At 42.1% G+C, this 124,746-nt stretch overlaps 1 protein-coding gene across 5 annotated transcripts; it reads left to right on the top strand.

Moving 5' to 3' along the window:
* Positions 1 to 17,539: 17,539 nt before the first annotated feature.
* On the top strand, positions 17,540 to 105,446 carry SPIN1 (spindlin 1). Of its 5 annotated transcripts, none has more exons than XM_090038559.1 (7): positions 17,540 to 17,791; positions 57,454 to 57,609; positions 65,355 to 65,583; positions 82,956 to 83,004; positions 93,026 to 93,279; positions 94,914 to 95,147; positions 101,627 to 105,446. In XM_090038559.1, exons 3-7 carry the CDS (start codon positions 65,532 to 65,534, stop codon positions 101,824 to 101,826), a joined length of 789 nt encoding a protein of 262 aa, XP_089894685.1. In that variant the 5' UTR covers positions 17,540 to 17,791; positions 57,454 to 57,609; positions 65,355 to 65,531; the 3' UTR covers positions 101,827 to 105,446. The 5 variants fall into 5 exon arrangements, with proteins under 5 accessions (XP_089894685.1, XP_089894683.1, XP_089894688.1 ...); XM_090038560.1 differs by lacking the exon at positions 17,540 to 17,791 and adding an exon at positions 18,406 to 18,652; XM_090038557.1 differs by lacking the exon at positions 57,454 to 57,609.
* The last annotated feature ends 19,300 nt before the right edge of the window (positions 105,447 to 124,746 follow it).

Here is a 124,746-nt window from a genome sequence, read left to right as displayed (position 1 = left end):
GTACTCTGTTATCCAAAGAATTTTTTCTTTGGCTGCTTCTATTTGTCCTTGTAGTCTCTGAACTATATCCTAATTGCCACATATAAGAACTACATTATAAAGTGTCTTCTCTTTGAAGTAGATGTCTTATTTTCCTGTTACCATTTTTAACTGTTATGTACAGATCAGTTACATATGTGAATGCATTATGATTATTCTGAAAAGACTGACTTGTGACTAAAAGGCAGGAAGAATATCTGTACAATAGTATCCTTGAAAGGAAAACACAAAAAGCCATTGCTTGCCTGTATGTTTGCCTATATATGACATTCATTCAAAGTTCACCAATACAGACAATTTTTTTGATGGATTCCAAGATATGCATGCATATTTAATTAATATCAGTTCTGTAATTGCTGAAAGTGGGGTATTACTGTTGTGTTATATTTCATTAGTAATAATTAGAGGAAGAATGCAATTGCTGAGCAAAATTTTATTTTCTGACACACCCATGAGACCTTCTTGATTTAATGGAAATTGCATCTACATTGTAAAAAGACAATTTTCTCCATTGCCTGGGAAATGATTGTTAACTTGAAAGTTAGTTCCCCTTTCCTAAGTCACTTTTTCTCTCTTTACTAGTAATAGATTTTGTACTGGATTTTCCAACTTGTTCAGTGTTGTTCTCAACTCTGTGCTCATTGAGAATGATGAGAGTGAATTTCAATAACATGGGTGCAATTCTCATTCAGTGGGAATGACTTCAATGAAAGCAGTCAAAACAATGCTGAATGCTTCTAAAATCCATCTTCTTTTCTGCCGCCAAGTCACCATGCATTTTTCTCCACAAAACAGTACTAGGGGAAAAAATGCAAATTTATTTCAAAATAATAAATACCACAAACGTGTTTCTGTGGTATCTCAAGCCCTCCATCTACACGCCCAGTAATCCGAACATTGTGCGACTTTAAACAAGTATCTTCTCTAATAGATCAGCGACATAATAACCAAACAACGCTAACTGGGATGACGTTAAGTGTGGAGTGCCTGTACATAGAAAGGGTAGAGAATACAACTTTTCAGACAGATTGTTTCATAGTTTCTAGGGTCGGAAGGGACCTGAGCAGATCATCTAGTCCGACCCCCTGCCATGGCAGGAAAGAGTACTGGGGTCAAACGACCCCAGCAAGATGTTCATCTAGCCTCCTCTTAAACACCCCCGGGGTAGGAGCCTGCACCACTTCTCTTGGAAGTTGGTTCCAGACCCTAGCCGGCCTGACCGTGAAGTAGCGCCTCCTGATATCTAACCTAAACCTACCCTCTGCCAGCTTGTGACCGTTATTCCTGGTCACTCCTGGTGGTGCTCGGGGGAACAGTGACTCCCCCAATGCCTGCTGATCCCCCCTGACTAGTTTATAACAGGCCACAAGACCCCCTCTCAGCCTTCTCTTGTGGAGGCTGAACAGGTTCAGGTCCCGTAGCCTCTCCTCATAGGGCCTGCCCTGCTGCCCCCTGATCATGGGGGTGGCCCTCCTCTGGACCCTCTCCATGCTGTCCACATCCCTCTTGAAGTGCAGTGCCCAGAACTGGATGCAGTACTCCAGCTGCAGCCTGACCAGTGCTGCATAGAGGGGGAGGATCACCTCTTTGGACCTGCTTGAGATGCATCTGTGGATGCATGCCAAGGTGCAGTTGGCCTTCCTAACTGCCTCCCCACCCTGCCGGCCCATGTTCATCTTGGAGTCAATGATGACCCCCAGATCCTTTTCCGCCTCCGTGCTGACAAGAGGGGAGTTCCCTAACCTGTAGGTATGGTGCCGGTTGTTCCTCCCGAGGTGCATCACCTTGCACTTGTCTGTGTTGAAACCCATCCTATTCATGTCCGCCCACCCTTGTTACCTGTCGAGGTCTGATTGTAGCCTGTTGCATTCTTCCAGTGTGCCCACGTCCCCCCACATCTTAGTGTCATCAGCAAATTTGAACAGGGTGCTTTTTACCCCCTTGTCCAAATCACTGATGAAGATGTTGAACACTGCGAGCCCGAGGGCAGAGCCCTGCGGAACCCCACTGCCCACGTCCTCCCAGGTTGAGAAGGACCCATCCACTACCACCCTCTGGGTGTGGCCCTCCAGCCAGTTGGTGACCCATTTGACTGTGTGGGTGTCTACACCACAGCCCCCCAGTTTCTTAATGAGAACGGGGTGAGAAACAGTGTCAAAAGCCTTCCGGAAGTCCAGGAAGACTATGTCCACTGCTACCCCTGTATCTAATGATCTGGTGATCTGATCGTATAAGGCCACCAGGTTGGTCTGACAGGACCCGCCACTGATGAACCCGTGTTGGTTGCCCCTAAGCATGCAGTCCCCTGCTGGCCCCTCCTGGATGTGTGCCAGCATAATTTTCTCAAACAGCTTGCCTAGAATCGAGGTAAGACTAACCGGCCTATAGTTTCCCAGGTCCTCCTTCCTGCCTTTTTTGAAGATGGGAACCATGTTGGCCCTCTTCCAGTCCTCCGGTACCTCACCAGAGCACCACGAGTGCTTGTAAAGCCGTGTCAGGGGACTTGCAATGACCTCGGCCAGTTCCTTTAGAACTCTAGGGTGGAGATCATCCGGGCCGGCTGACTTGAATATGTCCAACCCCTCCAGAAGCTCCCTAACTAAATCCTCGCTAACCTGTGGCCCAGGTGTGCCTCCCCCGGGGCCCGAGGGGGGCCCAGCAGAGAGGTGGCTGTTCTGGTCCCTACTTAGGAAGATGGAGGCAAAGAAATCGTTAAACATGTTAGCTTTGCCGTCTGGTGTGACAACCAAATTTCCCAACACGTCCTGCAAAGGCCCCACATTACCCAGGACCTTCTTTTTACCCCCTATGTATTTAAAAAAGGACTTCTTATTATCCTTAATCTGGGAAGCTAGTCCCAGTTCCATCTCTGCCTTGGCCTTCCTAACTACCCCCCTACATCTCCGAGCAACTACAGAATAGTCCTCCCTGGTGATGACCCCTTCTTTCCATTGAGTGTAAGCCTCATTTTTAGCAAGGAGACATTCCCGGAAGCTTTTGGTGAGCCATGGAGGCTTGTGTGCTCTCCTGCTCTCTTTGATCCTCGTTGGGATTACCTTCCTTTGGGATTGGAGGATCGTCTCCTTAAGGAGCGACCACTCTCCTTGGACACCTGGCTCCCCTCTCCTCCGGGACCTCAGCGCTTCTCCAACTATCCTCCTTAGCTCGTTGAAGTTTGCCCTCCTAAAATCTAGGGCTGCTCCTTACTGCATGCCTTTGCCACCTTGTGCTGGATGGTGAATTCCAGCAGGCGATGATCGCTGTCGCCCAGGTGGTCAAGCATCTGCAGCCCCCTCACCAGGTCATCACCCGTGGCCAGCACTAAGTCCAACAAGGCATCTCCCCTGGTGGGGCTGTGCACCTCCTGGGTTAGATGGAGGTCCTGCACTCTGGCCAAGAACCTACGTGACCGTTCAGACCTGGCTGACTGTTCTTCCCAGCAGATGTCTGGGAAGTTCAGGTCCCCCGTGACTACCACATCCTTAGCCTTCACTACCTCTGTGAGCTGACCCAAGAATTCTTGGTCAAGCTCTTCTCCCTGGTTGGGAGCTCTGTAGTAGACTCCCACTGTTAAGTCTCTTTCCCCGCGACTGCCTTGTACTCTAACCCAAAGCACTTCAGAGTGCCCCTCTCCTGACTCCTTGCTAATTGACAAGGATGTGTATTCCTCCTTAATATACAGTGCCACACCCCAACCTCTCTTTCCTATCCTGTCCCTCCTGTACAGCCTATATCCCTTAACATTCACCACCCAATCATGCGTTGTGTCCCACCACGTTTCCATTATCCCCACTATGTCCGGGCTGGTGTCAGCCAGCAGGAGGGTGAGTTCCTCCTGCTTGTTACCCATACTACGAGCGTTTGTGTAGAGGCATTTGAGGCCTCCTGTGGATGTGTGTACTGACTCCCTAGTCCCAGCGTTAGCCTGGCCCCTATCTCTTACCAGTTTATACCTGGTTTCCATAACTGTAATGTTTCATGGTAGATTAAAGGTAGTGTCAAGTAAAGTCAATCCAGAGGCCGCTGCCACCACTGGGGCACCTTAGATGCTATAACTACCCCTCTCCACCCCACCCTGTGTTTGGCTAGCTTTGTACACTCTGTCAGCTGAAGCCCTGTCCAGTCCTTCATATTGGTTCCAAAGCTCTTCTTGGGTCTACCTCTTTTTCTTTTTCCCTTTACAGTGCCCTACATTATGGTATTAGCAAGGTTGACCAGTCTCCTTATGACATGTCCAAACCATTGCAACTTCTTTCATTGCACAACTTCCAACAACAGTTTATAGGTTCAAATTTCTTGACTGATTTGCTGCTTGACAGACTCATTCGTCCAGTGCTCAGTGTGCAAGACACACAGCAGTCTCCTAAAGCAGAGCATTTCAATTCTGTTCTCAGACTTGTTATTAAGGCTCCATGCCTCACAGCTATAAAGCATCATAGAGATAACCACAACATGCAGATGTAACTTTATCTTCAGTGTAATATTGCTGCTTGCCCAGATTTTTTTTAGCTTTGTTAGTTGGCTGGTGGCAATAGCTACTCTGGTCTTGGCTTTCTTTTCAAATGTTAAGTCTTCTATGACAGTGGCTCCCAGATACTTAAAACTTGTTACTCTTCCTAGTTTTTCATTATGAATCTTCACACCAACACTGCTGTCAGCTATCTTGGAAGTTGTCATCGCTTTCTCTTCACAATGTTGATTTCCATTCTGTAGCTCTTTGCAGTTTCATCTAGCAGAGTGGTTCTCAAACTGTGGGTCATGACCCCAAATGTGGTCACAACATCGGGAGATCGGGTTGTGGGGGTTAGGGGCTGTGGGTTGGAAGTGAGGGGCCAGGCTGAGGAATTTGGGTCATGCTGAGGAGTGGGACCATAAATGGGGTTATGCTGAGGAAAAGTTTGGGAAGCACTGGTCTAGCATTTCTGTAAGTTCCTGAAGCCCTTTAGATGTCCCTGCTATCAGATCAATGTCATCAGCAGCAAAGTGCAGCCTCCAACTGATACAGTTCCTGTGAAATTCTCTAAGGCATCTGACATGATTTGTTTGAGGAAGAGGTTGGGATGGCATGGTGAGAGCAGGCAAATTTGGTGCACTTCTCCTTGTCAAAGATCAAAGTCTTTGATTTCAGATGCTGATGGCAAAAGGTCAGATGGCGAAAGGTCAGAGGCTAACATAACAAACTCTGTAATTGTAATTTATCCCTCTGTATTAACAGTGCTGCATATATACACCCCTGTCTGTGCCTCATTTCAAATCACTTGAGTTCCCACACAAGAGAAAGACACTAACCTTGAACAAATTGCAGCTTGGTACCGTGACGTCAAAAAAAAAGATATCGGTACCCATGGTGACCAATTAAAAATGAAACTACTTTAGTGAAGTCGTAAAATTAAATAATATACTATGCACGCCATCCTGTGACCAAACAGGACCAGTACCACCCAAGTAAAAATAACCCCCCCTTTTTTCTAAAACCTGAGCAACAAAGAGAGGATAAGTGCCAACTCGTTAATTATTCATGCCTGGCGTATAGTAATTGGTCACCTTTGCCAAGTATAACTTTGAAAGAACTTCCGCCCAAAGCAGAGAACTGTGTATACACTCAAGAAGAACAGATCGTGCACAAATATTATCTCTCCACCTACGTATCTTTCTGGCGTATCCCCGTCTTGCTGGCCCAGCTATCTCTCTATCTTTGTCGTTATCTTTCTTATCAAGAGCTCTCGGTAATCTGCAGACTGCAATGGCTTGTGTGAATCGCTCGGAAGCAACTCTCTTACCCACCCTGTAAATGCTGGGTAACATGATATCTGCATGCTGTAACTGAATAAATCAACTCCTCTGCCTACGCTGCATCACATCAGTAGCATAAGTAAAATAAACTTTCTGTGTAACCAATATGCTGTGTTTAAATCCTCTGACTCCTGCTCACCGGTATCACCCACCTGTCCGGTTATAAATCCCCCTCCTCGCGCCAAGCCGGTCGTGCCAACCCAGGCTCGCAGGTCAAGGGTGCACCGGCGTTAGGGGCGTGACACTACTGAAGTCACAAAACATTCATTGATATTGTTGCCAATCAGCACTTCACTACTTTCATTGAAGTAATGTTCTTCTATTAGTGTTATCAAGGATCTGCTGATGATGCGATCCCATTTGGGGTCATAACCCACAGTTTGGGGTTGTGACCCAGCATGCTTCTTGATCACAAACCAAAGTGCTTTGTGCCACACCCTATCAGAAGCTTTCTCGAAGTCTATGAAGTTATAGTCAAGTTATTTTGGGTGATCACAGTACTATTCACACAGTACTTGGATGTTGAAAATTTGCTCTGTGGTACTTCTCTCCACTCCAAACCCAGCTTGATTTTCCTTCAGCATGGCCTCTACTTGAAGCTTGAGTCTGTTCATTATTATTCTTAGAAGTACTTTGCTTGGATGGCTGATCAAATTGATGGTGCAGTAGTTTGTGCATTGGTGGAGATTCCCCCTTTTAGGAAGGGGGAATTTATCCACTGGTCAGGCCAAGTTTTCTCCTTCCACATCATGTTGCAAATTTTGTGAAGCATGCTTGTTATTTTGTCACCTGTTCTGCAGGTATATTGTCTACCCCAGCTGCTTTCCCATTCTTTAGGCTTCTAATGGCTTCTTCTACTTTTCCTGAGATGTCTGGGTCTTCCTCTTCTGTCCTTCCATATCTTCTTTTCTCTAGTAGGGCAAGTAATTTGAGCCCTGGTTGGATGTTGTAATTGTAGAGTTGCTTTGCATACTCTATCCATCTAAAGGTAGTGAGATCTATCTAATTTGTTTCTGTGACATGATCATTTCAGACCATTCATGTTCTTCAAGATGCCCTTTACATTGGCTTGCTAATTTGGCCATTCTCTTGTTCTGATCTCCCTTCATGTATCCCCAAGCACTTAGAATATTTTTCTATATTTCGTAGTGCATTTTCTAAATTACTTTAGTATTAAATGCCTTAGATTTTACATCTTGTGTCAAGACAGCATGCTGATGTGAAAAGCCATTTTATCCAGAGAGGGATTTTTCAGTCCATGGCAATATGCATTCCTCCAAAAGACTTCTGATGTTCTCTTCACCTCTTCTTTCAGATTAGGGAAAAAGTATGTCATTTTCTCCAAGTAGGAGTCTGTGCTTAATAGCTTCTGATTGTCTCATCACCTGTGATCTTTTCTTTCACAACATTTACATTAAACATATTTGTCTTTTGCATATTCATTATGACAGTATTGATGACTCTCTTTGCTCAGCAACCTGTTGCTTCAAGGTCTTCTGAGACTGTAGTCAAATAGTATAAACTATTCTCTGTCGTTCTTAATGTTTTATCTTTAAATGTTAAGAGCTTTCTCAACAAGAAAGGATGGATTTAAGTGACTAATAAAAAAAAGAAAGGAATACATTAAAAAGACACCCTTTGTGATACCTGTGAGATGAGCTGATGAATAGCTGTCTGCATTCACAGGTCAGTTAAATATCATTTTTTACTCAGAATATCTCTGAGTATGTTCAGGTCACTCATGCCTTTTTTTTCAGTTTTTGTTTTTTTTAATCTACGTCATTATTATTAACCACCAAACTCTGCAGCAGAGAGGCATGCTGGTCTCATACATTGCAGCTACTTTTAAACAATAAATTCAAATTCTCAGTATTAGCCAACCAGATGCAAATTTGTTTCTAAGTTTAGTTCCCTCATCCAGATATTTGTTTAAACTCAAAAATTGTCTCTGAGAAGCTTCAAGCTTGCTCTAAGTTGCACTGGTAGCCACATTCTGAAAGTGATAGTTCCATCACTCCAAGAAACACTGGAACAAAAGATCTTTGTCACACCTTTTTCCCCTGCCAGTGTTTTGTATCTTAGATGCTGAGGGATAAAGGTGCTTCCTCAGCTCACAATCTAAGCCAGCACAAAGAAAGCTTTAATAGAGAAGAATAACTATCCCACAGTCTTTAAACAGTTCACATAGCTCTCAAAATACATTCATTTAAGTCACTCATTGGAAATCATCCTGCACTTTGGCATTAACTGTAGCTGTGAATGATCATTGATGAGCTTGAAAACAATTTCCTTTCATTAATATGAAGAAATGAGTTTGTGGGTGTGTTTAAGAATGGGTTGATGAAGTGGTTGGGCAAATATGATGTAAAGCAATACATCATATTTGCACCCCGCTCCCAGTGCTGCCACTTCCCACCCTGAGCCCAGCCTGGCCCAGCCCCTGCCAGGAAGAGCCTGGCGCAGCCCTGGTCCCAGCCTGCAACTGCCCTTCCCCACGCAAACGTGGGGAGCATGTGGGTAAATTTTGATCATGTGGGTAAAAAAAGACTACATCATGCCGTATTCACCATGACTAGTAAAATAGAAGTTTTTAAATTATGCAGATCTTTTTTCTGTTTATCAGATTGTTGAAATAATAACATTCTTCCAGACTTTCCTCCTCATCCATCCTGTGCTCAGAGCTAAGCCCAGTTAGGTGTAAGTCATTTTCAAAAATAGATCAAAATATCTTCAAACATTACAGGTTTTTTATTTAATGGATGCATAACCACCTCATATCTTCTCCCTTGAAATTTGGACAACAGCAGAAAAATGTAGGTCATCCTGTACAATAATATTCTGGCAGGATTTAGGCTTGCATGAATCCTATATGACTTTTCGGTATTTAACATGATTCCTGGTCAAGAAGGTAGGCTGAACAACATTTTATAGGGTATAGATAATTTTTTTACTGCTAAGTTCATTATTTTTTTGATTAGATATACCTTCTTCAATAAGCTTTCTAATGATTTATATGGTGTGTGCTGCCAATACTTACATTACAGCAGTAACTGTATTTACTTAAATCTTAGACCAAGTTTTTTCCCCATTCAGCATGAAGAAAAAAAGCCCCTCATCTTGTATTCAAGTACAAGACAGGGAGCAGGCAGTTGCTGGGGCTCCAGCTCTGGCCTTGACCCAGGCTCAAAGTTAGAACTCTAGCCACTCCTGGTCCCCCTCCTGCTTCTTGCTCTCTGGCTCTGGCCTCCCTACCTCTGCTCTCTATCATGGCCTACTTCCCACCACCTCTGCCCCTTGCCACCTGCCCCAACCACCTCTGCCCCATTCCTGCCCCACCACCTGCTCCCTGAAGCCTCTGTCCCCTCCCCTGCTTACCTTCAGTCATGGTCCTAAGGCTGCAGTTTCCATGTTGCCACTGCAACAACTGCTGGCTGGCCTGACAGGAGCTGGAGCCACCATATATGCTCCGTGCCCTAGGCCAGAGCAGGTCCAGAACTGGAGCCAAAGCTGCAACAGAGGATATGTGGTCAGGGAGGGGCAGAGGCATGAGGCGGGCAGGTGCCAGGGTATACAGGTACTGAGGTTGGCAGACAGCAGAGGGAGCAAATGGTAGAAGGAGGGAGCAGAGGGAGAAGGTGGCACAGGATGCAGGCACTGTGGGGACAGGGAGTACAGGCAGTGTTGCCCTGTGGGGTCAGGCCAACTGTCAGGATCTCAATATTGCACTAGACAGGAGGGTGAGACACAAATGCACATATATAAACACACAAATCAATTAGGTGCAAAGACACACACACACACACACACACACACACACACTAACAACTCAGGCACATCCAAACCACCCTAGGCACATGCATACCTATCACCAATTCAAGTACATACACACCAAAAATTAGACAGCAATCGGATTGTCAATACCCACACCCTCTGTACACATACACAGATTACTGATTCATATATCACACACACGATGACACGTGTGTGTGTGTGTGTGTGGTGTGTATTCACCAGTATTCACTTACCTGCACATACACACAGGTGAGTTCCTAACTTGGATGGTACGGTGTGTGTATGTGTGTGCTTGGGGTACCTGGGATACTTGGGGAAGGTTAAGGTGAGAAAGAGAGCTATAGTGTAGGGAGTGAAAGTTGCCAGAACTGGGATTAGAACTGGTGGACTAAAGAGAAGGTGGCTGAGGAACCGAGACTTGGGGTTACTTAAGGTCAAGTGGCTTCAGGGTTACTTGAGGTCACTGATGCAAGGGGAAAAGCCCAGTGGTAAGGAGGAGACAGCCAGGAAAGAAAGAGAGGCAGAAACCTGGGAGTTTGGAGCTGGAAACTGAGGCAGACAGCTGAGAGATTGAGGGCAGATAAGTGGTGGCAAGGAGGAAACAGTCAGGAAACAGACAAAAACCCAACTCGGGGTTTCAAAATAACAGGTTTATTAAACAGACAACACACTACACAGCCCCATGAACTTATTTGTTCACACACACACACACACACACACACACACACGCGCACACACAACTGCAGCAGGAGGGAGACTCAGTGGAAGGGTTGAGTTGAGGTAGGGATGAGAAGCAGAGTCCAAGTCCTTGGTTGAAGAGAGGGTGGGGGTGATAGCTACCTATCCAGGCTGGAAAGGGGTCTTTGTCCAGTAAGTGTTGTCCAGAGGACAGTCACTGGCAGGGCTGCTGGGTGGATAGGTGGTGTGGCATGGTGCTGGTCCAGATGGAGAGGGCGTCCCAAAGAGTCAGTCTTCACTAACCCTTTTTATGGGGCACACTACCGCTGATCTTCTGGCACAATGGTGGGTTGCCTCATCTTTTGTTTCTTGAATGCTGCGGGTGGTTCCAAGGGCTGGGTTGTTGGTCCAGATATTGGTGTTGACTGTTCAGTCATTCAGAGGGAGCTATTTTTAAACCTACTGCCATTGTCTCTCAAGAACCCTCATTCTTCCCCATTCATTCAGAAACCAAGTTACATAGGAAGAGTAGGTGTGAGTCATAGGTTACACAACAGGGCATGGGGACAAGATGGGGACTTGACAAACAAAATGGAAAATTGACATGATTTATGCTAACTTACATATGCAGGCCTAAATCATATAGTACCAGTAAAACAGTAATATAGAATAGTAAAAATCAATATAAACATAATGATTATACAACGGGCTCCCAAGGGAGGTGGTGCTCTCCCCTACCCTGGGGGTATTCAAGAGAAGGTTGGATGTGTATCTAGCTGGGGTAATGTAGGCCCAGCACTCTTTCCTGCTTATGCAGGGGGTCGGACTCGATGATCTATTGAGGTCCCTTCCGACCCTAGCACCCTAGCATCTATGAGCATCTATGAACATAAGGGAGAAAAATAACCAAATACAGCTTGCTACCAAAATAAAATGCTGAAGCTTATCCTATGTCTTAGCTCATTTATACTTATCTATAGGGAATAGAAAGGGAGAGAAAAACATCAGAAATGGTTGGGGAAGGGGAGGGAATCCATTTCCAAATAAAACAACAACAACAACAAAAACTAGGGGTTTTGCTACAGCAACAGGGAAGGCAAGTGATGGGGGAACAGGTGGCAGGGAGCAAGGGGCAGGGGTTCCTTCTCCTGCCCCCTTACCACCTCCCTCTCTGCCGCTGCTTTTTTCACTGAAGCAGTAGGGAGGAAGGTTGTATCTAAGCCAACCCCTCTACTCCTCCCCCCCATAATTAGATTCTAGAAATGGAAAAGTCATAAATTTGTTATAATTTTCTAGGTATAGAATCTAATTACTGTGGAGTCATCTTAAAAATTGAAAGTTGCCTTGGATTTGGGTAAATACATTATTTTAACATCCATGAATGAAATGCACTATCTTTATATATAGGAGATGGAAATATGGTAACCCGCACAACTAGAGATGTGCTTTTTTTGAACCCATGGACTTGTTTCCTTGTAGAGCTTCTTGAGATCCAAGTCACTCTAAAAGGGGTAAAGACAAGAAACTTATTGGCTACACAAAGAAACACACTGCATCTTCCTCAGGTGATGGTAAAAGGAACACAGTTCTAGTGTACTTGACTGAATTCTTACAGGGATTGTGGCTCCATGAGACTTGTGGGTAAACCTATACAGGAAAATGAAGGTGTGATTATATCATAGATAGTAGCATACCTGTGCAAGTTTATCAAACTAGCATGGGCATAAATAGACATGATGGCATAGATTTTAGAACATGCTAGCAACCAAAGTTTATTTTCAGAGTTTCTAGATAGTTTGTACTCTGTTTGCTAGCACATATACTCTCGTTGCTACATCCCATGATGACAAGTCTCCACTGCTATTGCTGATTTGGTATGTTGTGGCTCCATGTTTCCCCTGTGGCTTTTGTCTTCACTAAGAAAAAAGTGCTGTTGTCACTTCTTAACATGAAATAAAACTCTAGTACAATGGCTGTCAATCTTTTTAGACTCAAAGCACCCCTTGGAAAATACCAGCTCTTAGCTTTCTCTCATATTTGACTATTGAATATAATACAGCTATTCTTCTATTGCAAATAACTCAGAAAGACCACAATAGGTCTAAATGGTTTTGACAGTCTGGATTCCTATTTGAAATCTCTGGATTTATCTTGCGAAGCATGCGCAGGTGCTTGCACACCTGAGTTCTAATATTGTGCAGCACCCCGTGTCACCCTTAAAAGGAAAAATCTTGAAAAGCATTAAGTATTTATGCCGAGAAGAAACCTCACTGCTAGCTATACAAAGTCCCTTTTCTATTTTAAGCATGCATGTACTTTGCATATACCATCCCTTCAGCATCAAATTAATATGGATAGATGCTTTGGTTATTCTTTTCTTTTATGTAGCCTCGTCATAATTCCTAACAAACGGGCTTTAACTTGAAATATTGATTCACCATAATTATAGCAACAGTACAGGGCTGAGCTAAATAATGTGGAAAGATGATACTATAGCATCAATAGCAAAAAAAGCAATAAATCATAATAAATTCAATATTCAAAGGGATTATTTGATTTTTATGTATACTTTTAAAGTAATAAAGTAACAGTTACAAATTCATCAAAAGTCAATGAAGGCAAAAACAAGGTTTATCTAAAAAGATGTTTTAGGCTCTGTCTTAAAGAAATAGAAATACTTAGTAGTTTAACAAAAAAATTAGATCACTATTTCAGACCATCATCTCCTTGATCAGTACTGTATCTTTGAAAGAATGGAATTTCCATATCTTTGAGACATATTAGTGTGTAAGGTTGTGAGTTCATCCCATCACATCAGTCTCTCTCTCTCTCTCTTTTTTTACTGGCTGAAATTTTTTACCAGTGTCTTTTTTTTTTTGCAGCTATGTTTCTTTTATATATTATCACTGTTAGACTCCCCAGGGAAGCTGTAAAGCATGAAACATGTACATGTGTCTCAACGGTTTCTTAGTCTGCTGTAAAACAAAAATTCTCAAGGTGGAAATGAATGTCATCTGTTTGCAAATTAAGTTGCTCATCAAGTCGCATGGGGTATATGGCCCTTATAAAGGAAATACAAAAGGTTATATATGAGGTTACATTTGCTTTGACAATTATTGTTTGTCCTAATCTGTATAGAGATCACCGAAAAATAAAATTGCAATAATTTGTCTGGCAGCAGTCAGTTATCTATTTAATAATATAAACTACATCTATATTAATAAGGTCACCCATTTCTCTTACTATTGACCAGAAGTTCATTGTAAGAATAGACCTTTCTCATAAAGGTCATTTATGGTCTATTATGTTTTAAAGAGATGTCTGGTAATATCAGTGATTTGCTCTCCTGGTGCATTTATTGGGTTGTTTCTTCACTCATTTATCAGTATATGATATTTGGAATAATCTGTTTATAAAAGGGAAATAAAAATACTGATAAAGGTTGAGGGTGTTGGCAGGAAACAAAACTGAGTAGGGAGGCTCACAAGGCAATGACAAAAATGGCAAGTTTTGCTAATAAAACTTTCTAGTGTCAACTATTCTTGTTAGGGCTAGGAATTTGGCCCCCGGCAAAATATAATTATTGCCACAAATCCAGTACTTCACTTTTTGAAATCATTTCAGTCACCTGATGGGTAAATGCTTGATCTTCCAAAGCTTGAGTCTTGAATTTTGTTCAGATTCAGGAACTAGGTTATGTCTTTAGTACTGTGTTTCAGACCCTTCTAGTATGTTATTTTCATTCCCTGTGGGACTGTGAGATTTTGCAAGTTTATTCTTATAGGTGTTAGGGATATTTGTTTGAGAAGTCACTGGCTATGCTGGGAGAAGTAAGATATTTTTGAGGGCAAACTTTTACATAGGTACTCGCTCATCAACACCAAAAACCATTTTACTTTGTATGCTGGCTTTTTTTCATCTGCTTCTAGGGAATGTAAACTTTCACTTAAAAAAAGACCGCTGGTTTGCAAAGATTTTTAGACTATGAACATGCGGTTGAATAAACAAACTTATAACCTGACATACTAGAAAGTAGCTCCATTCCTGTCCGTTGCTGTTCTATTACCAGCTTATGGGTTTCTACAAAAACTGAGTTAGGGGATTCAGTTAGAACAAATTTAAGTCTAGTCCCTGTTACAAATCGTAACCTTATTGCAACTAGGCTAGGAAATATCCATGTTGATAGGAGGCTCTTCGTGTTAGAGTTCCTCTTCCATGGCACCTTACTTGGAGCAAGACAGTTCATTAGTCCTTTAATATTATCAACCTAAAGTTAGCTTCAAAGGCTGTCCATCTTCACTTTTATTTTATTTCAGTTTAAAAGTGACCAGTTACGATCCCACCACTTCAGCAAAGGTGTATTCTAAACATCAGGCTCTGGACTGTGAGTTGGGGTTGAAGCTACACACCACTGTCCTGTCTCAATTTCACCTATCCTCTCCCCTCAGGTCAAGCTGGTAGGCTTTACCTGGCCTGATGGATCCTGATTTATTTTTGTCTTTTTTGGAAGACCAAGCTCTGGTGATATTCAAACCTGAGTTAATATTCTAATAGGATGGGGAAGTGATATGATATCAACATTTCTGTCAGGAGAGAGAAGGCCCAGTATACCCTGTCCCAGCCTCGAAACTGTTATATCTGGAATTTCTGCAAACTCCCACTATACCCTTCCAATCCAAACTTATTTTGACTATTGGCAGGAATTAGGCTATACATATTTTTGGCTCACATTGCATTATATTGCCAAACTATATCTGTCAAACACAAATCTGCAAAGTTCAAGTGTGGTTTGATTAGATAGAACATGTCTGGTTCAGATTACTGCCTCAGTCGTTCATCCTGTTTGATTTTTAGAGCAACAGATGATTGGTGTAAGAGCAGTCATAAATCTGTGAATGGGTCTTAATGTAACATCCTCAGATACACAAACAAGGGAAATAGACTATTGGGTGGTGAAATGGTCTTATTTTTATAATATTTCACTTTGTTTTAGTTCTGGGTATGTCTTCAGGGGATTACTGGTATCTTTTACTTACTTTGTGTGATTTTTCTATCCTTATAGATGTCAATTTTTTTTTCCTTCCTGAAAAAAAATTTCACTGCCTTCAGCTGTCTACTCTCTGGAGATCACACAAATTAAGCATTGGATCATTCCAATATTTAAAATTGAGATTTTTAGAGCACTTCTAGGTGCTGCAGTAAGTGGCGACAGTGATTCAGTAAGTGATATTTACCAGTGCATCTGGTGAAACATAAAGCATTGGTCCTGGTCATTTGTGGCAGCTAAAGATTTTGCATTACTTCTCGTAAGATGTGTCCCCTTGACATTTGGGACCCTCACATAACTTTCCCATTTGGAACAGAGAATGGGGAGCTAAGTATTTCTTAGTTAGTTAATTTGTATACAAAATGTACAGAGCCCTGTTGCCTTGGACAGCAGTAGATACAAACAGCATGTTCAGAGAGCTTCTTTTTGAGGGGATTCCAGGTCACCTTAAAAAGCAGATACTCTATTCTGTCTCTTTTCAGGAAATTCACCTAGATTCACAATCAGACACAGATTTGTTTCCTCCTGAAGACCACACTCTACACTCAACCTCCCTTGCATTTAGTTCTAGATCTCAGCTTCAGAGTCCAAGCAACCCCGTAACTCCAGATACTTCCTCTAGTTTCTGGGCCTGGACAGCCGGCTCCAGCTGGCTCAGTCAACGATTAAATATCATGCTACTTGGATTTATTGCATATAGCATTATAATCATGTATTGGTTCTAGTAAAGTCACATGAAAAGGGCAGAATTTTGTGTGGAAGTTTAGCAGAGACAGAGTGGAACTTTACTTACAAATTTCTTAAGTTGCTAGTATTTAGATTGGCTTTTTAAATATTCTCCTAGTATTATTTTAAGGTCAATATATACATTCATCACTTAAAAAAAAATCTGATAATGGCTTTGTCTTTCTGCTCTCCAGATTCCCCAACTGAGCACATTCTACATATTCTTCATTTCGATCCAATAGCTAATATGAAAGATTTAAGTGTAAATATGAAACTTTGATTTTATTTTCACAACCTAATTCTTGGCCCCTTACATCCCCATCCTTATGGTATACTGTTACATCAGAAATTGTATTGGAATGAAGTATATGTAACTGGATTTGAATCAAGAAGCAAAAACAGCAATTTGGGAGCTAGGAGTAACTGGCCAACTTTTGATATTGGCAAAGCATGCTTGAGGAAAAGCCTTGTTAGTGAGAAACAAGGCAGTTTCCTTCAAAATTCGTGAGAAGCAGGAAGCATATTTACATATAGTTCACCAGCGCTGTTTTAAAAGTATTGAGTTCACTCTGTTCTTAGGAAGCACGAAATGGCCAGGCTGTCCCTTCCACACACAAGGCAGCCAGAGTTGGACAGCTCTGGACATTTTGTGCTCAACATGAATGAGAAATCTTGGGGGGGTGCCCACAGATTTTGCTAGTAAAGTGTGTGCATGTGTGCGGTAGTTTTTCTATGGCAGGAAACATTTATTTCTCAATTTGTACAATTGCTTTTTGATTCCCAGCAGGTTATTTCCATAGCGGTAAAGATGGCCAGCCCTGGATTTGTGTGTGTGGTCAGACCTGTGTGCATGCGCATGCATGCATGCACATATGCAGTGGTCAGCTGTTTGTGTGTGCATGTGCCTGCGTTGGTCAGCTATGTGCACGTGTGGGTCAGCTGTGCGCACACGCGCTGAATGTATGTGAGCTGTATGTGTGCCTACGTTGGTCAGCTATGTGCATGTGTAGTCAGCCGTGTGTATCCATGGGTTGGTTAGGTGTGTGTGCATCTGTTGGTGAGCTCTGTGTGCGCACTGGTCAACTACGTGTGTGTATGTGCTTCCCTCCTTCCCGTGCCTGAAGGGAAGAGCGATCGCCTCTCTCTCATTGGCCCAGGCGGGGCCCTATGAGCAGGGGCAAGGGGCGCGCGCGGGCGGAGCGACCCCAGCCCCCGCCAAGGCAGCGAGGCGCCTCCACCGGGTAGGGGGGTTACGCCGCCCCGAGCGCGCGCAGGCGCGCTACTGCCAGAGCCCGGCGGAGCAGGAGCACGGCGGGGAGGGGAAGCCCTCCGCTCTCCTGTCGCAGTTGGGCGGGCGCAGTGCGCGTGCGCGCCGGCGGGCGCGGGGGAGGGGGCGCCGGGGGGCGGGGCCGCGCTGGAGCGGCGGCTGCGGGCGGTGGCTCACTATTTGGCAGGAAGGTGAGGAGGCCTCGCTGCCGGCGGCCGAGGCAGCGCGGGCAGTGGGGGATCCCAATGTGGCAGAGGCGCGCAAGAGGCAGCGGCGGCGGCGGAGGGAGGCGAAGGCAGCAGCAGCCGCAGCCGCAGCCGCTGTCGTCGTTGTCCCCGCTGCTGCTGCTGCCGCCGCGGAGGAGCTGAGCTGAGCGGTCCGGCGCGGGGAGGGGGCTCTGGCCGCTGCGGCGCTGCCCCCCCCCGGGGACGCGCCCGCCCCGTTGGCAGGTGAGAGGCGGGGGGAGGGCGCGGAGCGCGGGCCGGAGGGAGTCGCTGTGGGGGAGCCACACCGCTCCCCGGCCCGCCCCTCCCGCGAGGCCGCGTTATTTATCCCCCCCCTCCCTGCCCCGCCCAGCCGAGCCCAGCCCAGCCCCGCCGCCGCCGCCTCAACGGCCCTCCCGGAAGCCGCCGCCTAGCTCTGGCCCGGCCCCCCCCGCGGCTCCGCCCCGCCCCGGCGCTGCGGCCTGGGGCCCTGCGCGGGCCCCTCCCCCCCAAGCGGCGTCATCACCGCGGGCGTTCGAGGGGGGGCTGCCCCCTCCCCCGTGCCCGGGGTGCTGGGGGGAGGGGGGCGCACTGCGGGGCGGGGGAGGGGCCCGCGGGCCTGCGGCTCTGAGACACGGGATGTGTATGTGTGTGTGTCTCGGGCTTTGCTGGGTTCCTTTGTCTGCTGCTGCCGCCGCTTTCCCCTCCTCCTCCTCCTCCCTGTGCCTCTCTCCCTTCCTCCCTCCCCTCCTTTCTCTCGCCTCCCTCCCTTCCTTCCTCCCCTCTCTCCCAGGCTCCAAGCGCTGCTGCAGCTGCAGGTTTGTAAATACTGGACCCACACACACACTCTCACATACATACACACACACACACACACACACACACACACACATGCAACATGGCTGACGCTCGCCCTGCTCCTCCACCAGGCTCTTTTCCTCCTCCTCCTCCTCCTCCTCTGTCTGTCTCTACTGCTGCTTAGTCTCTCCTCCCCCCCCTTTTGTGCTTTTGTCTCTTCCCCCTCTTCCCAAAAAAAAAAAAAAAAAGAGAGAAGGGGGGAGGAAAACAGTTCACCCTCCTAATTGCGGGCATGGCGGGATTTCAAGGGTAAGGAACCTTGCTTTGGAAGCATTTGCCTTGCGTTTTGCTGTTTGCAACCAAATGCAACCTAACGTGAGAGCGGGTTGGGAAGGCTGGCCAGGCCTGGGCTGGAGGGGGAGGGGGAGGGGGCGGGTGAGCCCAGCTGCCAGAGGCTTGACTGGAATGTGCGTATCTTTTTCTCTCTTTGGGCTTGGGGATGGGGGGGAGGTGATGCACCAAAAGGTTGGCAGAGATGAAATACTGTTACACTTGCAGAATGCTCTAGGGCTGTTTCTGTGGTTGCAGGGCATAGCTCCTTGGGAGGTATCAACCCAGGATGGTCACGTTATAACAAACCAGTCGTCAGGATGGGGGTGGTGTAGGTGAAAACCATAACATGCTGAAGCTTTTGGCTGTCTTCGCTGTCCCTGCACCATTTCTCATGAGATGTCAGTATTGTAAAGTGCTGTCTCCTATGGCAGGATCCAGAACCGGAATTAACACTTGTCATATCCTCCTTTGCAATGCCTACTTTATTAGCCAGGTCTTTTTGCCCTTGTGATGACCATGTCATGGCCAAAGTATGATTGTTTTTATGGAAACAACACTCCTGCTTTCCAGATTTTTAGAAATGCCCAACACCATCATGAACTTTAGTCTGCTATTGAACTGAACCAAGAAAGCACATTTCTTACCTCTCCTGACACTGGTCAGACAGTCACCCCTCTCCTTCAAGCTCTCTTACCAACTGCACCCCCTTCTGGTTTCGTTGGTGATGACCTGCATTCTTTTGCTAAACTAGATGCTAAACTAACCTCATTTCTTGTTTATATTTTTACCATTTTAAAGTGATTTGGAAGTGTGTTTTCCCCCCCCCCCATTTTTTAAGATAGTAGTCTACTGGCTCTTGATCCTAAAACGTACATTTCCTTGTTTTCTGGGGGTTTTGCAGCTAATGGTAAAAAGCTTGTTTTCATAGTTGAAATTTCAAGGATAATGCTGGTGTTTAATTGACCATCATTCACTTAGTGTAGCTGGTATTAAAATTATTGGGATAACTTGCATTGCAGCTCAGCTGTAATTATTCCACAAAAACTTACTGGCAGTCATAACTTTCATTTGTAGTTGTCTGAAGAATAACGTTTCAGCTCTTGAAGTCTTTGCTTAGGAAGTTTCTAGAAGTTTCTGGTTGAGAGAGACTGCATACTTGCAGTCATGAGAAAAAATTCAGAGAGATGAAATTAAACGGGGTGGTCTTTAACAGAGTACTTGTAATGTCTGAGCATACAATACTGGAGTTAACTGATATGTTGACATACATACTGGTTCCGCTAGTGCTTTTCCTCCTTATTCCATCTAAGCTAGAAAATGTTAATTTGCTAGAGGTGAAAGAAATCTTATCATTCTGAGGTCATAACTATAACATGAAATTTGAGGTCAGTTGTAAATCCAAGTTACAAGATCTGTTTGGAATGCATATCTATGTCATGGATTCTGAGCCAAATATAATACTAATGCCTGCAAGGCCGGCTTTTCCCTTTCTTCTATCTCTAACAGAAGTTTGTAACTTTTTATTATTTTTTTCGCTAATACTGGATACAACCTCAATTAAGTTACTTCAGTTTGGTTATGGTCTTGATCTCATGAGGTTCACACAAACAAGCATCCTGTCTGAAAGACCAGATAATGGAACCATGAATACTTCCTAGAAGATGATGAGTGCTATGAATGATGCATGGCACACAGAAACATATCAACACATTTCAAAATTGATATTTTTTTTAATGTTAAAAAACATGGAACGCAGCATGTACCTGAAAAAGCCCCTGTTTGAAAACATCCCTTTGCTACACAAGATGGTGGTTGCAGAAGTAAAACTAACCAGGTTGATGGATTTAAGTTTTAAATTTTTTTGCTTCATTGTAAAGTCAAAGTCTTTCCCCTATACTTCACCACTGAATTCTGCCATTTATGTTGGGACTGGATTTTACTCTAAAAAAAACTAGAACAAACTTTCTGAAGTTGAATACAGTTCAAGGTTTCTTGGTTCAAGCACATCCATTCTGTAACTGTTGAATAACTGGATGTCTAACAACTTAAATCCTTTTGTAATTTTACTGCGTATGTGAGTTTGCGCCCAAACAAAAATAGTGGTACTTTTCATGACTGTTATGTACCTAACAGATCTGACCAATAGATATGATGAGATTTATCTCAATTTTAATCCTTTCTTTGAGCACAGTAAAGGGGCTACTATAAGATGATTTCTTGCACACTTAGGGGAAAAAATATTAGATTGCATTTTAGGCACAAATGCAATACCATGGCTAATAAGAAAAAAAAGGAATTGCAAACTACATTAAACTTTAATAGATGACATTTTTACCTAATCATATTGTACAATGAGCCTTTCAAGAAAAGAAATTGGAAACAAAAAATTACTGCACAAAAGAAATTAGGAGGTGGTGGTAAGAAATGGGAAACACACAGACATCTTCTCTAATATAAAATATTCGTCACTGGACCTTTGTGAAGACAACAAGCTATAATTGAGTTGTTCTTCATTTTAATGGCAAATTTCACCAACTTAAATTACTTCACACCATCAAAATTTAAGTTCACCTTGTGTTGAACTCCTAAGGTTTTCTAACTTTATGTGGGCATGAGAAAAATACTTTAATTGGTTTATCTTATTCCCTATCTTTTCCTCATTTGCTGCCAAACTAACTTTTTAAAATCATGTTGAGAATTGTGAATATCCCACTTGTGGAATAAATAAGCCTGTTTTAAAAAATTTAATACAGCACTTTTTTTTTTTTTAATTCCTATGTGTTTTGCCAAATACAGTTGGTATTTTGAAAAACAACAGAACAGCTGAATGTAGCCATTTAAAGGTCTGCTGCTGTAAATATTTTGTGCTTTTTGTTTCTCTCAAACTTCAGGAAGGTCAGACCAACTCTGATTATGTATATGGCAGGGAAGGTATTTTGTAGATAATTATGGAAACTTGTATGCTAGTATGGTTTCCATAATTATGGAAACTTGTATGCTAGATCATGTTATATCTAAAGGATGTTTATGAGAGATTAGTCATAAAGAAACTTGCCTGGATTACCCTAAGTGATTACCTTTAAAATATTTCAGAGGTAATCAAGTTGCAGATCAAATAGCAGGAAAATACCAAGAACCACGGTGGTATTGTTGTTTTGTTTTGTTTTTTTTTACATAGTCTGTAAAGGAGTCAACTTCTGTTCTTTGAAATCTTGTTGCATTATCTTGTCACTGTGGCTGGTATAAAACTAGCTCATGGTAGATCTGAAAATTTTCTTTAGAAGTTGATATACGAGTCACCATATTTGATCTTATTTCAGTCCTTTTCAAATAAGTGCCCTTACCAGGTGGCTTTAGACCTGAAAGAAAAATCAATTTTCTATCTTGTTTTTAAGTATGGTTGAGCAGCTCTTCGGCTATGGCTTTGGCGTTCCTATTTCTTCTTGCACTGTTGGAAGTCTAGTACATTCCATATATCAGCATGTTAGTCCATTTACTAGCTAAAGAGAAATATTCATACGTGTTAGCAGGCTACACAAGAAAAATATGGCTAATCGGAAATATCAGTAAAGACAAGTCTACAGCACGTGCTCAGTGCTTTTGCTCCATGGGTCAGATGCCAGTGTGGGTCCATAGGCCCAATCCCACACGCACAGGCCCAGGGCCCGATCCAGTGCATGCTGGATCAGACCCCGGTCCTGCATTCCATGTGGTGGCCATGGGATCAGGGCCCAGTGCCCCGCCTGCACCCCCTGAACACTTGGGACTGGGCCTTGTCCTCCTGCCTATATCTCTTCATGATCCACCTTGGGCCAAGCTGTCTATTTTTCAGATTGGGCCTCATCACCCCATCCCTACCTTCTTGCACTCTGTACTGGGCCATGATGCTCCTCATGTGCAGGATCCATCCACATTGCTCGCCCTTGGCTGTGCATGCAAGATCCAGCCCTGCTGCCAAAGCCCTGTGCGTGCCTGAAGGGGGAGGGGAGGGGCTTACCGACCTCTGTGCATGCAGGTAGAATTACATGTGCAGCGCAGACTTAATCACCACCACTCCTTCACTACCTCCCAGCCCAACTTCTGGATCCTGGGGGAACCCAGGAGGATGGATTGCATGGCTCCATGGACCAGACCTAGTCCTCAGGTGTGGGGGGATTGAACATTGCTGTTTTATACGATCAAGGAACTGTTCTAAGTAATACCAGTGAAGCACGTTGTTCCTGTTGCGTACATGCTGCATCCTGAATCATGCAATGTAGCTACTCTCACATGGCACTGAATCTCCCAAGATGGCAATCTTATTGGCAGGTGGTCACTACTGCATTGTCTACATTGTATCCCTTTTCCAATGTAGTATGCATAGCAAGCATCATGGTCGTGCTGCCTAGCTTGGTCTTTTGATGCTTTGACATAGGTGATCCTTAATGTCTGAACTAACCCACCCTCTCTCCCCTATAGTGTTTAGTTTAATAAATTGTTTTAGGCAGTTTGATTATATCAGCCATGAAATAAACTGTTTGGTGGACTAGGAGTCCTTAGAATGCCTTGAAATCTCAACAAAAGCATATATGGCTTAACAGTTAGCCGTATCGGTATATTTCACCATGAGAAAGAATCTTACTTGGTATATCAAAACAGGAAGTCAAATTTTGCAAGCCAGTGTAAGTGAAATTAGGACTAAAGTTGAATCTGCTCCCAAACAGTTTTGAAAAACGTGTTGAAAGTGTTGTATTGGCTAGAAATCTCTCTCTCTCATTTTATGGAGTTGCTATAAATCCATACTACATGAAAACTTACATAATTCAGTCTATTGTTTTTTGTTGGGTTTTTTTTTTTAGTGTAATAGTTTTACCACCTGCTGTTATGTTTAAGTATAACCAGCAGTGTGCATGAGAGAACATTAAATAATGTATGAACATCAGTTCCTAATATCTACATTTTAGGGAACGTGTTGTAGACATTTACTTATAGAAACGTTCACAGTAGCTTTCACTAAAGAGTAGTTTAATAGTTTTTAGAAGCCAGTATTTTTGAGTTGTGGAGGTACGTTGTAAGAGTGTATTTCACTAAACTCAGTCAGACTAGTACATTATTTTTTCATAGTTCTTGTAGTTATGGGATTTATTTATACTAATTCATACTAGGCAAGCACCTAAAGATCAATGTTAACTCCATCAAACCAGCTTTCATCTTCTGTATTTTCTCACATGCAATTGGACATTCAGCAATGGTCAGTTTGTTAGGGCCTGATCCTGCAGATATTTCCTGTTGAGTATGGTCTTTGTTTTCACGAGTAGTTTTGTTGACTAGTGGAATTACTTATGGTAATAAAAACAAAAGTTAATGGCACTTCTGTGCTAGTTCAGGCAGTTATATTTGTAAGCTAGCTGTAGAAGGGGCTGTAGAAAATGATGTCATATATTAAAAAAAACAAAACCTTTCTTAAAATTGGCCTTGCCTATTGGTCATCATTGACTGATCCCACATATTCCTAAGAACTGATAACATTTGTATTGGCAGCTAGCAACAGCAGTTAACCCTGGTGTTGTGACCTAGAGTAACTACCTCTGACCCTTTTCTGGTCTCGGACTGTTGCCTCCCTTGAGATGTAGTCAGTAGTTCTTCCATTCCCAGGCCAAGCCTTGTTCTGAACTCTCCAGGTACTAACCTTACGTGTTGTGTATTATATTTGATAGCTGCAGTTCTTCTCCTTGGGAGTGCTAATTAATGGGATCCCTCAACCTGATACTGTGCTTAGCACTGAGGAGTTTTTATTATTATTTTTATTTAGGACCTAAACATTTCAAAGGAAACAGAGCTTGAAATAATAAACAGTCCACACGAAGGCGTATATCCTTTGAAGTTTACCATCCCCGTAAGTTTGGAATGTCCCCAAATTTTTCAGCAAGTCCTACAAGACATGCCTGTAGGTCATAACCCATTCGTAAATCTCTGCCCAGAATGGTCCTAAATGTTTAATGATTCTACTCTCTAAGTTCCTAGTCTTGGCAAGCAGCTGCCTAAACTTGGCTGGAGCCTGGAAAGAGATGGTGGTTGTCATGGAATTGCCCCATTAGCATGTGTTTGGGAGGCTGTTTGTACCCATTGTGATGTTTTCTGTTCATGTCTCCAGCATACTTCTATTCAGCTAACCCAATACATTTTTCTCTCAAATAATTTAAATGCATCTATAGAATGATGAAGGCAGGGTGGTTAGCATCTTTAGAGACTAGAGCCATAAATTTTCATAGACAGCTTTCCTAAACAGTTACAGCATTTTATGATTGTATCTCACTTCCTAAGTCATAGTGTTTATGAAATTACATATTAATACCCTGAGATTGTGACAGGTTGTGTCCGTCAGAAGGGATGCCCATTGAAAATGGAGTTGCTGTTTGCTCACTCTTTAATAGCTGGCAGTAAAGTTAGGCATTGTATTTCCAATAAAATACCACTGTAGGCTGTAAACTGTTAAGTAATCCTGGCCCTATATTATGTTCACCTTGTCAGTCTCTCTAGAATCTCACCTTCCTTCACTTTCACAATAATGTAACATATTTCTGTGTTTTCTTTCAATTTATATCAATGTTATTAAAATGCATTAAAAAAAATATGTTGTTTCCATATTTCTGCCACCAAAAACAAAATACAAAAGGAAAGAGGGATATTTGACCAATTATGCTGGCCTGATAATCTCATGTCTCAATTACCACAACATTTAAGGTGAGGAAAAAAAGTGGTAGTATGTCACTTTGATCATGTTGCTACTGTCTCAAACTTCCCTTCACTGACTTCATTTATCATATCAAACATCTGCTCCTCCTTGCTTTAAGAGTCCTTCATGGTCTAACCCTACCCTATCATTTCCCCCTCCTCGGCGGTATTGAAATAATGATTTCTGCTTCTGGCCTCGGAAGCCATCCCTGATCACTAACTTGTTAGATTCATGAAGCAAGCACCCTTGTGCTTTTAGTTTTTGCTGATTGGCAGGAGCTTCTCTATAAATACCTACATTGTCACCTCCCTGTACCCCCTCAAATTTCAGCTCAGAGTTTTCTGTTATGATGTTACCAAAAGTACCGGTGTACTCTCAGAAGATGCAACTTTCTCATGAAATCATAAGACCTGTGCAACTGACTGATGTGTTTGTCAGGAGAAGCAAACCATGGATTGTCTCCTTAGATGCCCAGTTAGCACCACAGTGCACCCCACAAGATCTGGCAACACCAAGAAGCAGTGGCCTGTACAGATTATTGGGACCAGACCATGTAGCAAGGTTGGATTTGGAGACTCAACAAAGAAGACCAAAAATATTTGAGTTAAGATGCTGATACTCTGCAACTGTCTGTGGGGCTGACCAGTGTTACGTTTCTTGATTTCTCCACCTCTTGGACTATATCGCTAGCCTTAGACTTAGTATGTACCCTGAAGAGCTTATCAGTTTGTCATCTTGTTCTTTATATTTGTATGTTGTTTAGTAGAATGGGTTCTTGGTCAATGACAAGGTCCCCTAGGTGTTTTGGGGCATTAATCCTTAGAACAGGGGTGGGCCAGCCCATTCTATCTGGCCTGCGATGCCCCTAAGAAATTTAGAAAATTAATATTTATCTGCCCCTGGCTGCCTGTCACGCAGCCCGCGATGGCTTGCCAAAACTCAGTAAGCAGCACTCTGCCCAAAATAATTGCCCACCCTGCCTTAGAAATTAACTTCTTTTTCTTTAAAGACCTCTGATTTGTAGAGGTATGTTAATGTAACTTTTTAATATAAATATAGCTGGTTCTGTCTGCATTGGTTACTTCTAAGATCTGTTGCTGCTTGGCTGGCATATTCTGTTTAAGATGTTCAGAGAATGCCTAAACACTGTGGTAATCCAACCAATAAAAATGTTTATCGGATGTGGAACTGCAGGGATTAAAGGTCAGAGGAAAAGTAACATGTTAGTTGAGCCTGAATGTGCCCTAATGATAGTATCACCAACACTAAGAGAAATGAACTCCCTTTTCCTTTTACTCTACAGTCTAAGTAATACTTAAGTGAGTATAAGAGAGGACTACTCAGTAGAACGTTCTGGTCCCTTGCATAGTATGACTTTCAGTAGTGCTGAACAGTAACAGATATTTAAGTTGTGGGGAGCTGTAGGTGCTCAGTATCTTGAAAAATTGGCTAGGGCTACCCATGCTTTTTTGCTGCAAGACAGGTTTTTTTTATTGCAAAACAGTTAACTCAAGAAATATGCACCATTTTTCCAGTGAAGAAGGCCACTTAACAGTGGGAATGTTTATGTGTTTGGAGGGAGGGGGGAAGAAGGTGGCATTAAAAATAAAGGGGGAGTGGAGGAATCCATGCTCCTCATGACTGTTCTCCCGAAAACCATCTTGGGAAACATTGCTAGGAAGATCTTTATTTGAAGTCCTTGACTTCACTTTCTCCTCTTCTTTCCCGCCACCACTTTTGTTTTAACTTCTGAAGGTTTGGCTCATGTTATTGTACAGTCAGGCTTCTGGCTACTCTGCTCTGTCTTGAGGAGCTACTTCTGTAACAAGTTATTCTTAGGCTGTCCTTTTTCAATTTTGCGATCTCTCAAAGTAAAGTTTCAACAGGAAAAATATATAGTTTCTGCTGAGCCATATCTAACTTCCAGGAAATCATTATGTTTTGGCATAGGCCAGTTGTGCTCAAGTTTTTGGCCCCTGGGCTAGATGAGTGGTGTGGGGACTGGTCTATGGGTCAGATAAGGCTCTGTGCTGCCTCCACCTAGCCCCACATGTCCAGATTGGGCTGTACAAAACCTCAGCTGGCACTTGCACACCTGAATCAGGTCCTGGGGCCCTGAGCCACCCCTGCCAGACCCCACACACTGGGATTGGACTCTGCACACCCAATCCAGTGTTGCGGGGTGGGAAGTTATGCTGTTTGGTCCATGGGACTCCCCACAGGTCTAGAAATTCAGCAGCAGGGGAGCAGTGCCACTGTTCCCCTCCACTACCAAATTTTCAGACCTGTTGGGAGTGACAAAAGCCAGATGGCATGGAGCTGGGGGCCAGATCTGGCTTGCAGCTCAAGGGTTGAGCACCCCTTGTACAAATATTACATGTTACAATATTTCATGTGGACTTAATTTTTGTTGTGTTTAAACTTGGTATCTTGCTTCCTGAACATGGCACTCTTTCAGTGGGAATGTTAGTGTGACAACTGAATTTTTGTTTCTGGCAGTTCACGTAAAGTCTGAAGAATTTGTCTCGTCTCAATCTGGTATATCATTTCATTCACCAAATGCCTTGAAACACTTCTGCCCTACCTTTTTGCTCTACTTTTTGGGTTCTTCTATTCTTATGCTTTCCTGAGCGCTCAAATATTCTTTTAGCTTCAAAGCCATTGTTCTTAATTTTTTTTCTCCTTTCTTCAAAAAGAACTTTAGCAATGCTTGAAACTTTCTCTTTTTTCACTTTGCTTTGCCCTCCCATCCAAAAAGAGCCATTACCTCTCCAGGATGACTTTCCCAATAAAATATTTAGTCATTTTTTATTTTAATTAGTCAACATTCTTGAACAAAACTTTTTTACTTGTAAATTGAGCAAATGTGATGGTTCTTGAGATGCAATAAATATTATATGCTATAACATGTATGATTTTCAGTTTTCAGAGAATAATCACTTTTAAGGAATGTTCAGAGTCTAATTAGTAAATAGTTTAAAAAGTGAGTTGTCCTAAGCATGGTCTTGCATAGTCTTCAGCGTTTCATTGTCAGGGCCTTAATCTTGCAAAAACATGACATAGTAAGTTGATGCAGTTACGTACCTTGTTAGAGACTTAAATGTTTAAAGTTAAAGGCTGAAGTTCAGATGAGCTATAGTAAATGTGCTGATGATGATGAGAAGGGAATTATCATGCTTTTTGTTTTAAATCTAGCAGAAATGTAGGTTTTATGCAGTGTGTACAGTATATAAGAAATGTATGTTTAGGATTATGCAAAAAAACTAGAACTCTTGGTCCCAAACTGATACGTTTTATTAGGCCAATTGGAAAATGGCAAGAAAACTGTCCTTTTCTGCAAGCTTTTGGGATCAAAGTCCCTTCGCCAGGCTCTGGGAAAAGTGTAGATGGTACAAGATGGTAAAAAGTCCCCACAGGTAGGAAGTAAACTTCGTTTTTGCACAGAGGGAGCTGAAGATGGAAGGCTGTTCCTCTGGGACCTCTTCAGCTCCCTCTGTGCAAAAATGAAGGTTATTTCCTACCTGTGGAAATTTTTACTATCTTGTATCATCTACACTTTTCCCAGAGCCTTACGAAGGGACTTTGATCCCGAGAGCTTGCAGAAAAGGACAGTTTTCTTGCCATTTTCCAATTGGCCTAATAAAAGGTATCAGTTAGGAACCAAGAGGTCTAGTTCTTTGTATCTTTTTGTCTCAGACCAGCACAGCTACCAAATACACTCCTATTTAGGATTATGTAATTTGCATTAAAAAAATTGAAACAAGACATTTTCACAAACTATTTTCTCACATACTTCACACACTTTGTTTTGGGGAAGGCAGAAGGAATTTTAAAAAAATCTAATGTTATGGTCAGAGAGCAGGGATGGAATCTGATCTTCAGCTCACTCACCCTCACTTGGGCAAAAGCTACAACTTTGCCTTTCACAACTGAATTGTCAGCAGTTCTTGGCTGCTCAGCCAAAAACTGAAACTAGCCTCTGTTGAAGACTGGGTTTCATGGGCTGATCTAGGATTATAAAAAGAGCTAAAACCACTCTGCAGGGATGCAGAATGGGAAGAGACACACCAGGAGCAGCTAACAGATACCAAAAATTGCCAAATACAGGATAGCCTGATTAGTGGAACATCAAAATATTGAGAAGGAGACAGTGTAAAGTGTAATTGGCAGGAATCGTGTAGCTTATAATAATTATTAATGAAGTTAGTTGACTGTTAGTGCTGTTTGAATGAAATGTCCCCTTCGTTGCCATGCGGTTAGTTTTAAACTGGTGGGGGGGAGGGGAAGAGTGCAGTGGAGCAAGCATCAAAGAAGGATATGACAGTACCACAGCTCTCTTTCCCCCTGCAGTTTTACCCCTGCTGGACTTTGTCCCTCCCTCAGTGCAACTGATAGAGGAAAGAAAAAGAAGCAGTAGCCATATTTGCCTCTCATATTTTTATTCTGGGTGGAAAATTGGCTTCCATGCTGAAAGCACACATATTCATTTTTTGGAAGGTTAATTTTTGGGGGAAAGGTGAGTATGGGTGGTATACAAGTAAATGTGGTATGACTTGAAATCGGTTTGAGTTGAATTCAGGTGCTTGTTCCTCAGGCTCTGCAGTCTGCTATGGTACAACTTAAATGAAAGTGAGAAGTTCTTGTTTGGGTCCATTAATTTTTTTGTTCATTCTGGTCTTGCAAAAACTTGTGCAGGTAATTTAACTTAAGGCAATAGACTAGCTGAGATTGGTGGAGCACTTGTCGGTATGGCAGGTATTGCACATCAGTGCCATAAGAAGTCTTGATAACTTCCCCATTTATCTTTAGACGGAGCTTAGGATCTCTGTCGGTGTGCTCCCACGTAAACAAAAATGTGAATGTCTGCCATCTTGTTGCTGGCAATATTTAACAAAATCATTTATGCCAATAACTAAAAACTAAAAAAAGACTTTTTGGGTCAGTCTTTTTGTTTGGGTACAAAACTAATACTAGGTGGTTACATTTCTAAATTGTTAGCTGCACCCATTCCATGCAGCTTTTGAGAAACCATGGACTCTTGGGGTGTGTGAAGGTGCAAAATTACTTTTTCTTTGGCCAGTAGGGATAAATGCATTAGGCTGCTTATTTAACAGCCAGAGTCTTGCAGGCTATAAAAGGGGAATTATAGCTTGTATTTATGCAGCACATCTGTAGAAACATGTAAGAATATTTTACATTGAGATTTTACATAGAAATTGAACATGGTATCCAATCTTTGTCAGAAATGCTATAGGAATTTAGGAGGGTAAGTGAACACTTCAGATTTGATATTACAGGTTGAATTTTAAGTAGGTAAATCATAAATACCTGAGTTGGGAATTGACTAGAATGATGTGAGTGGTGATGTGTGATATATTAATGACCGTGAGTGGTTATGGCATTGGGTTTTTATCTGACTTGGAAGGTGGCAGTTTCTTTTGCAGTTTTGCTTAGCCATTTAAAATATCATTTTAGCAATGGTTCCCAGGCCCAGGGATTATGATCTTAAATTGCTTCTGGCACTGAATAAGTGTAGTTGTCTGCTTAGGGTCCAGTGATCCCTTGCAGTTTCCTTTTGACAGTCTAAGGAGATCTACTTTCATGTACAGGGAAGGGTCTACCAGTGCTAATCTTACACTTGAAGCAGAATGGTAATTGTGATGCAAGTATGCTTCCTTTTTAAAACTGCTGTGATACTAGAGTGAAGAATAATGTGGAAGAAAATGCAACCTTGAATTGGATTAGTATTACTTTTGGCTTTTCTGAAGCTTGCTAACAAATAATTTTAATTTACCAGAACACCGAGATGTGCAAGTGGTCAGAAGTGCCTTGCCTTGAGACCATGGCCAGAGCCAGACATTACACTCTTTCCATTCCAAGTGTTTGAAAACCAGTTTATACCTATAATAGAACAGAAGTTTGGCACACATAAACTGGTTTTAAAAATGGCGGAACCCGGTATAAGATTTACCCACTCCACCAAAGAGCGAATATGTATTCTCTTTGCTGCTGATCTAAACTATGCTGCTTAGAGTAAACCACCTAACTTAGACTGATTCCTCCTCAGGCTTTTTAAATGTCTGTAACTAGCCTGTGGGAATGAGCATGTGGCTGTATTAAAACAACAAGAACAAAAATCTCTTGCTTTGAAGTGTATAGACATGTTTGTGTAAAGCAGATGGATCAAAAGTTGCAGTGTTGAAATGGGCAATTGAATCAATTTTGCTTTTAAATGCGAAGACATTTAAAAGAACTTGTACACTTGGTGTTTTGTTTCTTTGTTTTTAAAGAGCTGACTAAATCAGTGCTCCTGCTATTGTTTGGATTTCATGGTATGGAGAGAGAGACTGGAATTCAGGAATTCCAAAGTTTTAATCACGGTTTTGCTGTTGTGTTCGTAGCCTTGAACAAGTAAGGATTCCCTCTTTGTTCTTTCTGTTTCCACGTTTGAGGAATTATTTGCTTTCTTCTTGGGGTTCTAGTATGAATAAAAAATGTTTGTGTATGTTTGATGTGGTAAACTACTGTGTAATAGCTGTAAAGGGACCTGCAGTATCATTAAATTGTGTTTTTAAATGCTCTATCCTTGGTTTTGTAAATGAGTCAGTTATTGCAGAATTATGCATACCTTAACTATAAGAATACTAAAAACCATCTTGCTGTTCTTTAGTATTATGAAAGAGGTTTCAAGAGGTGTTTTTGGTTGGTTGGTTTGTTTGTTTTTCAGTTGGCAAATTGGAACAAAACTAGAACAGTTAGTAACCTTCTGCTGTCCTAGGCCACCCTATGCGACTTGGCCCCTACTGCAAGCTGTAAGTCTACCCCTGGGCATAGCCAGCTACCTACACACATCATCACCAGCAAGCCCTATCCCCTCTGTATTGATAGGAAGTGCAGATGCAGCAGAGGAGGCAGCTGTGTAGCAGTGTGGAACGCTGCAGAGAAGATGGTCATCATGGCACAGCTCCGAGTTGTCATTTTTCTGTGGTAGATCAGATCTCTTTGTAGCCTGGATCTGCCACACGGGTCATAGGTTGCCAACCTCTGGACTAGAAGTCCAAGTGATGTTTTTCTTAACTAATTATATTTAGTTTCATCCATAGACTGTGTCCTATTGGACAGCGGATAGTAAAAGAATACTTTCACTTCTTTCTTTAGGTTGACTTCAAGCTGAAACAAGCTGTTCCACTCTTAACCAGCTGTTTTGTCCTCTTCAGCTGACTCTTATTTAGTAGCACAGCCACGTATGCATCTACTTTAATATTAAAACTCAGATTTTCACTTTACTGTTAGTGCCCTTTTCCCTGGACATTTTGTGTGGGCGTGCTGTTAGTTTGAAATTGAGCTATCCAGTCCCTCTGTTACTTCTCTGGACTTTTTTTAAATCCATACTCTCACAACCAGTTTTCATATTCTGCCCTATTCTATATATTCTACCCTTTTTCTACTATCCCACTCTTATGGGGTTGTGGGTACTTCCCTTGCTTCAGTTTGATCACAGCAGTACTTTTGACCTTAATTCCTTCAGTCCTTTTTGCCTGTTTTGTTTTTTTTCTAAATTGGACCCAGATCTTAATAGACTAGAAAACTGAATTACTGATAACTGGAACCAGTGATATCATATCAAGATAAGTACCAGCAGCATGGTATAGTCAGTCATGTTAACCAGGAAACTTTTGATTTGCCATGTGTTGTTTTACATTTGCTGTTTACTGAACTGTTGCAGTAATACTGACCTTTGGGTATCTATGGCTGCTTACAAATGGTAAAAAAAAATGGTGCTTTACTTTGTAAACTCTGTGTGCTCTTGTACTGAGCCCAGCACGTGCCTAGAAGAGGCATTGGGTTAGCTGGACCTGGCTTGCCTGTCACAGACCAGCTGGGCACTGAGTGTATCAATTCTGTCGCAGGCCAACTGGGTGCTGCAAGGGTATCAGCCACTGGGCTGTTCAGTTCAGTTTTGGATCAAGGAGGCAAAGTCGGGAGTGAAGCAAAAGCAAATTTATTTTAGCTTACACGCACAACAGTTAACAGAAAGATAAATGCGATAAGCAGATAATGCAGTATTAAAGACCTAATAGTAAATAATAACAACAGATAGATGGATCAATTCTGTCGCATGCCAACTGGGCACTGCGAGAGTATCAGCCACTGGGCTGTTCAGAACAACAGATAGACAGACATGGGTTGCCAACTTACTGATAATCCCTTGATGCCAGGTATGTGCCAAGTGATTCCAGTGAAGTCGGGCGTCCCTGATCACTGTTGGGGGGATTACTGGGGAAGGTCCCTTGATCAGGATCCGATCCTCACTCACACCGGGAGTCCGAAATCCAGGCTTGGAACAGCAGTGACTGTTCTGTTTCCTCCTTCATGCTGATCACCTGACGCATGTGTTTTTTTTTTTATACCTAGCCTTATGCTAATCTGTTGGCTTTAGAGCAACTCACAATCTTGGCCTATAGCTGTTACCCTATGGTATTGAAAGGTGTTAAAAATTATCATAAAAGGTTACTACCCAGAGTCAGGTTTATCCAATAAGCAAATTACAATGAAGCAGCTTTAGGTTTGAAATTAACATTACTCTGCCTAAGCCCAACTCTTTTAGGTTTCTCTGAATCTGCTTTCTTGGGATGTGTTTTCCTGAAATGTGTTGGGAGTGCCAGGTGGTTGGATCCAGTTTTTATCATCAAGGCTGAACCCTGAGCAAAAACGGTTAGGTCAGCTAATCTTGCAGCTACAGCTTCGCCTTTGGGGCCCAGTCAGTTCCATGATTAATATGAACAGTTATCATTTTGGTTAAACTTATGACAGGCAAGTTACATTTGCGGGTGATGAACTTACAAGCTTTATATTAGCTAATATTACCTATTGGGCAAAATACCAAATACCTCCAAGAAGCACATATTTATTGCTTATTAATCTCTCTGGTTCTGGCTGTCATACTTGCCCAATGTCTGTATAGATTGGATGCTTTAGTGGGGCTTTTTTAGGTGCTTTTATCTAATAATCAGCTATTAGATGAAAGCATAAAAAAGCCCCACTGAAGCACCTGATTTATACAGATGCAGTGGAGCTGGGTCCAACTAACATGCTGCTTCCAGTAAAGTACTTTGTTCATTGTTTTTTTGTTTGTTTGTTTTTTAAATCTCTGTAAGCAGCCTGTAGTATTGGTGCAGTTTAAGCTGTGGTTTGTAAAAGATTCAGGAAGGTTTATGGGATCAAAATATAATTTTGTTAGATGATGTCAAACTGAAGTCCTTGTTTTCTCAAAATGTGAGGTAGTGTGAATATTGAGCTTTTTCATTTTGTGAAAAGGTTTGTGTTGGAGCTGTTAAAAGAACTGGGATGAATAAGTGGAGAGAATACTTACAGCACAGTGGAAGTGACACAGCAGTTTGTGACCAAGAAGCAGGCTGTGATACAGGGAGACAGTGACTGGCTAGAACAACCAGTTTGATCAGACTTGTTCTGGAGATCTGAGACTAGAGCAGAATGTTGAAATCTCCATCCTAATTGTAGAGTATCTCAATGAGCTAGCATCAGTATAGGAGTCCTAAAATTGAAAATGAATGTTTCTCCTACAATGTAAGATGGTGCAACTTGTCCAGTGGAAAAAAATTGCCATAGTTTGAGGTATGAATGTTTGTTCTGAATGCTGGTAGAGAGTTGCTTTGCAACAAATATTTGATCATATGAATTGTAGGAACATATGTTCAAAATAGACAGTGCAATAGACCATTGAGAGCTTCTAGACTTGTGCATGAATCATCATTGGGATGAATGTGCCCACTTTGTCGCTCGCTCCCCCCCCCCCGGGTGATTTCAGGGGTGCTTGTTGATTAGTTGTTGAAAACTTTAACAGGTATCATTGTGGTAGCCACCCCTGGAAGATGGCATGAAATAATGCAGGAGGCAAGAATTTTCAGAAACTTTTGGACAGAAATGGACTAGCTCCATCCGGTTACATTTGTATTAACGATGTCTGTGTTGATCTGATGTCGCTGAAACATCTAGCTTCATTTTGCATGACAGAAATTGCAGAATATTAAGAAAAGTAGCTAAAACATGGTAAGAGCATGTAACTGTGGCTTGTTTTTATTCCTCTAACCTCACTGAAGACTGGATTAACAAGTGGCCTCAGGGTTAACTTTTTCCTCAGACTTGTTTCACTTCCCTGAATGGAAGAGCCAGCTGCTTTGGGCCCTGGTCTCAAGTTTGGGCCTTGGCCATTTGCTTGGAAGAATTTCCTGGGTGCCCGTTCTCCCCCTCCCCACCTTTTAAAATGCCTTTTATATTAAGATACATTTCTAACCTGCCCCAATTTAATGACCTCTGATTCTCAACCAGAACCTTTTTAAGGGTAGCACTGTTCAGTGTAGAAACACCTGCATGCAATTCACAAGATTAAACCCAGAATAAACCCGCTTATTCAAGCAACTCTGTAGGTCTGGGAGCAGTGGCAAGTCCCTTGGGCAGAGAAGGACTGAGTTTTACAGGGAAGTGGCCTGTGTTTTATTTTAAATTTAGAGAGGGTCCTTGTGTGCAGGACCAGGGGTCGGGGAGTCTAGAGAAGGGACCGTGTAAGGGGACCAGGGGGGTCTGAAAGCCCAAGGGGGGGGCTGTGTGTATAACTAGGAAACAAGGAAACATCACAGAGAGAGACCACCCACAAGGCTTGGGGAATGGTGCAGGGAAGATGCGCAAGGAGCCCTTAAGGCAACAGGTGCCCAGCAGAGACACAGACAGGCTGAGAGGGCCTGCTAGCCTGGGGGTGTAAGAATGACTGGGGACCCAGGAGAGGCTCGGTGGGGATCCACACAGGCTCAGGCTTGCACAAAGTCCACAGGCAGCTTCCTCTTTATGACCTTCATTAAAAGCAAGGCTTGGTGGGCGAGATTTAATGGAAAGGCTGCTGCTGAGCCTGTGCCAGGCAGAGGCCACCTGGCCTCCAGGGGTGTCATGACTTCTGTGGCTGTGGACCTGCTACATTGTTACATTGTGTTATTTACATATTTCACTTTATTGCTTACTTTTCCTGTAGAACAGGAATGTCCTTTTTCTGGGTGGGTGGGGCCAGGCATAATGGTGTGGGTGTCCCCCTCCCGACCTCTGAAACTGCATTGCACCAGTGTCCCTATATTGTGGGGCAGGTAACACCAGCTGTGCTATTCTATCTCCTCTGTGCTGCAGAAGATCCTTCAGTCCCTGTGAGCCTCCCAGCTGTAGGCTCCCTCAGCCCAGCAGGTTGTGCCGTTTGACCCCGCTCCCCAGGTGTGGTGGGAAGCAGCAGAAGGAGGAAGAGAGAGGGAGAGCCCTGTTTGTAGAACAAAAATATTTCCCTCTGTTCAGTCAGATATCAATTGGGTATTTACATATTGTCTTAATGTATTTTGCTTAAAGAGATTTCCACTCAGTGACCAGTTCATCCTGTTTTCATTGTTAGAAACTATGGAAAATCTGGAAAATAATTACATATGGGTTTTTGTTGTTATAATAAGCATACGTCACTTTTTTGAGGTATACTTAATGTGTTTGTCTTTAATTGCTCGGTTGACCATGTTGGATCGTTCATGTAGCAGTGCATCTAAGAGAACTGATGCATCACATCTGGGATTTCCTTATTTGTTATGCACATGCTTCTAGTCAAGTGGAAGGGCATAATGGTACATAAGATGCAACTGAACAGCAATTATGTAATTTTCTATTTATTCACCAGTGGGTCTTTAAGAGCTGACAAAAAAAAATAATCATGAAGCAGCTTGTAGTGCAGTGTAGTACGCCATTACAAATGGGAATTACTTTATCTGCTTCTGACTTTTTTTTTTTCCCTGTTCCATTGAGTAGCATAACCTGCTTATTTGTATACATTTTGTTGGTGGCACAATGTCTGAATGTTTAGCCATACCACCATAACGGCTTCATTTGGCTGAGGTGTGCTAGAATTCTCTAAAGCAGTGGTCTCGAAAGTGGGGTGCATGCAAGACAATCCATTGGGGTGCGGGAAGAAAATATTAGAAATTCTCTTTCTATAAATATACATATATTGGGGGTGCATGCTCAAAAATGTTTTACTGATAGGGATCCGCGATCAAAAACGTTCGGAGACCACTGCTCTAAAGCAGTGATTCTCAACCAGGAGCCGCAGCCCTATGGGGTGCTTTGATTTCCTTTCAAGCATGCTGCTGGGTACCACACAATGTTACCCCTGTTAGCATGCAAACATGATTCACAAGATAAATCCAGAGATTTCAGATGGAAAACTCTTGAACACTTGGTTCAGAGATGGTACCTTTTATTAGACCAACTAAGAAATAGCAACAAAAAAAATCTTCTTCTCTAATTTCTTAGCTGGTCTAATGAAAGGTATCATATCTGAACCAAGAGTTCTAGAGTTTTGCATTTCTTTTTGTCTCAGACCAACACGGCTACCAAATAACGTCCCTGAGATTTCTAATATACATCTGTAGTGTTAAAAACATTGGTCTGTTGTGTCTAAGTTCTTTGAAACAGGAGAATTGCTCTATTATTTTTCTGTAGTCAACAAAACAAATGAGAACTCAGTGGGCATTTTTTCCAAGAGGTGCCTCAGGTCAAAAGGTTGAGATCCACTGCTTCAAAGCGTATGACTATTCAGGGTGTGCTTGTTGACTTCTTGCTTAAGGTTCAGATGATTGTGTGACCATCTTTTTATTCACATTGAAAATGAATTTGAAGAGCGTATCTTTACATTTAAATTTGTCATGCATCCTAAGTTGGTTTGCTCTTTAAAACTGGTTTCTAATTCAATTGTTTTCTGCTGTTCAAGTTTTCTGCCTGGTCTGAAGTCCCTGAGGCAAGCTGTTAGAATGCAATCAATTTAAACTCTAAAACTAAACTGTATGGCAGTTCACAATAAATGGGTGAATACAGCTCCTTCTCCAACTGGCTGTGTTTCTGCATATGTTGCAGAGAAGTAAGGGAATCCTAAATTTTATTTACTGCCACAGTACACCATAATGGGTCACTAGAAATTTCAGTACGTATCTTGTCACTACTTAATAATGAAGTTTCAGTTTGTTCAGGCGTGCACTGCATCTCTGCTCTGTAAAAGCTCATAAGAGAATGTCAACTAAAGTTTGTGAGTGTCCTCACTTTCTAATGAAAATGACCTATGTGTTCTTCAGAAATTGCAAGCTTTTTAATTCACAGAAAATGAGGTCTAGAAATGCTGAGGAGTATCTGCAAATGGCTTGTTATTTCAGAGCAGATGGCTGCATTATCTTGCCTAAATTCTCTGAGAGCCTAGAATAGTGAGGAATAGTTCTGCATGGAGAGAATTACTAACTGTATTCTGCTATTTGTTTTGTTTCTGTATGCTTGTTTATTAGATTAGTTTCAATTTCAGTACCAAATTGAAATTGGTAATTTCTTGTGAAATTACCAAATCTGATTTTAAGAGCAAATAGCATATTGGCTAAATTTGTAGAACCATGCTAACATTTCTGAACCTGGAATGTATCCCTCTTCACTTGCATGTTTAGATGATGCAATACATCAGACAGAAGGATGGGAAAGATGAAGTGAACTGGTTTTCACAGTTTCTTTTACTGGCTAGAAAATTTCACAATTGACACTACCACAAATGGGTAGAATTACAGTGTATCTGTGCTGTTTATGCTAGATAAAGCAAAAATATTTTTGAAATTATTACTTTGCAAGTTGTATCATTTTTTTTTTAAGAAAGAAAACTATTACTTCATTCTGTTAAAAATGATAGTAATCTCTGCCATTCTGATACTTTATGAAGATATAATCAGTTTTAAATCGTCTTTTAGGTCTAGTTTCAATGTTTTACTGTCAAATGGGATAGACCATTTGGTTGGGGTCCTTGGGGTGGGAGGGAGGTCTGTCTTGGGCCTGGCTTTATTCAGTATGTATGCTAACAATATGAATGATGGAACAGAGTGCCTATAAAGTTGTGATGACAGTGTTCCAGTTGAGAACTCAAGTACAGCAATATAAGATGGGAAGTAATTGGCTAGGCTATGATAGCACCACAGACAAAATAGTTTGACAATGTAGCGCTGTTGCAAACAAGGCAAATGCCATACTCTTCTGAATTGTATGTAAGGAGTTGTATTTAAGAAACGGAAGAGATTTGTTCCACTCTACTCAACACTGACGAAGTATCAGTAAGAATATGGTGTACAGGGGGCACCCCACTTCAATAAAAACACAGACTAATGCAATCCAAATCATAGCGACAAGAAAGAATTTGAAAATATGGCCTATGAAAAAAGCTAAAGAAATGGCACCTGTCTTTTAGAAAAGAAAACTGAAGGGAAACAAGTTTTACAATTTTATAAAAAGGTGTCATAGGGAAAATGGCTATCACTGGGGAAAGATGTAAAAAACTTAACTAAACCTTGTGGTATACTAAGGGAAACCTTGCTGACAAGGAAGGTAGTTAAATATTAGAATAGGCTATCTAAAAAATCAAGGTATCTGTATCAATCAGGGTTTTTACAAGTGCAAGAGACCAATTTGTTCCTGCTGGGGTTGGACTAAATGACTTTCTTAAGGTTCTTTAAAACCCTAATGCTTTATGTTTGTGTTCTTATTACGGGACAATGTCATGCTAGCATCCTTATGTCCAACAGTTTCAGCATAAATAATAATAAAATAACTGGGGGAAAACTGGATTGACTACCATGGCTGCTTCAAAAGAATTCTGTTACTCTGCTTTCTGCATAAATTTGGGAGCAAGTTTTTTGAAGTGCAGATCATAAGATAGGCTTCTCAGTGTTGAAACTGAGACATTATAAAAACTGTGGTGGAAAAATCCCAATACAATTTGTAAATTTAACAATAAACTGCTTTTAACTGTTTATGAAAATTGGAGCAAACAGTGGGTGATCAATATTTCTTTATGGAAAGAAGTATTTTGGCATGATAGAAAAGGGCAATTTTCAGTGTCATCAGAAGTAGGGTAAAAAAATACATGGAGGAGAATAAAATAAGTAGATCTAGCCTAAGTGTATTTCTGTACTCTGAGACGATTAAAAAGGAAAGAGGTAGGCTGGAGAATGGCAGCCAGTGTTTTTTCTACTTTATGGTATTTATCACAACTACAGAAAAATGTTGGTAAATTAACAACATATTGAATCACATGAAGTGTCTGTCTTTCCCTGTTTAATTTATTATTCTATCTTGATAGAGAAACACTCAAACGGACAGATTGTCATGTGTCACATGATTTTTACTTCTACAAGTTGACACTCCAGATTTCAAATCCCCATTTTCCATTGTAGTTGATGCAGAAGAGGTTGGGGATACTGAGAGTTGGAGAGGGAGAAGGTCCAGAGAATCTTTCAACTTTTATCATAGCTAAAGTTAAATGCACCTTGGGAGTCAAGCAGTACTGTATTGGAGGTGACCTATACAGGTATTTTAAATTAGAAATAGTATGGCAGATACTTTCCTGTAATGGGTGTGCTAATTACAGCAGTTATACCTGCTAATTGCATCTCCAGATAAAAGGCTTTGTCCCAGGAAAAATCCCATGTCTGTTTTTACTCCTACAAGCCCATTGTCCAACTCTTAAATGCCTGTTAAGTATTCAAGATAACATTATTTCTTAGGCAAACTTCAGCTAATGTGAGTTAATTGCTATTTATTCCATGGACAAGCTCTGTGTTAAAAAGGTGGTGCTAATGCATGTTTTCACTGGGATCAGAATTGCTTCAAATGCAGTGTTTCTTTTTACCTTAACTCTCCTTCCAGGGTTGCAGCTGAAGTAGTTTTGCTGCATTTGAATTTGAATGGTTCTCTGCTCGCATACAGCTGGAATGTACCAGCTGCTTCCGTTCTTGAAACATTCCACTTGTGAAAGGCTCCAGGCATCCATGTGTCCATACTCTGTATGTAACACTGTAGCAGGACAGTGAGTGTTTGGGCTGGCTCTGCCTGAAAGAAATACGTTGGGTTGTCTGGAAGGGGAATGTTGCATAAAAAATACTGTGTATTGTTAAATAAACTTGGATTGTTTCCTTGTCCATCCATAATTGATAATCCTGCTTGAAGTAGATCTGTGGACCTTCAGCAGAAGGAAAACATGACAAGTTGGTTTTCAAGTAGCAACATATCAGCTCTTGGTTACTCAGGTCTTCTTAAGTTTAGCTTGGCTAGCTTTGAGCATGTGCAAATATGTATACATAGATATAGTACTATTGCAGAGTATTTGTAACTAGGTTTTAATGTAATTTCATGTTCAGTTGTACAAAATCCTAAGTCCACTTTAGGTGTGTAACTTGTCTTCTCTGGCAGGCTCGGTGGATGAAAGTATTTACCATAGTTTCAGCTGAGTGTAATTCTAAAGCTACTAACAGGATAAGCACTTGAATCTGTAGGGCCTTTTCTTGAAATCTGAAAGGCATACAATCATGAGTAGTTACTTAAAACTCATTCTGAATATCCTGATAACTTTCTAGCCCCATCCTATGCAAAGGTAACTTAAAGCAAAAATTCTCTTTCTAATTAAAAAAAGAATGGAACTACTTATTCCGCAAGTTAAGAGAACTTAGCTGTTCAGTGGAAATCATTCTCTTTTATAATCTTAAGTTTGGTATAAATTTTTTGCTCTGCAAAATTGTCATTTAGAACTGACTATGTCATCTTTTTTTAGAAAATGTGTATTGTGACATTTTCCTGCTCCTAAAATGGGGCTGGCAACAAGATCAAAGTTGGAACATTTGTGTTCTATAAAAAAGGCTTTTTGTTTTGGGTACTGACCGTTTTAAATGATAGAAAAATGGATACTTGGATGTTAAAGATTCTAACATGGAATGTGCTATTAAAGGAGCTTTTTATGATAAATCTACTTGTTTGTAAAATACTACATTTTTTATGATTGATTGATATGGAAATTAACTGGATATATATTTGTAGAATAGGGTGATTCAGCAGTAACTTGTCAGATGTAACGTACGATTCTTGTTTACATCCACGGTGAGAAGTTTTTTCTATTATGGAGGTTCAGTATAATAGTAATACAGATTGAAAATACTGTTCTCTTTTTTTTAAGACCCAGAAAGGTGAATCTAGCATCCACATCTCGGAATCGGTTTAAAGTGCTCATTTAACTTCTGACAATAAAATAGAGTTACTTAATTTTGACACTTGCCAAGGAGTATTTATCCTGTGTTGCCAATAGTAAACTTTCTTTAGGTGTGCTGTTTGTACAAATGGGCAAGTCATGTAACTGAGGACACTTGAAGGATACAAATATTAAAACTACTCTGTATTCATTTGATTGTAGCTTTTGGTTGAATAGTGTATATAGGTGCCCTTCATCTTTGTACGCAAGAAAAGAGAAGAGAAAAATAGTGATTCTAAAACAGTCATGTAATTTTGCAGGTTAAAAATAATTCTGAAACAGAATGTGAAGCATAGTCTTGAGCTGTGATAGCACCTGGGATTTCAGATTCCAAGTCTTGTTCCTGGTTCTGCCACAGATTGCCATCCACATTTGTAAAAATGTTTTTGTTTTCCAGTGTCTGCTCCTAAATAGGGCAAAGGAAAATGTCCCAAGAAAAGGGTTGCTAAGAATAAATTTAAAGTGATGTGGTAGACAAGGTTCTTTGGGTAAATCCAGTATCTTTAATTAGACTAACTCAAACAGTTGGAAAATTCTTTTTTTTTTTTTTTTACTTTGGGAACTTTTCCAACGATTTGAGTTGGTCTAATCAAAGATAGCAGATTTATCCACAGAACCTTGTCTGTCTATGATCCAAGACCAACATGACTACAACCTACACCGCTGAAATGTGAGATGGTATGTTGGGTGGGGTTTTGTTTTTTTTAAGGAGTTTGCATGTCTTTGTACAAAATTCACCATTTGAGTAGATGAGATTTGTTATGTAAATGTCTGAAAACCTTTAGTGCATCAGAACCTTGTCTGTCAGTGGGAAAATAATTTTGTTGGGAAATGTAAGCAACCAGGAAGATGAAATCCAGTGTTCTTCTACCAGTGGAGAAGTCTGAGTTTAGAGTGCTTTTAGACATGCTGATGCTTTGTACTACAAGCACTTAAAAGCATTTGTGGATAAAAATGAGTTCTTTGAAATAGTACATATAGTGTTAATATAGGGAAAATGATCAGCAAATCTGAAGGTATTCAAGGTCCTTTGTGATGCAACTGGGCCAATGCTACCTAGTGAAAGAAATGATAGAATTACAGATGGTACTTGGCAGGCAAGGCTTTTTGGGTTGATACAATATCTTTTATTAAACTAAATAGGTGGGGGAAAAAGTTCCTTGCAAGCTTTCAGGCACAAACACCCGTCTTCAGACAGTGGGAAACTTTGCTGATGTGTTATCAGTTCTCCCAGGTAGAAAAGAAGCTAAAGTTAACTAGAAGTCAGTGAAGATGCAAATGAATGGAAGCTTGGAAGACAAAAGGAGGGAAGGGAAAAGTGTGAAGGAAAACTGGTGGTCAGATAACAGGCAGGTTACCTGGTATGTTAGGTGCCAGGCAGGTTGTAATGTGTCATATCCAATGTCCATGATTTTTTGTATCCAGTAGGCTTGAAGTGAGGTTCGTAGGCTTGTCTACAAAAGGTGTTTAGTAAGTTCCCTTTGAAGATTAGAACTGAGAGATCAGAGAGTGATTTGTCTTGTGAGAACTGGGAACCCACAGGTAATTGGATAGTTTTGGCTTTTGATTTTTGGTATACGTTCATTCTCGTACAAATTTGTTGTTTGGTTTCTCAGGGCATTTGGTGCACTGGATGAGATGTATATAAAATTTCTGGAGGTGCAGGTGTAAGATCAGGAATGGTGATGGTTCTGTTGTGGGGTGTCTAGATTATGGTATTACTAGCAGTAATACCAGCTCTCATGAAACAGTTGGAAGACTCCCGATTCCCAAATCAAATTAACCCTGACTCATGATCTCTGGATAAGCCCTAAAATCTTGGGATTTCCTTCCAGTGTGTGTAGAGAGTGCCAAGCTGGTAAGTCTGGAAGGGAAGAAGGAGCAGGGGGAAAGAGAAGGGACAAGGGAGTAGATTGAGGCCCCACAGTGAGGGAGGGAGTGGACTAGGGGTTGGAGTGAATGGGGCCCTGGGGCTGGGGCAAGTCATGCAGTGGGCAACTCATATAGAGTAAGGTGAGGCACAGCTCCACGCTATAGTGTGCACCCCCAGGGGGCATGGAGGGCATGTGCACCCTGGGTTTGTGCACTGGGCTGAGGCTCTGTGTCCTGCTGCCTTGGCCCAGGAGCTGCACAGTGAGATTGCTGCTTACCAGGCAGGCAGGGGATGCAGGGTATGCTGGCTGTGCTGTATGTCCCCTGCCTGCTTGGCTAGAAGCACACCACCCCTTCCCTCTCTTCCTTGCCCCTTTCCCTCCATTTACCTGTTGTCTGTGTCTCTGTGTTTTGTCTGCTCCTCGATCCCAGCCACAGGCCTCCCACCCCCAGCCCTGCTGCTGCCCATCACTTCTGACCCTTGCATCCTGCCAATTTGTGCAAGGACCCTCCCTCCCTGGGCTCCAAACCCCTCCCCCACCCCCCACACACAGCCCCCCACACCTTCACAAATAACACCCCCCCCCACATACACACAGAGTCCAAAAATAGAATCTCACAATTTACTTGCCAACTCTTGATATTTGTTTTAAGAATTTGTCTCATGATTTTTGGCCTGGGGGAGGTTGGCAATGCTGGACTAGTGGAGATGCATTGGCTAGTTTTACACTTCTTGCCTTGGAATGGTCTGAATCCATTTGGTGTGGTTTGGGCCATAGGAAGTTTGCTTCTGGTGGTGAGGCTGGCAAGGTTTGGTGCTTGTTTAAAGGCTAGAATGTGTGGGTTCTGGAAAGATCTCTTTAAGAATTGGGTCTTCTAGTGTGGGTTATACTTGTTTGAGGATTTTCCATATAGGTTCCAGGGAGGGATGGTATGTCATAACTAATGGTGTGTGATTAGTGGGGATTTCTTTTTGTACTGCAGCAGTTCTTCACGTGGTATCCAGGTGGCTCTTTCAAAAGTGTAATCTGTCTCTCTGGAGGAGTGGCCTTGTTGAGTGAAAGCCCTTCTGAGATTTGTGAGGTGATGATTGTGGGTGTTCTCAATGCACAGTCAGTGGTATTGGAGAGCTTGGCTGTATATTACAACTTTCTTGGTGTGTTTAGGGTGATTGCTGCTTCTGTGCAGATATGTATATTGGTCCATGGATTTTTTGTATATGGTGGTTTGTATTTTACCATTTTGGATATTGATCATGATGTCTAAAAAGTAAATGTTGGTGTTGGAATATTCAAGAGAGAGTCTGAAGGGGGGTGGTGATGATTGTTGAATTTCTGATGGAAATCAATCAGAGACTGCAGGTTTTTGGTCCAAAAGATGATGTTATCATCTATATATCTCAGGTATAGTAAGGGTTTGATGGTGCAGTTCCTAAGGAATTATTCTTCCAGGTGGGCCATAACAAGGTTGGCATATTGCAGGGCCATTTTGGTGCCCATAGCTGTGCCCATGGTCTGGAGAAAGTGTTGGTTGTTGAAACTAAAACTGAAGTTGTGTATGAGGATGAAGTGTATAAGTTAAGTAATATCTTTAGGTCTGTATTGTGAGTTGTAATCTTGGTCTTGTAGATATGCAAGACAGGCTTGGAAGCCATCCTTGTGTGGGATGTTGGTATATAAGCTGGTGATATCCGTGGTAGCTAGCAGGGTTTTCTTGGGAAGGTGGTCTAAAGTTTTTTGAGAGAGTCTTTTGTGTCTTGGACAAAGCTCGGTCTTTGGGTGACAGTAGAGTTTAGGATAAAACCTGATATTTCTTCAGCTAGGTGTCCATGGTTGTGTGTGATGGGTCTGCTGGGGTTCCTTTGTTTCTGGAATTTAGGGAGCATGTAAAATGTTCCTGGATTCGGTAGTGGAGGGATCAAGTTCTGAAGTTTTTTTTCTGGCAAGTCAGATGGAAATAATGTGATGGTGGTTTAAAGGTGAAGCACCATCAGAACTTAATATTGGGCCATTCCAGTTTCAAAGACTTTTCTTTCTAAGGGTGTGGATAGACATCATGCTTAGAACATTCTAAATACACTGCAGACCCCAAGACTCTAGACTTGCATGCCATTCTAAACTGGTTTAAATCTTCTGAAACATATCAAAAGCACACAGGGAAAAATCAACTACTGTTTTGAGCTGATCAATCTTGAACGAATTTGATGTTCTATGTGGACACGGAGCATTCCACACCTGGTGTCTGGTCGGTCTTCCAGTCATCCCAGACTTCGCTGTTCCTCATGCCTCCCTACCTCCAACCCATGCAGGGCAGTGGGGTTGCTCTGGAATGCAACCAGGCCTCTACTGCCCAAAGGCCTATTGTGTCCAAAGACTGTAGTCCTTTAGGGTAGAAAAACAGCCTGCGTCTCAGTATTACTTCTCTGTTAGGAACCTGGGTGGGGGCCTTAGGCTAATTTGGGGCGGGGGACATAGCCAGGTTCTGGGGGGAGTGCCCAGTGGTGGGTGGGTGGTTTTGCTTGTAACAGTAAACAAGCAATGGTTCAATGGTGGGGTGAAGGGAGAACAAAGCCATTGCACAATGGACACTTATTAAGACAGAATGGCTGTCAGTCCTGTGCTCCATGTAATATGAATTAGCTCATTAGCTGTTGATCTTTCCTCTGTGCTGAACTCTTACAGCCAGCCCTACCCTGTAGGTTCCACCGTGCATATACATCTCTATGTAATTCCTACCTTGAGCAGTTTTCTAGGGAAAGGTACTTGAGCAGGTTTCTAGAGAGAGTCTTTTTTTAAAGCCACAGCCTGAGATAGAGACTAGGAATTACATCCCAGAGCAACTAACCCCTGTAACTAGTATCCAGTACTAAATATGTCAGAGGAATGAAGGAAGTTCACAGAAATGCAAATAGTAGAGAAGTGAGGGTTGAAAGTAGTTTGGGAGAAGGACCGTTCAGGGGAAGCCCAGAAGCTGGGGGTGGGTTGTGCCATTGGGCGTGTGGACTCCAGGCTGTTGCAGGGCAGGGGCGGGTGCTGACCGGCTCCCTGGAGTGAGCAGGCACACCCCACCATACCTGCAAATCCTTCCCTGCAAACCCCACAACCACACCCTCCCCTACATGCAATCACATGCTGCAGTCATCCACACCCACAAGCCTCTGGGGGGAGACCTGCTCATTGCTCTCCACACATTCACCCGCTCCCCCATACCCCTCATAGACATCCACACACATACCCATACTCCCCACCCTATATCCCCGCAATATAAAAGAGTAAGTCTTCATTTAGAGCTATTATGTTGTCATATACATGACGCAAACGCACAAATCAAGACAAAATTATCTTTTTAAGATGAAATGAAAATATGTTATTGTGGATGTTTTATTTTTAATGTATAACTTGGGTTGGGGGGGGGGGGGTTGTTTCCAAGGTGGTAACTCCCCTTCCCAAAAGGAATACTTCCAAGGCAAGGGGAGGGACTTCTGGTGGCAAAGGTCAGGGGTTAGGGGGCGGGACTTCTAGTCTCAAGATGGTGGCCAGGGGACAGGGCTACTCTTGTGGCCCTTGACAGCTCCCCAAAACTTGTTAAGCAGCCCTCCAGTCAAAGGGGGACAGGCAGCAGAAGCTAAAGGAAGAGCCTGGAAATTCTGTCTTCCATTGCAGTCAGAGGGCCGAGGGGAACTGGACTGCAGCATATAACCCTGCACAGGCCACCAGTTGGACAGCCCTGATCTAGTTGGTAAAAATGGGGTGAATTTGGTTTAAATCACAATTTAAATCAGTGGTCAGGAAGCCTCGATTTAATCATGATTTTTCTACAAAAAGTCTATTCTTGTTGTTTGATATAACCTTAATACATATTCATGACTTGGCAATAGATGTAGATTTCACTTTTAGAAGGTACACACTATACATTTTAAAGCAGTGATTAATATTTTTTTCAGATTCATTTTGCAGCTACATCAGAAAATTTAATTATGTTTTCGTTCTTTTATTTACCAAAGCTAATTGAAGCAGGTACTTCTGAAGTCATTGAGAGGTGAACTATCTCCAGTTCACTATGAATCATGGATATTTGGGGATATTTTTGCCACACTATTGGGAGGACAAAAATGACCATCACCAAAAACAACAGACATTTGCATTTTTTTTATTTAACTAAAACAATAAGCTTATGTATTTTGGATATTTTTCTTTAACAACAAACCTGTATAATTATTTTAGCAAAATGCTTGTATCTTTGAATTTTTCACTATTTTAGTCATAAATGTGAAATGTGTTTTTAATAAAAATTAAATAGATTATTTCAGCCAGGTCAACATGAGAAACCTAAGATACTGGGTTATGCAGCAAACTCAATCTTTACCTTCCTCTTCCTGTTCAGTCATAGACTGGAAAAGGAAGACACGTTTTCCTGCTTTTTCAGTTCCCCAAGCAATTTTTCTCTCCTCAATTTAGAATGAATTAGTCCAAAGGAAGAAAATAATTCTTTCTATACCTGTAGAAAAAGCTACTGCTGTTGAAAGATGAATTATCACTTCAGTAGTCTCTGGTGGATCCAGGTGCTTAAGGGCATTTATACACATACCTTTTTGTCCTGTGACACTCCAGAGATCCACCACTTTGGAGCAGACTTGATTAATCAAGTCTGTTCTGCACGCAAGCTAATGCTAACTGCGCTGTGTCACGTGCAGTTGTATAAGTAGCAAAATGTGCATCAACGTGCAGAAAATGGCAGCAGTGCTCTTTTGAACTAAAACATCTTCTGTGTTTTATTTCAAAAGCACGCCGCTGCCATTTTCTCAGTGCTGGCATGCATTTTGCCACTTACACAACGGCAAGCGACTCAGCGCCAGATGCTTTTCAAACGACTGCACTACTGCAGCACTTGCATGTGTAAAAAGTGCCCTAAGTGACTTCCATCAGTTCAGTGGTATGACTTTCTTTAAAACCTCATCAGCAAACATATTTCTGGAGTGGTTTCATCCTTGGCCCTGTAACTTATTATAGTTGGTATTATCAAGGGATGATTGCTGGATGCCCATGTCCTCCTCTCGGCAGTTAAGGATTGATTGTAGTACTGAGTATTGAGAATGCTGGCAAGAAAATGAGCTGGAGATGGTGCTTGATCCATTTGTTTTTTTAATGCCTGTAGTTTAACTCTGTTACTGCATATTTCTCTTTTTCAAGGTCTCACTCAGTTCCTTCCACATTTCAGCAGCATCAGCAATAAAAAAGGCAATTTTCTTGCACTTTGTTCAAGGCTACGGAAATAGACTTTAGGATAGTCAGCATATGTTCTACATTTCTCTTTACCCCAATGTTGAGACCTTTGGCTATGACAGTTCCATCTAGTTCATCATGATTTTGGTTGCAAATTGTCTCAGATTAAGTCAGTTCTCAATATATTGTTCAAAACAGTCCACTACTGAGTTCCATTGCACGTCTGGTGGGAGACTTAGTTTGATTCCTCCTGCTTTTTTAAGAGCAGCTGCTGTAAAGTGGTTGTTATGGAAGTATTTTGTAATGGTGGTGACATTAGCCTTTATTTCTGGAGCACTGAAGTCTTTGGCTAGGAGGTGCATCAAATGAGCACTGTAGTTGTATGTTGTTAGCTTGGGGCTTCCTTCATTTTCTTTAAATTTCTGCTCATCTTTAATACATTTGTAGCATTGTCTGACAAAGCTGCATACTAGACATTTGAATTTTTTTTACAGCTATTGCTTTTACTGCTGCTTCTCCTATGTAAGTATTCCGCTGTGTGTATGTTTCTTGACATTTCAATTATTTCTGTAAGGTAGAGAGTCCCTTCAGTTATCACAAGCACAAATTACTGGATCATTGTGGACATTGCTCCATCCATCAAGACTCGGGTTAACAATTTTCCCCTTTAGACTTCTTGCGCACAGTTCAATTTCTTTTCTCATATACATTATCTAGCAGTTTGCCTACTATAGGTGCTCTGGTGTGTGGTCTGTATCCTGGTCATAATGACTGAACCATGTCAAGGACGTGTTAGTTCTCAACTGTACGGAAAGGAGAGTTTGTTGCATAAACAGACCAAGCACATTTTTCATCAGTAACTTCTTGCTGTAATTTGCTGGCTCTTATTTATGGTTGTTTCTGGATGATGGAGATTGGACTGGAACACTGCAGATAACTCTTACTCTGTAGACCGTGATGATAATGTTGAAGATAGATAGTCAGAATCCTGTATGATCCTCCTGAACAAAAAAAGTCAATGCAGTTACTTAGTACTAAGAGCAATATGACTTTAGGAGTGAAACTGTATAAGAAGCAGCCTATTTCAGCTGTTTTATTAGATCACAACTACATTAAAAATATTGATAGGATAATTCCATAAAGTAACATCTGTATTTTTTTGCTCAAATATTTTTATGAGAATTCAAGTAGTCCAGAAGTCCAAAACATGTCTAAATATGCAGGATCTCTAGGTTAAACTTCCTTATTTCATACTTCTTTCTTAAGGACTGCCTATCCTCCTTGTCCAAAAGATATGGGTAGGGAAGGCAGGCAGCCCTTAAGAAAAAAGTATGAAATAAGAAAGTTTACTAACTTGGAGATCTTGCATGTTCAGACATGTTCCATTCATCTTCAAAGCAATTTCCTCCTGAGAAAGAGAACTTCTTATGATATTTCATTTGGGCAGCCAGGCCTTTATATTTATCTTTGTTGCACTGTTTGTATTTTACATGCATGCCTGTATTCCCCATAGGTAGAATTTCATCAAAATTTTCCCAAACAGGGTCTCTTTTATGGCCTGGCAAGCCTGTTGCTGTGATAGGTTTTCCTTTCTACTATACCATACCCTCACTAGATCTCAACTCATTGACCTACACTAGACCTCAAATCATTGGAGATGCTCACAAACTTATCCCTCAAGATTCTGAAATAGTCTATTCAAAAGATTTCTCTTTTGTTTCTACTGCTCCTCCCCCCTTGCATTTATTGCCAGACTCCTCCTCCTTGCCCAGATCTATTCCATTCCACCCCCAACAATCCTCTGTTCATTTAACTTTTTGAAATGTTGCACTTTTGAAAAGAAGGAAGGGCTTGACTCTGGGTATACAAACTTGCAGAAAAACAGGAGGGCTGATGGTAGGTAATCAAGCCTGTTATCTCCAGGGATCTTGGTTTTCTCTGATTAAAACCCCCAAAATCCATTATTAAAATGAAAGGCCCTGCTGGTACCTCTTGTCCCCACAAGTCCTGCTCCCCCAGCCCTGCCAGGAGGGGGGAGGGAGGCAGTGCTGCTGGTTGCCAGGGCTATGGGGCTGCCAACCCAGCTCCACAGCCCCCTGCCCCTAGCAGGATGTGGCAGCTTCTGCAGTGGAGTGGAACCGGGCTCCCCCTGCTGCCTGCCTGCTGCGGGCTTGGGCGTGGCCGCTGCTCCCTGCCGTGGTGTGCACTTCCAGGGACCAGGGGGACCTGTGCCCCTAGATCTATGCACAGGGTGGGGGCTACTCATTGCTGGTTCCTGCCCTGCTGCCCTTCCCTAGCACCTCCACAGCCTGGCGTGTGACCCAGCACTACAAAGAACAGCAGAGCCATGCAGGAAGGTACCTGCCACTGTGCGCGCCATGCTGTCCTGACAAGGTGTTTCCTGCCTGCACAGCTGCAGCAGGGGCAGCAGCACAGGGTTGTGCACAGGGGATGTGGGAGCGCAGAGCTCGCAGTGGCAGGCAGCTTCCTGCATGGCTCCACTGTTTTTTGCAGCACTGGGTCACATGCACCAGGCTGTGGAGCAGCAGGACGGGGAGCATGAGCCTGCAGTGGGCAGCACTTGCCCTGCATGCAGATCTAGGAGACATGGGTCCCCCTTGCCCCTGGGGAGTGCGTACAACAGTGGGGAGCAGCCTGGCCCCACCCTGCACACAGTTCTGGTAGTAGGGGTCCCTCTCCCCCCCTCACCCCCCCCCCAGGAGTCTACGCAGAAGCGGGGAGCTTTGCCCTGTCCTGCAGACAAACTGCCCACAGCCCTGTCCTGCTCACCAACAGGACCCTGCAGCTGCACATTGCAGTCCTGGGCTCTAGGCACTGCCTGGCTGCCCCAGGCCCCAGCCCTGCTCAACTCAATGAGGGCCTCAGTCCCCTCCTGCCTTCTCCCCCCAGCCCCAGTTTGCCTGTAGGAACTGTTCTCTAAGCTGCCTGGTAGCCATGTACATGCACATGGTGCCCCCTGCCTGACCGCCCTTCTCTGGCTCCCTCCCAGGCCCCTGCAGGCTGGAACTCTGCCAGGCTACAGAGGGCTCTTTGCAATACTGCACAAGTCATTGGTTTCTTCCGTGAAATGAGAAATGTGCGTTTGCCTCCCATGAAGATAAAATCCATGGTTTACTTCATTTTTCTGTAGGAAACAGAAAACCCAGATCCCTGGTTTTCTCTCTCCATATACGGTTAACAAGGATGTTATTGCTGAAGGTGCAAACCCACAGTTTGAGAGCTGAAACTTAGCATCACAGAGATGCCTAATGGGATCTTCTCAACTTTTTTTTTTGTACTCACCGATAGCCAGTGCCCCTCACATCTGGCCCGTGTCCCCAGGCCCCAGCCCCATGGTGTGCATGGTTTGTGTGGGGCATGGTGGGGTCCCAAGCAGTCTCTCGCAGCCTGGAACTCTTGCAGCCTGCAAGGGAAAAGCCACTTTCCCACCTTTTTCTCTTTTAAAGAAGAATCTATATTTAAAGTTTTTTTGCTATCCTTTCATATTATCCTGAGACCCACTTTTGGGTTGTGACCCACAGGTTGAGAAACACTGTTCTAGATTGAGCACTGAGTCTTGTTGGGTAGAGTGTTTTTCTTTAATCTTTACTCATCTATAGAGAAGCTGCTGGGAACTCCATAAGATTGTGCCCCTAATATAGTTCATGGCCTGTTGTGACCTATGTATAAAACTTTTCTAAAAAAGTTGCATGAATATATTGTCTCAAATAGTATATAATTAGAAGTTATAATTCCTATTGCATGTTGATATATTTGAGCTTTAACATACCTTAAGTTAAAACTATCCTTATATGGGTTTGTTTTAAATCTTAACACAAATATAAAAATACAATTAAATAATACAAAAAATTAATTTGAATAAAATCTGATTTTTAAAAATGTATATATTTTTAAAAATAATTGTTTTTGAGGGAGGGCGGGGTTTACCCTTCTTAGTAACAATAGGTGTGAAGGTGTGGTGAACAGATTTTATTATGGCCTAGGATCCAGAGTATATATTTTAGGGCAGGGGTTTTCAGCTGGGGGTACACGTACCTGTGGAAGGCCTTAGGGGGTACGCAGCAGCAATGCGGAGAAGCTAGCGGCACTACCGAGTTCGCTGCTGGCACTTCCATTTCTGCTGCCCCACACTGCGCAGGTGATGACCCCTCATCTCCCAGCTTGTTGACTGGCTGCCAGGGGACTCCCATACCAGGGCGGGCAGTTGTTTTGGGCAGAGGGCTGCTTATTGAGTTTTGGCAAGCCATTGAAGGCCACATGACAGGCAGCCCAGGGCAGATAAATATTAATTTTCTAAATTTTTTAGGGGCCCTGCAGGCTGTATAAAATGGCCTGGTGGGCTGCATTTTGCCCACCTCTGGCCTATACCCTGACCAAAAAAGGTTGAAAACCTGCCACATCTTTGTTACTTTTGTTGTCTATGCAACGTAGATTAAAGTTAACACAGTTATAATTTCACTAAAACTGCACTCTAATTTTCTGTGTAGATGGTTGTTGGGCTACTCTAGGAAAAATTCAAAAACTAAAAGCTGGCTAATGATGCTTCCTAACAAGCTGCCCTCTGAGGTTTTATCTGCAGTTCACTGCATGAAATTTTCAGGATCTAGTAAAGGCAGTATTACCCCTAAAAAAGATCTTGGACTGCAGATAAAGGATACCTTTTGTAAAAGCTGCAATCCATGGATATGTTGGATGCCCTGGTAAATTCTGTCTATGCTTCTAGGCTAACCAGCTGCATACAAGTACATTGGTGTAAGTTTCTGTATTTTCTTGTAATATAACCTGCACTGTTTCCCTAAAAACCAGCTGGGGAAAATTGGGGTGCACATTATATCTGAGGAGAAGGACTCCTCATGGGTCTAGAGATTTGGGGGAAGGGGCAGAGTGGTAGCAGCATTAACTGCCATTGCTTTAGGAGGCGCAGGGATTAATGCTGCAACCCTCCCTCCCCTTCCTTCGCAGCTCCCTGCCCCCTGGATCGTCAAATTACCAGACCCATGGGGAGCCTCCCCAGTCATGGTGGAACGGGATCCTGCCTGGGGCTGGTCTGCGGCCAGACTTGGTGTACGAGGTCTGACCCAACATATGGCTCCAGAGCTAGTGAATGGTCCATGTCCAAGACCACACATAGCCCCAGAGCCAGCGTGCAGGGTCAGACCTGGCACACAGCCCCAAAGCCTGTGCGTCCAATCAGACTGTACAATGCACCCCCAGCACTAGGGATCATACTGGTCCCAGGGTGTGGTCCTCAACCCCAGGGATCCCAGACCTCTAGCACTTACCTGTATTCAAGATTCCCTGCCCCCCCCCTTGTGGCTTTTCAAAAATAAGTTGCATGCTTATATTTGGGGACCTGTTATATGCAAAAAAAAAAAAAGGTTTATCCCTCAGCTTCAAATTAAGCAGGGAGCATTACCCTTGTGGGATTTTTGACAGTTTGGTATCTGAAAGTCAGACTGCTTACATAGGTACTTACTTCCCTGGATTTAAAAATCTGATCAGAGATGCAGGAATTTGCAAAATTTAGCTGTTATTCCAGTTCCTAGAAAATCTTGGAAGTCTTCAAAACCTAATTATATGCATAGCACAGTTTGTGTATACTGTAACTTAGATGATTTAACACTAAACATTTAAATCTTTGATTGCTCCTGGGCTGTAGAATATTTGAGTAGTCTCAAATTTATGGGTTATTTTACCTGGGGATTCAGTTTGTTGAAGGACAAGATAAATACTATTCTTAATGTTGTTTCAGATAAAAAGTTCATGCTGCTAGGTTTACTAAATGCTGATTTTCTTAGAGATTGAGCTGTTTCTGCTCCAATTCAGTCTGCTTAGTAAGGTAATCTCTAGTGAAATGGTCATATTCCTGGTTCTAAAATTAGTTTTTAAACTAGTCTTTTTTGCAAATTAGAACAGTCTTCTAGGGCAGGCAGTCTGCAATGTAATCATTGTAGTAGGGGGAAGGAGGAGGGGTGGTGGTTTTGCTGGAAAAGCCTTGGCTTTAGCTGTTCCATGAATACAGCAAAGATGTACTTCACAGTTCCTACTGTCTTCCATCCTCCAAGATGACTGAATTGAATTTCAAGAGTAGAGTTTCTCCAACCACTTAACTCCAGATAACCATAGGCTTATAAAGAAAAAAAATTTTAATATGGTACTTACTGTTGTAATAAAATCTTTGAATGACAAATTGATCTAATGCATCAGCATAGGGGGAAAAAAATCTTGCTGGCTGTATTGTGTAGAAAGAAACCACTCAAGCTGTATTGTGTTAAATGTTAAAATCACAGCTCTTGGAAAGGTAGATGGAGGTTCTAGATAGATATCTTGGAAAATTATTGGAGGGAGGGAGATGCAGATGAGGCATTGAAGATTTGTGAGGAATGTAATATCATGGTTCCCCAGTTTTTTGAGAATACACCGTCACCATATTCATATGTACTTTAGTTTTAGCTGTCATAAAGCATCCTTCAAGAGTGCTTGGAGCTTGAAATTTCAAGCAAGCAAGCATATCAATGCATTCCATTTCACAGTGTTAATTTATTCATAGTGTATGAGCCTATTTTTGTAATCAAGCTCTTACTGTTAATTTTAATAGTTGGTCTGAATGAAGAGGCATAATTCAAATGCAGGGTGTTTATATAACTTTTCTTCAAACAAAATCTTTGCTGCATAAATAACGACTCTAGATAAGAGATGGTATGTAAGTTTTGATGCTGCTCTGTGTCAACTGATTGCTCAAGGATGTGCATTCTCTCTCCCTCACAAGCGTATGCCTAGTGGTAATGAAGAATAGTTTGTCCTAATATTTAGACTTTTTAGTATGTGATTCAGTTTTCCAGAAAGTGTAGACTTGTAAACTTTTAAAATGCAGCATGCATTGTCATACCAGAATTGTCCTTTGCACAATGTCATTTTATAAAACTCCATTTGAAGTTGCAAGGCTTTTGAACTACAATGTATGCTTGGACTAAAAAAAGGCTGTGCACTTCACATTCAGATAAGTTATATACTTTGAGTAAACAAAAAGACCATATTCTAAGGTTTTTGCATGTCACTGAAGGCTCCTTATCTTGTTTCTTGGAGCACCTTATTCCTTACAGGCCCTAGCAGATGGTTGCAAACTGTAGTCAGACTAATGTTACTGATGTGATTATGCAAGTTGTATCAAGTACTGTGCGCATTGTTAAATGGGTTTATTCCTGGATAAAAATGGTGGATCAGCCACAGAAGTAGTTCTTTAAAACAACAACTTCTTTTGATGTGGAAGTATCCCAAGGTAATTTTTAACGTAGGGCCAGCTGGCATGTTATAGTTCTCACACAGTTCTAATGTCTGCCAGGGGCCTAATAATAGCCTTGAAATTGACAGTTCCTGTTCATTTTTAACTACCTAACTACAGAGTACAGGATCATTACAAAATAAACATTGGGGCCAAAAAATTCCTTTGCACTTAAGCAGTTTGTGCCTAACATATGCGGATCACCCCTGGTTTGTTGCACTGCAGGCAATAGGCAAAAACTGGACATCTGCTTATGCCATTAAGGATGTTGGATAAAAGCATTCAAGTGGAGTGTACTGCAACTTTTTTCATCTTTTTTTTTTTTTTTTTAAACCAGAAGTAGCTGTAACTGAATTCAGGTATGTGGCAATTGGCACGTGCTGTAAGAATGCTACAAGGTGTTCAGTTCATTGCCACAAAGATGTTTCAGAGTTGCCAAGATAAATTTAAGAAATGAGGGAAGAGTTAGGGCAATGTAGTCAAATTGATGTTACTGTTGTGATTACACATTATATTGTGGTTTTTCAGAATTAAACGAAAGTAAAAGCGGGAAGAACTGCCTAGAACAAATCCTAAAAGATAATGAAGGATAGATGATGCCTGAATTTGAATTCCAGCCGTATTAACCAGTGAATTTAAAATTGAAATCGGACATCAGATGCTATTATTGGTCTTAAATCCCAGGTGAGCTAAAATTAGGGTTCTGGATATTGCATTGTAAATAAGTATAGATTCTCCACTGAACAGTCATCAGTTTACTCAAATTAGTAGAACCAGGAACTTGGTCCCTAATTCGGACAAAGGACAATAGGCATGCATGTGTTCCCTTATGTCTGGCTTTTGTTTTGTGGCTTTCAGAAGACAAAAAGTTAAGGATTTGACATCCTGCTAAGCTTAAAGTAGGGAATATACGAGTGACTTGCATGGGGTTTGGGGGACATATAAAAATGTTCTTTACTACTTGTGTTCCATAACCACTTTCTGTCTCATCTCCTTTCTCTCTTATCCCTGCCAAACCATGATACTTTTGTAGTTCGGATATTCCTGTAATGTTCCAGATGGTTCTGAACTGGCTTCTAGAAGATGTAGAAAAGAAAATACTGCTTGCTGATCCTTTTTTTGCACCAGACCAGATATATTCTTAATTCAGAATAACTTACTCAGTTTGTTTTGCCCTGGAATATTACAGACGCTTGATGTGTCTTATTGGCTAAAACCCCCTGTCTAAAAACAGCCTTTGTATTTGACTATATTTGAAAACTAATTTGGTGAAGTCCTAGAAGGAGGAAGCCACTAGATGGTGCCAGAAGGCCTGCCTATTGGTTGATGTGTCAATCTCCTCCTGAACTGTGGCAGTTCATTGGCACAAGAATATTTATATGGGGTAGTTTGGTTATTTTCCTGCATCTAGCTGGGTGCATTTTTCTGCTTCCTTCTGACAGTTAACAAACATTTCTTTTCCCCCTGCCCAGAATACAGTCCCCTGACAATAATGCTTACTTGATAAAGTTCTTGGGTTTTTTTGGATGGGATAAGAGCGTATCAGTGGTATCAAGCCTGTGGGCCGTGGACCCCTGGAGGTCCACAGACTATATCAGAGGGGTCCACAAAAGATGACTGTGATCAATTAAAAAAACCTATGTGAAATACCCATACTTACAATCCAAAAGGGTCTGTGAATACTCATACTTACAGTGCAAAGGGGTCTGTACCTCCATTTAAAATTTTCTAGGGGTCCACACTTTTTAAAAAAAAAAGTTGAAAACCACTGGAGTAAAGGATTGTAGTTTATGCTTTTAAGTACATATTTAGGATTGTTGGCTTGCTTGAATATTGGGGTGGGGGAGGAGTTAGGGTTTGCATAGGATAATGGCTGCAAGTGACTAGTAACAAAAGTCCCCATGTTGACATTTACTAATGGTGCAGGAGTCTGAAATACGGCAAAATAAGCAACTCGGATCTGCTGTGTGATTTTTATTGACTCGTAATATGGCTGAGAACCAACATACATATTAATAGAGAAAAGTCAATCTAGAGAATTATTTCAAGTATAAAGAAATAATTTAGAAAGGTTTGGTATTACCTGGATTACAGATATACAGACACATTGGCTTGATAAGAGGCAGGAGCAAAGATGCCTCTTGACTCTTACTTATATCTATTTCAGTATCTGTTTGTGCTGTTGCAGACCACCAGTCTAGGTTCTCCCCTGTACTGCCTGGGAAGAGGTAGGAGGGAGAAAGAGGATGGTGCACAGCCTGGCTTCAGGTCTTTTGGGACCTACTGAGTTCTTTGACTTTCTTCTCTAGTTGATACCCCACATTTATATAGTGTTTGTATTTAATAAACCTTCTCAGATTTGTTTATTTTATTTATTTTTACTGAGATTTTTAGGAACTGAACAGAATCAGATGTTTCATGGCCCTAGAAAATGTCAGTTAGCTGGGATTTATGGCATCAGTCACTGCTACTAATATTCTTGAGCAAAAACAGTAATATACTCTGTTTGGGCTATTTAGCTCAAGGCTTATATGACATTTCCTGTCAAGTCTCTTGTTCTAGTTTGATCCAGCTGCCAGTTTAGCTGGACAAAATTGCTTTCTTCGCTTTTTTGCCTGTGTTAGGTGCAACTGCAAAGGCTTGCTTTGTAATCATGGAATAACAGGCACAAGCCATCTACCATAGCCATACATATGCAGCTAAGCTGCACGTTCACACCCCAAACATACAACCAGACACAGAAGAATTGTGTAATTTGGTGGTTCTCAGTCTTGTTACTCGAGACACCATCCTTCAAAGTGTCATCTCTTGGCGCTCGCTCATTTTTCTAACTATGGAAAAATAATAGAGCAGTTGTTCTGTTGCAAAGAACCTGGAAACCCCCACAACAGGTAAGCAAGTTTTTGACACTATGGCTTCTTGTTTGAAACTTCTGAGTTTATCCTGCAAACTGTGTGTAGATGTTTGCGAACCTAACAGTGCTAATATTGCATGGCACCCATGAAAAGATCTTGTGGCACCCCAGGTGAGAATCACTGGTGACAGTTGATAAAAACAGTTCTAAAAATGTTGTGCTTTGAGTTCCATTTTCTATCTATATGGAGCATGACACCAAATTATGAGTTAAAAACCTTAATTATCATTTAGTAAAAAATGACAGGCAATGCATTTTTTAACATAAAAGCAATGTAAAAATTAATCGGAATAATTGTTTTAAAGCTATTTAATAAATGCAGTTTAGCTTCTTGATTTATCGTGTTATGGTAGTGATGGCTATCTATGCTACATGTGACTATCAGTACAGAACTCTGCAATAAAACTAAAGCTGCAATATGTATAACTAAGTGAATTTAATTTTCTTTATTTAAATGCTAATTGTATACAAGTTTCCTGGGTTAGCAGGACCAGTTGCAAGCTAATTAGTGGAAGGGTTTTTTTTATTCCTTTTAATTTTGGCAGTACCTATGAAACTGCTTTAAATTTGCCTACTGGTCAGTTTATTTAACTGAAAGTGTATATCTCCATGTCATCTTGCAATAACTTGGTTTCAGAATAAAAAAATTCAAGTCCAGTTGAAGTAAATGAACATCTTATCCAGTATCTTCAAATGTATTTATGAATTTTAAATTACTCTGATTTTTACACCTGTGATATGACTACTTCAGTACTGGCTAAAATATAACCATTACCTGATTTGCCTATGAAATTCTGAATTAAGTGAAATGATTGGATCTGTAGTATAAAGAAACATTTGTTAAAAATCCAGTGCAATATACTAGAGCTGTCTAATTTCTAACCCCCTGGGGGTTGCACCACCAGGAGCTGTTCACTGTGGTGGTGCAGATGCTCCCATCCCCATGTACCCTGAGGCAACCTCCTGCCCCACACCCCTTATTTTGGCCCTGACTTTTTGTTTTGTGCCCCCACTCCTCCCTTCTCACCCAGGCCTCAGACACGCCCTCAGCTCCCTGCTGGTGTACTGCCTTGACCTGAGGGGGAGGAAGGCAGGAAGTGGCAGCTGCAGGGAGGAGCCTGAAGACTTATTGCAACAACAGCTGGAGTGATAGAAGTGGTGGCTGGGCAGAAGTCCTGGGACTGCTAACCCCCCACGAACCAGTAGTTGAACAGCACTGCTATATGCAGTCTAAAGACCATGTGCTCTGAGCTCCCCACTGCTCTGCCACACTTTCCCTGAGTGCACAGGAGCAGCATGGACAGCAGTGCTCTGGGAAGGTAACAGGTGCTGCCACTGCACCTGTTGGGGGTGGGGAGGCAGCAGCTATTTGTAGCCTCTCAGCTGCAGCCGGCCCCGGCTTTAGGTAGCTGCTGATACCCACAGAGCCCGGCTGCTCCCAGCAGGGCTTGCAGCATTCGAGCTGCCTGCTGGGAGCACCCCAGGCTCCTGGTGGGCAGCAGCTACACAGAGCTGGGGCCGGCTGCTGCTGGGAGGCTGCAAACAGCTGTTGCCTCCCCGGCCCCAACATCTACCAAGGAAAATGGTCTTGCGTGCCATGCTCGGCATGCATGCCAGAGTTTGCCGACCCCTGTAATATACCTTGACTTCAGTAAAGCTTTTAATACCATCTCCCACAGCATTCTTGCTAGCAAGCTGAGGAAGTACGGGGTGGATGAATAGACAGTAAGGTAGATAGAAAGTTACCTGCAGTCTTGGGCTCAGTGGGTAGTAATCAATGGCTCAGTGTCTAGCTGGCAGCCAGTATCAAGTGGAGTGCCCCAGGGCTCGATCTTGGAACCGGTTTTGTTCAATATCTTCATTAGCTATCTGGAAGATAGGATGGATTGCACCCTCAGTAAGTTTGCAGATGACACCAACCTGGGGGGTGTAGTAGATACACTGCAGGGTAGGGCTAGGATTCAGGGTGACCTAGACAAATTGGAGGATTAGGCCAAAAGAAATCTCATACAGTTCAACAAGGACAAGTGCGAAGTTCTGCACTTAGGACAAAAGAATCCCATGTACTGCTATAGTCTGAGGACTGACTGGCTCAGTAGGAGCTCTGCAGAAAGGGACCTGGGGGTTACAGTGGACAGTAAAATGGATATGAGTCAGCAGTGTGCTCTTGTTGCCAAGAAGGTTAACAGCATACTGGGCTGAAATGGTAGGAGTAGCAAATTGAGGGAAGTAATTTATTCGCTGTATGCTGCACTGGTGAGGCCACATCTGGAGTACTGTGTCCATTTTTGCCTGCTCTCCTCCTCCCCCCCCCCCCCCCACACACACACACATACACACGCACACAGTAGAAAGGATGTGGACAAGTTGGAGAGATTCCAGCAGAGAGCAATGAAAATGGTTACGGGGCTGGTGTGCATGACTTATAAGGAGAGGCTGAGGGAACTGGGTTTATTTAGTCTGCAGAAGAGAAGACTGAGAGGGGATTTGATAGCAGCTTTCAACTACCTGAACTGTGGTTCCAAAGAGGATGGAGCTAGACTGTTCTCAGTGGTGCTAGATGATAGAACAAGGTGCAATAGTCTCAGGTTGCAGCAAGGGAGGTTTAAGTTGGATAGTGGGAAAAACTTTCTCACTAGGAGGATGGTGAAGCACTAGGGCAGGTTACTTAGAAAAGTGGTGGAATCATTGTCCTTGGAGGTTTTTAAGGTCTGGCTGGGCAAAGTCCTGGCTCGAATGATCTGGTTGGGGATGGTTCTGCATTGAGTAGGGGATTGGACTAGATGACCTTCTGAGGTCCCTTCCAACCCTAATTTTCTATGATTCTGTGTTGCCAAATGTCTACCTGATCTGGTAGTATCAGAACCACAAACTTATATAATGAGGAGGAATCTTAACTTTTTGTTAGTCTCTGCTTTACATGTATGTTGCTTTGGTAGGTATCATTTGTGAAAGAATTAGCTTGCATCTCAGCACAATGCATTTCAAAATATAACGACTTGTCAACTGGAAGCAATAGATATTTATGATATTGTAGAAAATGCCTTGGTACACAAATGTAAGGTACCTATTTTAATAGTCCTGTTCTATTTCAAGGTGAAATATGAATTGGTTGTTAGTAGTGTGGAAGCAGGCATAGATTTCTTGCTGTTGGTCATTTACCTCATTATTGTAATCTGCAGTCCATCGATTTGAGATGATCTTTACCACTTCTCATTGATGGGTCTTGAGGTGACTTTAAGAGACCAATCCTTGAGCCACAAACCCACCCACTGAAGTTGCAGTCCTTTCTGCAGAGAAGCGTAGGACATAGGCTAGGATTTCTTTTCTTTTCCTTCTTCCCTTGTCTCTCTTGCTTTGAGGGCAAGGTGTCATACTTTGAAATGGGCTGCTGCCTAGTTGAGGTTGTGGTACTTTTGGATTTATCTCTCAAAATATGGCTTTAAAGCCTAATTAAGTTAGCAAGAAGACCATTACACTTTTGATAGATAGCGTAGCAAAATGTAGCATCTTTTTGCACCTCTCAAGACTCACAAGACTTTAGGGTTGTTACGAGCAAAACTTGCACATGCTTAATCATAAAATGTGCTTTTTCTTCTGCTAACAGTGCAACTAGTTTAGACTACACTTGCATTAAAATTTACTTACTTTTTTAAACGCTAAGTTTATGTAAGTATACCCCCCCCCCCAGCTTGCGTATTTTCTCTGTGACTGTCTTAGTTTTTCCTGGTAGAATTATCTGTTTTAAGTTCAAGAAGTATTACAAATAAGTTATCTAAATTTTGCCAGTTGGCAACAGTATTAGCATCCTGTTGTTTTTATTGTTTAGTGTTTAACCATATGATCTCTTGCTGGTTCTTTCTAAAAATGTTATGCTTAACATTGCACTGTGTACACATTAACAGTACATTCTGTGTTCAACTGTCTCTTTTTCTTTCTAGCCTAAAAGCTATTTGCAACTAGGCAAATATTCTACAATAAGTGTGAAATCCAGACTTATGCTGTCTGTTAAATCAGTCAGGTTTGCGTTGAGAAATAATGTAGAAACATAGGACAATGCCACTTTGATCAGTCCAGTGGTTTGTTTTACTAATGTAATATCTGGCTATGGCCAGTACCAGACCCTTAAAAGAAAGAAACAGGGAATCTAATGATGGATGGTTAAACTAAGAGAAGGTAAGTAGAAGTCCTCCTTTAACATATCTCGCTCACTCTCCTGTGCATGTGTACTCTTGCACACAAGTTCTCTGTCTTCTCAAAATAATATCTGTTCAGCTTTTTCTAGCTTGCTTCACATACTCACATCTTCCTTGCCCTAAGTTCTTTACATCTTAGATCTTTGATGCATACAATGACATTTTCTATCAAAAGGAATTGGGACTCTGCTAAAACCAATCTAAAAATGAACTCACTGAGATTTGAAGATTTTAAAAAGTGGTCAAACTATTTTTGGCATTCTTTTCCCCTAGAATTTAAGATGGAAACAAATCCCTAGTTGTAGCTTTTGTTGTATTTGTGGCAATAGTATGGGCGTGTGTTTGAGAGCTGAATGTTGCCTCATAAGGATTATCAAAGTCTGGAACTCTTTAACCGTGATGTGTACTTGTGTGTCAGTTGGCATTAGATAGTTGCGGTGCTTGAGGTGAATAGGTTGAATAGGATCTTTCAGTCTTCTTGCTCAAAAGCTTCAACATAGACTTGAAAATGATTCATAGACCCTCAAGCTTTTCCAGAACATCAAATACATTAATAATTAGCCCTCCAAAATAGTAAATACAAACTTTAAATAGTCTCCCCTATTGTCACCTCCCTAAAAGAGAATAATCTAATGAGATAAAATGATTCAGGAGCCAGATACTTTTTACTTGTCTTCATAGATCACGTATGCTGAGCCCCTTTTACAAAAGAGCTTAAATTTGACATTAATTGTGTGTTGCAGTTTTTTTCAGTGAGTGAAGCTTCCCAAGTATAATTTCCTTTTGTAGCTAAATTAAGTGTCCCCTCTTTCCCTTAGTAACTTGCATGCAAAGTCTTAAATAATCTGTTATCTTTAGTGGTTTCTTGGCTGGGTAATAGATCTGATGGTCTTTTGAGCTCTTAGAAGTACATGGTTAGTACTGATACTTTTTGGTGTGTGAATAGGAGGTATTTGCGTTAACAGCATACCACCCCACTCTTTCCACTACGCTACAGTAAGTATGTGGTGCTTAATCATCAGTTCTGTCTTGCTTTGATCATTCTGAGAATATTTTTAAATATAGTCCATTCTATACAGATTTCTGGTGGAAGGGGAAACAAAAAATAGAGGAACATCCTTTCAGTAATACCATTTGATCAGATTTGGTTTTCTGCAAGGCTATTTCATTGTACTTGCTGAACACCATACCAAAATAATAAAAAAGGAAAGCAAATTTTCTTTGAGTGCAAAAATGAAAGGAACGGAGGGGTTGTATTACGTTGCTTATATTCTCCAACCACTATAATTGGGTGCTGAAATCTTTGTTTGTTTTTGCAGGGCAATATAATTGAAAATACTTCAGCTTAAATTGGAAAAAGCAAATTGTTGATTGGATGGTGGATTAATAAGAAGCGGCTTCTATCTTTCTACAACTAAGAGGAAATCTTGAAAGTTGGAAAGAACTGGATTTTCACCCTAGTCCAGCAGCTTTGCTGCTCACTTAAACACAGATGAATGAAGACCCCATTTGGAAAGACACCAGGTCAGCGATCCAGAGCTGATGCAGGTATGGACCCCTTTTCCCCCCCCCCTTCCCCTCCCCCCATAACTAGTAAAACGTTGCACTTGTTTTTTTTATAATGTTCTTTTGTGTATTTTATGATGTTTTTAATCTTTGGATCTTTTTCATCTTGGTATTCAAAATGTGACTATCTTAGTCTCATCAGCTTCATTGAGTGTGTGAGATCTGAAGTGTCAGAAATTCAGAGTAGGTGTAAATAATAATTTCCAGCAGAGGCTTGCGTGCAAAAATTTCTTGCGTTATTTTTGTTGAAAGTTTGTTGTAGCACACAGACAAATGAAATTCAAAAAGGGGGAAGGAGGTGGGAAGGGCTTCGTAACATAACTAATCTATATTAGTTTCAAGGCAGAATTTGAATCATTAATTCCCACAATCCTACTTAAGAAAACTTCAGAGAATGATGTAGTAAATGTGTACAAACAATGCAGTTCATACTTAAAACTCAGCATTCTGAAGAAGCTGTTTAATCAAAAGAAGAACCTTAAATCTGTTTTGGGCCTTGCCTGCAACTAAAAATTCTTATGTGGATATTGTCTTTATCTTGGTTTAAGTTAATTATTTCATCTTAGTTTAAAACCAGTACTTAATTCATAGAATGGTGAGATTGAGATTGAGATTGAAAGGGACATCTGGAGGTCATTTAGTCCAGGGGTAGCCAGCCTGCAGCATGAGAAGCCTGTGTGCACTGCACATCAGATCAGGAAGGAGCAGGGAAAAGCAAGGGATTGGAGCGGTGCTTGAAGAGGACAGGGGGCTTAGTTTGCGGCAGACATGTCAAAAAAGTTGGTCCTTACAGTCGCGTCCTCAAATGCAGTCATGTGCGCTTGCAGCAGCTCAAATAGCAGCTACACAAATACGTGCCAGAGCTTTGTGCCTCAGCATACATATCTGAACATGCACTTTGGTGTGGGGCAAATTGTGCCACTTGTGCTCCTCCTGGATCTGGAGCCAGGGGGAGCTGGAGACTGGGGCCAGCACCAGGGTTTGCACTGCCTGAGAGCCCAGGGGCTGCACAGGTGAATGAAGCTGAGCCAGCCCAGCCTGGTGGCACACTCCTTCAAACAAGACTGTCTGTGGCTCCCAGCCGGTGAGGCAGCATGCTGGAGCAGCAGGGACACACAGCAGCCATAGAGATGTTCTGGCCCGTGCTGGGGTATATCCTTAGAGGATCTAGCCTCTGGTTGCTTCAGGGCATGCTCCTGGAGCACTCCCTACACCACTTTTTTCTGAGGTGTGTGTTTTTTTTGGTGGGTGGGGGGTTGTTGGTTGGATACCAGGATTTCCAGAGTCCACTCTGTAAATATGCTATGTGGGGAACATTTTTTTTTCTTTGTGGCATGCCTCCTGCAGCATCTCAAACTGCTTTGAGACACGGCAGCAGGCACATGAATTGTCTGGACATGGTGCGCTAGTCCAATCCTTTGCTCAGGATTGGCTCTGAGTAAATCTTTCCAGTCAAGCATCTCTTTAACATGCTCTTAAAAATTTCCAGGGATAGAGATTCCAAAACCTTTCTTGGTCGGCTATTTCAATGCTTATAGGCCCTTATAATAAGAAAGTTCTTCCTAATGTCTTGTCCCTGTGCTCACAGAGAATTAGTCTATAATCACCCTTCAGGATTTTAAAGAACTTGTTAAACAACTCTGTTCAGTCTAAATCCTCCTCTACACTAAACAATCCTAGTTCTTTTAGCCTTTCATCAGGTCATGTGTTCCAGTTCTCTAATCATTTTTGTCACTTTTTGCTGGACTCTTACTAATTTATCTACATCTGTCTTGAAGTCAGAAACCCAACTGGGCATAGTACTCCAAGTGAGGCATCTCTGTTTCCATCTAGAACAAGAATCACTTTCCTTGGTTTGCAAGCAACAATCCTGTTTAATACAGCCCAGTATGGTGTTAGTTATTTATGCAATTCATTTATGCTAAACCAAAAGAAGAATATCTACACTGCTTAATACACTGGCTTGCCTAAATCTTTTCTAACTTTTTACCGATTTTTATTAAACCAGTGCAACTTGAAGACAAATTCTCACGCCTCATATTAAGAGCCACAAGCACTGACACAATAGAACAGGGGAGGCTAAAATACATCCTGCATCCATATCTGGGCCACCAGTTGATCCTATGTGGCCTGCCAGGAGCCACTCTGCTCTGCCACAGCTGAAACCAGGTTGTGTAGCACACAGACTCCTCTCCCTCCCCAGTTTCCTGTTGGTGCTGCAGCTGTACAGGCCGGGCCCTGCAGCGAGGCCTACATGGGGGAGAGCATGATGTTGCATGCCAAGTGGCCAGCCCCCCCGCCTCCCTCCCCCCATTGTGAAGAGCTGCTACCACCACATCATTGCTAGAAGGTGTATCCATGCCAGCCGCAATGAGAGAGCTCAGCTTGGGGCAGCTGCCCCCGAGTTTCCTAGTGTGGCACAGTGCTAACAGCATATGGCAGGTAGGACAGCTACTCAGCATGCTGCATCACACCCCATCTTCTCTAGTCCTGGTTGCAGTAGCCATGGTGCCAGGACATTGCAACACTAACAGGAAGCCAGGAGAGTTGGGGGTGAGGTTGGGATGGATGTGGGGAGAGGTGTGGTGGAGGAGTCTGCATATTGTGCTGTGTGGCCTGGCCTGCCCTGGCCCTGGATGTGGCTGTGGCAGAGTGGAGCAGTGCTGGACACAGCCCTCCCTTCTTAGGCTCCTGGTGGCAGCCAGCAGGCTAGATGGAAACAATTGGCATATCCCTGCCCACCCCTTCCCCCAGCCCTCAACAGCTCACCAAAACTGTTTAAGTGGTCCTCCAGCCCAAATAATTGCCCAGCTCTACAATGGGAGCTGATAGCATTGACTGGGCTGTGGGTGGTTAGGCCTAAAATAGGCTAGCTCAATTAGTGGAATGACCATTAACAGTCATTGTTACTTCACAGGTGATTGTTAACATGGATGGAGTAAAAAACCATGGGTCAAGGCATTGTCTCCCTGTGGGATGAGCAGGCAGAGTCTTGTATTTCACACTGTCCCATATGTCACCCTAATTATAAGGCCTTTCACTTAGCTCTGCTTAAACTTTATACTTGAGTGGTCTGTGGTCACCCTTCACTCCCTTAAGAACAAATACCCATCTTATTGTTGACTTAGACCTTCCTGTGTTCCTTTCACTTGGCATTCTCTGGAGTTCCTGAAGAAGTATCAGCACTTCCATAAGAGAGAGTATGCCCTTTTCCAAAATTTCCTTGATTTGCATTGCACAGTCCCTAAAGAATGGATTTGGTCCCCTAAGGGTTAAGCCAGTCTCTTGTTTTTTTTTCCTTTGTCAACTGGCTGCCTCATTTCAGAAGACAGCACTAGCACTTTAAACTGAGCAACGTCAAGGTTTACCTTTACCTGGATATAGCTCAGTGAAACTGGCTAGTGGCCATTTCCTCCCTGGGGAATTTGGGTGAGATCCAAGCATTTTTGGCAGAGACTGTTTTCTGTCCAAATGAGAATAGTGATTGCAAGTTGTTTTGTTTAACTCAAGGTTGTCACTGAATTGCATTTCAGACAGCCAACCTACTTGTTTTTTTTGCAAATCTCACTCGCTAAAGCTATGTATGTTTGATGTAAAGAGTCTTTCTCTGCATAAAACTTTCTTGTGGCTATTCATTCCCATAGCCAAAAGGTCCAGAAGCATAGCGATTTCAGCCTGGCAGTTGTCCAGTTAAATATCTGATTGAGTCAGTATGTAAGGTTGCTAAAGTTGGACTTGTTGTTCCACCAAGGCTCAGCAACTCTGATTGCAGACATATGGCATGTTCTGTCTAGGCAGCCACACAGCATGCTATACATTGCCTTTGTCAAATACTGTGACTTCATAGAACCTCCAGAGCAAATACAGCATCTCGGTCACTGTTGGTCTGCAACTCTGAGACCCATCTGTAGGGCTAAATACAGACCATCAAAAAGCCCGAGGTGAATCAATTTAATCTTCTCAGGTTAGTCTAAACAGTAGATTGAACAGATAAGCAAATGAATGGACATTAACTTCTGGTTCAGGAAATGCAGCCACATGCCTACAGTGGCCCAGGCCAGAACCAAGGGGTGCTAGAGCATGCCTCCCTACTCAACTACAGGAGATAGCTTGGGCCAAGGCTAAGCCAGCCACCCTGTGTGGTGGGGCTTGCCAGGGAGGTGCCAAACATCTGGGGATGCTGGGGGATTGTGAGTGAACTTGAATCTGGAGGGGATCTAGGATGAAGATCTGAATTGAAGAAACTGATTTAACCTAAATCAGTGAAGTATAATAGTACATCCATCCAGGTTTCTCTGGTTTCGGCTACTGTGAAAGCAGTTTGTGTACTGAACTTCTGCCGTGTTACAGATTTGAACAGGTTTCTGATTACTTGTACCAGTTCATGTAATTTCTGTCTCTAACTTAGCTGATTTGGAGTGCCACCAAACTGGCACTAAGAAATAACGTGCACCTGGAGAAACAGTGGAAGTGGAAAGACATTAGTTACCTTACTGGTAAAGAACTGGAATTTGCCCATATGCATATTCTCCATCTCTTTATTTTCCTTGAAGTGCAGGACATGTTGGGTTTCTGTTGTTGCAAACAAAGTGGTAATAGCATGCTATCCTGTGCATGCACAGAGGATAAGGAGAGATGGGAGTCATCAGTCTTGATGCGTGCACCTACATAAGACTTAGAGGTGCACTGATATACCAGTCACATATCAGATCAGCACCAGCAACAGGAAAATTAACATTATCAGTCATCATCGTCTTTTTTTTTTTTTTTTTTTTTTCTGATTTAACGTCACCAATAAATGGCGCGTGCATGTGTGCAGCCACAGTATGCAAGTGGCCAGGAATGCAGCCTGGCACCTTGGAAAGCGTTTGGCCAGTAAATCTGGGAGGGAAGCGCCCAGCCAGGGCAGAGGGAGGGAAGGCATTTGTTGGGGGGCAGATCGAGGGCCCCCACTGAGAGGGAGGGAATGGGGCAAGGGCAGGGGCTGCCCAGCCAGGGTGGTGAATGCAACCCCAGGAATGAGACGGACCCAAGGCCCGCTCGTTTGGGGAATATGGAGCAGGGGGTGGCTTCCAGCTGCTGCGTGGTGGCACCCCCAGGGGAGGCATGGACTTGTGCATGGGACCAGGGTGGGCTGGCCACTGTGGACTCAGGGCCAGGGGCTGTGCCAGCCTTTTCCCAGCGGGGGGCTGGGTCAGGGGTGCACACAGAGGCGAGGAGCTGTTTGCCCCCATCCCCCCCCCCGCCACCCCTCCCTGGCTCCCCAGATGAGCCTGTCCCACTCCCAGGGTCTCATTCACTGCTTTGGCAGAACAGCCCTTGCTCCACACCCTCCCTTTACTGTGGGGGGCCTCACCTGCCCCTTTCCACCCCCCCAGATTCGCTGGCCAGATGCTGCTCTCCAAGCTGCTGGGCTGCATTCCTGTAAATTGGCTATCTGATTGGTATCAGCCAATATGGCTGGTTAATAATCAGCCATTGGTATCAGCCAAGAAAATCTTTATCGATGCATCCCTAATAAGAAAATGCATGTGGACAGCACATCTCAAACTTCATTTACTTGTATGTATTCTGTCATTTTTGTAAATTTAGAAACAACTCTGCATCATGTTATCTTCACCCTTTGTACTGGTACTGAAGGGAATGAGGGGATGTTAATACAAGGGTTTTGTGGTTTATTTTTTCTTTGTTTGTTTTTTATGAGGGAGACTGCTTCTAGGAACCTGGGAATCCAGGGTTCTTAGAGTGATATTTAACTGCTAGATTAAAATTTTATTTAATCTGTTAGATTATTTATCTTTTTTAATGGTAAATTTTGTAGATAAATTTGCTTGCTACCAGTGTCTGGGTTTTTTTTCTAGTGAAGTCATTTATTAGCTTTCATTCTCAACAGTTATAAATAAATAAAAGAATCTTTCACACTCCATATTGCAGCAGAATCCAGATAGTGAACCTGCGAGAGAACCCAATTTATATAATGTATAATGCATCTACTGAGGCTGAATTGGTGCTTTTCAAGAATGCATCTAACATTTTATTGTGTGATGCTCCTTTGAATTCAATATAAAATTGGGAAAGCTCAGTTGATAGGAAACTTAACCAAGCAATAGCCCATGTTAATAATTATAATTTTTTGCAGTTAGAATTCAAATTTATTGGATGAATGACAATCTCTTGCAGTTCTTCAGGGATAAGGAAATATTTTGCATTCAATTCCCAAATCATTTTCAAAAAGCCACCAAAACAGAATGCATTGCATATGGAGTGTGAAGTAAAGTTCTTCCAGCTTAGTATGTTACATTTCAGTACTAATAGTAAGACTTCACATCATCTTTGCTACCCTCCATATGTGCCACTGTCAGCTTTTGAAGGAGCAACTGATAGTTATGGCATTCTTTCTTGATGAGATTTGAAAGACTGCTTGATTGTCATCCACATTAAAATGTTTTTATTTCTGTTATAATTGTCCAACAAGCTTTGTGCTAATAAAAGTACTGAGGGAAGAAATGCCCTGAACAGATATCTCACTTAATTTGTTACCACTTTTCATAACCTCTTTTCTACAGTTAAAAATTTCTAATTAAAAAAAATTACATAGACCCTTTTTAAATACTGAGGGTTGGGTTTTGGATTTTTTGCTTTTCAGATGCAGCTTACATATCTACAAGGCTTAGGAGGTTAGAAAGAAACATGAATCAGAATGAGTTTTTGAGGAACTGATCCAAGACTGTGAATGTGTGAACATGACTACAGTAAATTTCACAGATGGTAGACTCAAACAATTTATTTTGTAAATGCATTTAACTGGTATCCCTATTTTCTTGTATCGTTAAGCAGGAATATGTTTCTAACTGGGAAACTAGGAATATGAGGGTTTGTTATTGGAGGCCGAAGAACTTGAGGGTAGAACTTTCACTGGAATAAAAAAAAGTCCCAGGATACCAGATAAAATGGAGATTTTTCCCAGATGATTTAAAATTTGAATAAAAAGGGGAAGATGACTGACATTCCTGCTGTATTACTGTGAGCTTGTCAGAAGCTACTAGGCAGATCTGAAGGAACAGTGCATTGGATTCTTGAAGTCCTTATATGGTCACAGAAGTATTATGTATTGGATTCACTGAGACTTAGTGAGATGAATGCTGTCATGGGTGGTTATGACCTGGTTTCGGAGTGACATGACAGGGAAAGAGGATTGGTGTTTGGTTTTTTTGCATATAAAAAGAGTACGGGTTTCCCTCAATTTTTTGTAGGTTCTATATATGTTAATTTGCTCTTATGTGATGACCATTTTTATACCCCAAATTTGTTATATGAGGTAAATTTACCTTCTTATGCAATTGGCTCTGGGGCTCAGCTTGTCCCCATTTCACCCCAGCCCCTGGACTGCGCCGTGCCATTGTACAGGCAGGTGGTATCAGCTGCTCCCAGGTCTGCTGCAGCAGGGGCTGGTGTAGAGGCCCGGGGTGCAGCAAGGTAAGTCTGTGGGGGAAGGGGTGCAGCGCAGCCCAGCGGCTGCAAGCAGGCAGCGTCAGCCGCTCCCAGGGCTGCATCAGAGACGGCATTGGGCTCTTCCCGGCTTTTGAGGTGGGCAGCAGCCTACTCCTGTCCTGCTGCAAACTGGGGCGGGTGGCAAATTTTGGGGTATCAGCAGCCCCCCTCCCATTGCCATGGCCCACTCCGAGTGCCAGGAAGAGCCTGGTGCTGCGACCACCCCAGACTGTAGTAGGACAAGAGCAGGCTGCCACCTGCTCTGAGCGCCAGGAAGAGCCCAGTGCCACTCCTGCTGCAGCCCTAGGAGTGACCAGTGCCGCTTGCTTGAAGCAGCTGGGCTGTGCTGCTTCCCTTCCCTAGCCCCAGTGTCACTCCCTCCCTCCTTCCCTCACCGCTGTGGAAACCTATCCCTATTTGTTACTCTTTTATAAACTGGGCTCCCTTTTATGCAAATTCAATTTTATGCACAGTTTTGTGGGTATGCATCTACTGTATAAATTGAGGGAAACCTATAAATTTGTCCTAAAGTCTGGTGCAAGCAGGAGCTAGGCACAGTAAAAAATTCTGGATCAAGGTGAAAGGGAGCAACTGCAAAGGTGGTGTTATAATGGACATCTCATTCATCAACAAGCCAGGGAAAGGAGATGATTGAGGTTGGTCTAGGTTTATGCTCTCACTCTCCCCACCCCACCCCCCACCTGCCCCAAAAGACCTAACAAGAGTGTCCAAATTACTGGACCTTGCAAGGGGCTGCTTTCACCCCCCATCTGACACGCACCCTCCCCCCCTTGCCCCAGACACTGGGGGTGGGGAGCAGCAGGTTGGGAGTGAGGGGCAATGGGTCAGGACTGGACAAAAATGTTTACAAATGGGTCCTGGTACAAAAAAAGTTGAGAACAAGTGTCCTAGAGTACTTGAGGAACTGACTAAGATAATTGCAGAGCTACTTGCTATTCTATTTGAGAATTTATGGAGGTTGTATGACATTCTGAATAACAAGAAAAGGGCAAGTAGCTTTTTAAAAAAAAGAGGATGACCCAGGGAATTACAGAGCAGTCTGTTTGTTTTTTTGAATATCTGAAAAGATTAAGGAACAAGTCCTCCAAAAGGAATTTGTTTCTAAGCACCTAGTGCAGTGGTAGCCAACCTTTTTGTGTGCCACAAGTTTTAAGCCCCAGCCCTTTGAGTGCTACTGGTCTATGCTCCCTTACGGCATATGTGACAGAGTTTGAACTTTGGGGCTCCGGAATGGATGCGCCTCTGGTTTGCATGCCACACACACCAAATGCCTAAAGGATTGCATGGTAGTGATTAGGAACAGCTCATGTAGATTCATCAAGAGTGAGTTATGCTTGACCAATCGTATTTCCGTGTTTGACAAAATGAAAAGTTGCATGGTTTAGGGAAGTAGGGATGTGATGCATCTTGATTTTTTTTTTAACAGGGCTTTCCACACTGCATCCTGTATTATTCCCATTAGTAAGCTGAGGAGAAGCAATCTAGATGAAAATACTGGGAGATGGATACATAACTCATTGGATTCTCAGATCCAAAGAGTAATCACTGATGGATTGATGTCCAACTGGGAACGAATATCAAAAGGGGCTGCCTGTGGGATTGTCATATTATGCAGTATTGCAACTATCTCCATTATGATTTGGAGGATGGAAATGAGCAAAGTCACAAGATTCTCAGGTGATGCCAAGATGGGTGGGGTTGCAGACACTGGAGAATAGGATATAATTAAGAATGACCTTAATAAAGTGCAGAAGTGGTCTAAAATGTAATCAGATGAAATTCAACAAGGGCAAGTACAGAATCCTGCACTTGAGAAAATAATTGCATGCAGAGATACAAATGGGGAAATTACCGACTATGCTGCAGTGCTGCAGGGGAGAACCTAGAGCAGAGGTGGGCAAAATATAGCCCACGGGCCAGATCCGGCCTACCAACTGAGTTTCTCTGTCCCACAGCAGGTCCCTTGGCCTCACCTGGCCCAGGCGCAGGGGGCAGCCCGGGCCATAGCGTGTGCAGCCAGTGCTGCCATGTGTCCTATCCCTGCATGCAACTCTCGAGCACACTGGGAACTAGTCCACAGGGACAAGCATTGGGGAGGGGCCAGCATGGTGGCCAGACCCTGCTTCCCAATAGCCCCCATGGCAGTGGTTTGCTCTGCCCAGACACTTCTGGCTTCCACTGCCAGTGTCTCTGCCACTGCCACCAGACCTGCCCCTGCTGCCTGGGCACCCTGGCCTGTCCATCCTGCACCCATCACTGGGGGCACCAGATGGGCTGGGGGGGTGGTCTCCATGGAGACTGGGCAGGGTACATTTGGCTTGGCAGATGGGATGGGGTAATGGGTGGGTGGGGAGCAGTGCCCAGGAGCAGGACAGATGGATCAGGCTGGTGCTGGGATCTCAGGGTGATGACAGCACAGGACCCGGGTAGAGCTGCACCCCACTTCCTGCATGTCCTTGGAGTGGGTGGGTGGGGAGCAGCGCCCAGGAGCAGGACCCTACCGGCTCCATCCGGCATCCCTGGCAGTAACTGTGGGGCAGAAAGGGCCAGATAGGATCAATTAACATCTCCCTGCCCCCACTTCTCCTTCCCTACCTGCTGTGCTAGGCAGTATGAACAGCTGTGATGGGGGTGGATGCCAGGTCAACACCACTCCCCCCACCTCTGCTCCCCCGCTTCCTCTCTTCTGGCCCTCAATAGCTCACCAAAACTCCTTAAGTAGCCCTCCAGCCGAAGTAATTGCCCACCACTGACCTAGAGGTTGTAGTGGACCACCAGCTGCATAGGAGTCAAGTATGTTCTTTTTGCAAAAAAGGAATTGGTATGCTGGGTTGTATTAAAAGAAGTGTTGCCTGGAAGTCAAGGGGGAGTAACTTTTTTTTTTCTCTATTTAGAACTGGTAAGGCCTCACCTGGAGTACTGTATCCGGTTGTTGGCACTGTACTTCAAGATGTAGGCAAATTAGAGAGTTCAGTAGTAACGAAATGAATTGAGCTCCAGGAAACATGGCATAAAAGAAAAAGTTGGACGAACTGGAATTATTTAGTCTGGAGAAAAAACATAAGGGAGGGATTTTAAGCCTTCAGAAAACTGAAGGGTGGTTATAAACTAATCACCAGACTGTATCTCTTACAGGGGACAGGAGTAGTAAGAGTCTTCAGTTGTAACAAAGGAAGTTTTAGATTGGATATTAGGGAGCATTAAGCATTAGAATACATTACCAAGAGAAGTTGTGGGACCTCTATTGTGGAAATTTCCAAGAGCAGGTTAGACAGCATGCTTGTCTGTAGTGGTTTAGACAGGTATATGATTCTGCCTTGAGCTGAATAAGATGAGCTCCCTCCCATCCCTATTTTTTTTTATTCGTTGCTGGAGGACTGCCATGTATTGCATCAGTTTTGGTTATTCAGATTAGGGATAAGTTCTTTTGTCAGGGTCTCTTGGGCTTCTGTTACATATGTGGGCGCACACAATCTCTTCCATTAATGTACAATAATGACTGAAAGCATTGTATGCTAAGTAATCCTAATTATATAGCTAGTGTATACCTTGACCGAGGTAATGACAAAGAATGCTTTTTTTCATAGTGGCAGCTGAACTACAAGAAAGTATTTTAGTCACCAAATAATAGGTTGCAGTTCTGAAACTTAAACACTATAAAAGTCAGAGCCCACAAGTTGCTCACAGATCATTTTTTCTCCAGCTGAAATAATGTGGGGAAATTTACTGTTGCACAGGTGACTGTTTAGTGGTAGAAGGGCCTAGCAGGTTTAGAACCTGAATAAGGTCATTCTGATTCCAGGCCTGATTACTGCATTTAGTTTTATCCATGCGCAATCAAAGAACGTCTGAAACTACTAGGAATTCTCCCCTCCCCATCTCCTTCCCCCAAGAGTTTGGGAAATGATGAAGCCAGTAATCAAATGGTTATACCTTTATTTGCATTTGCGGTATTTGCGTTTAAATGCTTCAGTTGTTTTGGTATTGTTATAGTTAGGATTTTTTTCATGGAAGAAGATGAGCAAAATAGAAGACAATATATGGCTGATACTCTCTAGGGAAATGAGTGGGGTTTTTTGTGCGTGGGTGTATGAGTGTGCGTGCCAGTCACCAACTTCTAACATACCGTAGAGATAAGTCTTCTTTTCTAATAATTGGCTTTGAGGTGCATGAAGGTGTCAGTTATTTGTGTGTGCGTGTGTGTGTGTCATTTACATTGTGTTCAGTGCTGTGCAAAATAGAATTGCAATCCATGTCCTTTGTACCTTGAATCCTTTTCATTAAAAATTGTGCCACAATTCACTGGGAAACAGGTTTCATGAGTTTTCAGTTGTTTGTGTTGGTAGTGGCTGAATTTCTTTAAATTGCCTTCTTAATTCCTCTGTGACAGCTAAATAATGTGCACATACCCAACATCATGAAATAACGAATTAATTCTCCAATTGATTTGACATCTGATACCTCAGACGCTGACACACTCTTGAAACATGCAATGAGCAAAACATTCTGTCTGCTATCCAACCAAAAAATGTCACCTGCGACATAATTGTATTAAGTGTCTCCAGTAATATGGCAGTCTTCCAAATCTTAATGCACCTTTTCTCTTCCTATGAGTAGATTTCTGTTCATATTAAATTATGGGCATTTGAGACTTTGTTTAATCTATATTTCAAAACTCATTGAAGTAGGTGTAAATGCTCACATTTTTTTCCTCTGGGCCTTGAGTTAAGTTGTTACTACAGAAGGAAGAATTACCTGCATCAAACATTTACAGTCTCCCCTCCTCCTACCCCCGCTGCAGTTCTGTGTGATGTCCATTTTCAGTTGAATGTCACGGATATAATAAATACTTTACTATGATGCAGACTCACCATGGAAGCAGTTAGATGCACCTTTTGAGGCGCGTCGCCCAGGGGGTGTTTTTGCACCTTGTGGGTGCTGTTCAGCTACAAATTCTTCTCTGTACCCTGCTACTTGACCACTAAGAACAGACTGAGATGCTCCAAATGTCACCTCCCCGATCTACAGCTCTTCAGCTTTACCCAGCTTTACCATTTCACTTAGCTCTTGCCAGCTGTTAGCCAAGAGGCACACATGCCAGCTACAAAGAATGCATCTGTGTCCAGTTAAGTGCTCAGAAAAGGTGGATTCCCCCCTTTCATAGTTTCTAGGGTCAGAAGGGACCTGAGTAGATCATCTACTCCGACCCCCCTGCCATGGCAGGAAAGATTCTTGGGGTCAAACGCCCCCAGCAAGGTGTTTGTCTAACCTCCTCTTAAAGACCCCCAGGGTAGGAGCCAGCACCACTTCTCTTGGAAGTTGGTTCCAGATCCTAGCTGCCCTGACCGTGAAGTAGCGCCTCCTGATATCTAGCCTAAATCTACCCTCTACCAGCTTGTGACTGTTATTCCTGGTCACTCCTGGCAGTGCTTGGGGGAACAGGGACTTCCCCAGTGCCTGCTGATCCCCCCCTGACTAGTTTGTAACAGGCCACTAGATCCCCCCTCAGCCTTCTCTTGTGGAGGCTGAACAGGTTCAGGTCCCATAGCCTCTCCTCATAAGGCCTGCCCTGCTGCCCCCTGATCATACGAGTGGCCCTCCTTGGAAGAAGCCTATCTGTATGGTCAAATGCCCTTGCATTGTAGTTGTCCCTTACAGTGTGCATTATAAAAGATGATAAAGTTTTGTTATAAACACAAGAACAAACATAAGAGATCACTAACCATATGTTGAGTTAGAGATACAAGAGAAAGAACCTCACTTTATCCTGTGTCTTAAACCCAAGAATGCAGCTTGTACCCAGGTCAGCAGGTTAAAAGCAGCTCTTGCGTCTGACCTTTGTGTCAGGTCTTCCTGCCATTTCTGTTGGCCAAAATACTCCCCCTACTCGTTGGAAGGTCCAAAACCTTTCCCTGTACCCAGGGCAAGGCTTAAGTATGGTTTCTTGCAATGCATAAGAGAGGCATGGGGGGCATGTGCCCCCCCCCCCCCAATTGGCCCTCACTGGCTGGGGAGTGGGGAGCGTTGGCTGGTGCTCCCCCCCCCCCCTCCCCCGAAGCGCCAGCAGCACATCTGGTTTTCCCAGCAGTGCTTCCAGGACTGGCATTTGGCTGCTAGGGGACCCTGCCCTCCCCCCATGCTCAGCGTTTGGCTGCTGGGGGACCCACCTGCTGCTGGGGCCCCCCCACCCTCCAGTCAGCAATTGGATGCTGGTGCCCACCCCCAGACTCAGGAGGCACCAGTCGCCCATGGCCTGTACTGTACAACTTCCTGCCCTTCAAGGGTGCATGTTTACCAGACCAAAAGACTTTCCTGGTCTAATTAGGACCAAGAGAATATTTGCTTCCTTTCAGACATCCAAAACATACAGTCTCTTATGTAATTTCCCCACTGTGCGAAATGCCCTTTTGTGAATAGCCAGGTATTATTCTTAGAGGTCATATAAATTTGTCATTGTCTGGAAGGACCCATGTCTTGTGCCTCAGGCCATATACACAAGGCTCTGTTTTAGGGGCAGGCAATTATTTTGGGTGGAGGGCTGCTTACTGAGTTTTGGCAAGCCATCAAGGGCTGCATGACAGGCAGCCCAGGGCAGATTAATATTAACGTTCTAAATTTTTTTTAGGGGCCTTGCAGGCTGGATAGAATGGCTTGGCAGGCCACATCCAGCCTGCAGGCTGCATTTTGCCCACCCCCGCTCTGTTTGATGAGTTAACAAGCTCATGTTGCATGCTAATTTTCAGTGATCAGATCACTTCTCTTCAGGCTTTACGTCCCTCCCAGGTGTGAAAGAAACTCAGTTAGCAATAACATCTAAGAAAACATTGTCATCCTTGGTAATCCTGTCCTTTTTTTAATGTATAAGAAACACACTTTATATTAAATACCATAATGCATATAAACATATATAGAAGCTGAATGCAACCTTTCTGTTAAGACCACACATGTCATATCTGTAAAACAAACTCAAGAAAACATGTGAGATGTCACATAAGCCCCTCAGATGTTTGTGACATATATGTTGAAATGGAAATGTATATCTAATGACACATTGGCATAGAGATCTTTTTTTCCTTCTTTTTTTAACTGAATTTCTTTTAAGTTACTTTACTGGAGTGGTGGCGAGTAACATCAACTCCATTTCCATTTAGGTAGAAACTGTAAATGTCTTATTTTATTTCTGTATAACTGCCGCGCAGCACTCTCACATTTATGTAACCTTGTAGTTTTGGCTTCTAAGCAAAATGAAAGCTTTATATTTTCCCACGCGTGTATTAAGCTGCACATGCGTATTTTGTAAGTTTCAGTTCTTATCTATAAGTGTCATTTCTGCAGAAATGAAACTTATGTAGAAAATCTACCTAGTAACTATTATGTAAAAGAAAACTATCCTATCCCTGTATGCTTAGCTTATATCATAGTTAGTGTCACAGAGGCAGTCCAACCAACATCTATAAAGAGGCAAGAAGTAGCAGAGACGACGACTGAATGACCCTTCAGGCTTGATCACCCTGTAGCCAGTCCTCAGCCTCCCCGCCTGGGCATATCCCAGCGAAAACCAAGGCCTCGAAAATCTGACAATCAACAGCGATTCACCGTGTTACAGTTTTGTTATCTATCATCCTGTTCATGAGCTGTTGACCAGCCCTAGGACTAACTAGTGAGTAGCTGCACCTATCCCGCAAGGGGTGGAAAGCAAGGGCTCGCTAGTAAACCCTGTGGGCCAACAGACCCCCTTTGTATCCGGCATACTGTAACTGAAGAAACATCGGAGACTCCACCTCTTAACTGCCTCTCTTCGTAGTTTAGACAGCATATCTACACTTTCTATACTTATATTTACTGCAACTTCGTTCCAGCTGGTCTCCCCTCTTATTCGTAAGAGAGTGAGGCCAGATGACTGAATAAAACAAATTTTTACTTTACCTTATATTTACTCCGTAATAACTTCTACCACTAACACCCTATCTCAGTGAGCTGTTGACCAGTTCTGGGACTTAAGGAGTTGGCAGCCCATCGGGTTAGAACGCAAGGGCTTGCTCCAGAACCCCGTGAACCAACAGACATCCTACAAACTTATTATAGAAAACTAACAACTCACTCTAAGTCGTCTACTTGCGCCAATTCGGCGAAGCTGAAAGGCGGTCATAAAGCTACCTCCAATCCTGCCCCACAAGCCGCGCGCTCGCCCGCTCCGTAAATCCCGCGGCTCCCCAAGCAGTGCCGGAATCGCTAGCCCGGCATTCCGCCGCATGACGTCACGAACAGGATGGTAAGTAGACGACCAGGCTATGCTAGTCTGCGTGTGTCCCTGGCGACTGGGACACCGTTTGCCCCCACAGACCTCTGATGATCTCTGCAATCATCTCGCCTACCATGCAGCAGGCAATAGCGACCCTTAAACTGACCATTATTTTGAGGCCTTACAAAATGAGCTAGTTGGTTTCTGGAGGGTTTCTAATACTATAGCCATAACAATAGTTGAAAAGGGGTATTCTGTACTTAGTGGGTGGTTTCTGCGTTTACCCAAATTTAACGTATAGCCCCTTTTCAGTCCTGAGGCTGAACAGTGTCCACCTTAAATGGTTAGGGGTGCACACCTGAAAAGGTATGTGCTTATTTATGATCAGATAGCCTGGTTTTCTGTTAAAAAATCCCAGTCTCTAATAACTGCCCCTTTTCCCTCCCTTCCAGTCCACATTTTTCTGTGATCAAAATGAAATATATATGTAGGGGTGTTTCATTGTAGAGGGCTCATTGCAAAGTTGCAAAATTTGCAGGTTTTTCTGCTAAGATGAGAAATCCAAGTTTTCGTCTGGTGAAGTGGGAAATCCACGTTTTACTCCGTTTTTCTGTTGGAAATGGCAAACCTGGATCCCTAACAGCCTCCTCCCACTCCCCCAGTCCCAGGCAGCCCTTTTGCAGGCTACAACTCTGTCAGCTTGTAAGGGGAAACCTATGGTTTCCTGGGTTTTTCTCTTTTAAAAGAGGAAATCTGCATTTTTCCACATCAAACGGAAAACCCAGATCTCTGCTCATGAAACTGAGAGGCAAGTTTTAGACAATCTTCTGAAAGAACTGTTAAGCTTTTTCCATGATTATTTTTATTTGATATAAAAACTGGCTATATGGAACTTCTTTAAAAAATTGGCAGCGGACAGTCTTGTTTAACTTGCCTGTGAAATTTTATTAATTGTACGTTGGGACCATGTTACTTTCTGAGACACTGTTCTACATGAAGAAATTTTAATAGCTGTTAAGATCTATTTAATTAATCAAGTTAAGCGGAGAGAAAAATCATTGTCTGGTGTATTTAAGCAGAGGCTTGAGAGTTGGAAATGAAAAATATAGGCCCATCTTTTGCCACTTCCTTACTGGGTAACTTTGTGTCCATCTACCTTCCCTAGTTTTTGTTTTCAAGTTGAGGATCAAAATGCTTTTATAAGTGGTGAGGAGTAGCAGTGGGAAAGTTGAATATTTTAAGTAATATGACAACACAGCTGTAGTGTTGATCTGAATTATCATATTTTTTTCCTAAAGTTGTGATCAGAGCTTGGTCATGTAGGAGACTTGAATATAATCATTATTTTTCTTTTTCTTGTTACCTGACATACAAATATAAATTAAAATGGTAATTTATCCAAGTTTAGCTGCAGAAAGATTTCAATTGCAGGATTTTTGTCTTCATGTTTTTTATTAATGCTTAGTGTTTGTATTGTTGTTAGATGTCTAAATTCTAAAATTTTGCAGATCTACCTTTTGACCCTCAGAGACAAATATGAGGATTTTTCTTGGCATATTGCATAAACATAATTAATTTTATCTGCCTCCTTCTGTTGTAGGGCATGCAGGAGTTTCTGCTAGCATGATGAAGAAGAGAACTTCCCACAAGTAAGATATTCCTTATTCTTTCTACACTGCAGCTGTTCTTCCCAGTGTGGCATTCACTGTCTTCACTTCAGAAGGATATCCTCCTGTATATATTACTGTTCCAGCCCTTTACTACTTTGTTCTCAGAACTCTGTAGAATTGTGTTCAGTCAATACCGTTTTTACTCAAGTCTGAGACAAGTTCCCTCCTTTCCCCCCCAGCCAGCATTCAGCATGCTTTGTCTTGGATTCATATACAAAGCAAAGTGGGGAGCAGGAGGCTGCTATGTTTTTCAGACCCACAACACCCTCCTGCCTTCCCTTATGCCTCTTCCCCTGCTTACTGTCGGGGACAGTTCAGCGCCAGCTCATGTTCGGTTCCCTCCCAGGCATAGAACACATGGAAACTTTGCCCCCTGCCTGGCCAACCAGTGGTACCACCTCTGGTACATGGCCCCTGCCTGGCCAGTCAGCAGTGCTGACAATGCTGTATGGGTGGGAGGGACTGTGCTGTGCTCCAGGAGGGAACAGAACCCAGCAGCATCTGATAGTAAGGAAGTGGGGAGAGGAAGAGGTAGAAACTGGAGAACAGGTGGAAGGGATGGGGATTGTGGGGAGTGAAAGGGGTGGGGCACAGGCTGGTGTTGGGGATTTTTGGTGGAGGGGAAGCAGGAAGACTGCAAGGGGAAGAAGTGTGGTAGGGTAGAAGGGGAAAGGGGCCAAGTAACCCCCTTACCCCCCAGCCACTGTTTTTCCTGCTATAGCACTTGGAGGGGGATGAATTTAAGACAGTCCTCCACTAATTATATTCTGTACGTGGGAATTTATAACAAATTTCCCATATATAGTATCTGATTATTGTGGGGGGGTCTTAAATTCAGGGTCAACTTAGATTCAGGTAAATGTAGTATATGGTTACTTTGCAAAAATGTTAACTTTTTTTACTAAAGGAAAATAATTTAGTGCCCTTCTTTTTTTAATGCTCATGTTTGATTGTCAACATTACATGAGAAACAAGTGTATAAATAAATTCTGTAATTTGCCTGAAGATTTTGGAAGAGTAAGTGGCAAGGAGAGTCTGTGCCAGCTTCATTGTCCAAGTAGACCATTGACCATATTGCTGTATGGTCAATATAAAATTGTAATATTTCTGTGATTAGTTTGTACAAGTAGTAGATTATATTTAATCCAGTAATTGCTTTGTTTTTTGCTTTTGTCATGGAGATTTTCCCATATCTGTTCATTCTTTTTCTTTCTTGCACCGGCATCATGATGTGGGTTTTTTTGTCTGTTTGTTTTTTTAATCTTACCTGCCCTCCAAACTCTCCCTGTGACTTAAGCAGAAGTAGCTGGATAATGGCAAGGATACATTGGGATAAAATGAGACAGAATTGCTTTCAGCAACCAAAATAGATTAGGTCCGGTTAGTTCTCTGATGGATTTCCCAGACTTAAACTGAGTGCAGGTGAATTTAATGAATATGTATTAAAATATTTGTTTAAAGTGCAAAAACCTGGCTATGTTTTTCAAAGTATGCTTCTCAGCAAAATGGTACACATCAGTCCAGGGCTGTTGGACACCCTCGGCAATTCCCTCTAGATGCGGAACGACATGAATATAATGTATAATTTAGATCCCACTATAACTCCCTCCCCTTCCAGTAACTTTCATCTCTTGTCAAACCAGGATGAAAAGATTGTAGTGCACCTTGATGATAAATAAACTGTACCCATCTTGTTTTTGCTTGCTTCACCCCCCCCCGATAAGATATACATCTTGTTTTGGAAACGTGAAGAAAAAGATTTTCTAGTGGCACAGCAAAATTCTGGTCACCTGGAACAGGAGCAGTGTCTGCGCATCAGGGTCACTCACTCTCCCCTTGCTGCTCAGCCAAAACCTAGAGGTTTGACCCTGTTGCGGCCAGTGCCAAATTGGCAGCAGCTTTTGGCTGCTTTTGGATTGGCACATTAGCAATACTAACAATATGAAGAAAGGGGGCCGATATTTAGCTAAGATCCCTTGTACTAAAGTACGTCTTACAAATATTTTAATATTGAATTATTATTTATTGTACAGCAGTTTATAATAACAAAATAAGTCTTGCCAAAACATACTTTAAACAGAGAAATTAAACATGGTACTGCTTTCTGGATATAGGTAATAAAATAACCTTGTGGTCTCAACTTGACCTTAAATTTTTCTCAAGCATTCATTGATTTACTGTCTTATCTTAAACAGTAACTGACAGTGCTTTTTCCCAGTTACACTACAGTCAGACACTGTTCTCTGACATTCTTCACATCAGCTCTCTGTCCATGTAAACTTTGTATCTGAATTGAGAGAGAAAATGGGTTATCATTGTTACATGGAAATGTGACACTGAGGTAGTGTTAATGAGAATGTATTCTTACCAATAACTTTGGCATGGTTCCACAGTTACTATTCTGTTGTACCTTAGTTTCAGTACCTTAAGACAGTGTGCCATTTACTTGCCAACAGGGGGACTTCTACCTCCTTTATACCTCACCTTGATTTTGATTAAGCTATTGGTGTCAAACTCATCCTGAGCCACATCCTGGCTTAAGGGCTCTTTGTGGGCTTGGTCTTGCTTAGGAAACAGAGCCATTTCAGCCTGGGGCACATGGCATCATTAGCAGCTCTGGTTCTATCCTAGAACAATGGCAGTAATAATGGCACTGCCAGGTCTGCCATGGCACACATGGCACAATTGCCATGCCACTGCCATGTGCCCTGTGCCATGGTGGTTGTTCTGACTGCAATGTGAGGCATGCAAAAGCTCCAGCAGCGGGGTCAGTGACTGAGAAGGTAAGGCTATGGCAGTGGCAACAGGTAAAACAGCTAGAAGGCAAACAGGGCTGTATCTATCCTTGCTCACACTTCCTGCCAATCTCCATGTCCCATGAGGCCCAAAGGCCTTAGATTCTATAGCAGACTGTGGTTCACACCCCCCACTCCTTTTCCCTGCCATGTCTCCCAACTTCAGGTAGCCCACTGGCCTAGCAGCCAGACAGAATGGCTTCATCAGTGGGATCTGGCCCATGGGCCATCTGTTTAACACCACCTAATTAGAGAAATGGGACTGCTTTTAGCTGCATTTCCTAATTTGTTGGTTTAAATTTGGTTATTCTAAGGAGTTTTAATATCATTTAAAAGAGCCACATTGTCTGGTAACAGGACTATCCATATACTTCTTATTTTTAAAAAACTAGGGGTGCACCAATAGAGATATTTGGGGCTGATAGTGATAGCCACTTTTTAAGGAGGCATATCAGCCAATACCAATCCGATTTTCCAATACGCAGCCTGGCAGGCTGAAGAGCAGTGTCCAGCTGGCTGGTAAGTCTGTTGTGGTAGAAGGGGATAGAGAAGGGAAGGGGCGTAGGAAAGGCAGATTGAGGCCCCTGCAGTGAGGGAGTAAGTGGGGTTAGGGCTGAGGCAGGAGCTTGGCCAGGCACTGACCAGGTAGGGCCAGCTAGGGCGAGGACAGAGCCATGGCTTGTTTGGGGTTGGGCAGCCCCTGCCATTGCACACACCCCAGAAGGGCATGGGGGGCAGCGAGTGTCCCCTGGATCTGCACAGCTGGGGCTAGGGCAGTACCGGGCTCTTCCCAGTGAGGGTTAAGCCAGGCTGCACTCGGGGCAGACAGTGGCACTGGGAGAGGGGCTACAGGGAGGTTGTAGCCACCCCAAAATTCACTGTAACCTGCCCCCCCCCCAGTTTAGCCACCCAACCCACCCACAGGGAAAAACCCAGCACAGCCCCAGCCTGCAGCTGCAGTCTGCCCCATCCCGCGCAGATCCAGGGGGCACTCGCCACCCCCCATGCCCTTCTGGGATGTGTGAAGTTGCAGGAGCTGCCCACCCCCAAACAAGCCATGGCTCTGTCCTCGCCCTGGCTGGCCCCACCTGGTCAGTGCCTGGCTCAGCTCCTGCCTTAGCCCTAACCCCACTTCTTCCCTCACCGCAGGGGCCTCACACACCCACTGTGCCCTCACAGGGTGCACGCAGTGGCAGGAGCTGCCCCGCTCTGCAACTCCAGATGAGCCGTGGCTCCATCCCGTGCTCTGTCCCATCTGTGCAGCACCTGCCCCAGCCCCAGCCCCACTCCCTTTCTCACCTTGTGGGCCTTGATCTGTGCCCCCCCATGCCCCTTCGCACCCCCCTCTTCTTGCACCAAGACAGACATATCAGCTAGATTCAGCTCTTCAAGCTTCAGAGTTGTGTTCCTCACCATGTACGTGCTGTGCTGTGTCACGCATGCATGGGGCGCTTATCGGCCACATTATCAGTTACATCAGGCAGATTTCTGATGCAATCAGTTTTCTTTATATCGGTGCCAGTGCGATAGTGGAACCATGTATCATGCACCTCAAAAACAAAAAGGATTAGCGTTTTCCTAAATTTCTATTGTAATGGATCTTATTTCAGTCTGAATCATGTAATACAAATGTGGATTTTCTTTCTGAAACCAGATAACTACAGGGATATGGGGAGGGTGTGCATGGTGGATATTAAGAGTGGTCTTATATATTGACAAGTGTTCTTTATTTTTATTTACATACACACAACCAAGAATAAGCAGTTTGCGTCTTTTTCAAGACTACTTATAGCTTAAGTAGAAAGGATAACAGGGCAAGTTGTTACTGCACAAGGAATTTCAAACTGGATCTGCATGCATATCAAAACTTGTGCGTTTGTAGATGTGACACCTCCGGAAAACATTTTTGCAAGTTTTTACCAGTGAATTGTCTACCTTATGGAAACATTCTTCAGAAATGACAGTTAGAGTTTTGCAGAGTAGCAATATGGCCTTCAGTCATATTTGTTCCTTCTTAGTATCCAGAGATGATGAAAAATGCTTGTCCATTCACTATTTAAAGAGACTGAATTGCCATCCTAAGTAGTACTTACTGCTTGAAAATCACGTGATGTGTATACAACAACTATTTGTGCATACAGTTACTCCAGGGATAAACTGTTATCCCAATAGTAAATTGAGATATTTGTACATGCACAGTTCCATGACCCATTCTCCATGCCCCATCACCAGGATTCCAGTGGTGGAGGGAAGCAGGGGTCAGTTGGAGTAGCTTCTTTTGTTTATATCCTCCATTAGAGGCAGGACACCTACAGCTCAATAGATTACTACTAACCAAAAGTATTTGCCTTGAGTTCTTGTACATTTGAACTTGAGTGCATGCACATACAACAAATCAATAAACCACACTTACTGTAAGTTAAGTAACCTTTCTTATAAACCAAGAAATTCAGCATTTAAGATTATACTTATTAGGAAATCTAAATATTCTGGTATGAGAAACCACAGGAAGGGCACCTGTGTAGCCCCATTTTCTTATGTTGTGGAGCACTGATTTTGAATTTGTTACATCTGGTCATTTGATCCTTTTTTCTCACAATTATACATTTTAGTATAATAATAAAATACTAAATATTTCTGGGGTTTCAGTCTACTTTGGGAAGAAATATAACTTCTAAGAAGTACTGAATTTTAAAACAAACTCTTATTACCAAAGTGAGAAACAAGTTGATCTTTGTCTCTAAGCAGAACAAAGGTAGTTAGACTGGGTATGGGCTTGTTAGTCCTAAGTGGGCAGCCTTTTCCATTTATAAGTGATGATGGACTATGACAAATACTGTACCTCTTGAAATAATACATATTTGCTGTATTTTTCAAATACCTGTTTTTGTATCTTAGAATAGCAAGAATGAGTAACAAGTTGTCACTTTTGGTTTACATGTGACCATTAGATTTTTTTTTAAATCTGATTTTCTTCAACCCCTTTCCCCCCACCACTTTCCTTTTTAAAGAAGGCACTAAGATTTAGGCATTTGGGATTAGTTGTATTTTGCCTGCATTCTCATCATTCCATGTTGCAGTTATATTGTCATCTGTGTACCAAACTCAGTATTTGGAGCTGTAGTTCTCAACTTTTTTAAACTCAGGGCATGCTCTGATAGGTACAAGGCACCTCTTGGAAAATGCCAGCTCCTAGTTTTCGCTCTGTTTCTTTGTTTACTAAAGAAAAATAGTAAAGCAATTCACCTGTTGCAAAGCACTTGGACCACCCAAGGTCAGACTCTTTCAAACACTGAGGATTCCTGTGTGAAATCTCTGGGTGCATCTTTTAAATCATGTTTGCTCTCCTAAGATTCTATGATTGTGTGGCACCCCATGGCACCCTTGAAAGGATGTCAAGGGACCCTAGGATGTCATTGTACCTTGGCTGAGAATCATTGATTTCAATCTATGATGACTCTTCCAATGCAACCATCACTCTGATACCTAAGGACCAGTTGTCAGCCCCTTTGCATGTGCCACTTCAGTAGTTATTTATAATGTGGGTTTTTTTGTTTTTAATACAGGAAAGAGGGTGCCCTGTAAAAAATTAACTCGTGTAGCATTTTACATGGTATGGTGGCAAGTACAGTTAAAGTACAATTTATTTTAATCTGCAGTTATGCTATTTAGTGGGCCATCTTTATGAATTTGTGCAGAAAGGGGAAAAGGCAGTATGTGAAGTCGTAGCATAAGCAGGAAGTTTAAAATCTATAATGGTAACATGGACACATGGGATGTTACAGCAGTTATGATAAAGCTCATGCAAGTGAGCATGTTGAGATCTTAAAAGGCAAACGATTAAAAAGAAAATCTCTTACGTTCTGTCTCAAGTTTTCTGAAATACAAATTATCTTGCAAAAACTGGGAAAATAAAACACTGCTGAGGGGCAACTCTGAGCCATAGAATGTTATAAAGATACATGATATCTGAATGAGCTTTGTATATTCCATATGAAACCAACTATTAAGGTGAATAAGGGATGTGTTTCATATTCACAAACTATATTATAAAATCCTAGTATAAAAGACTTGCTGAGTCGTTTCTGTCCTCCCTGAAGGCATACATAAGAATATGTTGTTTAGTCCTGGTAAAAATCCATTGTTTAATCACATATTTATAAAGGCACAATTGTCTTTTGGCTGCTCTTCGGTTTGGCAATAAAACAATTGAAGTTGACAGAAGATAATAGCCATATTGTTCATTATGAGACGGTCTTCTTAAGGGGAGAAAAATTTTCATTTACAGGTAGTTTTAGTTGATTCCTACATTGTACCTTTGTCCTGCTTTCTCTATACACCACTTTATACACCAGGCAGAAGCTTAAGGCCATTTTTTTTGAAAGGCCAGGTCCAATATTGAAGGTGCATGATGTCCCTCCCCCTAACCCCCCCACTTGTATTTTTAAAAAGTTGAGCTATTTTTTTTGTGTGGAACATTTTGCAAACCAAATGTTAAGGCATCAAATGCTTGCAATCAAAGTAAAATTGGTTATGCAGTAAAACCAAAATATATTTATTGGTTCACTTTAGAGTACAACATAAAGCATAGATGGTATAAATGGTGGAAATTTAGATTTTTTTTTTTTTTTAAATAATGAAGCATTAGGGACACGGGAAAAGGAAACTTTAAAACTTACTTAAACTTGGCATTCTCTCTTTACACACCTGTCCTAGTAGATTCTTTTCTTCCTTTTTGTATTCAGAAAGAACTAGTCTTCTCATCTTAATGTCTTAAGATGGAGGGCGGGGGGTATCTTCAGTTTAAATTAACTCATTCCATGCAAAATCAGCCTGTTTCCTTGCGTGTAAGAGTGCAGTTTTGCCTCACTGATTCCCTCCAAATTAAATTTCTGAAGTAGTTCTGATCTAGTCAGAAAAAAGTGAATAAGAAAAAACCCTAATTTATTTAAAACCCTAATTCATGTAAAAATAAATCATGAATTCCATGCTTTTCCCTTCCTTCCCTGGAGAAAGTTTGTTTGATATATGTTTGTATGCTAGCAGTCATTTATGATGTGAGTCCCTATTCAAAATTGAGAGGGAAAATCATGACAAGTGAAATCTATAAGTGGGGTGCAATCTGTTTAATTTCCCATTAAATATTCTTTAAGGAGAATTGCAGATGTGAAGCTGGAACAAATAGAAAAAAGACAGTTCCTGCTCTAGAAACCCCAGGGGATGGAGAGCTATTTCAATCTGACTTAATTTGTGCTGTTCAACAACTTTGTAGAATGATGGAAACATATGATCAGGCTTTCCAGATCTCATTCCAAGTCTAAGGCCATTTCTTGGGTTTCTTCCACATATTGTGTTACTCTGAGAGATTGATCAACGCTCCTACTGATGCATATTTGGATTGCTGTTTTCTGAAGAATGACACAAATTGATTCTTGTGAAATTCAGTTACTAAAGAATAAAGAATAATGTTATTTGAGTTCTTGTACCAGATTAAATGGTTGACAAAGTTGCAGCAGATGATAATCTATCAAATGCAGAATGACTTTATCTTATATTTTATAGTAAAGTGTTTTAAACCTGATAGCTCTGAATATTTTACCAAAGGTGCTTATTATATGATAAAAAGAGTATACAATAATTCAGTTGTACGTGCATCTCTTTTTAGCATTACTATGTTATACTGACAATCGTATAGCATTTACTACACGTGCTCAATATTGTGATTCATATTTGTTTTCATGGCATACCAAAATAAGGGAATTGTTTTGTTTTGTTTTTTAATTGGCCAGTAATCAAAATTTGGCAGAATTAACACAGTGACAAACAGCAAGCCTAACTCTTAGTCATGACTTATTTAAACAAAAACTTGCAGGTATTCACAAGTGGAAATATTTTGTGCTAGTAAGTTTTGTTTTTGATGGGAAGTTTTATAAAGAAGGCATAAAACACTGAGGAAGAAGTGAAGCAGATTTAGTCCTACAAGAAAGAGTATCTTCTGTGGTTCTCCCTTGTTGCATGTGATTCGGGAAGTGTTTGTACGGAAAAGGAACCATGCTGGTTTTTTTGGGACATCAAATGTTTGTAGAGCACTGCTGAGATTATACTTTCCTTACTGGTAGCATTAAAAAATTATCCGATCTTCAGAAAAGAAGTGGAAACTAGGATAAAGGAGTATATTTACCCTACAAGAACAGCAAGCAAACATCACATTATCCTGGCTGTTTCCTATTCTTTTAGGGGAAGTTAGGGAGGTGTCTTTCAAATGAATCTCAGAATTTGATAGATGATATTGGGGGGTGACTATAATAAATTCAGACAACTTTCGTTTTGAAGGCAGAATTAAGGTGTTTAACAGGTAAGTTGTTTTACTTTTCCATCATTAAATTGGCATATGTTGTTTAGATATCAAGAAGGACTAAAACTGCAGAATTATCTCAGGTTAAAGAACACCAATTTAAACTATTAGAAATTAGTGATCATGAAAATGATTTTACTTTATAGTTCAACTGTAGTTCTTGACTTGAGTCTTCATAAGGTGTTTGCGAACTATTGGGAACTAGAATTTTTGTTGCCCTAAAAGTTCTTATATTGAAATGTTTTTATTCTTCATTAGAACAAAAAAAAATTACAAAAAAAAAATTCTTCAAAACATCCACTGGGAACCATTCATCACATGGTATATGCATATGAAGTTGAATATAGGCATCATAATAAATATAACAGTATAAACTAAGTGAATCAAAGTGATAGTATAGAAGTAATATAGTATCAGCTTTCTCCTATCAACCGAATTAATCAATTGGCATTTCCCTGTTAAGTGTTGATTTGACAGACCTCAGTTTTCAATGGAAAACTATTCTGTCAAAAACTGTTTTCACAAATACTACTTAATGGATCTGCTTATTTCAAGTTACTTGGCAGTTCTTCAAGTACTGCACATTACTGCGTCAGTGTTCTTTTTCACTATTGTACTTAATGTGTTTTTTAGATAATGTTAGATAATCAGTATAATAATCTAGCAAGTGGTAGTAAGAATAAGGGATACACTAAAATGTATGCAATATCTGCTCAGTGAACAAGCATAAATATACTCATTTGAAAATATATGGAAACTTTCCTGTTAAAAAAAAAAAAAATTACCTTTAGTTAAAATTAGAAGAAATGTTTGCCTGTTCAGTAGCTTACATATGTTTATCTATATGCAGAAAGCACCGAAACAATGTGGGACCAAGCAAACCTATTTCTCAGCCCCGAAGAAACATTGTAGGCTGCAGAATACAGCATGGATGGAAAGAAGGGAGTGGACCTGTAACACAGTGGAAGGGGACAGTTCTTGACCAGGTTCCTGTAAATCCCTCCCTGTACCTTATTAAATATGATGGATTTGATTGTGTCTATGGACTAGAACTGCACAAAGATGAAAGAGTTTCAGCACTTGAAGTCCTTCCAGACAGAGTTGGTAAGTGTTTTCTGATGCACGTGCATTATGTTGCATGCTCCTTCTGTGTATGTGGTGGAATGCATTCTGCCGAATGTGTGGACATTCAACTATAGGCAACCCTGCTTAATGCTGTTTTGCTTAGCGCTGTTTTGCTTAGCGCTATTTCGCTGTAATACTCATTTTAATTGATACCTGATTTCACTTAGTGCTCAGTGAGTTTTGTTATAGTGCTTGTGCTTGCCATCTTGGGTCATTAGAAGTAATTGTGGTCACCGTCTTGGGTCATCAAATACATTCAGTTTTACTTAATGCTTGTTTTGCTTAATGCTCAGTTTTTCAGGAATCAATTAAGAGCAGTAAGCGGGGGTTGCCTGTAGTAAAAAAAAATGATGAAATTAGTACATTTTTATCACACTGTGGTGGGTAATTAAGATCCTCTGTTCATATTGCCTGATATTATGGCTTTGGCTGCCATTCTAAATAGTATGCTTGCATATTCTGTAATATTAATCATCCTTCCTTCAAGGATTTATCCTTAATAAGCGTATACAATGCTTAGTTAAACTAATATTCTGTTTAAATGCTAATATGTTGACCCAAGAAGATGCTTGCATAAGATCTCATGAGAATTCTCCCTCTACAAAATATCTTCTGGTCCTTCTACATTTTTTACTTAGTATCAAGTTCTTTCAGATGTGCCTTTCTTACTAAATACAGTTCTTTTAAATGAAACAACAGAGGCAATAATAAGGTGTTTGTTTTTAACGGCTCACTCTGACTGGTACATCCTACAGGTTTTTTGAAACCCTGAAGTTCAGTGTTCATAATTTGCACTAGTTGCCACTAACTCTCAAATTGGATCAACCATTTGCAGCATTCCCCAGTGAAAACTTCTTTAATAATGTAATCTGCAAGGTGTTTTGCAGTTGCTTACCTTTGCTAAAGATTAATTTTAAGAGAAATTAAAATTGTTTGGTATGTGCTACATAACCCGACATTGGTTTTCCTCACTATTTTGAATTGTTTGTTAACATGACCCTGTGCTGTAGCTTGAGGAGCGCTGTTGTTGTTTTGGAAAAAGGCGATTTGAATTATTTTAATAAATAATCATGACTAAAATTTTGCATCTTTTACCCTGACTATACCCAGGGAATAAAGATATCCGTCAGGGCTGTCCACAGGCTGCATGCAGCCTCCAAGGGGTTAATTTGTAGCCCCCAGGTTCCCACTCAGGTGCTGCTCCCCCTGCCCCCACTCCATCCTTCTGGCTCCAGGCTAACTGCCTCCCCTGGTTTCCACCTCTTGAGGTGGGGACCTTAGTGGGTGTCCTGGTGTGCTCATGCAGCATGATACAGCAGGGGAGCCTGAATCCAGTGAACTGTGGCTGGGGTACCTGTGCATGCAGTGCAATGGGGGGTGCCCACGCAGCTTATGTTCCAGACAGTTACTGACTCACACTGCTGAGGCCAATGAGGCAGGCAGCTCAGTGCGTGCACCCTGGCCCCTTGAACAGCCCTGAGTTGCACGAAGCAAGTAATTGTTTCATGAATAAACCCATGTGGATAAAGCAGCTAATATGCTTTCTGTAAGATATGTAGTATCCAGGTTTCTGAGTAAACCTGAATTTATTAAATATTATGTACATTTTTCAGCTTCATCTCGAATCAGTGATGCTCACCTAGCAGACACAATGATTGGCAAAGCTGTGGAACATATGTTTGAAACAGAGGACGGCTCAAAAGATGAGTGGAGGGGGATGGTCTTGGCTCGAGCTCCTATAATGAACACATGGTTTTATATTACCTACGAGAAGGATCCTGTCTTGTACATGTATCAGCTGTTAGATGACTATAAAGAAGGTGACCTCCGCATTATGCCTGATTCCAGTAAGTAGGTTAATACGTTTTGTTATATTAACTATATAATAACAGATGCCTCTAAATTAGATTTTTGGCTTAGTGTTAATTTATTAAATGAAGCACTTTACAAACTCAGAAATCTTAAGAAGATGCTTATCTGTAATTTTTAAAGATGACTTCTAAATGAAAATTAGTTTGAAATGAGGATCAGTTTATAATGTTAATGTTTTATACTGCCCTTGTCCACTCCTGCATTGTTTATAGCCATCCTCTTTTATGTATTTTTTAATCATGACATGATTTTGATGTGAAAAAAGAAAAAAAAATCTAAACTTTTTATTATCTTGGCATTTTGCTAAATGCAGCAGACCGCAAGTGTGTGAAGGACGAAGAAAAAAGTAAATATATGTACAATAAAGCAATGTAGAAAGTTAGTTACACAGTGAATAAATACACACAAAACTCTCTTGTCCTTTAATATTCCAGACTTCCAAACCAGGCCTATATAATAATTGAGACACATTTTGCAATACCTAAAATCACTGCTGCCAAAATAAGCCATTATTTCCCCTTGTGATTATCCCAGGTCCTACAGCATTTTAAGAGCTAGCCCTCAATTTTTTTTTGTTATAATTACATTTGAATCTGTTGAGCCAAGTTTAGATTTTTTTTCCAGTTTCTGCTATCCTGCAAAGATGGAAACTATCAAGTAAAGGGGAGTGAAGGGTTTTGTGTGTGTGTGTGTGTGTGTGTGTGTGTGTGTATGCGTGTATACATGAGCACTGTGTTCACACATGTAACACAAAAAGAAAAAATAATATAAATGCTGTAAACGCTTTTGGCTATATTAAATTATATTAAATTCAGCCCTTTATTTAACTGTAATTTGGAACTACCAGTTTGTTTGCAAGTTGGTATGCTTAGAATAAGTTAAGGAGAATTCGGTGCTGCCGATATTGGCATTCCTGTCAACCATTATAGAAATTTATTCAGCTGGAGTCTGAAATTTGATGATGATGTGTGTGTGTGTGTGTGTGGGGGGTGGGGGGGTGATATGGCAAGTCATGATAACCAGAAATGGAGGTAGGAGGGGTGCTTTTGGATATTTTTTAACTGGGAGGTAGTTGAAGCTTTTGTTCCTACAGAGGTTTTATCTTTTTCCTTAGAATCCTAGAGGAGTACCAGTGGAAGGAACCCCCAAAGGTCATCTAGTCCAACCCCTTTCCTGTGGCAGGATTATCCCTATCCAAACCATCTCATAAAAATCTGTTGCTTAACCCAGGGGTGCTCAACCTCCAGTCTGTGGGGTTCCCCACAGGTTTGGAAATTTGGTGGTGGGGGAGCAGCAGCAAGTTATGCTGCCACCCCTCCCCTGCTACCTTATGCTCTGCAAAGCCAAATTGGGGCCAAGTCATGCCCCCTTTCTCTCACATGGCTGTATTGGGGTCTGGCCACGCCCCCTTTCCCTGAAGGGCCCAGCTTCTTCCCTCCTCTCTCCCCTCCGCCCCCCAGCTGAATTGGGCCGTGCCTTTTCACCCTGTGCACTGGATTGAGCCCACTGGCAGGATCTGACTGACTGAGCACCATCCATCTGGCCAAAGGAAGAAATACGTTGGGCACCACTGGTCTAGCCTTTTCTCTGCCAGGAGTTAGAGTAGTATAGATACTATATCATCTTATTTTGAGATGTATAGTGTGCAAGAAATTAACCCTGTTTTGGAGAAGGATGAAGAACGTTTTCCAGCCCCAAACAGTAGAGCAGAGCCTAATCTGCTCACTCACCCTCCTTTTCCTGTCAGGCAAAAAGTATTGTTTTAACTTTTTTTCAAAGCTGAATTTCTGCTCAGCCAAAGACTGAAACTGTATCTGAAGAATGGACTTCATGGGCAGATCTAGGATTTTGAAAAGAGCTAAAACCAGTTAGCAGTGCTATGAAATAGGAAAAGAAAAACCAGGAACACTTAATAGATTTCAGAATTGCCAGAGAAAGGATAGCTTGATTAGTGTGCTACGTCAAGACCATTAAAAGGAGAAAGGCTAGTTAACACCTTTGGAGTGAAGAGTAGTTATGAATCTAGTTGATTTTATGAGCCGTGAATATAACTGACTTTCTCAGCACTGCCTGAATAGAATGCCACTGCTGTTGCTTTTAGTTTTGGGTGAAGGAGGAACCAAAGTAACATAAGGCTGCACCACTGCAACCTCTTTCCCTTCCCCAGGCTGTCTCTGCTGGACTCTTCCACGCAGCTGCTGGAAGGAAAAGAAGGAAAAGAAGCAGCAGCCTTTCTAGTGTCTATACTTTTATTTTGGGCAGAAGAATCTGATTCTCTCCTTAACATATGCACCCCAATTTTGGAAGGCTTATTTTAGCGGAAGGTGCTTCTTCAGTTTTTGAAGGCACTCTTTGGAACCATGTGTTTATACACATGCTCCAGGGGGGTGGAGGGACCACTAGAGTGGCTCCAAGAGCCCAGAGTGGCTCTTATTAAAGTGCCCAGAGCATCTGGGGTATCAGCACTTCAAAATGGCAGCAGATGGCTCATCAAACAAGCTTTAGATAAAGTGCCCCCACTGCCATTTTGAAGCACGGGGACACTGATCCACAAGATGCAGGAGGCTGCTAGAGTGTGGTAATTACCACGCTTCAGCAGACTTGATTAATCAAGTCCTTTCCTACATGCTGGAATTACAGCACATCAGAGCAGCTTCCCTGCTTGTTTATAGGACTAAGCATTTTTTTAAAAATGAATTAGTTGATAATATACAACTATATAGCAAATATGCTATAATCTTTAGTTGTACAGCAAATTACACAGCTGTTATAAGAAGAGTAAGTAACCTAAAGCACTGACAGTCTGGTTTATTTTGGGGTTTGGGGGGGTATAGAAAGGCCAGTTATAGTAGATTAGGTATGCGGAAGGAGCATCAGATAAACACTGAAAGATTTTTCAACTTTTAACTGAAAAGAGAAGTGATAGTTTAAAACATTTGTTTCTCCCAAGCCTCTTAAATTTGTATTGACTGGGCAAGTGTTGGGGGGAACACAGTTCTTTAAGTACTCTGAATACAAATCATTTTCCCTTGATACACCTCCCATCCTCAGCTGACCCTGTTTCATTCACTGGTTCTCCAGATATCCACAGACTCTTTCAAGGCTGGAGAGTTGAGTTTACTTTTTTTTTTTTTTTTTAAAGGGCAAACTTGTTTTGTAAAAAGTGGCACCTGTTTCACTACTTCTGCCTAGCTTGATTGTATGTAATGGATGATTTGGCTTTAGAACGTGTTTCTCGTTGGATTGGCAGATGAGGTTCTACATACATGTTAAAGCTGTAAATTGTTCCTTGTCTTCTGAAATCCATCTCTCTTCAGATTTAGGGCTATGTGGCACTGTTTTAAGATCTTAAAAAAATATCTGAATGAACAAGGAAGTGACGGCAGCCTGTGTGGTGTGAAACTGGCTCTTTGTTCAGATTCACCCAACTCTCTGGCAGAGTAAAACTTTTTTAAAGCAATGTGAATCATAGATGGCAAAAAGCCGTCAGCAGATCAGGCCTTCAACAAATCAGATGAAAGATTTGTTTTAACTCATTTCTGCCAAAATGACTTAATGTTTCCATCCTCCTTTCTGTTCAAGAATAGGATATAGCTTGTCATGGGACTAAAATTTCCACCACCCCCACCAGCTCTTCCTTACATCAGATAGACAAGGGACAAGATTTGCATTAGGCCTGTGTGAAACAGCACCCTTCTGATTCGGCTTCCATTTTGATGATTAGACAGAACAGCCTTTTGTTTTGAGTTTCAAAACTACTGTTTGGTTTCATTTTGTCGAAACTATTTTACTGTATCAACGGGGTTTCGATGTTTTGCCCATAGGTTATTATGGGGAGACATAACCTGCAGCAGGCAGGCAGATCAGGGGCTCACCTGCACCCCCAGGAGGGCTGCGGCGGTTGTGCCAGAGTCCTCTCAGGGGTGTGGGCCCCCAATCTGCCTGCTAGATGACAGACTGGTGCTGGGCACAACCCGCATCCAGCACCGAGAATATCCAGGGGGTAGCACCCAGCTCCTGTCACCTGGCAGGCAGATCGGGGGCTTGTGCTCCCAGAAGGACTCCGGCACAGCCCTCCTGGGGGTGCCAGCGAGCCCCCAATCTGCCTGCCCGCTGACAGGAGCCGGGTGCTGCTGCGTGGGGCCAGTGGCATATTGGCTTATGCAGGGAGCCACCGCCCCAATCCTGGGGTGTAGGAGGGTCCCCACATCCTCCTTGAGCCAGCTTCGGTACGGGGCCAGGACAGACCAGGTCTTGCGGGGGATCCACTGCCCTGATCCTGGGGTGGGGGAGGGTCCCCACATCCTCCTCCAACCAGCTCCAGTATGGGGCCCAAGCAGATCAGGTCGTGCAAAGTCTACTCTTTTATTGCTGTGTTTACAGATGCTATACGAGGAACAGGTATTCGTCTTAAGTTGTGGGACCCATTCTGAATGGTGTTCTAAAACACAGAAGTCAGTGATCCAAAGATGTTAGGGATGCAGTTTTCAATCCTGATGTGGTATTTACCTCAACGTTTTTAATTTTTAAAATTGATGAGATTTTTCTGTGTGTGCTCTTAAGAGCCATGTTATCGTGTGTCCTTAGAAAAACTGCCTTTTTCTTTTTCTCTTACATCTACAAAGAGACTAATTGCATTCTAGGTTTTCCCATATAACTAGGGATGTACCGATTTTGATATTTTCACAGAAAATGTGAAATCAGGCATTTTCCATGAACGTTGGAGAGATCCATAAAAAAAAAAAAAAAAAAAAAAAAAAAAAAAAAAAGCCCTGTGAAAAGCAGGGTTCCGTGTAAAATTAAAAGGTTTCTCAGTTCCACTTTCCCCCAGGGCTACCCCTCATGCCGTGGTGGGGGGAGAGGGGCTGGTCTGTGGGCAGGAGAGCTGGGGCAGGGAGGCAGCGTTGCCATCCCTGGCAAGGGGAGTGGGCATGAGTCAAGTGCAGAACTAGGCCAAGCCGGTGGGGGAGTGTGGCCTGGCCAAGAAGTGGGAAGGGGCTGGGAGGAGCAGAGCCAGGTCAGGCATAGGTGGGGAGTGGGGCCAGGCCAGTCCAGGCTGTCAGCCCATGTGTCTGCCAGCTGGCCCGGCCAATCGGAGGCATTGGGGAATCGGATATAATCTGTCTTCAAAATGGGAGCCCAGGGCCATGTGAAATTTGGCCCCAAGCTCTGCAATTTGAGTACATCCCTACATAGAACCTTTCTCTTATTGTATTGTACAAGGAAGAAGGGATTGTTTTGTGTTCTGATGCTAAACTTTTGCCATGAATTCCTTCTGAATTTGGCTTTGCCTGTTTTTAAATTTGCTTCCTGTAGCAGAGAATGTTATTTCCATAAATATGAGGTTTCTAAACTTCTAGGACAATGTCTGACAGAAAATAACTTAGGTTGCTGGTAGCTCTGGGGAATGCGTCTAAAAAGAAAAACCTTGTATTAAGACTTTCAGTAGGGATTGGATTCTGTGTACAAACTTTTTCACTCATTGGTGTAAATTTAGGCAGCTTAGGTTTCAAGATCTAAAATATGACTTCTCTCCTTCCCTCCCTCCCCCCATGTAGTGAAACCCAGTTAAATACCTCAAATTTGGATGAAATGCTGTGGAGGCAATTTTTAAATTAGTACAGTGTTGTGACATCTTTACATTTCCATTCTCGTTTCCCAGTTGTTTGAATTTCTTTTACTACGTTATTGAACTAGAGAGAGAAGTTGAAAAACTTTGGACAGGGAAACTCCTCTGTAACCTCTGGTTCAGACATTCATATCCATTAGAATTCATTATCATGGCCTCCAGTGGGCAGTGTGTGGATAAGTAGAATATCAGTCCATGTGTATATCCTACAAATGTTGGTTCAGATCATTTGAAGCCACTTTTCAGAAGTGTCATTCATTTGTTATAATCTTGTATGTAATAAAGTAAGAGCCAATATATTCAGTGTATCTGGGAGTATAGGTATAGCATAAGATTGCAACTGGAATTTTATGAAAGTAAAATGTTATCTAACCACATCCCCTCTTGCCTCCCTGTGATCATACTTTTAAAAGTATAACGCTGAACTGTATTTGTCTGAACAAAATATATCTTTTAGAATATTCTTTGAAATGTGTAAATCTGTCCTCCAACCCCCAACTCATTTCTCATATTTTCACATATTTCAAGGCAGGGGTGGACAATGCTTCAGAGCTGGGGGGGTGAGGGTGGGAGATTTAATAAATTTAGTTCAGAGCATAGGCTACTTCCAGCTCAGCCTGCAGCAGCTGTTACTGCTCCCACCCACAGTGCTACCATCACTGCTTCTGGTCGTTGCATGAGCAAAACTACTTGCCACCACAAGCCAGATAAAATGGCTCCAGGGGTTACCAGCCTTTGTTCTAAAGTAACCTTGGCAAATGTCACCTGGAAATAAAAGTCCATAACCTCCTAACAAAGTGTATCTTGTGTTTTATGCTTTTATAGATGATTCGCCTCCAGCAGAACGGGAGCCAGGTGAAGTTGTGGACAGCCTGGTAGGCAAACAAGTGGAATATGCCAAAGAAGATGGCTCAAAAAGGACTGGCATGGTCATTCATCAAGTTGAAGCCAAACCCTCTGTCTATTTCATCAAGTTTGATGATGATTTCCATATTTATGTCTACGATTTGGTGAAGACATCTTAGACGTCATCGTGAACTTTTGCCAAATTTGTGGAACTATTAAATGTAAAATTTGTAGACACAAAAAGACTTGACTGCTTTCCAGTTTAATGAAAGCTTAAATGTCCCTGCGAACCCACAATCTCTGCCAGCAAAACTGTTTTGTTCTGAATAATACAAACATTTATGTGAACGTGACACATTTTGTGTAAGGGAACTCCTTTTCTTGAAGGAAGTCAATATATTTTGGGGGGAGGGAGTACAGTAAAGAACAGCGGCAAATTCAAGCTGTGTAAAGTTGATCTAGTATTGTAATCATTAATCTAAATTTTTCATAGATTTTAACTTTTCTTCAACCTTGCACTCACCTGTTCAACTGCCACATGCAAGTGTAGTTTGATATTTTTGATATTGCCTTCTTATGTAACATTAAATTTAATTTCTTGGCTACCGGCAGTCCTTGTTTTCAGGGTTGGGATAGAGGTGGTTTTGAAAGGTTTAAATGGCTTGTGCAGTGTTAAGGAGTACCTAACCCAAGTAACATCAATCTACTGTGTTTCTACGCTACTTCAAACTAGCTGTTTAAGAAATAGCAATGCTTAGAATTATTTGTGCATCTTAGTCAGAAGATGGTGTATGATTTATGCACCTTTCAGAGAAAAGGCTTTAAACTATGAAAGGGTATAATTAATCTGTATGAACAGATAATTAGAAAATGCAGGTTACAAGTGGTAGAACCAGTAAAAATATCCATAACAAGGCTGCCTTCTATTCTAAATGTTATATTTTGTTATAAACACTTAGCAAAACCCAAGTGCTTGGTGCCAAGACTTTTATTTTAGCGAAGGAGAAGCATTTGTTGCCTTCTGCTCAGTCTGCTGCATTCCCTTTATTTTTCTTTTCTTTTCTTTTCCTTTTTTGGTCCAAGAAGGCCCGATCTCTTCTTTCTGGCTTTTCCACATAAGGAGTGTCCGGACAAATCTACAGCTTAAACCTGTTGTCGCCTTTTGTGGTATACATTGTACTTGCTTTGAGGTATGCTGTTAACGTGAATTTCATTCAATGAACACTAGAGTTCTGCATGCCAGTGGTGTAATATCTAATGAAAGCTATAGGCAGTCTCAGTGGTTCGGTCATCTGCATTAGATTGTGGATGTAAATAGCAACCCACAGCAGCAGAATCCTTTCACAGTTTTAATCTTGCAAGATAGTTATAAACCAAGGTAGTTTTAAATGTGGCAGCTTTTTAAAAGTAATCAGAATTGCAGAAATGGTAAGCATAGCAACAAAATTGTCATGTCACATTAAGGCAGAGCTTTGCAAGTGTAAAAGCACTGTTTAATGGAAATATGATATATGAAGCTAGTTATCACTGTTGAGGGAAAGAATACCCAGATATCCAACCTTACACAGTTAGTGGAAGGCTAGAAAAAGAGGTGCTGTTTATCAGAGCTCTCAGAGGCCCAGTGACCTCTACTTTGGGTGGTGTTGATACTGAAGACTCACTGATTTAAGTCCCTTTCTATCCATTTTTTGCCTAATTTCATATTTTAGCCTTAAGGCTTGTGCCTCATTATGCTGTTTGAATGGTAATAAATACTCATTATATAAATACAATACCTTAATTCTTTGTCCATTGCTACTATTGCATTATGTCCAGTATTTCATCATGGGCAACCAAAGGCAGGCTATTGTCTTTCAGTGAATAGCTTCTCAATGCAGTTCTTAAGCACTAAGTACCTGAGTCGTAAATGTTCCTTGTGTTTTGAACAAAGTGAGCAGATTTGCAACACAGTGTTTTTTCATCCTGCAGATCTGTTATGTGTTTTCTATTGACTCTTAAGAGTCCTGCATGTAAATCTCAAAGCTGAGCCTGGCTCCATGAGCCCAAGTTGATATTTGTGGCACAAGAATGAGTGAGTGTATTGATTAAACACGGGATACATGAATAACGTAGTACAATTGGTTTTGGGCTATACATCTGAGGAATACAAGGTTTGTTTTGAAATATTCAAGGTTTAGGTCTACTGAAACATTTTTAACATTATAGGCTTGCATTTATGGGTTTTCTGCAAGCCACTTTAATACACCACGTATTCTGCCAATTCAAATATAATCAAGAATATGTAAATTTTATGGTTGTTTTCTTAAGTGTCCCTATTGTGTCTGTTGCTTTTTTTTTTCTTTCTTCCTTTTTCATTTTCCTTTTCTGATAGCTTAAACCAACTTCTTTGAGGCTTGAGACTAATTCCACTCCCTGCCCATCTGCTTTGGGCTTTGTTTTAGGCTCATGTTTCAGATCTGCATGCAGTGCTTGCGTTACCCTGGTAACTAAATGTTGGTTCCTTGTTCTAGGGGTTCAACATTACTTTCCAAAATTATCATGGGGCTTGTGATGACACAAGCCATGGATCTGTGTATAAAAGTTATTGGCCTTTCTCATTTACCTGCTGTAGTATTGTTGTATATTGTGTGTGTGTGTGTGTGTGTGATGTCAGGCTGCCATGTAAAACTTTTAAAAGGAAAAAAAAATCTTAAATGCAGACCATCCTTTTTTGCATGCTTAGAAGGTAGAACGTTCAATGTAACAAACTAAAGTTGCATGTTAAAATGTTTAGGTTTTTGTTTTTGTTTTGTTTTTATTTTGTGTTCAGTTTTTTGTGAATTTGCTTATTGTGCTGTTTTAATGGTTGTTAGTAGGATTAAATGCACCGGTGAGGCGAGCATAGTGCCAACGGAAGGTAATTTTCCAGTTGTACGTGTCATACAGCATTTGAAGGGACCATGTATTCTGTTCAGGAGTAAAAATCATAGCTAAATCTGAAACACTACATTTTTTACTTTTTCTTTTGAGTGCCAAACCCTAAATTTAGTTGGAGTAGGATGTATACAGACCTAACTACATTAGGGAAAACCCTTTTTATTGCAATGTATAAAAGCCTTCTTAAATGGATTAATTTAAAAATGAAGACAGAAGCAATTACAATCATTTCAGGGAAAAAGAATTATGGCAGAAACAGTTTCTGGTTCCTTGAAAATGCTGTGCTTTTTGTATTTTACATCATTAGTGCAATTTGGATGGTTCTTGGTATGTGTATAGTTCAAAGGTCTTCGTGTTCACATTTTAAGATTAGGTAATGACTTCATCTTTAAAGCTTGGTTTCATTATTTTTATTTTATTTTGAACAATGTAGACAGTTCCCTGTTCTCTGCATTTAGAAGTATAAACACTTTAAATCTGTTACTTAATTCTGTAAGTAATTTTTATAATTATGATGTAACTCTATCCTTAAAACATTTAAAATAAACCCTTTATGTGCAACTTATGACTGTAAATTTTGTTCTCATGAGCAAAATATAGTGATGTGTTTTAAAATTGTGAAGAAGCAGTTTCTTCAGTTTTATAATTAAAAAGGATTTATTATTTTAATGTTATGAGCCATTTATGCTGACATAATACTATGCCCTTTTGGAACAAGTTTGCTTGTTAAGCCAAGTCTTTATTCTCTCTCTTGCCAAGTAAGTATGAGTGTTGATAAAATGACGTTTAAAGCGGATGGAATTTGATTATGAAGTGAAGTATAGTGCTTAAATTGTACTTTTATCAAAGGCAAAAAATAAACTAAGGGAGTTATGCAAGCCTGTGAAGGAGCCTGTAAATTAATATATTTTCAGTGCATGTTACAGATGTCATTTGAGGACAGTAGTTCTGATACTGTGGACACTGGAAGCATTTTTGTTGGTGTCGCTCCATGCCTCCTTTGATTCAGTGTTCCAAATTTCAAATGAAAAGGTAGATCTTTATTTTATTCATTAAAAAAAAAGTGTTCAGATTGCTTCAGTGATGATACTTTTCACCCACAGAGCTCTAATAACTTTACAAAGATGGGTAAGTATAATTTCTCAGTGTCTGAAGACGTGGGAGGTTTTTTGTTTGTTAAAATGTGTGCTTGAAAGTACATTTTAAGTCGCTCTTCAGACAGATGAAAAAAGTTACCCCCCCCCCATGTGTACAGGAGATTTAATGCACTTCAGTTGGCGCTTTTGGTGGGCAACATTTCTGACCACATTTAATTAGGGGCCTGAACGGTCAACTTCAGACCCCTAGTTTAGAAAGTATTAGCTGGCCATTGAAGGGCATGTAAAGTCTCTGACCCTAGTGCCCTGTAGGTTGGTGAGACCCTGCTGCCTATGAAATTTGTCTTGAGTGCAGGTCACTGAAAGCAAAATGTTATATAACTTTTTGTAAGCGAAAAGAAACTCGAAGCTACTGTTACTTAGAGTTGCTCGGTTTTGCATTGAGTTTTCCCTTTTTGCCTTTATAATTTGAGAGGTTATGGCAAATCAGTCTACAGGAAATTAGAATTACTTGAAGTAAAGGAAACTGTAGTATGGTTTGCTTCCATCTTCCTATGTTATAGCAGGCAAAATTTTAGTTCTTAAACCAAGCCAATTAGTCTAATTCATTTTTTTTCCATTGGTGGTTTTGTGGTCCTCCATGGAAGTCTTCCATTTCATAGATTTAATAGATTGTAGAGTTGGAGGGGACTACAATAGATCATTGTGTCCGACCCCCTGCCCCTGGCAGGAGAGAGGACTGAGGTCAGATGACCCCAGCCAGGTGACTAGCAAGCTTCCTCTTGACCTCCAAGTTAGGTGATAGTACTACCTCTCTTGGAAACCCATTCCAGATTCTGGCCACCCTTATTGTAAAACATTTCTTCCTAATGTGTAACCTAAATCTGCTCTCCATTAGTTTGCACCCATTATTCCTAATTACTACCTGGGGTGCTCTGGTAAATAGCGCATCACCAATTCCCTGTTGTCTTCCCTTGATAAACTTGTAGGCGGCTACAAGGTCTCCCCTCAGATGTTTCTTGTGAAGGCTGAAGAGAGCCAGATCTCTCAACCTCCCTTCGCAGGGTCTTTCATGGAGGGGTAGGGTCTTTCCTACCTCTGTTCTTCCTGTTGATGCCTTTTCCTGCTATTCCTAATTTTGATGACTAAATAAAAATCCACAGTGACATTTCATTTTATATTTGTAGAGTTGTTTTCTGTGTATTATTGTTATTCAGATTGGCGTTCCCAATTCCTAATCTGTCTTCAGAAGCTATTGTGATTTTAATAGCATTTTTCTTTCGTCTGAATGACCTTTTTTTCTTACAAATTTGGAATATGCCAACAATTTAAATATTATATACTTGAGCTGAGACTTAATCAATGTCATACAACTGATGTCCTGTTAGTAGCTCAGATTCTGTTCTGATGTAGCTGATAATGCCTTTCTAATGAATGTGAAATGTTTACATTTTGTTTCTAGTTGAATTCTACTAACTTCAGTCTACTTGTTTGGATTAAGGAATTATTTATTTTTAAAATCTAATTCTAAAAAATATTTCTAGCCTCTTCCAGACAAAATTTCCTATGAGTTTGCTTGGCAGGTTTACCATTACCTTTCAAGTGATTAATTTTATGCAGCTGAGACTACACTCATGCAGGATTTCAGCAAATGTCTTCATACCATCCAATGCTACATCAGTAGTATTTGGGACTTGTCTACACCCATATTTGAGCTGTTTGTTAGACGGTTTCAAAAGTCTATTCAAGTGGCTTGCTTTGACTTGTATTAACCCTGTTCCACATCTGCTTAATAGGCGTGTCTACACCTGTCACTACAGCAAAATTGTTACTGTGCCATGACTTAGTATGTCCTTTTGGAGTAACAGCCTGTACTGCGCCATACGTGCTACACAGTTATTTTTAGCAGCTACTTTGCCATAATGGCATGCTTTACTGGGGGAATATCTCAATATGGTAATGTAGCTGCTGGTCATGTGTAGATGCCTGTGGTTGCTACATCGCCACAGCTTCTCATGTAAACACACCCAATGTAAACTAAAAGAAGTCATTCTTAAATTGAATAAGAGCCTAACACGACCTTCTATGCCAATTGAAAAGTTAAACGAGTGCAGCTAGTAGGCACGTGTGAAGTGGCTAGTATTTGCTTCAGATTCAGATTTGGGGGGTAGTGATTTGATTCGGTGATTCAAATAGCTGTCCTGAATTGATTTGGCTGAATTACGCAGGCCCATCCCCCGCCTGTCCCAGCTCTGACTCACCGGGTGTGGGGGGTGATCCCCACTGCCCTGCACTGTGTGGAGGCTCTGCATGAGCCCCCTGACCCAGCCCCTTCCCATGGCTGCCCCACCCACACCAGCTCCAGCTCTTTAAGAAAAAAAAACCAAAAAACACCTGGACTCACCATTTCCTGCTGCCCCCCCCCAATGTCCCACACTGCATGGTAGGGGGGCTCTTCCATGAGCCCCCCCATGGCTGCTGCAAGCACTGGTGAGTCTAGGGGATTTCTTGTGTTTTTTTTTTTCCTTAAAAGGGCCGGAGCTGGGGTGGGGGGAGACTGAGGAAGTGGGGACGGCCCAGGGGACTCATAGCAGAGCCCCCCATGCAGTGGGATGCAGTGGGAGACAACAGGGATCGCCCCCTACCTGGCAGCACCTGGTGAGTGGGGGCTTTTTTTAAAACACTGGGAGCTGGGGTGGGTGGGGCAGCCATGGAGGGGGGCTGAGGGAGCAGGCAGGGGATGGGGCTTGGCAGCGGTCCCCCATGGTCCCCTCCCCCTTCCTCCAGGCCCCTCTCCCCTGCCCCCTACTTATCGGCATGGAGTCTGGCTCCAGCTCCCTGCTGCAGCAGGTGGGGACTGCCTGAATCGCCAAAGCTCTCCAAATCTTTTCTGAAGATTTGGAGAGCTTCGAATTTATTCAGACCTTTTATTGGTCCCCTGATTCAATTTGGATTTGGAGGTTCAGCCACCAAATAGAGCCAAATCGCCTCTGAATTAAATCAGCGCCCATAGCTTCACGTAGCCCAAGCAGCTAGGTAGATAAGCACTTCAATTGTTTTAACACCTATTGCGTATCCCTATTTTCTTATTTTAGCTTGCTTGGGAGGCTGATAGAGAACTGTAATGTAGTCTTTTTGTTTCTATTCACTAGCCTTGTTAATTCACCAAAATCTAAAACTGAGTGGGCATCTGCTGTAACTTGGCTGAATTCACTAACCAAGGATGAAGATGTACTCAGGCTTGGAGTGGGTTTTGGAGCTAGTTCCTTAGAATGAAACTGTTTTGATGATGATACTCCAGTGAAGTTGCCATATGTGTTTTATGCAAGACTTTTTGTAACATGGACCCATTTGCTAAGTGCTGTACTCAAGTAGATTTTACCACATTCTGATTATTTGACTTCTCTGAGCATTTATTTTTTTTTAGGATAAAAAAGACATGGGTCATATTTTTTTTAAAGTTGCTCTTAACTTAAATTTAATTTATTCAGTTAGAAAATAAAGCCAGTCATTATTAAACTGCAAGACATTATTTGTAAATATATCATGATGATTTCTGCTAACCAGAGAAGTGATGTGGCAATTCTCTTTGAGGTTCCCATTGTTTGGGAGTCAGCATGGCTATTTTTTTTAGCAAAGTTATTTCTTTCCAACTCTTCCTGTTCTCCTAGGATATAGGGCAAGTTATTTCATCTTTGTGCTAGAAATTCCCAGAAAAATCTTAATTACCTTTTTCATCCTCTTTAAAGAAAAATCTATTACAAGAAGAATCCCTTCCTGCAGCCTTAGTCTGGCTAGTTTAGAGAAGCATAAATTTTCATAGGTGACAGCCTAGGTCAGAAGCTGTGAACGGGCTTGCTTTCTGCTTTAAGATTCCACCATGCCCTATCTTCAGACAAGCGAGGCTAACACCCACTCTCATACTGTTTGTAACCTAATATGATATTCAAAACAAAGCACAGTGACAAAAAAAACCTTGCGAAATCATGCCACTATCTGGGGAAAAGATGGTAGCAGCTGACCAAATATACTTTGATATTTTTCACGGTCTTCCAGTTTCCACCAGCTCTATTCTGTAACTGAAAACTATTCATTCATACCAATAATATAAATCAATACATGTTCACCAAGAGACTTGTACATGCTAGAAAAGGTTTATGGGAGTTCTGCTTCCTGAAAAACTTAAAGATGGAATGTAGTGTCCAGGTACAATTTGGTTAAGGCAAAGTTTCAACTTCCGGCCATCAAATGGGAAAAGAAGTAAATATATTTTAATCTTGCCTTCCGAATCAAGAATTTCAGGCAGTGCAGATGTATTTACAGCTTCCTTGCTATCATCAGCTGATCTCTCTCCAAATGAAATAAAGCAGACTTCATGTTTTATATTGACCATTACTTGTTGCAGGAGCTTTCTTTTTATTGTGCGGTGTTAATGATTCCTTTCCCTCTCCTTGTAATAGTTTGTATTTAAAAGCTGTTAGTTTTGTAAGCAAGTGTATGGATTTGCATACAACTAAAAGTTTCATTCCAAAGATTGGAGAGGGCAGAAGGAAAAGATGCTAATAAATTTTTTTGAAAAAAATAGAGGAGGAAAAGTTTGGAGGAGAGACAGAATCCAAGCATGGAAGGATAGGTAAACCTGTTGTTTAGTTTTATCAGCCTTTTCCCTTCAAAAAAGTGTACTGTATTAGGTAGACAAGGGCTACACCACTGAATAGCACCTCTATTTAAATAAGTAAATAAATATAAATATTTCGGCATAACCCAAATATGTATATTCGTGTACTGGTTATGCCCAAATTTCAGCTGCCTTACCTGGGGGCCTCCTGGGGCTACAGCAGTGGTGATTCTGCTGCTTGGAGCACGGCCAGCAGCCGAAACATGGCTCCAGCTGGCCCAGCTCCAGCCCCACATGTGCCACTCCGCTTTTTTTTTTCCTGGGTTTTTCCAAGGGTCAACCCCCTCCCCGCCCCCCACACACACACACACCCGCTGCTTCCTTGCAATGCGAAGAGCAGTTGAATATGCAGTATGTAGCACCACAGATGTGTCTGCGGCACCCCATACCACACTGCCACACTTACCTGGGTGCAGCCTAAGGGATGGTTCATAAGCAAGTGATGGGATGAGGATTGTGTGCTTTTTCAGGTTTGGTACAACTTCAGCTCATTCAAAATGATCTACTTGTGTCCCTTCCAACCCTAGAAACTATGAAACTATGAAAAGAATTGTGTAAATGTTTGCTTACTATATTGTTTAAGGACCTGGTCTTTAGGCAGAAAAGCTGCACCTGAAGCAAAAAGGGTCAGAATGAAAGGGGGCAGCTGAGATACCAAAAGTAGGTTTGATTATTCTTAAGTAGATGCCAGTATCACGCAACAAAATAATGTTATTTGGGTTTGGATGTTTTTGTTTGTGCTTCTTGTACTCTTACTAAAACCAAATGTATAAATAAAGAAAATTATCTCGATTTACTACTATTCCGTGTAGATGGATCTGTAACTCCCTACAAAAAAAGATAGTTCTGTCAGCCCTTAACTGCTATTTTATGGAAAGTCCATCTCACCCAGGATATTAGAAGCAAAGTTTCAGACCACTGAGATGAATGCTTGTAGCTCCTTCACCTGGAAATGAATTGAATTCTCAAGGCACCTGTTCTTTGAAGGAGAGAGCAAAGTAGTGTAGCTTCAGTATGTGCTCCTAATTTGGAATCCTTTTATTACTTTATAACCACACAAGATAGAATTCCAATATACGGGAGATTAGTCTCTGAGTGGGGAAGAGAATTTGACTTGCCCAATTAAGCTAAATAGAAAGACAGTGTGATAGTAGAATTCTTTAAAGAAATGAACTGCATTATGTGTATTGATTTTTATAAAGAGCTGAAAGTCATTTAGGAAACGTGTTTATAGTGATTCTTAGATGAATCACTTTCCTACCTTTTTAAATTCTAGGAGACAGGAAGTCTTGCACTGAAAAGTCCCTCTATAGTGTAAAAAACTGCAATATTTTGCTCTTGTAATACTGGCTCTAAATTAACCATGATGGAGATGGGAACTTGATTTTGAATAATTCCATAACCATTCCACAAGCTCATACACAATAGAAATGCTAATATGAATACCCCATGGGAGGCATTTTAAACTCCAATAAGCAATCCCATTCCATCAGTAAATGTTAGTGTGTTTAGAAACTATGGAAACTGGAACTATTGAGCACTTGTGTGAAAAAGGCTGTTGCCTATGAAAGCTTGTGCCTTCCTGGATGAGTTAGTTGTGCCTGTGCCTTCATAGATAAACACTTAAAATGGTTTAAATGCAGTTTAAACTTGAAGCCAACAGACAGATGAGCTTGTTAACCCTTCCAGGTTGATTTAAATGGGTTATCAAAAGTGTACCTGGAAAAATCGAGTACTATTTTGAAACAGTTCACTGTTATATATGGACCCAAAATGTTCTGAGACACAAGTTTGGTCAGTTTTCCAGGAATCCCATGCATCATGACTCCTCATTCTATTGCACACTGTTGCAACTGGCCACTCTGGTATGCAGCCAGAACTCTACTGCCTCCCCTCTTTTTTCTCTCTCTTGTTGGCACTTTTTATCCCTTGAACTGCTTGTTCAATAAAAGTTATCAGCTGTCAACTCACTCTTTACTTGACCTTCATCCTGCCTCCCCCTTCTCCCCAACCCTTTCCCAGTCAGTCAAGCACATGGCGGATTCAATGACAGGCTATCAGCCTTTATTGAACTCATTAGAAGAATGGAAAGCACAAAAGTGGAAATGCCCTCAAGCACAAGTCATCCACCTTTAGGACCCACAAAGCAGGGATGCAGGTACTCCCCTACCCACCACACATACATTGCAAGGCATACTGGGCTAGATGCTCACTTCTACCCCCTGCTGTTGGAACCACAGCATTTCACGCAATTGGTTCTCAGTGACATTTGGGACCAATTCAATTGATAAGTGTATCCACAACCTAAGGTTGCCACCTTGCCCTGACTTCAGACTAGCATAGCTGTTATACCTAGCATACCTAGGTGCTATCCCATTTTACAGGTGGACACCTGAGGCATGATGAGACTAGCTAACATCTAAAAATGACAAGCCCTGTTTTAGGTGCTTACTTGGATGTTCAGTGTCTACATTTTGTAATCCAAAGGATTCCCATCTAGTGGCTGCCTAATGATTGCTTAAAACTCATTAGGCTTGAGTACCTGCAGTTCTGCTGTTGCCCTACAAGCCCAGTTCAGTAGGCTTACTCCCAGTATGCCCAATGCATGCAGATAGGACCAGCCCCCTCTTAAACACAACCAAGGGAGGTACTGCCTTCTCACCTGTCACACTGTAGTCCAGTGCTTGCATACTTCAGCTTACGGTAAGCTAGAGCAGCCAGGAAATAGGAGACCCCAAACCCACATCTCTCAGGAGCGTGCCCTAATATCAGACTATAGGCTGATAGGACATAGATCCACTATGGGTGGCTCCAACCCTTCTGTTGCTGTTCTGCCTCTGTGCACAAAAGCTTGTAAGATTCATGGGAACAGAAAGAGAGTAAGCAGGGAAGAGTGTGGCACATTAGCCTAGTGTTCAGGGCATCTGGCTAAGAAGCGACTCCTGGGTTCCCATCCCTGCTTCTAGCACTAGATCTGTTTCTTTATCCAATAACTGGTTAACAATGTAAAATGAATAAGCAGACCCGAGAGCAGGAATCAGAACCCAGGACTCTCAGCCAGTAGGATATGCAGGCATTCTTCTTTAGGCTTAAATATCTCTGGATGGTCATTATGCAGGTGAAGGACCTGCATCATGTTTCAAAAGTAGATATAAATGGTCACCTTTTACTGACTGTTTTGCTAACCTTTTTTCCATGAACATGTTGCCAGGGTAAATAACTGGCAAATTGCTTACTGGAAAAAATGTAATATACAAAACAAGCAATTTTTAAAGACTTGCAGACAATGTCATATTCTCTTCTTGTTTTCCTGCTTTCTTGACTGGACACAACTTTGTCTTGAATTCAAACTGAATTGAATAGGACAGCACTAGCAAGAGGCAGTGTGACCCTGGAGAGCCTGGGAACTGGAGTAAGAACATCATTCATGACCTTGAGGTTCACCTTGACAGTCTAAACTGCGTCTTTGGTGAATCTACTGGTTTGGAGTCCAACCTGAGAGCACCTGGCTATCTTAAGCAGGGCGCACACTGCAAGGGTACGCTAGAAAGAGGATAACCAATTTACAGCATGGTTGTACCGACTGGGATGCGCAGTCACAAAACAGTCACCCTTTAACCCCAGGGCCAGATTAAGACAGTAGAGGGCTCTGCCCCTTGGCATGGTTCCTTTCCAGCTTGGGGTGATTGATATGAAACTGCGCAGCGGGCAGAGGCGTACTTCATCCCATCCCACTGCACCTTGCCTTTAGGTATGGTGAGGGTCTATCTTTGATAGAAAGCTCTCCTCACGCCCACCTGACATGAGGGTGATGCCAACAGCATGCCAGAAAAGCCTAAATGAGACTGGGGATAGGATGCCCCTTAGAACAATCTGATGCTATTTGCATAGTTTGTAGACATCAAGCAGAACCTGGGCCAAACTTATCTTTGGGAAGGGCAGTAAAGGAGGTGTATCTGAGAGTCGGCTATAGGTCTGCAAAGTTGGTTCTAGAGAGGGATAGAGATCTCCATAATGTAGTTATCAGAGAGATTAATGCTACCAGGAAATGCTTAAGTGTGGAAGACTGCTTTCCCAGGTATAGACTGGAGAACAAAAGCTATTAATAATAGTAAGACTAACAGGCAATGTATCAGGCTAGAGAGAGGTTATTACAGGAGCTCCCAAAAGATCACCCTTGGGACTAATCTTGTTTAAATTTTTTGTTAGTGATCTTGGCATGTAATGTGATGATGAAATTTGTTGACGGCACAAAGCTAGGAGACTCTCAATTCAGAGGAGTGGTGTAATAAGTATAAGAATAGGCTGAAATTGAATAGTACAAAATGAAATGTTATACATTGAGGATTAACAAAGAAAAGGTTTTGTTTTAAACTGGGCATCTCCCAGCCGGAAACAATTTTGGAGGAGGATGTGGGCATACTCACTGATCCTGGCTTAACCATGAGCCCCGTGAGTGATGTAGCTATGAAAAGGGCAAATGTGACCTGAGAAGGCATCAGGAGAAGCATTTCCATTAGAGGTAAATAAGTATTTGTGTCATTATGCAGAGACTTGGTGAGCCCTTATATGGAACTGTGCTTATCGTTCTGGTTGCTTGTTCTCAAGAAAAATAAACTCGGAGATGGGTGCAGAGACAGTTTGCTAGGTTCTCCATTTGCCTGATCATCCTGTCTTCTGAGAGGAAGATAAAAGGGGTTGGCTTATTATAGGCAAGCAAAGCAAAAGCTGAAGGAAGATACGGTTGCACGAAGGAAAGAGAAAAGCCCTTTTTGGTAGGGATTCAAGCTGCTGTTGGAATAAGTGGGGATAAACTGGCCATGAAAAAGTTTAGGCTGAAAATTAGGAGAAGCATTAGAGTTCCTGAAACCTTTCTAATTAGAGTAGTAAAAGCAAAACCTGAACTTCTGAGATGAAGATCAGTTTGTGAAAGGTGTTATGCTGCTTAGTTGTCTGCAGCAGCATTGGACTGGACTCAGCAACTCAGGAAGTGTCTCATAGTCCTATGTTCCCATGTTTTCAAGCATTCTTCATGTCCATGAAGTCTAAAAATAATTAATTTTTAATGAAAAATGAGATATTATTACATGCCCCTATGCCTGAGGAACATGCCCTTTGACATTTATTTGGTCTTGCCTACGTACAGACCCAGAGGGGTGCAGTGGTGCAGCTGCACCCTGCTTTTGGACTGGACCACATTATGGGAGCCTCTGAGGATTTTAAAATGTCCCCACAGCAGGTAACATCCCCCATTTCCCTCTATGCTCAAAGGCATGTCCCTTCTCCCCTCCACCCCCATCACCTCTGCTGCTTTCCCTCCAAAGCTGCTCCTGCCTGTTCCAGCCAAGCTGTGGGGGGGCTGAACTCAGCTGGCAATAGTGACAGCAGCAGCAGTGGCAATTTGCAAAGGTGGTTGATTTCCCCACCCTAACCAGTCCCCTGACAGCGGGTGCAGGGAGGGGAGCCCTCCTCACTCATTGCTGCTGTTGCTGTTTCCAGTTAAGTCCAGTTCCTGCAGCCTGGCAGGAGTGCCTTTGAAGCATCCCCTGCCTCCAGGACAGTGGGGAAAAGAGCAGCAGCAGGTGGGAGGTTGGACATGCCTTTGAGCATGGAGTGGGTGGGGATTATTATGTGCTTTGCGGACTTTAATGAAGTCCCTGTAGGTTCATGTGGTTCAGTCTGCATGCACCGGTGGTGGTGGGAGAAGGGAGCAGGGGTGCAGCCATTTCTGCAGCATGGGTGACTGCTTCTACATCCCCCTTTGCCAAATCCTGAATCCACTCCTGGTCTTGCCTGACCCTAAAATACCACAGTTAAGAGTTGAAGCGTACAGAGGATGCAACTCTCCTTATAACCAGATTAGTTGAAAGCATTTGCCTGATTGTGGGACTTGTACTAGGTTCTGTCTTCACTAGAGATTTTAACCAAGTCCCTTCTCTCTGTTGCAGTTATAGAGTACAGAAAACCTACATGTTTGGTTAATTCAAAACATAAGTAAAGGTAGTTCGGTACTGCCCCTCCTCTTCCCCAGTTTAGGGCTTGTATGTGTCTGGTACACCCCAACCAAGGAGAAATCAACCTACAATTGTATTTTGACCATACAATCTAGTTAGTCTTTCAACACGCAAGTGGTTTCATAGATACCATAGCTTCTTGCTGTAATGTACATTTCCTTGCTATTTGGGATCAGCTGTTTATCTCAGGGGAAACAAGGCACGTAAAGGGTTTGATGACTGACTTGATATAGAAATTCTCCCATGATTACCTAGTTCCTATATTGTGATATGTTTACATATGTTTTCTCTGGAATTAGCAGGAAGAATTATTTTTGTTTTTATGGTTTTCTTTAAAACAAATCTGATGTTTAATTTGGAGCAATGAAGTTTCTGGTTACACAAGAGAATCTTGCAAACATGAAAGCTGTGTCATTAAAACCAATGGAGAAAAAAATGACCATGAAAAACAGTTGTATTTATATGTGCTGTTTTTTCAACTGGCATTTTAAGAGTGAAGCATCAGTAAGGTCTAAAATATTTCTTCCAGAAAATTCCCTTAAATCATCTCCACAAGGAGGAGAGGGGGTTGAAGAGGTTAGATAAGTGTTAAAGGGGACGTGGTCTCAACCCTGTGCATCCTGTGGCTTATTATTTAAGGCCTTCCCTTCATGTTATTACAATGGCTTCCCTTCTGCTTTTCTCAGTAGCAGTCATTGGCAGAAACCTCCCTGGATAGTAAAAGCACCAACTGTAGTTAATGCTTCAAGTAGTAGTAGTTTCTGCTTGTTTTTTCAGGTAGAAGCCATTGGGATCTTTAAAAGAACAAAATTAACAAACATACTTGGTTCCCTTCCATTAATCTACCACTTCAAAACAATTGAAACTTTAAGTAATTGGTGAACACATGTTACCACAAGTTCTTATCTTCACTTTATATTCAACATAAATAAACAGGCAACCAAAAATATAAATTAAAATTTGAAGTACTTAAAATATGAAAAAATAATTCAACAATATCAATTAAATACATATTATGTGGAGGGGTTATTGTCAGCTTGGGCAGTATGCATCTTTCTGGGACTCAGCAAAAATAGGACTTTAAGCCCTTTTTGTTTTCTTGCCTCCTTTGTCAGATCATACTGAAGACCTAGACTAAAGATTTGCCAAAGACTAAATCTGAAAACCTGTACAGTGTGTGCCACACACAACCAGAGCCTGGCCAAGCAGAGCCACACTCCAGCTGCTGACCAGGCTCTGTGCACCCAGATCCACACTGTTGCAGCCCTGGGAGTCCCCCAGGATCCCATGTATGGCTTCTGGGGCCAGGGCACCTTGCTGCATGCCAAAGCACACATGCAGGGGCATTCCCTGGGGACAAGTGGCACCAGAAAAATATGTGCCACTGCTACTGTCTCCAGGGAAATGCACATTCCCACAACATGGCCTTATTGTCCAACCAATTTTCTTGGATTCCTCTTCCCCTTAGACTTGCCTCACCTTGGATCCTGCCCACCAGTTCCCTGAGTTTTTTAAAGCCTTCTTTTCAGAGGTCCAGTGTCTTTATTCTACTGCTTTCCTTCCTTCCCTTCAGATCTGGGACTCTTATCATTTCATGATCAGTGTCATCCAGCTTACCTTCCCTCTGTATATTTTCAACTGACCAAATCCCTGCTATTTCCTTTCATTTTAACCCATAGATTTTAAATAGATCTGCCTGCTACTTCATTGTGTACCTCAGAGCAAGTGTTTTATATCTATAACACATAAGATAACCCTTCCTTCTTTTTTCTTCTGCCTGTCCTTCCTGAACAAGTTGTGCCACCCATGAAAATATTCCAGTCGTGGATTATTCCACCACTTCTGTTATCCCAGTTATATCAGATATATCAGTTATCAGTTATGTTAGCTGGTGGAATCTGCATCCTTGGAGGTTAAGGCCCAGCTCAACAAAGCCCTGGCTGGGATGACCTAGTTGGGGGTGGTCCTGCTTTCAGCAGGGGGTTGGACTAGACAACCTCCTGAGGTCCCATCCAACCCTCATTTTGGATGATTCTATGGGAGCCTGTACACATGCAGTGAGGCTGCTCCGACACACTGTAATTATGATTAATCAAGTCTGCTGGAGCAAGCATGGTAATTACTGCACTTCAGCAGACTCCAGCGTCACATGTATCAGCATCCCCACACTGAAAAATGGCGGCAGGGGTGTTTTAACTAAAGCCTGTTCAATGAACTTTACTTAAAGTGCCCCCACCGCCATTTTTCAGTGCAGCGACACCTGATACATGTGACGCTCAGGGCGCTTTAATCAGAGCAGTGTTTGGAGCTGCTCTAATTAAAGAACATCCCCCCCCCCCCAAGCACGTGTATAAATACCCTATAATTCTACAATTTGGCATGTTAGGATTTCCACTGCTTCCCCATACACTCCACACTTATGGCATTATGGAGCCTTAATACCTAAATATTGCTTCCTTCCTGGAACTTGAACAGAAAAGTAACAGACATAAGATCTGATATTTATTGGACTTACTTACCCTAAAGAGCTGCTCTTATATGCTGATTGATTTGTAAATGAACTCATAACAGATTTTTTGGACTTGCCTGATATCCTGTGCTGTGAGGAAAATAAAAACAAAGGTGCGCCCTTTCCTATCTAATGACCACAAATTATATTCTCTGCATCTTTGCTTATATTCTTCTCATACTTGTATGACCTATACTGTTTATTATGATGACAAAAATCAAAGAGCCTAAGACTAAAGCCTGGGATGGCCTGTGCATCAGTAGAAGCCTACGGTTGTATTTCTTCAGGGCAATGACTGTATCTTGTGGTTAAAGAATACCTAGCACAACCCTGCTAAAGGAAACTGTGTTCTGTGATAATCATAATGAATAGCGGTTTAAAACATAAGTCTTACCTTAACTGTATGGAGGACAGCAAGAGTGAAGTCCCCAAGCAGGACTGTGTATGCTAAAGAGGAGAATAGCTCAAGAGTATGTGTATCTGTAGCTTCCTGAAGCAAAAAATTGTAGCTTTGCCAGGAACTTAGCAGTGTGCTCTGCTGGTCCTGAGAGCAGCTTGTATTAGCAACCACCATGTCGTTGTTTTGGCAAACTGCTCCTTTCTAAGTGTTCAGTCTCTCGGCCTTGTAATTTTTTTTTCATGTCTTTTTATGCAGACTTGGCACTTTTCCCAGGACTTGGTCCTTAATAAGGTAACAAATAGTGGAAAACTATATAAAGTGAATTGGAAATTCAAACAAGAATGAGGATTTAAATACTGCTCTATTGCTGCAGTGGTTTTTACACAACGTTAATTTATAATCGATATACCAATCCAAGAAAAAAAAAGAAAGTCATTCCAAGTATATGCATGCTATCAACTTTTTAATATATTAAAATTATATAATTCCATAGAAAGCATTTTTACCCTTAATTTTCTTTTTCTAAATAATAATAATAGCTTCATCTTCTTACTGTTTACAAAGCTAACCTAATCTGAAAGATGAACAACAAAGGAGAACCATCCTGGATATTATATTTTGTACAACCTGCAGAAACTGACACATGTTTAATAGCAAGATTATTAACCAAACTTTTTTCTTTCTTTTTTACCAACAGCCAAGCTTTTTTCCTGAAATGTTTTTACTGATTATATAGACACATTTTCCATAATGTAAATGTAACTTTTCTGCCAGGCTTTGTCCTGCTGTCAGGCCCCAGTCAGGCTAGGTTCAAATTTAGGTATTTTATATCAACCATAGTTTAAAAAAAAAAAAAAAGTGTAAAAGCTTGGTTGTCAGTAAAAAGTTTTCAATCAAACATTTTTTTGAGTTGGGAACCCTGCTTAATTGCAGCAACAGTTCTGCCTCTTTCTTTGCAGGGGAGCCCTGCTTACCCTCTGTTGCCCCCAGTTGCAACCTTCACCATGCTGCCTCCCCCCACAGCCCACCCTGAAGCCTTACCCCCACTAACCCCACTCCTGTCATCTCATTATATATCCCCAAAGAAGTTTATCTGTGACTCAGCAGTATTACAGGCAGCCTGAAGCACATGACTGAGAGTGCTCTCTATAGGGTGCTGTACTTTTGCTCAGATAATAGGTGCTACTGTTGTGCACTGTGTTGTTAGAGCTTCAATCAAGTGGTAGCTGCTTAATGTTTTTTACTGATGACTAAGGGTTTTTTAATGAACTTTCTTAACGATCATTTTTAGCCTGATTTTTTTTTTTTTTACTGACAATAAACTTACTAACAGTTGGCAACTCTATCTGGTTGTTAGTTTCCTAGTCCAACTGAAAAACCCAGAACCACTTGGCAAAGGCCACTGTGGCCACAGCGGGAGAGATCTCCATAAGCCACACCATCCTGGGCTGCAAAAGCCAGATGTGCCCCAATCTCATCATCACAAGCAAGGAGGGCAAGAAGATCGTGATCGTGGATGTAACCATCCCCTTCACTGATGCCTGGTCTCACAAGCAGGAGAAGTATGCCCCACTAGCCAACATCTTGAGTACCACAGCTATGATGTGATGGTGGATGTACTCATTGTGAGAGCACTCAGAGCCTGGGGCCCCAGCAGTGAGAGCGTCCTGCATGCCTGCCGTGTCTCCCACCAGTATACCAAGCTGATGCAGCACCTCATGGTGTTTGACACCATCTTCTGGTCCCGCAATATCTACACTGAGCACCTCACAGGCCAGTGCCAGTACACCAGCCTCGCCAGACCAACTGCCACTGAACCAGACCCAGAGGGGACTGCCTAACGCCACCCCCCCTGCATCTGATGGACTCTGAGAGGTATTCTTCAACCATGGACCACTCCTGTCCACCTGACAAGGACCCCCGTGATAGGACTCTATGGACTGAGTAACTTCGTTCAACCTACTCCCTCCACCATCACAGACTTTTGTTATGGCTTTGTTTGTAACTATCTTCTTTATCTCAGCATCGTGACCCCCCCCCCCACTTCCCTTTCTCTACCCTACTCCCCATCCTTGGGCTTAGGTGGCTAATATTGTAGTTATGTGATCTAGTTGCATTCCCCTCCTCACCCCATACCTCTTATGTTAGTCCCTCATTCGGGCACTCTGTATTTCCCTTATGGCTTTGTGATTTTCATGTCATACCTCTTAACATTTTCCAATAAAATTAAATCTGTTCTATTATCTCCCACAGAGAAATGGCACTGAAGTTATTAACACATATCGCCAAATGAAGTGGATCAGTTGATCTACTTCATTAGGCAAAATAGATATTGTTTGTTATCCCATGGGATTGGGCCCAATCCTATGGGACCTCAATTGGAGGCATCCTCCAAAAATGGGGGAACCCCATGTTTCAGGGCACAGCAGTGTAATACATGTGCTTGGGGAATTGTTTACAAAGACCTGACACAGTCAGTACAAGAGTGGATCCTTTAACTGTTTCTGGAGCTACATGACAGACCTGAGGTAGCAGGTGAGGACTGCCAGACTGCTTAAGCAGGCTGGTGTAACATAAGAAAGCACGGATCTATGATTACATTTCAAAGTAGAATCTGTAAAAGGTATATCGCTTACGTTGCAGCCACAGATTTTGGGCATTTGTGGTGGGAGGGGGCATGGACATCTGTTTGCTTAGCCTTTGTGCCACCAAGACACTGAAGTGATTGTGACAATGGAAAAGCCAATGTGGGCAGTGATGTGGATGTGCTTGTTAACAATGTATTGAGGGAGATTTTGCTGTCTAAACAGAGTTTGGGCCCTTCTAAAATAACAAGTTAGCATCCTGAACTGGCCTCAGTAACTTGACCATTTTCTTCCTTCCCATCCCCAAATATACACATAAACCAGCAGAGAGGTTGTATACATAATACTCTACAGCAGTGGTTTTGAATCTTCCTAAAGTCTGAAATCCCTTCATATCACTTATTCTGCCCTGGAACCCTTCCCCCTGTCCTAAAGACTGGCGATGCCATGGGATCTGGCCGGACAATGGCAGAGCACCACTTCCTAGACCTGCTCCACCATAACCCCCCAAGTCTTTGCAGAACCCTTGATGACCTATCATGGGACCCCAGGATTCCATGGAACACAAACTGAAAACCACTGCCCTACAGTATAGTGTATAATGCTTTCTTTATCATGTTTATTACTGAACTGTCCATAATTCTGAAAAAAATTAAGTGGGGTCCTTTTAACAAATTCATTAATGTAGTAAATCTGGTGACAATCTGATTTAACATGTGCAAATGTTTAATTGATACAGGTGTAGTGCTTTTTCTGGTATTCCTTTGAAGCCAGAGTGTAGTCATAATCCTCTACATGTTTTGCATAAAATGTGTTCTTTCAGCAGGATGATCTTTTGTAAAATACTTGATTAAATGGCCTTTGTACATGTGCATTCTCTCTCCCCTTTATACATGTACAACTATCCATGTACAATGATATGATGCAGAAACATGGTAGATCTCTTCTGGGAGACTGTGTGTGTTCTCTCTCTTCCCCTGTGCCCCTCCCCCTCCCCTCTCAGGAGAGATCTAACATATTTCCAAATCATCTCATTGTTAGGAAGTCTCAGGTGCCCACATGCTAGAATAATTATGAATTATCAACACATAAAAACACAAACCCGTACTTCAGGAAAACCCTTTTAAAAATAAAATTTAAATGTAACACAAAGTATTGTTTTAAGTTATCTAAGTGGTTTTTTAGAAAGCTCCCATCCTCGTCAGATGGATTTCTGGTATGTTTGGGCAAATGCAGCCATTTTAAAGAAAAGAGATCATAACAATAATAATCCAGTAAAAACTCAAGCCCAACACTTGGCCCCTCTTTGAGTCAGTCCAGAGAATCCTCTTGGAGCTTTACCACCTCCATACATCCCAACAGCTCCCTGCTCTGAGGAGGATGAATGGCGCCCGGTTGGTCTGCCGCCTCATCCTGTCATAGATCTAGACTCAGCCTCATCCGCAGGGTCAGCAATGTCCTCAGAAATGGAGGACAATATAAAGGTTAAAAACTCCCATGAAGATAATCCTGCACACCAAGCACCGGTTGATAGCTCTCCATTATCTACACATACAAGAAACCAGAATAAAGAAAAGGTGCCTGCCTGCCTAGCCCCGTTGCGTCAGTATCCTGTTCCCACTTGACTAGGGGGCAGCTTTCCATATACTCATATCCCATTTAATCGTCAGGACCTCGTTCTCTGGCAAGCTAATACTCCCAAGTATAGGGACGATCCAGAAGCGGTAAGACACAGGGTACAGACCATAATCAACACCCACAACCCGACTTGGACAGATATGAATCAGCTTTTAGACACTCTTCTTAGTAAGGAAAAGAAAGCAGAAATTATTAATCGAGGCAATTTGTGGGCCGTAGAAGGCGACGGTCAGGACCGCACCGCCTGCCCCTAGATCCTCCAAACTGGGACCCAAATGATGACCGCCACGGTACTGATGATTTGAGGCTTTTACAGCGGGCCCGACAAACCCTCCTTGAGGGATTAAAGAGAACAGGGCGGAAGAAGGCAGATTGGACCAAAGTCCAAGCCATTAAACAAGGACTGAGCACCCCAGTGATTATTGCCAGAAACTTTTAAGCGCTATGACCAGACATGGTGGTGATTTTAACCCTAATAACCCCACCAATCAAACAGTGGTAAATTCCACCTTTGTTGGCCAAGCCACTGAGGATATAAGAAAGTACATCACTAAGCATCACCCTGATTGGAATACCAAGATGCTCCCTCAGTTAGTTGACCTGGCTACTTACGTTTTTGACCGGCATCCAGAAGTCCAGAGGCAAGAAAAGCTGAAATTAAAGCAGAAAGAAGTAAACATCCTAGCTCCCGCTCTCACCCAACACTTTCAAGCCGCGCCCGACTACAACGGTGGCCAAGGCCGAGGGAGAGGACGGGGACAGGGAGGGTTTCACATTAAATCACCTCAAACATTTAATCAGCCAACAGGGCCACAGCCAAATGACACCTGTAATTATTGCAGGCAGAGAGGACATTGGAAGAGAGATTGCCCAGTTCGTCCACGGGGGGCCCCCCACACCATTTACTGCTTCACGTTCGGCTGCCACCTCACCTGAAATTGATCATCACCAGCAACTCCTAGGAGATTTACTTGGGTCTGAGGAGTGACTGAAGTTGGAGGGGAGAAGGGGAAATGAGAGTTGTTCCTCCGGCGGGCTTTAAACTAGGCTCGTCGGGGGAAGGGGAAGATGAGGGCGGAGGAAACTTCAGACTGCCAGACCAAACAGCACCCACAACTACAGCCCAGCCCAAACCAATGAGCGAAGCTAATAAACAGGTAAGAGATAGGGGCCAGGGTAATGCTGGGACTAGGGGGTCAGTACACACATCCACAGGAAGCCTCAAATGTCTCTACACAAACACTCATAGTATGGGTAACAAG

This window comes from Crocodylus siamensis, chromosome 3, assembly GCF_052110815.1.
Source record: "Crocodylus siamensis isolate JL-2025a chromosome 3, ASM5211081v1, whole genome shotgun sequence".
NCBI classification, from domain to species: Eukaryota; Metazoa; Chordata; order Crocodylia; family Crocodylidae; genus Crocodylus; species Crocodylus siamensis.
Note: the sequence above shows the minus strand (reverse complement) of the source record. Positions and strands in the feature narration are given on the sequence as shown.

Bases quoted from the DNA above. Each gene is read 5' to 3' on its own strand.
- SPIN1 (XM_090038557.1), top strand. From the start codon at position 65,532: ATGAAGACCCCATTTGGAAAGACACCAGGTCAGCGATCCAGAGCTGAT. The intron at 93,280-94,913 runs GTAAGTGTTTTC...TACATTTTTCAG, and splicing joins AGTCCTTCCAGACAGAGTTG to CTTCATCTCGAATCAGTGAT. The intron at 95,148-101,626 runs GTAAGTAGGTTA...ATGCTTTTATAG, and splicing joins CCGCATTATGCCTGATTCCA to ATGATTCGCCTCCAGCAGAA.